The sequence below is a fragment of the Electrona antarctica genome (genome assembly GCF_951216825.1).
Source record: "Electrona antarctica genome assembly, chromosome: 22".
Taxonomy (NCBI): domain Eukaryota; kingdom Metazoa; phylum Chordata; class Actinopteri; order Myctophiformes; family Myctophidae; genus Electrona; species Electrona antarctica.
Genome location: NC_136805.1, coordinates 22323990 through 22466294, shown reverse-complemented (window position 1 = coordinate 22466294; position 142305 = coordinate 22323990). Strand labels below are relative to the sequence as shown.

The 142305-nt window shown below is 41.9% G+C and overlaps 14 protein-coding genes across 22 annotated transcripts in view; 7 read left to right on the top strand and 7 right to left on the bottom strand.

Annotated features, from left to right (window-relative positions):
• Positions 1 to 184, bottom strand: part of LOC306915567 (heparan sulfate glucosamine 3-O-sulfotransferase 6-like) — a 19386-nt gene extending 19202 nt beyond the window's left edge. The window contains exon 1 of the mRNA XM_079492972.1: positions 1 to 184. This exon is cut by the window's left edge and continues 454 nt beyond it. Coding sequence (XP_079349098.1) covers positions 1 to 79 — 79 coding nt within the window. The 5' untranslated portion in view covers positions 80 to 184.
• A 14294-nt stretch (positions 185 to 14478) lies between these two features.
• On the top strand, positions 14479 to 23531 carry meiob (meiosis specific with OB-fold). Of its 3 annotated transcripts, none has more exons than XM_079493054.1 (14): positions 14479 to 14650; positions 14788 to 14874; positions 15203 to 15260; positions 15565 to 15696; positions 15935 to 15974; positions 16227 to 16422; positions 17072 to 17172; positions 17929 to 17981; positions 18166 to 18261; positions 19073 to 19165; positions 19888 to 20032; positions 21850 to 22036; positions 22918 to 23004; positions 23133 to 23531. In XM_079493054.1, exons 2-14 carry the CDS (start codon positions 14818 to 14820, stop codon positions 23238 to 23240), a joined length of 1353 nt encoding a protein of 450 aa, XP_079349180.1. In that variant the 5' UTR covers positions 14479 to 14650; positions 14788 to 14817; the 3' UTR covers positions 23241 to 23531. The 3 variants fall into 3 exon arrangements, with proteins under 3 accessions (XP_079349180.1, XP_079349179.1, XP_079349181.1); XM_079493053.1 differs by having other exon boundaries at positions 15902 to 15974; XM_079493055.1 differs by lacking the exons at positions 14479 to 14650; positions 14788 to 14874; positions 15203 to 15260 and adding an exon at positions 15092 to 15137 and having other exon boundaries at positions 15902 to 15974.
• Positions 23532 to 24365: 834 nt separating this feature from the next.
• On the top strand, positions 24366 to 32405 carry mlst8 (MTOR associated protein, LST8 homolog). The gene is made up of 9 exons (XM_079492060.1): positions 24366 to 24427; positions 24783 to 24929; positions 26759 to 26810; positions 26900 to 27062; positions 27394 to 27469; positions 28252 to 28404; positions 29110 to 29234; positions 29398 to 29561; positions 30991 to 32405. Exons 2-9 carry the CDS (start codon positions 24801 to 24803, stop codon positions 31107 to 31109), a joined length of 981 nt encoding a protein of 326 aa, XP_079348186.1. The 5' UTR covers positions 24366 to 24427; positions 24783 to 24800; the 3' UTR covers positions 31110 to 32405.
• An 11607-nt stretch (positions 32406 to 44012) lies between these two features.
• Positions 44013 to 53322, bottom strand: bricd5 (BRICHOS domain containing 5; the record flags this gene model as incomplete). The annotated part of the gene is made up of 6 exons (XM_079492285.1): positions 44013 to 44107; positions 49635 to 49785; positions 51421 to 51522; positions 52189 to 52338; positions 52485 to 52616; positions 53317 to 53322. The coding sequence occupies 6 exons, from the start codon at positions 53320 to 53322 to the stop codon at positions 44013 to 44015; spliced, it is 636 nt and encodes a 211-aa protein (XP_079348411.1).
• A 358-nt stretch (positions 53323 to 53680) lies between these two features.
• Positions 53681 to 57246, bottom strand: pgp (phosphoglycolate phosphatase). Its single transcript, XM_079491989.1, has 3 exons — positions 56317 to 57246; positions 54424 to 56133; positions 53681 to 54323 (listed from the first exon to the last, which is right to left on the bottom strand). The coding sequence occupies exons 1-2, from the start codon at positions 56909 to 56911 to the stop codon at positions 55808 to 55810; spliced, it is 921 nt and encodes a 306-aa protein (XP_079348115.1). The 5' UTR covers positions 56912 to 57246; the 3' UTR covers positions 53681 to 54323; positions 54424 to 55807.
• Positions 57247 to 57769: 523 nt separating this feature from the next.
• chlsn (cholesin) lies at positions 57770 to 73611 on the bottom strand. 4 transcript variants are annotated; one of them, XM_079492686.1, is made up of 6 exons: positions 73348 to 73611; positions 70872 to 71008; positions 70664 to 70765; positions 61837 to 62054; positions 61525 to 61606; positions 57770 to 60147 (listed from the first exon to the last, which is right to left on the bottom strand). In XM_079492686.1, the coding sequence occupies exons 1-6, from the start codon at positions 73505 to 73507 to the stop codon at positions 59968 to 59970; spliced, it is 879 nt and encodes a 292-aa protein (XP_079348812.1). In that variant the 5' UTR covers positions 73508 to 73611; the 3' UTR covers positions 57770 to 59967. The 4 variants fall into 4 exon arrangements, with proteins under 4 accessions (XP_079348812.1, XP_079348811.1, XP_079348814.1 ...); XM_079492685.1 differs by having other exon boundaries at positions 70664 to 70768; positions 73348 to 73595; XM_079492688.1 differs by lacking the exon at positions 73348 to 73611 and adding an exon at positions 72803 to 72924 and having other exon boundaries at positions 70664 to 70768.
• Positions 63211 to 65162, top strand: LOC306915365 (uncharacterized protein). Its single transcript, XM_079492684.1, has 2 exons — positions 63211 to 63355; positions 63881 to 65162. The coding sequence occupies exons 1-2, from the start codon at positions 63353 to 63355 to the stop codon at positions 64967 to 64969; spliced, it is 1092 nt and encodes a 363-aa protein (XP_079348810.1). The 5' UTR covers positions 63211 to 63352; the 3' UTR covers positions 64970 to 65162.
• Positions 67700 to 68973, top strand: LOC306915364 (G-protein coupled estrogen receptor 1-like). The gene has a single exon (XM_079492683.1). It carries the CDS (start codon positions 67713 to 67715, stop codon positions 68826 to 68828), a length of 1116 nt encoding a protein of 371 aa, XP_079348809.1. The 5' UTR covers positions 67700 to 67712; the 3' UTR covers positions 68829 to 68973.
• A 928-nt stretch (positions 73612 to 74539) lies between the features above and the next one.
• h3f3d (H3 histone, family 3D) lies at positions 74540 to 77261 on the bottom strand. Its single transcript, XM_079492460.1, has 4 exons — positions 77171 to 77261; positions 76064 to 76201; positions 75184 to 75337; positions 74540 to 74993 (listed from the first exon to the last, which is right to left on the bottom strand). The coding sequence occupies exons 2-4, from the start codon at positions 76189 to 76191 to the stop codon at positions 74865 to 74867; spliced, it is 411 nt and encodes a 136-aa protein (XP_079348586.1). The 5' UTR covers positions 76192 to 76201; positions 77171 to 77261; the 3' UTR covers positions 74540 to 74864.
• Positions 77262 to 77944: 683 nt separating this feature from the next.
• cUnh8orf33 (chromosome Un C8orf33 homolog) lies at positions 77945 to 80146 on the top strand. 2 transcript variants are annotated; one of them, XM_079493541.1, is made up of 6 exons: positions 77945 to 78065; positions 78155 to 78231; positions 78387 to 78898; positions 79025 to 79115; positions 79264 to 79410; positions 79771 to 80146. In XM_079493541.1, exons 2-6 carry the CDS (start codon positions 78204 to 78206, stop codon positions 79986 to 79988), a joined length of 996 nt encoding a protein of 331 aa, XP_079349667.1. In that variant the 5' UTR covers positions 77945 to 78065; positions 78155 to 78203; the 3' UTR covers positions 79989 to 80146. The 2 variants fall into 2 exon arrangements, with proteins under 2 accessions (XP_079349667.1, XP_079349668.1); XM_079493542.1 differs by lacking the exon at positions 78155 to 78231 and having other exon boundaries at positions 77960 to 78065.
• A 2227-nt stretch (positions 80147 to 82373) lies between these two features.
• anks3 (ankyrin repeat and sterile alpha motif domain containing 3) lies at positions 82374 to 89752 on the top strand. Of its 2 annotated transcripts, none has more exons than XM_079492766.1 (16): positions 82374 to 82556; positions 82965 to 83142; positions 83344 to 83542; positions 84319 to 84440; positions 84537 to 84618; positions 85055 to 85172; positions 85750 to 85899; positions 86407 to 86532; positions 86656 to 86771; positions 86932 to 87099; positions 87221 to 87345; positions 87463 to 87604; positions 87921 to 88197; positions 88450 to 88521; positions 88613 to 88697; positions 88911 to 89752. In XM_079492766.1, the coding sequence occupies exons 2-15, from the start codon at positions 82976 to 82978 to the stop codon at positions 88693 to 88695; spliced, it is 1947 nt and encodes a 648-aa protein (XP_079348892.1). In that variant the 5' UTR covers positions 82374 to 82556; positions 82965 to 82975; the 3' UTR covers positions 88696 to 88697; positions 88911 to 89752. The 2 variants fall into 2 exon arrangements, with proteins under 2 accessions (XP_079348892.1, XP_079348891.1); XM_079492765.1 differs by having other exon boundaries at positions 82376 to 82556; positions 88613 to 88705.
• A 1809-nt stretch (positions 89753 to 91561) lies between these two features.
• wdr24 (WD repeat domain 24) lies at positions 91562 to 101670 on the bottom strand. Of its 2 annotated transcripts, none has more exons than XM_079493690.1 (12): positions 101602 to 101670; positions 100917 to 101001; positions 100596 to 100665; positions 99804 to 100291; positions 99175 to 99352; positions 98029 to 98701; positions 96998 to 97098; positions 96762 to 96886; positions 96463 to 96564; positions 94823 to 95166; positions 93684 to 93868; positions 91562 to 93294 (listed from the first exon to the last, which is right to left on the bottom strand). In XM_079493690.1, the coding sequence occupies exons 4-12, from the start codon at positions 100282 to 100284 to the stop codon at positions 93126 to 93128; spliced, it is 2358 nt and encodes a 785-aa protein (XP_079349816.1). In that variant the 5' UTR covers positions 100285 to 100291; positions 100596 to 100665; positions 100917 to 101001; positions 101602 to 101670; the 3' UTR covers positions 91562 to 93125. The 2 variants fall into 2 exon arrangements, with proteins under 2 accessions (XP_079349816.1, XP_079349817.1); XM_079493691.1 differs by having other exon boundaries at positions 100917 to 100998; positions 101602 to 101655.
• Positions 101671 to 108937: 7267 nt separating this feature from the next.
• On the top strand, positions 108938 to 113220 carry LOC306915986 (uncharacterized protein). The gene is made up of 6 exons (XM_079493693.1): positions 108938 to 108989; positions 109644 to 109811; positions 110315 to 110408; positions 111431 to 111590; positions 112241 to 112393; positions 112957 to 113220. The coding sequence occupies exons 2-6, from the start codon at positions 109681 to 109683 to the stop codon at positions 113145 to 113147; spliced, it is 729 nt and encodes a 242-aa protein (XP_079349819.1). The 5' UTR covers positions 108938 to 108989; positions 109644 to 109680; the 3' UTR covers positions 113148 to 113220.
• Positions 113221 to 119560: 6340 nt separating this feature from the next.
• Positions 119561 to 142305, bottom strand: part of rhbdl1 (rhomboid, veinlet-like 1) — a gene marked incomplete at its 5' end in the record, with an annotated part of 59065 nt that continues 36320 nt past the window's right edge. Inside the window, 6 exons of the mRNA XM_079492611.1 lie at positions 119561 to 120245; positions 121035 to 121095; positions 124428 to 124528; positions 138328 to 138440; positions 138839 to 138987; positions 141424 to 141648. Of these exons, the coding sequence (XP_079348737.1) occupies positions 119974 to 120245; positions 121035 to 121095; positions 124428 to 124528; positions 138328 to 138440; positions 138839 to 138987; positions 141424 to 141648 (921 nt within the window). The 3' untranslated portion in view covers positions 119561 to 119973. The remainder of the gene's footprint in view (positions 120246 to 121034; positions 121096 to 124427; positions 124529 to 138327; positions 138441 to 138838; positions 138988 to 141423; positions 141649 to 142305) is intronic.

Genomic DNA, 142305 nt, shown 5'->3' with positions numbered 1-142305 from the left:
TAAAGAAAAACGACAGCCTGGACTGCACCTTCAGGTGTCCAAAGTTGAACCCAGCTCTCCATTTATTACTACATCCCATTAGTCGCTATCCTGAGCCAGAGGACACAAACGCAGGAAGCATGCCTTGTCAAAAAAGATATTCCAAACTATATTGATTTTTAAAAGTTGTTAGCATTGTGGATGAATTCGCCGTGCTCTTGCCACGGCGTCAAGTGACACAAAACATGCCCACTGCGCTTTAAATATCCACTCATATTTCTCAACAAATCTTCAAATGTCACTTGTTTATTTGTCGCAAACTCCTCAAAAAAGGGAAGAAGAAAGGGAATAAATCAAATAAGTCTCATATCAGGTTCACCGTGACTCAGAATATTGTGTGAGTTTATGTCCCCCGGCAGCCGGCGTTAGGTTCTCGTGCGTGCGCTCCGAGGGAGGGCTCGGGGTACTTGTGCGCTCCTGTGCCTTCTCTTCCTTGGCATGGACGTCTGTCGTAGGAAGCCCTGAGCACTGCATGAGCAGACACACCCCTTTCCGTCTGGGTGACAATCCACGCCCTGTCCATCAAACACACGCCCCTTCCATTTCACAAACCATGCGACCTGAAATTAATGACAAGCCCAATCAAGGTTGATGGATTGGAGGGCACCTTGCACTTTTCTCCCCCAAAAAGAAGAATTTGGAAACATGTGAGCAGAACTTATTTGCAGTGGAGAAAAAAAAGGCAAATAAAAAGTGTTGCAAATGGCAGGCTATAGACTCAAGGCTGCAGCCACCTGTCTGTCTGATAACCTTCCTGGCCACACACAGCTCATGGAGCCAGTCATGACTCAAACAGTTAACCTCCACTCTCCGGTTCAACAGGGACAGACAGGTGCTATCTGCTAAGTAGAATGAATGAACCCCCCCCCCCCCCTCTCTCTCTCTGTGTGTGTGTGTGTGTGTGTGTGTGTGTGTGTGTGTGTGTGTGTGTGTGTGTGTGTGTGTGTGTGTGTGTGTGTGTGTGTGTGTGTGTATGTGTGTGTGTGTGTGTGTGTGTGTGTGTGTGTGTGTGTGTGTGTGTGTGTGTGTGAGTGAGTGAGTGAGTGAGAATCTTTCTCTCAGAGAGACGGGTATGGTAAACATGCACCCAGAGTAGACAGACCACCATCAGAGTCTTCTCAAGATTAGTTAATCTGATTCACTGTATAATTTTAGCATTCCAATTAAGTATTTAATTTTAAAGTATCCAGTTGTCCACTGTGTGAAAAAAATGTGACATTGATCTACTTTTATTGTTGGCATGACCAAAGTTCTATGTTATTTTATTTTTTTACCTGTGTTTGTATATTTATTTATTTATATGAGTTTATTCATTATGTAGGCCTATTTCTTTATTGAGTGATGAACATAACGTAACTATGGGCTATGGATACATAAGGGCTTTGGCATCAAGCCCTTCATACATGTCATGTCTAATGCAGAGTTGACTTTTTCTGTTCTGTACCTTTGTTCCTGCACCTGGCTTGATAGTATCTACGTAGTAGCTAGCCTAGTACCGGGTGATAGTATCTACGTAGTAGCTAGCCTAGTACCGGGTGATAGTATCTACGTAGTAGCTAGCCTAGTACCAGGTGATAGTATCTACGTAGTAGCTAGCCTAGTACCGGGTCGGACCGCTTTTTGCCCTAATTCTTCCTGGCATAAATTCAACAAAATGTTCAATTGGTACTAAGGGGCCCAAAGTGGGCCAAGAATATCTCCCCGGCACACCATTACGTGACCACCACCTCCACCAACCTGAACCGTTGATACAAGGCACTAAAGGCTGTATGGATCCATCCTTTCATGTTATACTAAATTCTGACCATACTATCCAAATGTCACAGATTCCAGTTCTTATACTAAATTCTGACCATACTATCCAAATGTCACAGATTCCAGTTCTTAACTGGCAGGAATGGCACCCGGTTGTGGTCTTCTGCTGCTGTAGCCCCTCTGCTTCAAAGGTTCAACATGTTGTGCATTCAAAGATGCTCTTTCTATCAGCTCAAAACAGTCTGGCTTGATGTTGTTGCATCAACAAGGCATTTTCACCTACAGAACTGCCTCTCACTGGATTTGTTTTTTTCCTGACCATTCTCTGTGTAAACCCTATTGCGTGTGGAAATCCCAGTAGTGTCTGAAACATTCAGACCAGCCCATTTTGCACAAACAACCATAATCAAAAAAACAATCAAAGTCATGTTTTAAAGTTTTTAAACCACCTTTCGTCCCTATTATGATGCTCAGTTTGAACTGCAGCAGATTGTTTTGTGATTGGCTGATTAGAACTTTGCATTTACAAACAGCTGGACAAGTGTGCCTAATAACGTGGCTTGTGACTTGTGAGTGTACATATAGTTGATTTGTCACATTCTACAAGCTTAGAGAATGACAGAGCAGGACGTGAGTTAGTAGTACCCCAAGGTTTACATGGAGACTTCTAGAGGCCTTATGGATGGTTGCAACAATTACTACGTTGGATGTATGTTGCAGTGAGAAGAGTAGGCTATCACGTGTCTAGCAGCGTAACTGTTTTGTCATCGCTCTGTTTTGTGTAATTTGTGACATAAAACTACTGTATCTCTCAGCCCACTCACTCCCGTGGTGTCAGCAAAAACTCCTATTGGGAATTGAGCAAGAATGCAGCCTAGACCAGCAAATTAAAATGGGACTTCTAATAGGGGCTAATCTGTCCTAATCTTGGTTAAAAAGAAACACTGATAGATCCCTTATCTTATTCCCTCCTGACTGGAGGCAGCCGTTAAATTGCATCGTACTTTGGTAATATTGCCATATTGGAGACATGCTGCTGTGTTGATAACCTGAAGATTCCCTAATTGGACGCATGTGGATGAAGCACGGCCACTTTCATCTCTGTGACCAGACTTGGATCCTCACCAACTCGTCCAACACTCATTCTGAGGCTATAGGACAGTCCTTTTCTTCCCCTGTCATGGAATGAACAAAACACACAAGAAAAGTCTTTGTTTTTCATTTCAAAAGCAACTTTGCATACAGTGGGATCAATTTGGATTCCAGTAACAACCACCAACTTGTTTTCTTTTAAACTTCGCTTTGAGCTAAAGACCTCCCTAAATCAGGCTAACCAATACCACACCATTGCCATCGTCACAGTCTTGCGTGCTAAAGCCTAAACAGTAGACACACATACTGTACAACTGCTGTGCTAGATAGACCCATTGCTCAATGAACCGACACAGATAAGAAGCGATTTTATCATCAGTTTGGGTTCATTATGGCCCTTTGTGTAGCAGCCATTACAATAAAGACAAAGAAACCACAGCGATGACTAAAGAGACAGCTGATTCTTTGATGTTCTTTACTATACACAAATAATTTTATTCCCCAAAAATCGAGTTTACTTTGCATTAACTTTATCAAGGTTCAAGGTTTCATTATAGCTATGATAACATTTGTGCCAGTAAAGAAAAAGTAATCTGTGAAATGGGATCTGCAGCAAAATCTAGGTGTTTTTGTTGTGTCTACTACTGTATGTCAGCACACTTCAGCCTCAAAGTAGCAGTTCTGAGGTCGCTTCATGCTTTATATACCAAAGCAAGTTTCAGGTAACACTTGGAATTATGTATGCTGTGGTGTCTCGCTGGTAGATTACCGCCCAATAAGCAAGCGCCCCTCTGGAGAGAGAGAGAGGCAGAGAGCTACGTGGAGACGTCAGAGCCTGGGGCAGGTCCTGGAAGATAGATACGTACCTTGTTACCTGTTGGAATGCACCACACCTGTGTTCACCTGCCCAGGTGAACTCCGTAATCCGTTACTTACCGATGACGTCCAGCGACGAGGTCGAGCAACGACGATCCTTCTTTATCCTGATCATTGTTGTTGTGAGCTTGTAGATCTGCTATTTTTGTTATTTTTTGAAAATGTTGGAAAAATGTTTCAAATTTCGTGAAATGTTGCCTATAATCACATTCCCAAAACAGGGACACCAGTTGAAAGTGGTTAACCTTTATAAACAAGCACTACTTTCTTGTTATTGATGACTTTGCCCTATTTACCAGAGTACAAGAGGGACATGACATGACAGTACATCTGTGTAGATGATAAATTTGAAGCAGATGACAATATGTATTGACCAGTGCCTCCTCTTACCTGCAGGCAGGATGTCAATTTCCCCCGAGTCTCTACACAGAGGGGACATCGTTTACCCCTCTGTCTTCTTAGAATACTCCACCATATTGATTTGTTCGGTTGTTGGAAAACAATCGGGTATGTGTCACTCTGGAGTCAACGTGATCAATACCCTTGGCGTGTTTTGTTTTCTTGATGTGTGCTAAAGACCGTGTTGAATTTCACTCTGTAATGTATGTGAGGTTAGCTCCCTTTGGATGGTTTAATATAAGATCATTACACACGCACACGCACACGCACACACACACACACACACACACACACACACACACACACACACACACACACACACACACACACACACACACACACACACACACACACACACACACACACCTGTGTCTGTGAGAGATACATTCTGTGCTGCATTCCTACACACCTGTGTAAGGTTCTGGCTCTGGGAAAGCCGACAGCTGTACAAAGCTTGGCAGTGACTATTATGGTCTGTAATCCCCGGGTAAGTCCCTATGATGACCTGCCTTGGCTGCTTCAAAGACCGGATCTGTTTCAAAATGCCTCCTCGAGCACCGAGACCTTCAAAGCACAAAACGAGTTAAGACACTATGTAAGGTACTGATGCATATTTTATTGTGTTAACGAAAAAAGAACAAGACCCTGTCTGAACTGTATGAGGAATAGTTAAGCAACAATTGTGTCACTTGGACTAAAAGGTTGTTGCCGCTTGACTGATGTTATAGCTGTCAATCACAGGAGAGCACCAGAGTACAGACTTCAGGTTGACCTTATTCATTTTCCTTCTGCGCATGTTTTTCAATACCGTACATTCATGTTGGTTCACCACAAGGGCTAATCCTGTCACAGTTTTAGGTTAATGTGTCGACTTGACCACAAAATCGCAAAGTTCCCAGTTTGATTCTGTCTGCAAACCTGCTGTGTTGCAATGCTCTTCCCTAATGTTAGTCTCTCAGTCTACTATCTAGCTCTAATACCTACATTATGTGTGACCAGCTCCTGAAGAGGTGTTCTTCAGATGTCTGTCACCTGGATGGAATGTATCTGCTGGACTCACATTAATTAGACTGCCAACAAACCACACACATTAGGTTACATTATATGGTCCAACCAAATATAACTGCTGCACATGCTTAACACACAGAGGAAAAAAAGATAGCACATTGATGACATACTATTACTTGACACTACTAGACAGGATTTCTTTTCCCTTTATAGTCTAGTAGCCAGAATGTGAGAATGTTGAGTACATCAACGTTTTATGTTATAAATGTTTAGTATGGGTCCCCAGCATGTAGAAACTGCCGGATGCTAACTTGCATATGTTGAGCAATTTTCGTAATTGGCATAATATGTGACCATACCATTAACAACCTATAGAAGGCAAACTAGGGGGTTTTCATGATGCTGAATCCATTCCAAGCATTAGTTTTGCAAAAAATCGGCCATTGCCGTCATCACAAATGTGATGATGTCAGCACAATTGGGCAAGTGGGCATGGCCGTTTTTAGCCCAATGAGTGTCTTTTTTTTCAAAACTAATGCTTGGAATGGATTCAGCATCATGAAAACGCCCTAGTTTGACATGTCACATGCTACATAAAGCATGATGAAATTTTGAATATTTTGCCTTATTTTATAGGTTGTTAATGGTATGGTCACAGATTATGCCGATTACGAAAATTGCTCAACATATGCAAGTTAGCATCCGGCAGTTTCTACATGCTGGGGACCCATACTAAACATTTATAACATAAAACGTTGGTGTACTCAACATGTCCGAGTTCACAATGGGGCTCTATGGGCTGGCTACTAGACTATTAAGCCACCTAGGGATAAATGAAACAATGCCTTCTGCCCTTCTCCAGATAGACAGACTGCCCATAATAGCTGAGACAGAACAGTATTTAGACAACTTTTTTGCATTTGTCTTTTGCAATCCACCCAATTGCACACACACACACACACACACACACACACACACACACACACACACACACACACACACACACACAAATCCTTTGGGAGTGATGCGGTCACTGGGTGTCTCAGTTAAACACCAGCGCACAAAGACGATCACAGCGGCACCTCACACTGATCCTGACAGTGTGACAGTACGCTGAGGGAGGCCAGGTATGACTGCGCCCAGGCTGTTGATCGAGGCAAAGGGAAGGTATTCAAAAGAGCAGAGAGTCCTATCATCTTCCCAGTTCTCACACCCATACGCCTGTGGAAAGCACTCTTCTCCATGCCTCCCTCAGGCACCACTGGTGAAGGGCGTCCCGGATTTAAGGATGACTTACATGTAGTGTTTTGTTCTGTCAACCTGAGCTCAGCCGACCTTTTCCACACAATCGTGGTATTTGTGCGCAAGGCTTCGATGTGCAAAATATTTATGGGACATAAATATGTCATTTGAAATCATAAAGATAAATCAAACAAATGGCAATAAAGTCGAACATGTTTACAATAACACAGTTCCCAGCAGCAATCCAATGAAACGATGGTAACAGAGTTGAACTATGCGTTACAAAGAAGGCAGATGCACCAGCCAATGAGGAGGTCTATATAATCCCTGGAACATACCAGCCCATATAGTGTACTGTGTCTGTTGTGTGAATGCCTGTGACAGGGCCATCTTCTCAGCCATAACTGCAGGGCAGAGCTGTGTGGTTAGCAGGGTAAGTATAGGGCAAGGCAGCACGGTACATTATCACATGGGTGTGTGTAGCTATACGAGCTCACTGCTCAAAAACACTTCCAGTCAAACAAGACAGAAGGCATGTGAAGTGACAGGCGTGCCTGCACAAGAACGACCCCGACCGCCGTGTGGCATGTGGGAATTTTCAAGATAATAATAAAAAACTGTTTATCAGTGTGAAGTAGATTTGTTAAGAGCTAAAAGGTTAGAACAGCTGTTGTGCTGAAACCCTACCTGATGCGTGCTGTCTGTCCCAAAAGGGACATTTACTGCAGTGTATTGTGGTTCAAATGGACACCATTGTCTGCAATAAATCTTTACTGGTTTCCTATATGACCACAGGATTCTTGTTTGGCCCCCTTGGTTCTTTCTAATCCATCGTCGTCTCACTAGTCTCCACACTGAAGCTTATATTTCAGCGTCCATAGCGAGGTGCTCTTGACAAGAACATGCCTACCATGTAAATGTAAATAAAACCTCTCTGGTTTTGTCTCTGTGGTGCCCTTCAAAGCAAGCCATGCAGCCCCTCTGTTTATTTCTGCCCAGATTGTTTCTCAATGCTTTTTGACTCTGTGTAAACTGTTGAGGAGAAAGCCCCCAATTTGGGAATAGGTTCGGGAGGGAGATATGACCCTCAGATGGATTCTGTTGAGTGGAAACATTTTGGTTTTCCACTAAAACAAACAATTTGACCACGATTGCCGGTTCGGTTGTTGTAAAACTTACGTTCTGTGTAATAGGATTTGTGGGGAAATACATAATGAACTGCAATGCAGAGGTTTGTTCATATTAGCTGGGTGATTCACAACGACAGCACACTGTGCTGTCAGTGAAAGATCAGCCCCCCCCCCCCCCCCCCCCCCCAAACCCCCGTAGGCTGAAGATGCAGGAGAAGATAAGTGTTCAGGTGTGTACCATGCAGTGTTGAGAACCAGACACAACATGGGCAGAAATCAGCCGATAGGCTAACGCTTCTGTAATTATGCATGGATTGGGCGGTTGAGACAAATATGTCATTGTCCAAGAATGAATGAGAAACTTAAAGTTCATATTTATTTATTTATTTTTTACCTTTTATTTATTGCTTTTGACAAAGTGAAGTACAATATAGTCCAATTCATGTCAAAAGTATACATACGTATAGCCATATTATAGATGCTTTAGGGGCCAGTGCTGATTTCCACTCCAATTATTCTTGCTAATAAAGTGATAAAAGCAAGATTTTGTTTTATACCCCTACCAATAGGTGGTGACCTGATACAACCCCAAACAACGCCATCGCTGCACATGGTGACAACTCTATGTTCCAGGCTTCGGGCAAGATGTTTAAATAGCCATTAAAGTTCATATTTCTAAATTTCTAAAATATTTAGGGTTCAGTCTTGTAGAGTGGTGTGCCATGTATACAATACATGGTCAAATAAAGTAACAACAGCCACTCACAGGAATGCAGTGAGTGACGTCAGGTACATTTAACAACAACAATCTCTGATCTCAACTCCAGTCCCCAGTAGTGAGCAATCAACTCTTTTAAATGATAGGTTATCTGACAGGTGTAATTCAAAGTAATAAGACCACCCGTAAAACCTGCAGATTATGGCCTGTTTGTAGAATAGCCTGCTCACGCTACTCTACCCACACAGACTGTGTGTATGAGCGGAGCGCGCTGCACATGCATTTTTGCTTGCTTGCATACGTCTAACCCTTTGCTGACCTTAATATTTTGCTCTGCAACAAATCCAAACATTTAGCGAGGAATTTGGGCTTCCGCGCTACGGCTACTGTACGATTTACTGCATCGTGTATAGAGGACTTCCAAAACCATAGGATTCCATGATCTACAATCATGATGTCATCCATGAAATAAAGACTAGCCTATAATCATTCTGGCCTCTTCTTCTTCTTCTGCAGTGGATAACCCAAAGGGAATGATATATCAAATTCTGGACATGGCCATAAATACACAGCGGTATACAGTAGTAGTCTCTACTAGACCAACTGATAGATGCCTGCAGAGCCCAAGGACAAAATAAAAATGACTAATGTGAGCACTGGTCTCTGTCAAACTGTCTGTTCCTGCTTATTATCAGAAAATAAGATGTGTGGATAATTTAATGTAAATGTAGATGCTTGATCAAAATGGGTAATAATGGTCTCGTTTTCTATTATTGAATGGCTTAACCAAACAGAAGTCAAAACAGGTCCATGGCTCAGTAGTTTTGCACAGGAGGAACCTAAGGAAGTTTTCCTATGAAAAGGAAAACCCGACCAAGAAGTGGACACATTCAACAGCCTGACCACAGAATTATACCTCTAGGAAGCAAAGACTTCCACGAGCCCCTAGTCCCTGCAGTGTCACGAGCAGGGACAATGGAAGAAAGAGAGAGGTCGCCTAAACAAACACACTTTTCATTCTCACACAGACACACACGCACACACACACACACACACGCACACCCACTCCAATATCTGCTTTCAGAGCGTATCACAATTCCAGGCCAAGAGAAAAGGCTCCTGATTAAATAGTTTCGGAGCCTGCATTGCTACAGGCTGGGGAACGTACAGTAGGACCTTTGAAGTGCTACCCTGAACCAGCTGATGTATTCCAATGTTATCTGCTCTCAGGGCTCAAGATAACACAGTGAGACGGTGACTCTGACCTGATGTTTACAAACATTCACTACTGTTGTCGTCCTCCAGGGAAGCGACACGTGTGGAGAAATAGAAGAAAAATGTAACAGACTGTCGATGGCTTAGTGGTGAATACTGGCCAAGAATCAAATCTCACCACAGTGTTCCGCCTGCATTTCCTCTGCTTTCTCTAATGTCTGAGTCAATGAGGGAAAAATACAATGGGGAATGGCCTGCTTGCTCTCCTGTAAAGAAAGAAAATAAACACAAATGATGGTAGAACGCTCAACTGCATAGGTGTGCTGCCTCTCAGCATGTACATGTCAAATCTGTAAAATGTTGGTGGACCCCTAGGGTTGGACCCCTATTTTTTTTTACATTCATTCAAATTAGTAGTAGCTTTGTGTAGGATATATACAATGATTGAATACATTTAAAAAAAAATAATAGAAAGAAAGAAAAGGAAAACATGTACTATTGTCCTTTGGAATATAGGAATTTACTTACATACACTTCCAATGTCACACATTCCACACAATATACCAGTCTGGTATAATTATTATTATAAGTCACCACATCCATTTTGGTCCTATCTGGAGATGGGAGGTGTCAATATCATCCTGTTTCTGTTCCCTGTTAAGCGACTACTATTGAACAGTGGCTCGATGCACTGGATCATAGAGCATGATGCATGGCCAGGCATGTGTGTGGTCCACAGGGACCCCTACTATACCAGTGACATGGACATGGAGTGGGGGGGGTACAAAACATGTGTGTGCTTGATGATGCGGTCTATAAGCACTGCACATGTCAGAGCTAGAAGATGGATAGGAGAGATTTACCCTGCATCAAGAAGAGAGGAGCATAATTCAGTCCAGATGTTGTGTGACTTACCCCTGCAGACAGGGAAGCTGTATGCTTAGAGGCACTGTGGAGCACAGCCAATTCATAACTAAAATCCTATTTTATATACTTAGTTCCCACCATCTTGGTAATTACAGTAGTGAAGCTGTAGTGTTTAAGAATTTTGCAGGGGTTTGTAGTACAACAGAAGGCTTCTAAAAATGGTGGTTAAAAAGGTCTCCTTTGAACTGAAGGCCATTATCTTACCATGATCATGATGGGTGGTGCATGTGTAAGCACTAAGCAGGTGTGGCAAAACCATTACTACCGTATTTGTGGTTACCCCTATGAAGAGAACTATTTCCGTTGAAACGGCAGCTAAAGCCAGGGAAGAGTGCTGTACTCTCTCACGCCATTGCTATTGTGTGTGTGTGTGTGTGCGTGCGTGCGTGCGTGCGTGCGTGCGTGCGTGCGTGCGTGCGTGCGTGCGTACACACACGTACTGTACATACGTACGACATACGTACACCGATTGCATATGTGCATTTGGATGTTTGTGTGTGTTTTGGCAGGGCATGCAGGTCTAATCTGTGCTGCTAATAACCCCAATGTAATCCACCTGTTTTTGGCTGCTCCATCGTGCTGAATGATGGGACCATTTTAAATAATCATCTTATCTCATCTGGACCACATAAGTTGAAACTCAAGGAGAATTACAAACCCCAAATTTATATTCAGTAGAAATCTCACCTCCAGGTTCAATAAGCAATTTGAGTGCAACGGACCAAAACCGCTTGCACTTAAAATATAATAATGACTTATAAAATAAAAACTTAAAGTCTCAGCTTTGCCCTGACCTCTTGGAGGGCTCGGTTCATGCCTTAATATATTGAAAGCACATTCATATTTTAATGATGTGGGCTTAAGTCCCAGTAAGTTATTTCATGCTTGTATAAATACATTTTACCACTGAATCAAACATTAACTCTGGTCTTAAAACTTCCATTATATTCAGATTAATGAAGTGAGGAGGATTTTCAGGTCCAGTACAGCAGTCTTAGATGACTGCTCAGTGCTCTTTCAGGAGGTTACACTTAACCAAAGATCATCAGCAACATAGGTGTCCTCAGTTCACAGTGCTCCAGTTTCTCATCTTCAAAGGGCAATTTCTTTCTACAGTATACATAAAAACAGCAACATGTGCAACCTTATATTATGCATGACTTCTCATAAAAGAAAAAGAAGAATGCCGGGCAACATCAGTCGTGAGAATGAAAATCACAGGGAGGCTGTTTGTCACTTGGCTCAGTGTTACGTGCCAGGAGGAAGCATTATGCGAGCTGCATAACCGTTTAAACCAGTTTGGTGGCTGACTAAATGCCCTTGTGGTGGAGACGCATATCTGTCTGAGAATGCCAAAACAATTCTTTTAGACTCTATTGTGCTGCATAGAGAGTGCAGAATTATAAAGTGGCAATGGTTCCAGTGAATCACTCATCCTGCAGACATAATTAGAGGTTTCATCTCAGTTATCTGATTGAAGAATTGCTACTCTGCCACCTTCTGTGTGTGTGTGTGTGTGCGTGTGTGTGTGCGTGCGTGCGTGTGTGTGCGTGAATGACACAATTATTGAGTAATGAGTATGAGCAATAAAAACATCCTCCCCGAATTGAAATCTGTCTTTATTCATTGATAGCAACCGTTACATCAAATTATAACTCCATAAGAGCCACTATACTGTCTGATTGTGGGTGCAAAGCCCTAATCTTGCAATAATCTAGAATCAGAACAAACTGATACCATATTCCTGCACATAATACTGTATATAGTGTTATGGCTGATCTCCAAACATGTATGCACACGTTTCTGTGTGTTTCGCATATAATATGCACACAGCACAGTATTTAGCTAGCATCTTGGCTTTTCCCACTAATGCACAATTTACAGTGCATTTCTCTACATACTCAAGGCTTCCACGCACGCATGCACAGTCGCACATACACACACACACACACACACACACACACACACACACACACACACACACACACACACACACACACACACACACTCACACTCACACACACACACACATGCTTGATTAATAGTTGAATGGTCTCTGCTGAGAGACCCCTGGGAGCCGACCTCCAGCCGACGGGCCACCCAATCACAACTCATTCCTCAAGTGACTTTGTAAATAGGCATATACTGTAGTGCACATCGAGCTTGACTTCAAATATAAGGCCACATCATGAAAAGTCACATGGTAGGCTTGATTCTAACTGTTACTGTATACTTTATTCCAATAACAAAAACGAATTAATTTCCAAACACTGCTAAGAAACAATGTGTATAGATACATCATATGGGTATTGAGTACATTTAAATATTGGGTTAAATTGGGAATAATTACTTATCAATGTGGGCAATGTGGGCTATGAATTCATTATGAATAAATCATTGAACCAAGAAGGAGGTATCACATGATTTATATGCTTTTATATTACCAGGGTGTGATTAATGGAGTCACAAATTGTACTCCCAAAAACCTAATGAAATTAGAATTTGAAATGTTGCATTTGAATACCTGGCCACTGGTGCAATAACAAATTGATCTTCTGCATACTAGTACAATTTTCAATCAATCTAATCACTCTTATTTTACATTAAACATTATGCAATATTATACAAACCCCATCGATTCATTGATGAACCATTTCACTCAAGGTGTCTTATGAGAAATAATCTCAGTGTGTTGAGTTATCGATATAACATAGCTGCTGAATACAGTGCCTTTAAATTCTTGCTGTTGCACAACTTGATATGGTTTATTAGTAAAAATTATGTGATGAAAGCAAAGTAAAAGAATACCATGATGAAAACGAATAGACTATAGAACAAACATTACAAATGAAAAACTTAAGGGGCTTATAAAATCATCCTACGCCAAAAGAAAGCAAAACAATCAAACAGAAAGGTTAGATCACACTGTCTGTCATAGTCAGAAATAATCCAGTGTAGAATAGTTTTCCCGGACATATTACCGCATGAAAACATAGTAAATAGATCCAAACCAAACACCCAACCTTAAGGATTATTCACTGTATGAGCAGAACAAAACAGACAAAAGCTGAATGAGGGTTTCCAGTTACGCCTTTTGATTCCTACTCAGGTGTGTAACACATAGTATATCGCATGTCAACTAACAGCTTAGTGCTATCAAAGCAACTCTGGGCATCTGGCAAACTGTCACGTTTGTCTCAGCAACTGTCTCTGAACAGAGGATGGAGAAGTGGGTTTGTGGTGGAAAGACTGTGGTTCAAACCCCTGGCCTCACTGGGAACATCTGGAGAGGTTGGTGATATGACATAACGTTTCCAATGCCAATATAACATGAGGATAAAAGACAGAGACCCGATTTGACCCCGGTTTGAGTCCTGGCTGTAAAACTATGGTTGGGGTAGTTCAACTTCAACATCCCCTTCCAAATGCCAATGTAGGCCTACCTTTGAGCAAGAGAATTGCTCCAGTGGAATGCTCAATGGCCAAATGCAGAGTCAAGAGTCTTCAGGTGTGTAACAATTAATATAACAAATAGTATCACATGTGACTATAACAGCTTGGTGGCTGGTGCAATCAAAGCCACACAAGAGAATCTGGCTACCGGTATACAAATATCTGTCAGTTTTGTCTCAGTATCTGTCTCTGAAGTCTGAACAAATATGTGTGTAGGTATATGTGTGTATGACAGCCAAGTGGGATCATTCCAAGGCAATATCACAGCCTGTGTGTGTGTGTGTGTGTGTGTGTGTGTGTGTGTGTGTGTGTGTGTGTGTGTGTGTGTGTGTGCGTGTGCGCGTGCGCGCATGTGCATGCAGTGTAGCTAACAGGTGCAGCAATGGCAGGATCATTGATAGCAGTGTTCATGGGAAAGACCCATAGATAGACCACATGACCATAGTGCTCATTAGCAACATTTTATTAAATTGTAGATTGGCTATTTTTGGCGCGCGACGCCATCCTGTGACGAAGTATAGTTCTTCATGCTCGTGCACTGATTCTCAGCTGTGTCGCGAGGAGGAGGAGCAGTTTGGCGCGAACGAACGGTATTAACCACGAAGAAAAAGAAGACTCGCCAAAGTCGCCATTAATAAAATGTCGAATAGTTAGATACAGTAAGAGTTTATACATAGTTGATACAGAATATACCGTGTATCCGAGTGAACTCCATAGGCTGCTACAAAAAGCTTACAGCCAGGGGGTGAGAATTTAAGAGAAGTGAGAAAGAAGTTGTGTGATTTGCCGAGGTCAGGTGAGGTTGGTGTAGGCCTATTTGGTTATAAATATTATATTATCATCAAATGCCACGGTTTGCCAGTGCCACCTAACTATAAAACTGTCTCCAGATACATGTGCGCATTGAATTGCTTTCTTCTAAAACTGTTTTAGGATTAACACTACATTGGGCCAACAACAAAAATGGCAGGTCAGAACTATGTAGCCATCTCTGAATTGCATCCCAACGCTTCACATCTGGTGAGTAGTATTGATATTTTTCGCGCGCACACACACACACACACACACACACACACACACACACACACACACACACACACACACACACACACACACACTAAACAGTCCATGTAGCCTGATATGTTTTCAATTTCTAATCACCTCAGCTGCCTTCTGAAAGCTTCTAAAGGAGGTTACAGGCCTCTGGCCTTCATATGTTTTTTTTGTCTTGCTCTTGTTAGTTCTGGGCTGGCATATTAGGATGAAGACAAGTGCAAGTGCAGGTGAATAGGCTACTTAGACCTATTTATGGCATTCTTTGCCCGTGTATGGTTTCTTTGTTTTTCAGAGGATGGTTGGTGTCATCATTGGGAAAACCGACATCAGGAGTTTCCCTGACAAGAAAAGTTAAGATTCAGATACAATTTATATTTAATATCAGCAGAAATATTCTTGAGTAGGCCTACTTCAACCAATGCCTTGTACACTACCGCCCCCTACTGCCAGGAATATAATCTAACATTTCTTTAGCCAACCACCAAAACCCACATACTGTATTTAGTAGGCTGAGGCTATCTTAATACGTTTTATGTTGAAATACTGGTTCTCTCTCTTATGCCAAGTCTATGAATTTAATTCTTCCTTCCTTCCTTCCTTCCTTCCTTCCTTCCTTCCTTCCTTCCTTCTTTCTTCACACACATTTATTTTCAGATATTGGGTTTGACAGATATACTTTCGGCTTCACCATCAAAGACTCACCAGACTGTTTCATCAATGTGGCATCTTGGGGTAACGAGGCATACATCAACCTGCTTTCCAGTAGCTTCACTATTGGAGACTGTGGTGTGGATTCAAGTATTTCTTTATTGAAAGTGATGATTTTAAATATTTTTCTTCTTTTTATGTACACTGGCACTTTGCATTATATATTGTTGCCATATTTGTTAATATAATTCATTTATCTTCTGAAGCAATATTGCACAACATATTTCTTGCTATAGTTACTCATTCTAAATGCACAATATTAGCTCTTGCTATCCTTTTTCAGTAATCATTGAAAATCCTCTCGTGGCCAATAAAGATCAGGAGAAAGAGGAAAGATACAGCCCCACAACGCCAAGGTAATGACTGTTTGTGTATGTGCTTATACTGATATGTTCAGCACTAATGTCATCAAGCCATTGTTCCCCTAATTCAACTTTCAACACAGTTGCCACAGTGTTGAAAGTTGTTGCATTGGTCAGAATTGTGTTCACTCTAGACGACTCGTCGACAGCTATTAAGTAGCTTGTGAAATACCTGGAATGACAGCATAATAAAAGCCCAGCTGGACTGGTGACCATGATCTTCTACTATACCCTCTCCTGTCTCAGCCCCTATAGGTTGTTGATGACAGAGGCCCACTCCCGGCTGTCTCTGTGTGCTGACATGGACACTGTCGACAGCCTGCTGCCTTTACTAAACCTGCCAGGGAAGGACCCCAGGGACTTCTACTCTCTAGGAGACATAGTGGCCAATGGACAGAGCTTGAATGGAAATGTGATAAATATACTGGCCGCATTGAAATCGGTAAGTCACCGTAATTGATTTAATTGAATTAATGGAAGTATAGATTGTGTGAAGTTTTCAGTATCAACTTTAAAGCATGAATACAAGGAGTTTGTGACCAGAGATTAGCATCTGTGTGGGGCTAAGTCAGGGGTGCCCAAAAGATAGATTGCGATCTACCAGTAGATCACAAAGGCTGTGTAGGTAGATCACATGACATGCCCCTAAAGAGTATTTCATTTAAATATATTGAAGAAAAAAAACGATAAAAAAAAAAAAACCCATTTCTCCCCCTCTATTTCCCATTCCAAGTGCATTTGTCTTATACTGTACAGAATGTAACACGAACTCTACTATTCCGAAGCCCCCTCAGGTACATATTTAAACTATTTTCAGCAATGGTATAATACTTGATTTGGTGGGTAGATCTTGCCGAGCTGGTCATTTTGAAAGTAGCTCTCAAGTCAAAAAGTGTGGGCACCCCTGGGCTAAGTTAATGAAAAAAAATTAAGTAAATCTAATTAAGATAGAGTTAACATAATGGCTTTTAAAGACAGAAGTCAGGGTTTCCGGGAGAGGCCAGATCCTGCACATAATATAATGTAACTACTTCTTTACAGGAAGGAAAGACATGATGATAAGAACAAATATTTCTGGTCATTGCTTTCAGTTTGCAGAGCCTAAACAATTCACCACCTCAGACGGACGTAAAGGTCAGAGGCTGGAGGTGAAGCTCTTTGATGATTCTGTCCCTTCATTCTCCTTAGTCTGGTGAGTAAGACAAACAATGTGTAACTGTTCCTGATTCGGAAGTTTACATTTATTTAGTTAAGTAATACTTTATTGATTTCTGTGGAGAAATGTCATCTGCATTTGGCGCATCCTAACTGATAGGAGCAGAACCCACTGAGATCAGCTCCAGCTCGTACGCCCCTAACATGCAAAAATGCATTTATCAGTCTGGGAATTTGTCTCAGCATGTGCAGGATTAAGAAAGGACAGAACCATATTATATGTCATGTTGAACAAGAGTGTACAATATCCATTAATAGTTACAGTATTTGGAAAAGGTTTGCTACAGTATAGTCTCTCCACTTGCCATAAGATCCTATTCCCATAAGTGTGTCAGCATACTGCCATCTGCAGTGATATTATCATTATTTACCTAGTGAAATGAAATCGCTGACATTGGACTTTAGATAGACTCTGTCTGGGTCACGTCTAGACTTCCAGGTTGTGTAACTCAGTGACATCAATCTTTCAATATCAGGATATTGGATCGAGTTTCCTTTTACTTAGGTGTGTGAGACTACTTATTACACGTAACATTACCATTATTTACGGGTTTGGTTTGAAGACGTCAAGCTGTACCGAGACCCCCTTTCCTCTAGACTTAAGACGTCAGGTCTATTTTGGTGATACTAAGCTTAAAGTTCAGCTGACTGAACCCCTGTTCTCCACATGTGTTTGATTTTCACCATGTTCTTTCCCCCCGGAGTGACTCCTTGACCTTTGTATCACACACAGCTGGGACAGAGAAGCCATTCAGCTCATACAAACTCTGATACCGAGGGAGACGGGTAGGTTAACAGAGTGTTTTTTTGTTAACCTGGATTCATTTCTTTCTGTCATGTCTTATTAAGATGGCAATCTCCTTTCAAAAAGACAAACATGGAAATAGAAATTTGAGATAGATTTTTTTTGTGTTTATGTTTAAGATAACTCACATTCATGCTCCCTTTCCTCTTTGTCTTTACTCAAAAGTTCTGTTCATAGCAGATGCCAAGATTGGGTTTGACAGCTTTCGCAGCTGCATGGCAGCAACCGTTGGCTGCAAAACCATCATCACCGTCAATCCTGGTAAGAGACCAATACAGATCTACAATATATACAATGTACTGTAGTTATCTAATCTGCTATGAAACTAGATTATACTGTAGTGTAGTGTATGTCCATCCAAGTAGAAACTTGATTGGAGGGATGTTAGAGGGAAGAAACAAGGGTGGTTGATTTACCATACAGTATGTATATACATTAATATCAATAATAGAGCTTGGTCTGCTTCCATCTATGTGTTTATACCATGGAAAAGTACTGGAAACTTTGCTTTATGTTCCCACTATTTTTTTATGCTTTCTATTCCAAAGGCCCATACAGAGATTGGAAATAGGGCATGTATGTGTTCCAAATCCTGAATATGTTGTAGAATGACTTGAAACTTGAAGGAATTAAGGGCTGTCTGTCTGTGCCTATGTCTGTCCTGGCCATAACTTGGGCACCGCCTGACCGACTGACCTCAAATTTGGCGTGTGTGCCAGAGATGAGTCTTGAGAACTAAATAAAAAAGTAGCCTATAGTGTTTACAAAATAGCCAGCAAAGTCTTTATCGCTGTTAACCATTTCCAAATCTGAGAACCCATCGTCAAAAAATAAAGGAAAAACATATTTTCCAGACATATTTCTGTCTGTCTGTCAGTCAGTCAGTCAGTCAGTCAGTCAGTCAGTCAGTCAATCAATCCTTTTGTCGATCCGGCGCCAATTTTCTTGTTAGTGAACACCAATGCGGACTCCCACAGTACCCTCCCCAGGTAACCTCAACCGTGAGACTCATGGATTTGACGGAGTCAACAGTCTGTCTCGAGAGACTAACCATTTCCTAACTTGGTTTCAGACACCAAAGAGGCCAGCCTGCTGTTTAACTACGCTAAAGAGGCGTCAAAGTCTGGGGCTTTGGATGAAGATGACAAGCCAGAAGATGTACCTTGTAGGTTGACATGCATAAGATCTGGTCATCCCAGCTTAGTAAGATTTTTCAAAGTAAAAATATTTAGGACGACCGTTGAGCCGATTCTACTCTATGGCTCTGAGACATGGACACTTTCAAAGAAATTAGAGAAACGGTTGGATGGCACTTACACCCGCCTTCTAATGAGAGCGCAAAATCTGTCTTGGAAGAGCCACCCATCGACTAATCTAATATACAGCAACCTTCCCCGTGTTTCTTCACTAGTCCGATCCAGAAGAACACAGTTTGCCAGCCACTGCTACATAGCTGACAATGAGCCATTGTCTTCCCCCCATCTCTCCCCCCATTTCTGTCAGTCTACTTTCAACCTACTGTATCAATAAAAGGCAAAAAATGCCAAAAACAATATCTTAAAAAAAAAAAAAGACCTCTACACCCAGAAGAGCAGGGTGTTAACCCAGAACATTGTCAAGGTTCCCACTTCCCAGTCATCCAAATAATGGACAGATCATTGTCTTCACTCTGATACCTTCTGGCAAACAGTACTACCAGAGCATCAGGTCGCGATTTAGCAGGCTCAGGGATAGTTTCTAACCACATGCCATATATGATTTGAACTTAGAACGGTGACTGTGTATTGTATGTGCAATTGAATGTGCATGTGACAAACCCTTGACTACAACTAACTCACAAAGGTATCAGATATTGCCATTTGGTTTCCTTCTCTATTTTCTCTCTAGTGGATTCTATTACTGACGTGTACACAGTGAGTCAGCTGAAGCTGAGAGCCCAGGAGAACTCTGATGCATCCTTCGGCATCACATATAGCTTCATCTCCAAGATGAACCTGGACTCTGATGTCTCCAAAGTCATAAGGACTAGGTGGTAAGATTATCCACAAGTGAAAGGTTGGAGGCTTTAACATGTTTGTTTAGCACGTTTGTGGTTATTATTATTTTACCCTTATTATTAAAACAATGAAAATAATTGTTTGACTAAAACAGTATGTTTAATTGAATATAAATTCAATATTCAATTCGAATTCAATATTCAATTCAATAAAGCATTTTTGCACAAAAAAAAGCAAAAGTGATAATTTGTTTTCCTTTTTTTCCATACACTCAAGACAAACAATGCAATTCTTCTTCCTGCCAAGGTATACCAAAACTTGTTCTTAAACATTCTCAATTAAATGCATGTTACACATGTTACACATGCCACACAGAGTGGCAGCGGTGGCCGAACGGATTGCGGAGCGGTCTTGATACCGGAAGGTCGCCAGTTCGAATCAGCGGTCCGACACGTTAAAATTACCACCGCTGAAGTGCCCTTGAACAAGGCATTGAACCACTACGATGAAATGTGTTCTATGAGCAGGGCCTGGCTGGAAACAAGTTCTTGAGCTTAGCCCAGATACCCTGGGTAAATATAGTAATCATTTCATTTCATTTCATAAAAAAATAATAATAATTATCCGTCAGTAAAAACAACAAGATTATTCAATGCAGTTTGTTGACGACGACAGAGTACGGCAGGACAGAGTACACCATCTTGCAATGGGTTTGGTCCACAAGTTTCGATACACCACCAAGATACCCATGTACCTATTAGTACAGGAAATCTATGGAAAATACAGGATCAACCTCTAACTAATTGCAAAAAAACCGAACTCAGCTGATTTTGCATCTTCAATATATCCTGAATAACAGAAAAAAAGTTGCCTGGAATTGTCTGAGGGGAAAGTGTTGAAAATAGCCTGTACAGTGTGGCCACCATTGACATCCTATTATAAGGTAATATTTTCTAAATGTCCTTATGCTTTAAGTAGCATGTGACATATCAAACTAGGGGGTTTTCATGATGCTGAATCCATTCCAAGCATTAGTTTTGCATAAAAACACTCATTGGGCTAAATTTGGCCATAGCAACTTGCCCAAATGTGCTGACCTCATTACTTTTTGGCAAGTTGCTATGGCCAAATTTAGCCCAATGAGTGTTTTTATGCAAAACTAATGCTTGGAATGGCTTCAGCATCATGACAACAACCTAGTTTGATATGTCACATGCTACTTAAAGCATAAGGAAATTTAGAAAATATTGCCTTATAATAGGATGTCAATGGTGGCCCCCGTAAAATCTGAAACACCCCCACCCGCCCACCCACCCCTTTTTTCCCCCTCACTGTATGTATATTTTAGTTTATAGTTTCTTTTCCCTTTTTACCTCCTTTATGATGAATTCCTCTTCTGTTCTTTGACTATATAGAAGTGTATATTTGTACGTCTCTAAATGTTTTGATGAATTGAACAAGGTGGACCCTCTTGTAAACAAGTGTAATGCTTTATTGGGTCGTCCACTCACAGTTAACAGTCTTTGTATTGAGTTGTGCTTGAAATGTACTGTAATTCTGCAAACTGTTAATAAATATTTCAATCAATCAATCAATGTTTGTTACTTTGGCTCATGTAAGCATTATGCATTGCCCTTCTAATGTTGCTGTAGACAATTTTGTAACCCTAACCCAAGTTTGGGTGCCGAACCACAGTTAAGGTCCCTGCACACTGAATGCGTTTCCGTCGGTTTTCCGAAATGTGTCCAGTGTGCAACCACCTTTAGTCTGAGAGAGTGGACAAAGGTTTGCATTTGCAATAGACAAATGTTGTGTTATTTCATTAATTTGAACAAATTGACTTTTCTTCCAGCTCCAGGTGTAAATACCTGGTGAATGAGGAGCTGCAGAGCTGCAGTAACTCCATGTGTCCTGGAAGGGAACAGCCCGTGTCTGTCACCACAGGGTTTGACATGCTGGTGGACATTACAGACCACACTGGAACCCTCCACACCTGCTCCCTCAAAAGCCCTGTTGCTGACAAGACACTTGGCTGCACAGTCAGTAAACGTCTGTCTGTCTGTCTGTCTGTCTGTCTGTCTGTCTGTCTGTCTGTCTGTCTGTCTGTCTGTCTGTCTGTCTGTCTGTCTGTCTGTCTGTCTGTCTGTCTGTCTGTCTGTCTGTCTGTCTGTCTGTCTCTCTCCATATACACACTACGGTCAGTGGTGTCATGCTCGTAGAACACAGTACCACGCCGTGGTACCAGTAATTTTTTGACGTGCACGCGCAGGGACGGAACGAAACGGTGCATGTGCGTGCACACTAGAACGCGACGCGTCCCCCTAGATTCAAGAGAAGACGCACCTAATCATCCTCGCGTCACCAGACTTTACAAAACGCACAAAGTACCCAGTGGTCTAGGTTTACTGGCGCCCCCCCCCCCGCTAGCCTGGCTAATAAGCCAGACCGAAGCCAGGCTACCCCCCGCCCCTATTTTCACGCCGCGTCAAGTACCGTACGTGCCGAATCAAATGGATACCACTTTGCATAACAACAAGTCAGCTTTAACTGTTTATACCTGAGCGCACGGTAAGCATGCACACTTACAGCAGTAGGCTATGGCTCCAGTAGGCTACTGCTGCTGTGTGGTGTTCCAAAGCAAACTTTTTAGTTTTGCTAGTGTGCAGTAAAGATGGTTGTCTGACTATTTTAAGTCTACTTTTGTGTTTGTGTCTAAAACTCTCATCTGCAATGCGCACATGCACGCACGCACGTGCGTGTGCGCGTGCATGTGGCGTCATTAAAACGCTGTGGTACCAGTAAAAGAAACTAAAGTGGTCAGGAGGCCGTGCACGCACATCCCGGGTAAATTCAATAAAACAAAACACCATGACACCACTGACTATGGTGTTTTGGTTTGCAACCTTTTTTTCTGTTTCAGCCTGAGGAGTTTGCACGTTTGACTGATAAGGATCAGACTGCGCTGAAATGGACGTTTCTTTTGGAGAGATGCAAAATATATGTGAAGGTGGGTAATCTTGCTTTCTTTCTGTTCTTCAGTGTCTGGTATTGCTAGAATACATATTCCGTAATTATCCGTAATTATCTTTGTGTGAAAAAAATAGTAACTTAAACAAATTTTGAAATCTTTTCTAGATCCTCCCTTCTAGCAAGATGAGGACAGGAGTCGCAGCGACAGTTCTGTCCTGCTCAATGGCTGACCCTGGTGAAGTGAAACTACATATGTCTGCTCTGCTACAGTAGTCAGGAAACATTCAGACCCATGCAGAATCCTCACCTGCTGCAACAGGGATACCTTTTACATTTAACTGTGTTCTATTGTTAAGATGCTCGACTGGCATATTTGCATGTGAATTTAAGAGTTGTAATCTTTGGGAATTTCTTTGCATTCTATTATTTATTTATTGTCCCTGATCCTTTATGAATATATATTTGTTATAATGATTATACAGTATTCATTATTTATCTGTATTTATGCAATATTTAGATCGCTTCCCCACATTTCATTATTTATCTGTATTTATTCAATAAAATTGTATTTGTACTTGATTTGTTAAAATGTCATATGTGTGTATTAAATCTGCTTCAATGTTTTTCAGGCCAAGGGCCCTTTAGTTAGGGTTTGGGACAAAGCAGGGACTCTGGTCCATAGCATTAGAACTCCTAACGCTATGGACCAGAGCTAGGACTCCCACTATAATACATTTTATAGGCCTATTGTATAAAACTGTTGAATATTACTGTGGTTCTCAAACTTTTTAATTTGAAGGACCACAAGTTTAGTATGTTAGGACATGGACCCCAATAACTCTGAGATTGAACCAAATGGGCATATGTTTACACACTTGAGTTACAGACCTGTAAGGGTCCATTTGGTTCCTAACTATCAATAATCTAGCAGGGAAACCCCTGGAACCCACTTAAGGCCTAACAAGTAACAACGGACAAATATAGTGAGCTGAGCTCTGGCAAGTGTCTATGAGCTCTGGCTTGTGAATGCACAGGTTGGTTCATCTGTGTGGACCGTTGTGAGAAGTATTTGTGTGTGGAATACAGGTTTTTCTTTCAAGTGCATATGGGGTTCTCCAAGTAATGCTATATTTCACAGCAGCAACAGTTGTGTTATGTACAAATTTAAATGTTTTTATTTGTTTTGTTTTACAAATTATTGTAGCTAATAAAAAGTTGAATTCATGTCCATGTGTATCTTCACTCAGATATAAACAAGAGGTTTCTACTTCATATCATCACTAATACTATTAATAATTTGTCAGCCACCCTGCAGTAACTCTGAGGCCCCCCTAGGGGTCGCGGGCCCCTTGTTGACTACCCATAGGTAGGAATGTTTCGTATCGTTCATGTTGTAGAGGGACACATTAAACAGACGTACACGATCTCAACTATTATTATTGTCATCATCAACAACAACGGTAACCCAGCCCCAACCTACCGCGTAGGACAGGTTATGTTGAAAGATGTATTCAGTTATTTATTATTGTCCTTAATGACAGTGCGCAGTGCAAACTGCCAGTAATGTTAGAATTTGTTTTATGTCAAATTAGCATGGAAGGTAGTTGAAGACCTAACGCTGTGGACCAGAGCTAATGCTCAACACTGGCTAGGAAGGTTAACGTTAGCAGCAGACACAATAAGTCCGAACTCCGAATATCAAGCCACTGCTCTTAGATAACTTCTGTCTGCATGTCAGGAGTGAACAGTTACGTTACTGGTGGGATATGTGATGTATCTGTTGCCTGCTTAATTGTTTGTAACGTGCATCCACAGGATTGATCGACAGCAGCCATGAACGTAAACCAGGGGACGGTGGGTAGTGACCCAGTTATTCTGGCTACGGCTGGATACGACCACACGGTCCGGTTCTGGCAGGCCCACAGCGGGATCTGCACCAGAACAGTCCAGCATCAGGACTCCGTATCCTTGCATTGTTCTCAAAGTCAGACGCATTATAAAACAGATGTTTGGCATTTTTATTCACAGAATAGGTACATTTCAAACGAAAGCACAAGTCAATACAAAAACTGTCACTGTGGACGACACCATGATGATTGAGCATGCATTACACTTGTTTACAACAGCACCATTTGCAAAGCTACTATATTTACCCAGGGTATCTGGGCTAAGCTCAAGAACTTGTTTCCAGCCAGGCCCTGCTCATAGAACATTTCATGGTAGTGGTTCAATGCCTTGCTCAAGGGCACTTCAGCGGTGGTAATTTTAACGTGTCGGACCGCTGATTCGAACGGGCGACCTTCCGGTATCAAGACCGCTCCGCAATCCGTTCGGCCACCGCTGCCACATATTGTTCAATTCAACTGAACATTTAGAGTCCTACAAATACACTTCTATAACAAAAAACAGGAACTCGATAAAGAAAGTAAAAAGGGGGAAAAATATACAGTAAGGGGAAAAGGAGTGGGGGGTACTCAGACTATTTACGGAGGCCAGTTTCGAATCGCAGCCGTCCGTAGGTGCCCTTTGGGAGCGGTTTTGAAGGAGTCAAGGGATTCACATGTCTTAATGGCTGTTGGTAGGGCGTTCCACATTTTAGTGGGTATCTATCTTGGACTGGTAGTGTAGTGAATCTTGTAGACCAGACCCACTGTAAGATGCTGTACTCTGTCGTCAACCCTAAGCCATTCCAGCCTGTAAAAATGGGCAGGGGTGAGGTGGGTTCGGGGAGTGAGGCCAAGTAGTAGCCTGACCAGTTTGTTTTGGGAAGTCTGGAGCCTTGTCTTAAGTGCCTTTGAGGTGCTGTGGTACCAGGAGGTGCATGCATAGTCGAAGAAACCTTGTACAAGGGCTCCTGTTAGGGTCTTCAAGGTGTTTTTGTTGACCAGTGAGGAGATCCTGTATAGGAATCTTGTTCTTTGATTGACTTTTTTGATTACGTTGGTGGCCATTTTATCACCGGAAAGATTTGCCTCCGGGATGGAACCTAGGTGGGTAATTTTATCTTTACGCATGATATTATTGTCACCCACTCTAACCAAGAAGCCGTCTGCTTTGCTGAGATTACTGTTTGATCCAAAGAGAATGCATTCAGTTTTTCCCAGGTGTAAAGATAGTTTGTTATCAGTGAGCCAGGTGCAGATTCTACCAAGTTCAGAGCTGAGGTCCTTTTAATCTGTTCTCTCCCCTCCAGGTAGGACTGCATCCAGTTCACTGATGTGCTATCAAAACCAATTGCTTTTAGCTTATTAACCAGTATGGAGAGGTTTACGGTGTCGAAAGCCTTTTGAAGGTCCAGCATCACCATGCCGCAGTATTTTCCAGCATCCACCTCGTGTTTGATGTGATCGCTCAAATTGAGGAGGCATGTGTCAGTGAAGCCAGATTGGAATTTTAGTTTTTTAGTGGCAAGATGCTTTTCAACCTGTTCATAGACTAGTTTTCCATCACTTTCGAGATGGAGCTAAGAATAGAAATAGGGCGGTAGGTGTCTAATTTGCTCCCTTTCTTGTGCAGGGGGGTTACTTTGGCAAGTTTGAAATATTGAGGGACCTGTCCCTGTTTGATGGAGAGGTTTATTACGTGGGTGATGATTGGAACTATAGAGATGGCTGAGTCTCTGAGAAATTTGGAGGGAAATTGTCATTGCTGGTTTGCAGGGCAGTGAGTTTTTTATTTACCTCATCAGTTACCATTACCAGTTTAAAATCGTCTTTACAAACACCTTTAACTCTTATAGCTACACATTGCTATTATAATAATTGAAAGGTATCCTTAATAATTGTTTTCAGCAAGTAAATTCACTTGAAGTTACTCCTGACAGGAGTATGATTGCAGCTGCAGGTAGGCCTACAAAGAAAGAATTATACCTTCTGTTACTAATCTGTAACATCAATATCGAATGCTAATTGTAAATCTTGCTTCTATTTCAGGCTATCAGCACATCCGGATGTATGATCTGAACTCCAACAACCCCAACCCAGTGATCAATTATGACGGTGTCAGTAAGAATATCACGTCAGTAGGTTTCCATGAAGATGGGCGCTGGATGTACACGGGAGGAGAGGACTGCATGGCTCGCATCTGGGACCTGAGGTAGAGTAACTTTCTCAGATTACTGTTTGCTTTGTTCCCAGACTCTAACGCCATCACTCATTTACATGTTCATGCACCTTTGTTGCCGTACAAGTTCTGAAAAGCATTCTTCGCCCATGTTATGTACCCTTAATTTTCCTTTTCTTATACAGCCTAATCTCCCTACTTTCATGTTGAATTTCTGTATCAGCGTTTAGCCGTTAGATTTCTATGTTAATTTTGTATTTGCATCCTTATCTCTGCTTGTTCTTTGCTCTTGCTCAGATTTTTTTGTTATGTCAGTATAAATAATGTGTTAAACTGCCAATAAACTTTTCAAACTATTTTCTAGGTCCAGAAACCTACAATGTCAAAGGATTTTCCAGGTCAATGCTCCCATCAACTGCGTGTGCCTGCATCCCAACCAGGTGAAACATTCTAATCCATTCAGAATAAATGTAAATGTATCTAAGATGATGTACACGTATTTTTCCTTGGTGACATACTGACATTGGTACAGGGACATTTCAACGATCAAGAGGTGACGTATGCATATCTACCAAAAAACTATGAATGTCTGTATAGTTTCATTCAGACAGCACGATAACTAACGACAACTATACAAGGGTCTACTACAGGGGTTATCAACGTTTTTGGCTGGGGAGTGGGGACCCCCGGAAATGCTTTGGCCATGTCTCGCGAAAACCGACCGTCATTTAAATAACATGCCCCTAAATATTCCTCGAAACGCCCCGATTTTACGACATTAACAACTGGAATACGACCAAACAACTTATGGAAAACCAATAAACAGTTTCCAAACACCTCTCCCCTCGCTGCCTTGTCATGTCCACACACTTGGAAATATCCTGCCAATTTCATATGACATGCCTTTACAAAATATAACTTTTTCCTGTGTATTATTTATTACTTTTATAGCTATACTTTTTTGGAGTGAATACATATGTTTAGATGCCTGTCAGCTGGTCAGACAATGCTACCGACCTGCCGTAAGTCCAAAGTCACGTTAGAATGATGCATGCGGAGAATTGCGGTGATTTTGGCGTATGCCCATTTTTGGGAGTAAATCGTGGTGGCCTTAGAATCCAGCGTTAGATTTATTGTCATGGTACTGTAGATTGGCTTGTACTTCAGTATAAAATGTTGTAAATTGGTCTGGATTAGATTCTAATGGTTTAATGATTTCCAGGCAGAGCTGATAGTGGGGGACCAGAGTGGAGTGATCCATATCTGGGATCTGAAGACTGACCACAATGAGCAGTTGATTCCAGAGCCAGAGGTCTCGATCAACTCTGTTCATATCGACCCAGACGCAAGCTACATGGCAGCAGTGAATAGCTTGGTCAGTATGCAAGAGTTGTGATTGAAAACATTGTGTTCAATCATCAACAATTGTTTTGTTTGAATATAATTGTATATGGGCATGAAAAGCTGAAGCCACCTTTACACAGAGATCCACCATCCCCCATTTGTGCTTAATCTTGGCATGCTAGTGTTGCGGAGGACACATTTTAGATTACAAGCTTTGCCTTTACACCTGGCGAAGGACTACAGATGAAAACTAGCCTCTGGGATAATTCTGAGGCATGACATGTTGCATAAATCAGCATCAGTATTTGACATCAGTTGTTGGTAGATTGTATACATTTACACCTATAGCCTATGCATTTATTTCACAAAATACTGACACAAATTGGACTGATGACCACAGCCAGTGAAGCTCCAGCATTGAAGTATTTCCCTTCACTGAGTAACAAATTCTAATGTTGTACAGTTGTTATAAAAATATAATTCTAAAGTTACAAAATTAACATAACATAATTTCAGCCAACATTCACAATGAAAGCCTACACATTTATTTGACAAAATACACTCAAAAGAATATTTGTAACCTGATACCTGAGCAGCCTGGCAAAATGGCCAGTTGAGTAGTCAAACTTACCAGCCATGTTTAGAATTCACCAGCATCTGGCCTGAATTTCCCACTCTGCTTATACTTGAATGATTATGTTGACCATAATCTTCTTCTTGCTGTCTGTTGTCTCAGGGGAACTGTTACGTGTGGAACCTCGCAGGGGGCATGGGAGACGAGGTGACCCAGCTCATCCCCAAGACCAAGATCCCTTCACATAAACGCTACTCTCTGCGCTGCAAGTTCAGCCCTGACTCCACGTTAGTTATCTAATTTCTCTATGATACTACAGGTGGTTCTCTCTACAAATGGGTGGTAAAGTAGTGTCAATGGTGGATGACTATTGGGAAGTAAAGTGTTAGTTTTCTGTCCTGAACATGACCATAATGATATTCCATGCTCGGTGTCTTCATCCATATCTAGTCTGTTGGCCACCTGCTCAGCAGACCAGACGTGTAAAATCTGGAGGACGTCCAACTTCTCTCTGATGACTGAGCTGAGCATCAAGAGCAACAACCCTGGGGAGACCTCTAGAGGCTGGATGTGGGACTGTGCCTTCTCTGGCGATTCCCAGTACATCGTAACTGGTCAGTACCTTGTTTCTGGTGGCCAAATCAATAGGGACTATCATACCCGGCTGTCTGTCTGTGTCCCTTATATTCCCATATATGAAGTTCTATGTTAGGCATGCCCAAATATGAAGTCTAGTATATGACCCTGATGTCATATTGATGACATCAGGGTACTCCATATATGGGGCTTTGCGGATTTATCAATATTCCTTGGAGTTCTGCTAATCTGACTGATTTACCACTCGGCGCATGAGTCCTCTAGTCCTGTGCAATAGAGCCCCGAAGTCTGACGTCACTTTCAGTAGAGGGCGCCAATACACAGGTTCATGTATTTTTGAGTGGCGCAAACCACTCCAACAACCAGCTTTGTCTGTACCCGTGTACCTGTACCTGTACCCGTGTACCTGTACGTGGGGCCACGTACAGATGAGCATGGTTACTATGGTCACTGACATTACGTCAGACCACAGCTGATCAGGCTATATAAGACCTTGCACCACTCAGTTCACACGGGTGTGATTTTTTTAGTTGCATTGAGATCCCCATAGGGCGATTTTAGGTCGCTTCATATAAGAACTGTGTTTGAAAACTAAACCGACCACCTTTCTGTCAGGGGAGTGGCTGTGCGTCATTAATGATGTCCATTCATATTTGATACAGCCAGTTTCTGGAGAAAAGGGAATTAATGTGGCCGCAAAAGCCTTGAAACTACATATGAAGGCAATGTCGCTGCTAATATACGTCACGCCCAGCTGTCAACACATTGCGTTCCTGAGATTCCTCGTTGACGTAAGTTCAGCTGGTGGTGACTCGACTCGTACTAACCACGAGACATTAAATATCAATAAAATAAAAATAAACGTAATTAAAATTCAGTTTCTGTTGTGCGACGGGCAGATGCAGCCACCCGCCTATACCGGAAATGTAGTCTCTGGGTTGTTTCACTCGTTTCTAACGCTTTTTTTGTTACTCTTTGGGTATATTTGTACATTTCCACCTTCAGTCGATGCTTCAAACACAGTTCTTATATGAGGCGATCTAAAATCCCCCTATGGAGATTACAATGCAAATAAAAAGTAGACGAACCTGTGGATTGACGCCCTCTACTGACAGTGACGTCAGGACTTCAGTGCTCTACGAACGTTTTAAGTTTCTGAGTTGTCATCACTTGTTGTGTTATCTTGTGAACGTTCTGAATGTTTGCATAATTGTTGTTTCCTGGCTGCATAATATGTCCATTGTTGTTTACAATGTAGACTGAATTTCCTTCAGAATAATCAATGTAATCATATTCTATACACTGTCATACTAGTAAGATTAACATTGAAGATATATAAAAGACATAAGAGAGACTATTGAAGAGATAGCATACAGGAAATCATCACAGAAAGTATAGTGAATCAAATAATAGTTAATTGACCTCTACTTTGTTACTGTTTCCCAGCCTCTTCTGACAACCTGGCTCGTCTGTGGTGTGTGGAGACGGGGGAGATTAAGAGAGAGTACAGTGGCCATCAGAAAGCTGTGGTGTGTCTGGCTTTCAATGACAGCGTACTGGGCTGAAGAAGGGGAGAGAGCGAGAACACACACATCCACAAAAGGAATCTTTGGAGGAAATGGCAGATCAGTACTAAAGAAATGGAACTCTTAGCACAGACGTGTCGCCTCGAGGTTGATGCGAACTGTCAAATCTTATAATGTCAGTGATTGTCTCGAGGCCATTCTCTCTTCCACAGACAGTGATTCCCAGCAGTGTTATCCATGAGTCAGCCTGAAAGAATCCCACACAACTCATGATCAGTCCGTTTCTGCTGCACAGTTTCACAATTCTACTGTCTGTAGTGACATACAGGGGCGAATAATGAAACATTGACACTAGTACCACAGACGAATAACAGTCTAAGTCCACACTATTGATCCATAATATATAAATGATAGATAAGGGTTCAGGACAACGAGGTCTTTTCGTGGAGGGGTCAGTCTGAAATTTGGACTTAGACTGTTTTTCGTCTGTGGTACTCATTATTGTCAATGGTGTTTGCGATGACGATAATGACAGTCACTGCCATTCCAAAGTCTCACTATCAATGAGTAAATTAAAAAGACATTGTCATTAAGAGAGCTTCAATAACTAGGTTTTAACTTTACCCCTCCCAGCTCTGCTCTGGGTGAGACACATTTTCAAGGTATTTTTACCTTTAAAACTCTATTTACCGGCGATGTCTTTTTATTTGATAAAACAGCCTGTTTTAAACTACACTAAGTTCAGTGGTTACATTTTATATCAATCTGAATCAACAACAGCTTTTAAAGTAAATTCATTGAATAGTCGTGCAACTGTATATTGCTGTGCCGTAGTTCTCAAACTTTTCATGTCAACGACCCCTAAATTAATATTGTATGTATGTATAAGGGCCGATTCATACTATTTTAGAGCCGAATAAAAGTCGGTTCGGCGCTGTAGAGCCTACAATGTGACGTCATTTGAGGTTCGGGGGGGGGGGGGGGCGGGTACCGTCCTAAAGTCGGCTCTTCGGTGCTACTGAAAATTTCTGACGAGCCGAAATCATTTCGGCACTACAGCGCCGAAACAGCGGTAAAATAGGAGTATGAATCGGCCCTAAGGCTGCCGACCCTCATGTAAAAATATCTTGTGCCAAGGACCCCCATACAAGCTTTATGTTGTTTAAAATGTTTAAATAATATTAAAGATGTATCCAATTGTTTCAAGATTTTATTTAAAAATAGGCTATAGTCGATCTACAAGCATCCCATTGCAACACGTTGTAAGAATCCCCTCAAGGATCCAAGTTTCTTATGCCAGCTGGCATGTAGAGCAGCAATAAAGGATTTCCACTCCTGTCTGTTTTGGGCCAATGTCATTATAGTTTGAGGCAGGGTTTTCAGCGCTCTCCACTAGGGATGGAGCTCGTTAATTTTTATTGATAACGATCACCTTATCGATCAGACTTATCGAGCCGGGTTCTTATCGAGTCCATTATCAAGCATTTTCTATTATTTTGTGGAAAAATGGGTGATAATAAATTCTGAACAGAACCAGTATATTTTACTAGGGCCTTCAACTACAGTACTTTTCTAACAAACGGAAGGCAATTGACCTTTTTACCAATAAAATAATATTAAAGGAACTGTTAACTGGTTAATACTGTATGTGTACAGACAGTGACTTTAAACACGTAATGTTGTTTACTCTGTTGGCAGGTATCTACACTTTTAGACATGTTTGTGCCAGCGTGGGCGATTATCTTGATCGCCTCTTGTCTTGATTGTTTAAACATGACGTCATGGGCCGCTATGCTCGATAACAGGCTTGATAAGGCCAAAGCTTATTGATAACGGGTACTCCATAAGCTTGTTTTCGGAATTCTTTGGGTATCGGTTATCGAGCTCCATCCCTACTCTCCACTGTCCTACACCATGGCCGGCCCCATATTTATTAATGGAGTGTACATTTCACCTTAATTTCGAGGCCAGATTTGATCGTACACTCACGTCAATGTGACATTTACCAAGTGGTCCTATACAGCAGATCCTAGCGTAAATTTTGTCGGCTGAAAACGTCATTTAAATAGCACGACCTTAATAAATATTCTCGAAACGCCCAGATTTTACGACAAAAAGAAGCGGAATATGACCAAACAACGTGTAGAAAGTAGTCACATCGTCATTGGAGCACAGCCTGCTGCTGTTTTGCAAAATAAATAGTCCTGTCTTGTTGAATGACATCAATCCTCATGATTGAAATATAATATGAAAACTAATGATGAAAAAATTATTTTCATTTTTTTAATCGTTGAAAACCATGAGAAACTGCATACTATATTATGTTGTCGAAAACCATGAAAGACGACATACTATATTACTGTATGTCGTTTTTCATGGTTTTTCGAAGATTCAAAGAATTATGAAAATCATGACAAATGTTAAGATTTTAATCATTTTTTTATCGTCAGAAACCATGAAAAAACGACATACTATGGTATGCCCAATGTGATAGTGTGATTGTCCAGTGGTCTACTCATCAGACTCAACGCAGAGATTCCATGTTCAAATCCCAGGCCTCCTATAGTTTTGTAGTTTCAACTTTACTAACTAAAGGCTAACATACAAAAGTTCACTTCATACCTTGAGAGTTTCTGAGTGATTGTGCAGTGGTCTAATGATCAGACTCTCAGTACAGAAATTCCATGTTCAAGTCCCATTCCTCCTACAGTTTAATGCTGGAGAAACTTTCAAGGTTAGAATAAAAAGGTGCCTTGCCGCAAAGTTCTGCTTGATGATCGTGGCTGAAACGGGGAGGCATGTTCCGAATAGTGTGTGTGTGTGCGTCATGTCGTTTGTATGCCAAAACATCACACCTGTGTGAAGTGAGGGGCGCTCTTATCACCATCATCTCATTCCGGCCAATCACAATCCTCACCATCGTCTTCAATGTTTGTGTTTACACAATGTAAACACTCAAAGCTGGCCATTCATTGTAATTTGTCAATGGCATACAATGTTTGCGTTAACACAATGTGTGTGTGTGTGTGTGTTTGTGTGTGTGCACAGCCACAAACCCTCAAAGCTGGACATAGGAATGGGGTTCCTAGGTGTAAAAAATATATAATTTTCTCAAATTGTAAAGGACTATATTTCTAAAACTATGAAACATTTCAAAGATTCCTTTTCAGGCACCGTAAGATGAACCGAAATAGGTTTGAATGGGGTTTCTAGGTGTAAGTATGTAGGACTAGTAGCATGCCAAAGTTTGTGCTATTGCCATTGAGAATGCATTGGGCATTTAAGTTAAATAACTAAGAAACTACAAAACATTTAAAAGTAAAAAGTTCCAGCATGTGTCTCCACAGTAAGCTGAATTATAAAAAGTGTGTTTTTGAGAAATGAATACAATTGGGGGGAAATAATTCATGTAAATGAGAAAGGAAAAACAATTAACTGCTTGATTTTAACCAAGGTCGTTTCTTTAAAGCCAACTGCTCTAAAATCTGTTTTATCTGTGGAAGGTTCTATTGTCTTCAGACTACAAATATTTTTGCTGCATGTGATTTGACTTTATTTTAACAATTTCCTTTTTTTCCCCTTCTTTTTTCCCCCTAATGCAAAACACTGTACTGCAATTAGAGAGGGCTTGGTGGTACTTCTGTTTGTGTGAGCACTCACAACCTGACCATATGTCACCTGTAACTTGTTTTAATTTGTTTTATTTTACTTTTTACAATGATTGAACACGTACAATAAGTATGCCACACCTCACTTGAGTGGCAAGATAGCAAATCTTAAATGTTAGGCTTCAGGAAGTTACTTTCAGATAAATGTCATGCCTTTCTGCCATTTCCAAGCGAGAAAAATCACTCATTGTACCCGAATGTAACCTGTAAACTGGCACATCGTGTGAGTTCCAAACGGCAACCAAACCCATGTGTGCAACAGCAATTAGAAGTGAACTGTCTATCCGTAAGCCCATGGTGTGTACTAGCAGTGTAACTTTGGGCTCACAGACCTGCTGTTTTAAACTGGTACTATTTTTTTTTATTTTGGAGTTTGGTGACTTTTACATTTTATTTTATCAGCTGTCTACACAGGAAGTGAATATGTGATTTTTAACCCTATGCGACCTGAGTCTGATGCTTCATTTTCACTGCAAAACGAATGAAGTGCAACCTATAATCTGGGCCACAAAGGGTTCCAAATCAGATTCCCTGTTCTTTTGTAAATCATTGTCTTTTTATTTTATTTGTTATTATATATATAAGCATCCATTGTTGATGATAGAACTGGTACCAATGTGTATGAAGAACCAACATAGCCTACACTGGATGATCCAAGTAATTATTTAAGCTGAAAATAAATTGTGTTTAAATTGAAAATAAGCGAGTCCATCCATGTTTTTCCAGTTAGGGCCCGAGCACTGCACAGTAGTGCGAAGCCATATTGAAATCGCAATGATTATTATTATTATTCCCCCAAATGAATCGCGTTTTTGAGGCACTAAACGTACTCTAAAAGTTGAGGAACTTTCACACAAATTTTGTGTGAAGCACTAGAAGACAAAAGCACTAGACAAATATGAGAACAGTAAAGTTACATAATAACGCAGCTTTAAATGCTAGAGTATTTCTGAGTTATTTAACTTTAACGCCCAATGCATTCTCAATGGCAATAGCACAAACTTTGGCATGCTACTAGTCCTACATACTTACACCTAGAAACCCCATTCAAGCCTACTTAGGTTCATCTTACGGTGGACATGTTTGCCTGAAAAGGAATCTTTGAAATGTTTCATAGTTTTAGAAATATAGTGCTTTCAAATTTGAGAATTTCACAATGGGGCTCAATGGCAGATATTGGCACGTCAAAAAAGCACTTTCACCTAGAAACTCCATTCACACTTTTTATAATTCAGCTTACTGTGGAGACACATGCTGGAACTTTTTACTTTGAAATGTTTTGTAGTTTCTGAGTTATTTAACTTTAACGCCCAATGCATTCTCAATGGCAATAGCACAAACTTTGGCATGCTACTAGTCCTACATACTTACACCTAGAAACCCCATTCAAGCCTACTTAGGTTCATCTTACGGTGGACATGTTTGCCTGAAAATGAATCTTTGAAATGTTTCATAGTTTTAGAAATATAGTGCTTTCAAATTTGAGAATTTCACAATGGGGCTCAATGGCAGATATTGGCACGTCAAAAAAGCACTTTCACCTAGAAACTCCATTCACACTTTTTATAATTCAGCTTACTGTGGAGACACATGCTGGAACTTTTTACTTTGAAATGTTTTGTAGTTTCTGAGTTATTTAACTTTAACGCCCAATGCATTCTCAATGGCAATAGCACAAACTTTGGCATGCTACTAGTCCTACATACTTACACCTAGAAACCCCATTCAAGCCTACTTAGGTTCATCTTACGGTGGACATGTTTGCCTGAAAATGAATCTTTGAAATGTTTCATAGTTTTAGAAATATAGTGCTTTCAAATTTGAGAATTTCACAATGGGGCTCAATGGCAGATATTGGCACGTCAAAAAAGCACTTTCACCTAGAAACTCCATTCACACTTTTTATAATTCAGCTTACTGTGGAGACACATGCTGGAACTTTTTACTTTGAAATGTTTTGTAGTTTCTGAGTTATTTAACTTTAAGACCCAATGCATTCTCAATGGCAATAGCACAAACTTTGGCATGCTACTAGTCCTACATACTTACACCTAGAAACCCCATTCAAGCCTACTTAGGTTCATCTTACGGTGGACATGTTTGCCTGAAAATGAATCTTTGAAATGTTTCATAGTTTTAGAAATATAGTGCTTTCAAATTTGAGAATTTCACAATGGGGCTCATTGGCAGATATTGGCACGTCAAAAAAGCACTTTCAACTAGAAACTCCATTCACACTTTTTATAATTCAGCTTACTGTGGAGACACATGCTGGAACTTTTTACTTTGAAATGTTTTGTAGTTTCTGAGTTATTTAACTTTAACGCCCAATGCATTCTCAATGGCAATAGCACAAACTTTGGCATGCTACTTGTAAGAGCCATAGTGGGGGTTAACGAGTCCTATCCAATGCACCTGTGTGATATTAGGAGGTTAACATGACCTGTAGAATGCAGCTCTGTGGGTTCTGAGTTAATTGTATTAATGAGCCTTAGCCAATGGGATGCTCCTTGCCATGTTGATTAGCAACCCATATTGTCTGGGGGGTTTGCTGGCAGTGTGAAGTGAAGCAGCTTTGGAGCAACACAGTTTTTGACCACAGATACACACACAGAAAGGAAATAAGTTTTTGTATTGTTTTTTGATCAAAGTAAAGAACCTTTTTTTGTACAATACTGTGAAGAACTCCTTTTGTGCGTCAAGCTTTTGCTCTAACCGTAGACTGCTACATTTAAGTGTGCAAACTTAAAGAAGAGGAAGTTTGCCACTACACTACTAGTCCTACATACTTACACCTAGAAACCCCATTCAAGCCTACTTAGGTTCATCTTACGGTGGACATGTTTGCCTGAAAAGGAATCTTTGAAATGTTTCATAGTTTTAGAAATATAGTGCTTTCAAATTTGAGAATTTCACAATGGGGCTCAATGGCAGATATTGGCACGTCAAAAAAGCACTTTCACCTAGAAACTCCATTCACACTTTTTATAATTCAGCTTACTGTGAAGACACATGCTGGAACTTTTTACTTTGAAATGTTTTGTAGTTTCTGAGTTATTTAACTTTAACGCCCAATGCATTCTCAATGGCAATAGCACAAACTTTGGCATGCTACTAGTCCTACATACTTACACCTAGAAGCCCCATTCAAGCCTACTTAGGTTCATCTTACGGTGGACATGTTTGCCTGAAAAGGAATCTTTGAAATGTTTCATAGTTTTAGAAATATAGTGCTTTCAAATTTGAGAATTTCACAATGGGGCTCAATGGCAGATATTGGCACGTCAAAAAAGCACTTTCACCTAGAAACTCCATTCACACTTTTTATAATTCAGCTTACTGTGGAGACACATGCTGGAACTTTTTACTTTGAAATGTTTTGTAGTTTCTGAGTTATTTAACTTTAACGCCCAATGCATTCTCAATGGCAATAGCACAAACTTTGGCATGCTACTAGTCCTACATACTTACACCTAGAAGCCCCATTCAAGCCTACTTAGGTTCATCTTACGGTGGACATGTTTGCCTGAAAAATAATTTTTGAAATGTTTCATAGTTTTAGAAATATAGTGCTTTCAAATTTGAGAATTTCACAATGGGGCTCAATGGCAGATATTGGCACGTCAAAAAAGCACTTTCACCTAGAAACTCCATTCACACTTTTTATAATTCAGCTTACTGTGGAGACACATGCTGGAACTTTTTACTTTGAAATGTTTTGTAGTTTCTGAGTTATTTAACTTTAACGCCCAATGCATTCTCAATGGCAATAGCACAAACTTTGGCATGCTACTAGTCCTACATACTTACACCTAGAAGCCCCATTCAAGCCTACTTAGGTTCATCTTACGGTGGACATGTTTGCCTGAAAAGGAATCTTTGAAATGTTTCATAGTTTTAGAAATATAGTGCTTTCAAATTTGAGAATTTCACAATGGGGCTCAATGGCAGATATTGGCACGTCAAAAAAGCACTTTCACCTAGAAACTCCATTCACACTTTTTATAATTCAGCTTACTGTGGAGACACATGCTGGAACTTTTTACTTTGAAATGTTTTGTAGTTTCTGAGTTATTTAACTTTAACGCCCAATGCATTCTCAATGGCAATAGCACAAACTTTGGCATGCTACTAGTCCTACATACTTACACCTAGAAGCCCCATTCAAGCCTACTTAGGTTCATCTTACGGTGGACATGTTTGCCTGAAAAGGAATCTTTGAAATGTTTCATAGTTTTAGAAATATAGTGCTTTCAAATTTGAGAATTTCACAATGGGGCTCAATGGCAGATATTGGCACGTCAAAAAAGCACTTTCACCTAGAAACTCCATTCACACTTTTTATAATTCAGCTTACTGTGGAGACACATGCTGAAACTTTTTACTTTGAAATGTTTTGTAGTTTCTGAGTTATTTAACTTTAACGCCCAATGCATTCTCAATGGCAATAGCACAAACTTTGGCATGCTACTAGTCCTACATACTTACACCTAGAAGCCCCATTCAAGCCTACTTAGGTTCATCTTACGGTGGACATGTTTGCCTGAAAAGGAATCTTTGAAATGTTTCATAGTTTTAGAAATATAGTGCTTTCAAATTTGAGAATTTCACAATGGGGCTCAATGGCAGATATTGGCACGTCAAAAAAGCACTTTCACCTAGAAACTCCATTCACACTTTTTATAATTCAGCTTACTGTGGAGACACATGCTGGAACTTTTTACTTTGAAATGTTTTGTAGTTTCTGAGTTATTTAACTTTAACGCCCAATGCATTCTCAATGGCAATAGCACAAACTTTGGCATGCTACTAGTCCTACATACTTACACCTAGAAACCCCATTCAAGCCTACTTAGGTTCATATTACGGTGGACATGTTTGCCTGAAAAGGAATCTTTGAAATGTTTCATAGTTTTAGAAATATAGTGCTTTCAAATTTGAGAATTTCACAATGGGGCTCAATGGCAGATATTGGCAGGTCAAAAAAGCACTTTCACCTAGAAACTCCATTCACACTTTTTATAATTCAGCTTACTGTGGAGACACATGCTGGAACTTTTTACTTTGAAATGTTTTGTAGTTTCTGAGTTATTTAACTTTAACGCCCAATGCATTCTCAATGGCAATAGCACAAACTTTGGCATGCTACTAGTCCTACATACTTACACCTAGAAGCCCCATTCAAGCCTACTTAGGTTCATCTTACGGTGGACATGTTTGCCTGAAAAAGAATCTTTGAAATGTTTGATAGTTTTAGAAATATAGTGCTTTCAAATTTGAGAATTTCACAATGGGGCTCAATGGCAGATATTGGCACGTCAAAAAAGCACTTTCACCTAGAAACTCCATTCACACTTTTTATAATTCAGCTTACTGTGGAGACACATGCTGGAACTTTTTACTTTGAAATGTTTTGTAGTTTCTGAGTTATTTAACTTTAACGCCCAATGCATTCTCAATGGCAATAGCACAAACTTTGGCATGCTACTAGTCCTACATACTTACACCTAGAAACCCCATTCAAGCCTACTTAGGTTCATCTTACGGTGGACATGTTTGCCTGAAAAGGAATCTTTGAAATGTTTCATAGTTTTAGAAATATAGTGCTTTCAAATTTGAGAATTTCACAATGGGGCTCAATGGCAGATATTGGCACGTCAAAAAAGCACTTTCACCTAGAAACTCCTTTCACACTTTTTATAATTCAGCTTACTGTGGAGACACATGCTGGAACTTTTTACTTTGAAATGTTTTGTAGTTTCTGAGTTATTTAACTTTAACGCCCAATGCATTCTCAATGGCAATAGCACAAACTTTGGCATGCTACTAGTCCTACATACTTACACCTAGAAACCCCATTCAAGCCTACTTAGGTTCATCTTACGGTGGACATGTTTGCCTGAAAAGGAATCTTTGAAATGTTTCATTGTTTTAGAAATATAGTGCTTTCAAATTTGAGAATTTCACAATGGGGCTCAATGGCAGATATTGGCACGTCAAAAAAGCACTTTCACCTAGAAACTCCATTCACACTTTTTATAATTCAGCTTACTGTGGAGACACATGCTGGAACTTTTTACTTTGAAATGTTTTGTAGTTTCTGAGTTATTTAACTTTAACGCCCAATGCATTCTCAATGGCAATAGCACAAACTTTGGCATGCTACTAGTCCTACATACTTACACCTAGAAACCCCATTCAAGCCTACTTAGGTTCATCTTACGGTGGACATGTTTGCCTGAAAAGGAATCTTTGAAATGTTTCATCGTTTTAGAAATATAGTGCTTTCAAATTTGAGAAGTTTATAATGGGGCTCAATGGCAGCTCTATGGCACGTCAAAAAGTCACTTTCATCTAGAAACTCCATTCACATTTTTTATAATTCAGCTTACTGTGGAGACACATGCTGGAACTTTTTACTTTGAAATCTTTTGTAGTTTCTGAGTTATTTAACTTAAACACCCAATGCATTCTCAATGGCAATAGCACATACTTTGGCATGCTACTAGTCCTACATACTTACACCTAGAAACCCCATTCAAACCTATTTAGGTTCATCCTATGGTGGACATGTTTGCCTGAAAAGGAATCTTTGAAATGTTTCATAGTTTTAGAAATATAGTGCTTCACACACATTTTGTGTGAAGCAAGACAAAAGCACTAGACAAATATGAGAACAGTAAAGTTACATAATAACGAGCTTTAAATGCTAGAGTATTTCAACTTTCAACTAACTGTAGACTACACTTTTAGAGTAGGCTAGAATCAGACTACTAAATAACATCTGCTGGGGGATGGTAGTGGTCTAATGGTCAGACTCTCAGCACAGATATTCCCTGTTCAAATCCCAGTCCTCCTATAGTTCAATGCTGGAGTATTTCAAATTCCCTTTACTAAACATATAAAAGAACACTTCAACAGTACTGAATGAATGATATGGTGTAGTCGTCTAATGATAGGACTCTCATCACAGATATTTCATGTTCCAATCCCAGTCCGCTAATACACTTGTGCTTTTCAAGTAACTTTACCTAACTGAAGGCTAAAATATAAAAGAACGCTTCAACAATTCTGAGAGATGGTGTACTGGTCTGATGATCAGGCTCTCAACACAGAGGTTCCATGTTCAAGTCCCAGATTTCCATGTCTTATGTTCAATTCTGAGAACTTTGAAATATAGGCTATATATTTCTAGTAAAGTGCATGAGCAAAGTATAAATTCAAAAATAGTCTTTTCTCTCTGCATAATTATAGCCACACAACGTCCAACACTAACTCAGCAGTCAGCTCACTCTAATTAAATGTATTGTGAATATAATGAAATGCAAATGTGTCTTATAAACCCATGGGGGTTGGGCACTTTGTGTGCAGGACACGAAAATAAAAGAATCAATCAAAAAATCAATCAATCATAGCAAAAAGTTGAAAGTGAACAGCGCCGACAACGTTGTCCAGTTGAAAATGAACTACGCCGACACGCCACCCATACGACGTTGATACGCCGTCTCTCTCTGGACGGCGTATCAACGGCGTATCAACGTCCGCTCACGCCGGCGGACTGTTTTTGTCCAAAAACAGTTTTTTGTGTGATTTCAGACAGTTGAAAGTGAGCTGAAAATGAACTACGCCGACACGCCGTGCGCACGACGTTGATACGCCGTCTCTCTCTTGGACCGCGTAGTAACGGCGTATGGACGTCCGCTCACGCCGGAGATTTCCTCAGTGATAGAATGAATAAGTTACAGCTATATCTTTAATGGATTTAACAGATGGAATGAATTATTACAACTAGGCCTAGTCTTGAGTTGATTTATTTGATACAATTAAGCGATGGAATTAATAATTACAACTAAATGTCTTTAGTAAAGAAGTCAAATGTAAATAAACATTTATATTAAAATAGCTTAAAACGTGACAAATGTCTTTGTCTGTGCTTGGTGACTATACGTTTGGTTCTTCATCAGGTCTGGCTCTTTAGTCCACTGGTAACGTATGCGCCTTGTTGATACGAGGTCCGGGGTTCGCCTCCCAGCCGAGGTTACACAGTTTTTCTTTCTACCGTAGCTACATTGTTTTTTCTATCACTGAGTGGAATCAAACCAAGGAGGATCTCTCACACTTAAAGACTTGAGACGGTAGACCACTGTTAATGAACTCAATTAGAACTTTTAATGATTTGCGAGTTCAAGGTTTAAAATTAAAGTTAAATGTTGTTATCTAAAATGCCTAACAACACCAACGACAGCATCACAACAACATCATAGAAGAAGAACACGTTTATCCACAGTCACAAGGGGGCGCTCTGTAGTAGTCTGTAGTACCACGACGATAAACTGGAAGAAAAGTAACGAGTGTTTGTTCTGGTCCTGTTGATTGAGCTGAGCAAGAGCCAGGTTTCTAGGACCTGCTCAGCTCAATCAACAGGACCAGAATTATGATGAATTCCTGTACTGGTCTATATAGAAGTGTCTATTTGTACGTCTCTTAATGTTTTGATGAATTGAACATGGTGGACCCTAGTAGCATGCCAAAGTTTGTGCTATTGCCAAATTTGCCATTGAGAATGCATTGGGCGTTTAAGTTAAATAACTCAGAAACGTAACATTTCAAAGTGAAAAGTTCCAGCATGTCTCCACAGTAAGCTGAATTATAAAAAGCGCATTATAATTATTATAATTGGTTGTGGGGGCCAGTAAAGGATCTGGATATTGAATAGGGGGCACTGGTCCAACAAAGGTTGAGAATCTATGGCTTACAATGACCTAGGGCATAAGGGATGGGTCACAATTAAGAGAAGAGTCCTTTATCCAGTCATCCTTTATTGAAGAGATCAAAACACTTCTGTTACATGTAAGTACTCTTCAGTGATGGTTTTCAGGAAATACAATAATAGACACGTAAAAAACAAAACATTATTTTACTATCTCCAAACTCTGCCCTCAGGGAGAAAGATCTGACATTATTCATAAAGGGAGTGAAGACAGGGCTTTGGAGATAAACCTGACAGTCTTTCTCCATCTCTTCTCTCTGGAGGAAGGAAGGAAGTAGTAGGAGTAGTGCTGGATGCCGGTTCATTGGCTTACTGGCTGGCTGGCTGGCAATAAAAGCGAATGCATGGCACAGGGTGAAGTGTCTCTTTACCCAAAAGGTGGGTTTGTTTTTCTCTTCTAGTGCTATAGGGGGGACTGTTTCAGCTTAGCAGGGATGTAAAAAGGACAACTTTGTTTGCCTGCTCTTGGCCAGGGAGAGAATTGGAAGTGTAGAGAGTAGATGCTCACTCGGGCAGGTAGTAGAAGCACACAGACACGCAAATGTTGTTGGGAAAACAGATGTCGATGCAGAAATAGACCAGCCTCTGTTTGCCTGGGCCTAGAGAGAGAAATAGAAAAAATAAAATTAGCTAAAATTAGCTGAGTCAGTCAATTAAAAATGTGATTTAGTTTTTTCTCCAAATATTTTTGGGGGACCCCCCCTCAGAGACTGGAGGAAAATCCATACCCCCCCAATGACCATAAACCATATTTTTTATATTCACACCAACAGTAGGTATAGAGAAAATTAAGGGAATGCTGATTGTTTATTATAGGCGAATAGCATCCGTCAGGGGGGGGGGGGGGGGGGGGGGTTCATTTGGTTCCATTATGGTTACAAAATGCCGCACAAACGAAAGAGAGATTGAGAAATTATTTGTCATATTTAGTCCATGGGCCAGACCAGAAGTGAGGGACATTTTTGGTGGCAAAATCTATTTGCTACCATTTTGTTTGCTGCATATAAGTACTTTGAGACATGATAGCATTTTCAAATGAGTAGCTTTAATACTTTTTTGGGACAATCATTGTTTCCCCATTAACTCCCATTATATGCAGAGTAGGATTTTGTGCAGTTTACTGTAGATGTTATATGTTACAATTAAGTTTATTCACACTTATAATTATACACACACACACAAATGCTATGACATATAAAAGTATGTTATAAAAGTATATAAACATGTAGGCCTATAGTCATAAATTAGCATAATTGGCTAAATATCCCCCAACACAAGAAATTACTATAACTTTGCTTTACTTAACTATAGCTATTATGTTTTGCTTTACATTTATTGAGAAGGATCTTACAGTCTAAAGTCTGTTTTGATGTCCATACAATAATGTCTTGTCATAATTAAGTTAAATGTAACCTTGATGACTTTAATCCTGCATGGGGCAACCCTGGGTTTGGCTACTTTCAATAATAATAATAATGAATTGCATTTTATAGCGCTTTTCCAAGTGCTCAAAGTGCTTTACAATGGTTAATTCATTCATACATTGGGAGCGGCGAACAGTTGATGCCAGCGTCCTCACTTCCCACATTCACACACCAATGGTGGCGAGCTCACACCGACCAACTCATTGGAGGCAATGTAGGGTTCAGTGTCTTGCCCAAGGACACTTCGGCATGTGGACAGGAGGAGCTGGGATTCGAGCCGCCGACCCAGGGATCATTGGACGACCTGCTCTACCTCCTGAGCCACAGCCGCCCGCGTCTTCAAGTCTTCATGCACACAACTGAAGCTGAGGATGTCCCAGTCGTGGACACCATGTCAACAGATGACCTGTCACCCTCTTGGGGTTCCTAGCAAGATGTCCCTGAGGGCTTAGCAGCCACTACTTATTGAAATGACCAGTTGACATCACACCATCATATATGGCCGTCATTCCCTCATGCCTAGTGACACATCACGTCACCATATATGGCCATCAGTCCATCACGCCTTATGACACGATCCATATATAGACGAATTCAGAAACGGGTCTCATGGTCGCAGCTTACGTATTTACTGTAGGCGGACTCGACATAGCTGCAGGGTTTAAACTGTCACCAGGCGCACCTCTTCTACTACAGTGAACGGTAGAGTGACTGATGTTAGTCTGCCTCAAGTCAAACGTTACTCTTTTACCTGCTTTTTACTAACACTAACACTAACATTACAAAGATGCAGAACATCGAGATGAACCTGTTTAGTTTATGGCTGGTCCAACAGTAGTGGCAACATTCCAAAAAAAACGGAATGTCAAAATATCCACCGCAGGGTCTGAGACCAGAGCCATTGAGTAATGGTTGAGACGAAGCAGTGAAAGGTCCTGAAAGATACATAACGTCAGTCTTACCCAATACCCAATCTTTCTGTTTTATGAACACATGGCTGCTGTACTTTATACCTCATACTAAGCATTTAAAGTAAAGAAAAAGAAGAGGTGCGCCTGGTGAGGGTTTAAACCCCGCAGCTATGTCGAGTCCGCCTACAGGAAATACGTAAGCTGCGACCATGAGACCCGTTTCTGAATTTGTCTATAGCCGTCTCCATATATGAAGATCAGGACACTGACCTCATCAAACCCTGGATAGCCATACATGGAGAAGACTGGATCATCACCTAGATCTGCATATATGGAGCTTCAAAACTGGAGCTGACCTGTTCTGACATTCCATATGTTGATCCTTCCCTACCCGAGTACCCGTCATTCCTCTTCGATGTCTCCCTTTTGACCGATAACTGTCCCAAGTGTCCATTCAAACTCTAGACGGGCCTGCCGCAAAGTTATTGCCCAGCAGCCGGCAAAAACTATAGTTCTCAACAGGCCTGAACATTAAGGCGCTCCATATATGGCCAGTACAGAATTTATTCCATATGTTGATCTGACCCCCCATGCCCAGCAATCTGAAATTCATAGTCATTTGGGCTCCTAACTGATATGACATATGACATCTCTTATTCTTATAGCTATGCTGATTTTAGACTGGATGCGGGGGCCACCAGCACAAATGGCTGTGCTGGAACTTATGGCCTGCAAGTGTGTACGGACAGCTGATCCCCAGCTTATCAATCCATTGAATGGTCAAGTTGTCATGAATTGTCACCCATTCGTCTGGGCCCAGTAGGTCCCTACTGGCCTACCAGGAGATTCTGGTAGGCGCTGTCAGCCAGTTCTATCGTTGACACCATGTTAATGCCTGTGCTGTCACGTGAGGGTTAGGGTTAGGGTTAACCCTAACCCTAACCCTAACCCTAACCCTAACCCCCTAACCCCCTAACACTAACCCTAACCCCCTAACGCCCTAACACTAACCCTAACCCCCTAACCCTAACCCTAACCCTCACGTGACAGCACAGGCATTAACATGGTGTCAACGATAGAACTGGCTGACAGCGCCTACCAGAATCTCCTGGTAGGCCAGTAGGGACCTACTGGGCCCAGACGAATGGGTGACAATTCATGACAACTTGACCATTCAATGGATTGATAAGCTGGGGATCGGGTGCAGCACGGACCTGCAAGCTTTCAGACTGCTCCTGCCTTGCCAACAAATTAAAGTGCACAGAAATGTGCAAGCTACAAACCTGTAGCAATCAGAAGGAAGAGGAGGAAGATGAAATTAAACTGATTGATTATGTGATGATAATGATGAAGATGATGAATACTGAATAATTGATATTGATATGACAGTGATGGTTATGATGCATTGATTAAATTGAGTGAAAGACAGATAATTCTTCATTTTTCCCTCTGTATGACGTGTTTTATTAAAAAAACAGTTAGGCGATTTTTCATTCTGTGAATCTATGGTTGGTGTCTTTGAAGGCTGATAACTGCAACTAAGCTACCACTTAGGAACTGCTATCATGTTGAAATATTATCTAGGGATATAGACCTTTTAAAAAAAACATGATAGCATTTGCCACCTTGAATGTCTCTCACTAGTGAAAATTCTGGTCTGGGCCCATGGACTAATTATATTCAACAAAAAAATCAAAACATTTTTACAATACAAAATTAAACAAATTAAAGTTATTTGACCACCTCAAGCCAAAATAAATAAAAACCTGTCCCCCCACAGGGCTCAAAAAATGTTAATAACCCCCCCTTTTTTGCACCATACCAACTTCTGATAAATAACCATCAGTCCCTTATCGAGAGTAACTTAATTTGAGAACAGTCCTATAGGAATTAGCTAGAAACAACCAGCTTCAAGGTTCAGAGCTAAGGACAAAGACAGAAAGATGTTTTGTTAAGATAATGTCTGATGATTTCTCAAGGGCGGTGAGTGATGTTTCAGTTGAGTCGCGTGCGCACAGAACAAGATGACACCAGGCAATGTATCACACGGCAAGTTCTGAAGTTTAATGAATAGGAATATAACATGCATACATAAAGTAGTTGATGGTCATCGTATCATGGGTATAGCTATATGTACTGGGTCAAGCAGATAAAGGTCATAATTCATAACAGATAATATTGGACCAGGTAGTGCACAAAGGCAACGGTTACCCCACTATGGTGCTGAATATACTATTCATAGGCTACCACTTTCTGGATGACTCACTAAAATGTCAAAAGGTCATCGTGTCATGGTTTAGGATTACATTTCTGGGCTGCCTGTGGTTTCAACACCCTTCTAATTACAGGCACAGTAATTAGAAACTTCACAAGACAACCAAACAGCACTACAAAATGTTAGCTGCGGTGAGAATCAATAAATAACAAATTATATCTAGGCATCTACATGATGATTCTTTCTAGCATTGTTCAAACATCTTAGGAATCTTGTCAGGCCAATATATTACCGTCCATTATATAAATACATTTATATTGGTTGCTTGCAATACTCTTGGAAGTGAAGCTTATACTTATTAGTCTAATTAGTCACTCTGATTAAGAACATCAGATAAAGTGCCTGACATTTTAAACATAAATGTTACTTTAGAAGTATCTTTGTCCACCTCCCAGATGGGCTAAATCAGGATGACTCCTACTTACTTAAGATTTTACTTGTAGCAAGCAAAACAGCTATTACAAGAAATTGGTTACAAAATAATTGTCCTACTGCTGACCTATTTATCAACATTGTGAAACAACTACATCTCCTAGAACAGATGACCTATTCTTTAAGACTGCAAAAAGCTGGGTGAAAGAAGATGGGAGAAATGGATAGAGTATTTAGCTGGGGGGGCGGATATGGAGTGAATATGGGCTGTGTCTTTCCGGTTGTCAATGAATCCAAAAGTCTGTAATATGTATTGTTGTTGCTGTACATCCCATGACCTCATTTGTTTGTTTGTTTGTTTTTTTATTATTATTATGTTTCTTCTGTTGATGTTTTTGTTTTAATGTATGCCTTGTTTGTCTTTTGTGTCTCTTGCATATTCAAAAATTCAAAAAAGAAAGAGTTTAAAAAAAAAAAAAAAAAAGAATTATCTTTGTCATGGACGTTTTATAATTGAAGTCTAAGCAATCCTGACTACTTTGGATCCATATTCACACTAAAAACCAGTAAGATGCCCTGAGGGCGAGAAGCGACATCGCCCTAGGGCGAGGTCACGTGCACGCATCAGCCTGGGTGATGGTCATTTTCGGGCCTGTTGAAAACACTAGATTTCGCCGGCTGCCGGGCGTGGCTGCACTAATAACTTTGGGGCAGGCCCGTCTAGAGTTTGAATGGTCAGGTATCAGTCAAAAAGGAGACATCGAAGAGGAAGGACGGGTGGGGAGGGATCAACATTTGGAATGTGAGGTCAGCTCCATATATGGAGTTCTAAGGGTTTGAGATCAGATGTAGAGTTGCTGGCCAGCTCCATATATGCAGATCTAGGTGATGATCCAGTCCAGTCCAGTCCAGGTCAGTGTGATCTTCATATATGGAGACGGCCATATATGGTGGCGTGACGTGTCACGAGGCGTGATGTCACAAGGCGTGACCATATATGGAGGTGTGATGTCATGAGGCGTGACCATATATGGAGGTGTGATGTCACGAGGCGTGACCATATATGGAGGTGTGACCGACCAAACGACTAACGGGAAATTCAGGTTTTCATAGTAAACTAATGTGGTTGTGGTTTGGTTCTCACCTTTAGCTCTCTGGGTCCAGTGGATGGAGCTGTCCTGACACAGATCCTTAAGAGGCTCCTCCAGGGTGGACAGATCCACCTGACTGGCTCCCAGCACCCCTAGAAACTCTGTCTGTCTCTGAGTCCTATTCCCAGACAACTGGTACTGGTTCTATTGAGCACAAAAAGAGGCATTGAGGTACATGGGGGGGTATCTTTATTTTGATAAGTAACATAAGATAACATTATAACAGAAATGCTAATCACTTGAATTGAATTGAATACATTTTTCCCCCACTGGATACCTGAAACAGAATGGACACTTCTTTCAGTCAAGTTGACATGTCATACGCGTGAGAAGCTATATTGTCTGGGCCAAGTGAAATAAACAAAGCAGTCATCAGGGAAGATACCATAACCAAGATGACTAACACTCAAACTGAGATTACCATGGATTTGAAAGTTAAACTGCTATTAGCTCTCTAGGGCCGATATCACTCCCTATGAGGTCTATTTGCTCGCTCATTTGGCAAAAAGGCTGTGTGTAATTGCACCATTTATACTGGTGATGGTCTCCGATAGGGAGCCATTTAAAGTCCTGTTATGCTTGAGTGGGTCATGTAACAATCTTTTACTCTGCTCTCAAAGACCATTGTGTTGAGGGACAGAAGAACTGACTCACAGGGAGGCCCCACATCTCTCTCCTATGCAACCTATTAAATTAAATGAAAGCCATCAGTAGCTTGGTTTGATTACTGAATACCTGTTTCTGTGAGACATGTGACACCATAGAGACAGGACTCTCACATAACACACAAAAACTTGAGGTTACAGATGGCTTAATCTTTCTTCCATGTAACTACAGAGCCGCTCAAACGAATAAGGCAGCAAAAACAGAAAATCTTGGTCTCATGCTGAATCATTCCTCTTCACATTGGACAGCACTTTGGATAAAGTGTTATATAAATGCAGACCATTTCCACTACACTTGTAGTAGTAGCGTATAGATCTATACTGTAGGTCTGGTCATGGGACTGAGCAGTTTAGGTGTCTTCCATCAAACATGCTGGCCCTTCTCTGCCTAACCTAACAGTCTAGGCTGCCCTTTAATCCAACAGAGAAGTCTTAAAAGACCCACAAACAGAGTGCCCATTGTGCAGGGTCTAGGGCTCAGACTTGCTGCTGTCCCCTCACCTGTAAGAAGATCCCAGGCACACAGAGAGGGTTAGGAGGATCGGATGTGCGAAGGAATTCAACCGTAGAGGAAGAGAGTAGTTAAAAGAAAGAAAGATTGTGAGTGAGAGATGAAGGAGAAAGGGGGAAAAGTGAGAGACAGAGGAGGGAAACAATGGATAAAGAAAAGAAGTGTGTGACAGAGAGAACCAGAGACTATAAGACCCTGTATCATTTCCAGAACACCTACTACTATGAGTAGCTTACCCCTCACAGTCACAGATTCACAACACACCCTCTCTCACCCTCAAAACCTTTCTTTGTGTGAAGTGGCAGAAAAGTGAAGAAGCCAAGTGAAGCCTAAGAAAGTAGTAGGAAAAATCTGCAAGTGAGTCACAGTGAGACGGAATGCCACCAGTGCGCCAGTTCGCACATTAGTGAGTCAGTGATCAAACGCAGGTCGCTTGAGATGAGACTAGTAGAGCGAAAAAGGGCAAAACCAAACCAGTGTTGTTTTTTTCCACTGATTGACTTACAGGCATTTTATTGATTTAGACACATGAGATGGATTCGTGTGTGTGGACTTTGGACAGGGCAGATGGTATATAAAAAAAGAAAAATTGCATTTTGTTACCTTGTTTGTTGACTGAAAGGAGTGCACGTTATCATAGTCAGACGTCTCCATCTTACGCAGGAAGCAGCTCTCCTGGTTATCAGGTTTGTAACATATCAAACCCTATGAAAAAGAACAATACAGAAGGGCACTTTTATCAAACAAAATGCTTTTTTTCAGCGATATACGTACAGTAGCTTTAGTTGTATATGGCTGCCCTTGAGCTCACTGCATAGATTTTCAGCCAGAAATTACAAGGAATGGTCTGGTAACAATTTGAATGAGAGATACTAGAGTTTTGTAATGCAATGTAATGATTGGGTTCTAACATTCATTAAAGAATTTGAATGGGAGATACTAGAGTTTTGTAATGCAATGTAATGATTGGGTTCTAACATTCATTCATTAATTGTCTGCAGTACTAATACAGGATGGATGTGGGATGAATGCATGAAAGGACAACAAAAATAAGTTTTACTCTTATGTACCTGTACACAAGATGTAACAATAAAGTACTTGGTTTGTAAAATAAATACATCAAAGATGCGATAATCCATTTCAAATGGATAAAGCCTTGGCCTAGGCGGTCCCCAACATTCTTAGAGTTTCGACACTTTCCAGTTGGCGTGTCAGCAGTGATTGGCCAAATCACTGCCCCTCTCCTAAACCTTGAGACTTATACAAAAGTTAAAATTGTAACATCCACTGCATTATTTGTAGAGAATTGTCCAGACAGACTATCACAGATGTGACAAACTGAATTATGATGCAACCAAATATTTTCCTTACATGTTTGATATCGAAGATCACTGTCGATGTGTGGTTGAACTGGGAGGTCACAGAAAAGGTCACCAGGTCTTTTTGCCTGTCCACAAGCGCTGATTGGTTGGTCAGAGTTCCAGTCTGGTCTGGAATTGTGATACGGACGATCTGTAAAGACTACGGTAATGGAAACACATTAATAGATACACGACTGTGGTGGTTCAGATCTAGTCATTGTGAATAAACCAACAGAAACAGCTGAAATGTTTAGTACCTCAAATTAAATTAGAGAAAATCAGCAAACCTGATAGTTGACTCTTTACCTGAGAACGATGCTGTGGCAGACCTAGATTCCCTGTCAAACCCAGGGCGATTACTACCAGGAGCACAGATGCAGAAACACTGACCCAGAATACCCTGTGAGGGAACTTGGGGGACCCTGCTGGACTCCCATCCTGATGGAAAAGAAGCAACACAAGATTCTGATTCAAATACAAATTTCAATAAATCTAATATCCTTCTATTGTGAAGACAAATTTACCCTGAGCAGATTAATCTCTGGTAATGTGTTTTTCTGTCTGGTGTTGATTTATTTTCTCTACTTGCTACTTTTTGCCAAATAAAAAGTTCTCTCCTGTCCTGATTAATAGAACAATATTACATTCAATCAAAGGGATTAACTTCAGACTTAATCATTAAATCAATAAATGAACCAGATCCTAAGAGATCACAGTGGCTGGTGAATATTTTGATTTCTCCGTCCACTGTGACCTGTAGATAAGAAAGTTAATTTCCTGCCCTGACCTAAAACTTGCTCATATGCCACATGGTAGGGTCTTTTATCCAAGATTCTGAGTCCTCCGAGCAAACTAAATAGCTTACCGTGCATTGCGCTTCTTCTGAGCTGTTCTGTGAATGTTTCCAACACCTCACCATCCTGTGTCCCGTGACAGCTCCTCACTGGTTCTGCACCCTTCTCTTAGCTTTCAGCATGGAGCCATGGTCATGAGCAGCACTGGCTGGGAACACAGGTAATACACCTGGACAGATCCTCTTTCTCTCTGCTCCAACTCAAACCTCCCCTCCTCTCTCCATGTAGAGCCCTCCCTCCTCTCATAGCCCGTCTGTTTCCTCCCAAAACAGGTACCCCCTTACTTCCATCTCATTCACAACTAAGTGAAGCTTGCCAAAAACTAATTCAAATGTTGTCTCCCTGCCATCCGCTCCTATTCCTCCCCTTCCTAACTATCTACCACTCTCCAATGCCTCTATTCCATCTCTCTCTCTCTGTCACACATCAAAAACATGTGACAGCAATTGGCCTGCAAACCCCCAGACAAGACAATGAACAAGGGGGAAAGCAAGGCACACCTTGTCATCGCAGGACTGACGATATGAGGCAGTGAGTGTTTCTGCATATAAACGATGACAGCCCAAGGTGACTTTAGGCACAGTACTCAAAGGAAAGGGTACCATGTTTGCATTAGACTCAATACCACAGAGAACACACAACTTAGATGCTATGCTTGTTTTATTATAAAATTTGATCAAGTGTTTTTAGAATTGGGTCAACGACAATACTGTTGCTGAAATGGGCTAGATTCTAGCCGCTAGAACGTACAATATGGATGATAAAAATATTGCATTACTTATTAAAAAGCCCAATCCGCAAGTTCAAGTTAAATGGCATATTACTTTCCAAGTCTTGCATCATGTACTGTATGTTTATTTAAAACAGTAACTCTGCTTGTGAGCCATGTAGTAGAGCTGTGAGTCCCATAAGAGTGTCTACTGGTTACTGCATGAGCTGCCTCCTGCCTGTGACCAGTAGAGTTGTATGGTTATTGTAATAATTTAAAATACTTGCACATTGGGCCTTCAATGGAATTAGGCTAATCAGTGTTGCAGTAAAATTACTGAGATTACATGGAGGACAGAAAAGTTACATACAGTACAAGTAAATGTACAACTGAATTAAGTTGCACTGCACAAAACTAGAGATGCTCCGATAATTGGCCGTATCGGCAAATATTCACTCCGATCGGTAATTTACCCTATCTGGAGAAACCGATCTTTTACACCATTTAAGTGGTATAAAAGTCAATCAGATATATAGTATATCATTTTGCATGTTTGTGACAGGCCTAAACATTCTCCCCGTCCTCCACACACACACACACACACACACACACACACACACACACACACACACACACACACACACACACACACACACACACACACACACACACACACACACACACACACACACACACACACACACACACACACACACACACACACACACACACACACACACACACACACACACACACACAGTTTTGACGTGGGTTGACATATAATAATTTTGCCCCTTACGCACAAGATCGGTATCGGTATTGGCTGATCATGAGAAAAACAATCTGTGATCGGGATCGGTCCCAAAAAACCTGATCGGAGCATCCCTACACAAAACCCGTAAAGATTAATAAAACAGCAGAGTTAAGGGTTACATTATGAGGCTAGAAGTAAACTGCATCAGACATAAAAGTTATACAGTACAAGTATATGCTGTGTAATCAGCTTAATGCTTAGTTATTCCCTGATGAGGTACTGTCAAAATGAAGTGCATGTAGCCCGGGCACCTAGTAGGCTCCAATGTAGCCTGACGTGTCGCGGGTTCGAGTCCCGATCCCGACGACCTTTGCTGCATGTCACTCCCCCGTCTCCCCGTCTCTCTCCCCATTTCCTGTCTATCTACTGTATACTATCAATAAAGGCAGAAAACGCAAAAATATATATATATATATATATATCTTTAAAAAAAATGAAGCGCATGTGATTAACAAATACACAAGAACTGTGCAACTGACCACACTTAAAACAGTTGAGACTTTGGTATGTCCTTATTCACCCAGTGTCAACTCGATAGCATTGCTTAAGATGGACAATTGCATCACAATGTCACAAGGGGGGCATTGACGTTTGCACACCTTCCTCTTTTCTTAGGTTAGGTAACATACAGTATACTTCAACCCCTGCCAGTTAAAACTGTCCAATTCTGTTCAATCAATACTCTGATTAATTGTTCTGTCAAGTAGTCTTTTTTATTTTTTGAATTAGACTAGAACTTTAATAACTATACTTAATAATAAAACGTGATGTCGTCTTTGAAAATCCTGAGTCATTGTCCTGCCACACAGTGCATTAGGACTCTTTAGGCAGCATGGGTGTGACTCCTCTATAGAGATGACTATCAATAAATTAAGACAAATAGAAGAGACTGCAAACTCTTGTTTACTATGGGCTAGCGAAGCATCGGGTCTTTCTTTGAACTAGGACAGTGATTCTCAAACAACATTTTAATTGCAAGGACCCTCATAACTCTTGAGTGTACAAATGGACCCGAGTACAACTATAAAAGTCAAGTGGATGGGGTTCACACCGACAATAAAAAAATATACAATGGTATAGTTATAGTTATCGTGGCCAGTGGGAATGGCGTGTACGGTAAGGGTCCATTTTGGCTCCATTTGTACACCCTCAAGGAACCCTGCTGGTCCCTGGACCCCACTTTGAGAACCACTGAACTAGGCTACCAAGTACAGTAGCCAGTCACCACAGTCTGAGGAGTCATTCGGCTGCCTTATCCCCGCAGGAATGGAAGCAGATCAGCGATGCTGTCCACATAGTAATCTGGCACCATGCCTTGCCGCTCTGGGGAGCCGCTCTTCTCGTGGGCTTTGGCGTCTGCCACTGTGCTGACCCCTGTGAGAGTGAGCAGGGTCTTCAGGCCGCAGTTAGAGCCCAGCAAGATGTCAGTATCGAGGCGGTCGCCAACCATCATGCAGCGGCTGCTCTCCAGGCCAAACTGGGAGGCCACACAGTCAAACATGTAGCGATTGGGTTTTCCCACTGTGTGGGCCTGGCGCTGGGCGCAAGTCTCCACTGCTCGCAGCAGGCAGCCGGTACCTAAGAAGAGGGTAAGGATAAGGAGGTGTATGTTAGGAGAGATTACAGTATGAGGAGACCTGACTAAACGGACTAGTCACCCTTGGCTTCAAGCTGTGTCCTGCAAGTCCCACAACAGCATGCTTTGGAGAGCGTCAGCTAAAAACTATGTTGGTGACCTATTGAACAGTATATTGAACCTACCTGGCACAGCCTTGCCGCCCTCCAAGGGCAATCTGCTGTCTGTGTTGGTCCCCACAAACAGACAATCCGGGTTAGAGAGGTACTGCATAGCCCTGTTAAGTTTCATATAACTGAAATGCTCATCAAAGCCGACCACCACCGCCTTGACCTCTGGGTCCAGTGGTACGTTGGCCCAGTCACTTTGCGCCCCGGATATGTGGTCGGGTCCCACCCCTGCTTGCTGGATCCCCACCATCTCCAGCTCTTGCTTCAACGCATTGCTGCCAATGAGATAGACTTTGCTCCCCAGCTTGCAGACAGTCTTCAGGTACATCGCGGAGCAGTAGGCTGTCCCGAACACTTCATCCTGCGTTACGTTAAATCCCATGAGAGCCATTTTGTCCGCATACATCTTTCTGGTCTTGGTGCTGTTGTTGGTGAGGAAGAACACCTTCTTGCCATTGTTTTTGAGCAGGTTTATAACTTCGGGCGCGCCCGGGACGGCCTGGTCACCTCTCCAGATGACTCCGTCGCAGTCGAACAGGACGCTGTCCACGGTGTCCAGCAGATCCCGTATCAACGCGCCGCTCAGTCGGGTACATTTAGATGCAGCCATTGAGGAAAAATAAACGTGCTGTGCAGTCTGGAGGATCCGCAACGTCCAAAAATAACACTGGGGTTCACGGTGTACGCTGCGTTACGTTTCCTAAAACACAAGAAGCACCTCGCCGCCTACGACTAGAAATCCCAGAGAAAAGAAACGAACGACTCAACATAGGCGTTATAAACGTTCAACAACATACGTAAGTATCGTAGTGACGCAATTTAAGCAATGAGCGATCTGCTGACCTCCAAATATTACGTCACATATCGATCCATACTTCCGCACCGGCTTAAAGCGACAGGAAAGTGTCAAGTCACAGAAGACATGCCACCACCCACAGATAATTACATGAATTCTGCCGTATTATATGCTCTTCCTTTTGAGAGACAGTTCGCATATCCAGTCTAGAGCGGATAGGGAAACGACATCTGTGGCTGCATGTACATTACCGGATACAGTAGGCGGGCTCTAGACCGGATCTGACTACTGAACAGTAAATAGAAACCGTTACTTATGAAACAATTTAATATATTTTCCCTCCAACAGTGTTGGAGGAGGGAAAAGGCCCCCTTATGGATAATGTCTATTTTATGACCAATTCAAATAAATGTATGTATGCTTTACCCAATACACAATACAGATGTATAGTATATAGTACAAAAATATATATTTTAAAGGGAATCACTACTGGGGCAATAGGCCCCCCCATGATAAATTTGACCTAAATTAAATTAAATTCCACATTTGTGTAAAATGGTTTTATTTGTGTTATAGCCTATTGGCCATTTAAAGTAAACCTGTATTTTGAACTGCTAAGTGCTAACACACGCACAGAACTGCTAAACATTACAACACACACACACAATTCAATTCAATTCAAAGGGCTTTATTGGCATGAGAAAACATACGTTTACATTGCCAAATAAAGGTTTGCAGCAGTTGTAAATCTAGGGGAATTGGGGAAACATGACTTCATAGCAAATTGATATGATCAACAGATAATATAGTAAAAAACGATATTGTCAATCAGAATTGTTTAGTAATTATTCACAGGAGTGTGTAAGAATGTGCATGAGTATTGAGTACTGAGTCCACAGCAGTATATTGGAGCCCCAGGTTGAACAACTCTGCAGGTTGAAGAATGCAGCGTGGAGGAAGGAACTATATATATATATATAACACATTTCTACTAGCAGTTGCCAGTTGGACATTGGTTGTGATGAACCACATAATCATAACATGGTAGTTACTCGTCTGCTGCTGGGAGGGAAAACCGCTGCCCCTTCTCCTTGTCCAAGCCAGGTCAACCGGGTCCGTTGACATAAGTGTCAACCCTGGCCCCTGCCCTGGCATGAGGTTCTGCTCCCACCCTCACCCATTGCACTTGAGAACAGAACAGACAGTGATCCCACCTGCTGGTGATAGTCTACAGTGCCCTCTGCTGGGTATTACTTGGGTACTACTACTATCGCATTCATATCAGACTGAAGCAAGCAGTCCACTCAGAGTATGTGTAGCACCCAGCCAACCACAACAGCCACAACAGCCCTGCCAATCGGGCTAGGCCTATTGGCACGACAGGTTGTGCGTCGGTGGAAGACTGGGGTTCAATCCCCGCACCTGCGCATCGGGTGATCATGTGCTACTGCATGCTGACTATAAAAGTTGGTTTCTCAACCAGTGTCAGGACTCAAGAGACATACACCAAGTGTTTAGCTTGGCTCCAGCCCTGAATTGCTACCATTAAAAAAATACATGTCCTGGAAGTGAAACAAGAAAATTCAGGATGGGTGTCAGGCTACCAAGTGTTCTAATAGGGTTACAAACACATTTAATACGGGATATTGTTTAAGACAAGTCATAATATTTTTTCCCATTATGTATTGTAAAGAGATATGTACTAGTAATATATGATTGATACCACAGACAGTCTTGTCATTAGTTAGGAAATATTAAACATGCAAACCTACTGAATAAAAACAAAGCCCGGCACAACTTGGGCTACAGTAATCACATTTAAATAATGAGTGTAACCATATCCAGACTATCTGTGTGACTTTAATCACCACTCATTAACAAACAGGGGCAGTCCATTGGTATCATTCACAGAAGGGGACTTGTGACTAGACAGTCGCTGGTTGAATCCTCAGACCAGGCAGGGAAAACCCTAATAGTGTAACTGAATGAGAAATGCTCTCTCATCCCTGAACTTGCCTTTTAGTACAGCGGATTACCAAAAAATTGTGCACTTTTTCAAAAAAGCATGAAACTTTTACCATAGTTAGATGATACCATGAGGTGTATTTTCAGATGTGGAGTCAAGTCAGATTTGACCCCTGAGGCCCGGTAGAGCATAATATGTGACCAATACCCATAACATCCTATATAAGGCAAAAAAGTCCAAATTTCATCATTCTTTAAGTAGCATGTGACATATGAAACTAGGGTGATTTCATGATGCTGAATCCATTCCAAGCATTAGTTTTGCAAAAAAAACACTCATTGGGCTAAAAACGGCCAATGCCGTCATCACAAATTGATGATGCCAGCACATTTGGGCAAGTGGGCATGGCCGTTTTAAGCCCAATGAGTGTTTTTTTGCAAAACTAATGCTTGGAATGGATTCAGAATCATGCAAACACCCTAGTTTCATATGTCACATGCTACTTAAAGAATGATGAAATTTGGACTTTTTTGCCTTATATAGGATGTTATGGGTATTGGTCACATATTATGCTCTACCGGGCCTCAGGGGTCAAATCTGACTTGACTCCACATCTGAAAATACACCTCATGATATCATCTAACTATGGTAGAAGTTTCATGCTTTTTTGAAAAAGTGCACAATACCTCTTGTATTGGGGTATAAGCCGCTGTACTATTTGAGCAAGGCACTTAGCCACCAGTTGCTGTGGCGACACTTCTCAGAAGGCAATAATTTCAACACTGTGGTTGTATGGGGCAGCATCAGGTTTGACTTTACACTGTTCGGTGCACATGTACTCTCTCAACATTCCCTTGATATTAAAGATAATAATTAAAAAAAAACATCTATGTAGATGACCAAGTCAGCCAAGCAGTTGGATGACCTCTCTGGCTCTGCATGCCCTCTGCTTGACATCTTCATCCAACGGTCCTTCTCCAAGTTCTCGTACCAGGGTTTCAGCCTTGTGTATAGTGGTGTCCCGGGCCACTCCGCGCATCCCTTCCAGATACGATAGGAGCACAGAGAAACTCTCATCAGGAATCTGAGGAGAGACAATAGAAATGTAAACATCTACATCATGGTTGTACATTTTACAGATGAGTGATGAAAGCAGGGTCAGATGGGGAATAATCTACTATTGAACATAATCACAAAGTGGTCATTTTGATCACAAGGTAGGGTTTCTCCACAACCCGTGAGTATGATGTAATTTTTCATTTTTAGGCTTGAGTCAGCAGAAAGCCCATCTGTATTAGCCTGGTTAATAAACCAGACCGAATCAGCAGTTGGCAAAAAAAAATTGCCTACCAGCGGATTACGCTCTGGCGAGGCTCAGTAGCACGCCTCTTTCCTACAACCGAGAACAGGTCGGACCAATCGGGACACGGTATGCAATATGGGCGGGCTTTGGTACAGTGACGTTCAATGCTTGAGACTTTTGACTGACAGTAGCTCTGACCAATTGCGTCAAAGAGAAAATGTTTGAACCCGCCCCCCGGGAAATGAAATCCAAGTGGAGCCAGCCCAGACTAATATACCGCGACAGTGTTGTGTGATATTAGTCTGGCTTATTAGCCAGGCTACATCTGTATTAGCCCAGAATACAGAGCTAATCTTCTCTAAATGTTTTAGTATCACATTGAAGATTGTCAATCTTAACAATCAGGACTGTTTGCTCTTGAGTTAAAGTGTCTTCCTATGTCTCCTCCTCGACCATTGATCTTTTCAACCCAATATTAGTGATGTATTTAGGGCAGCCTAGTGATCAATCCTTCCAAGTTTCATGAAAATCTGGTCACCCATTAATTAGCAAATTACAAGAAAACAGAATGGGGCAAAAGGTTGGAAAAATGTTTGACTGTGTAGCCCGCACCGAGTACAAAACTCTGATGCTGGCCTTCAAAGCAACCAAAGGTATGGCACCCGCCCATATCTTACAAGTCTGATCGGACCCTACAAACCCTCCCGTGCACTCAGATCAGCCAACGCAGGGAATCTGGAAGTATCTTAACTAAAACGCCAGGATAACACTCCACACATACCAAACTCTTCTCCCTTCTGGCTCCAAAACTACGGAATGCACTTCCCATTGCAATTCTTCCACCGTTGTCTGAAAACCCACCTCTTCAGACTCCATTTTAGCCCCTAGCACTTGCCCTAGCCTCATCGACCTTACAGGCGTATGCAAAGGCTAAACTTAAGTCATTTAGATCGCATTTTATGTAGACATAGCACTCTATACTGTATACGTATAGTTTCTTATATAGATATTCAACTGTTAGGTTCTTAGCTTACGTATGATTCTTGATGACTATATTTGATGTATTACCATGTTTTTGTTCTTGCTTACTGTAAATCACTCTGGATTAAGTCAGGCCAAATGCCTAAATTGTTCTCATAATACTAAAACTAATTTCACCTTTTCAGAATCAAACATATGTTGCAGTAACCATGTCTGTCTCGTCTTCTGGAACTTCCACTCTTCACGGTTCTTCTCCCAGCTGCAAAATGACAAACCCAATGGCAGGGATTATTTACAAGAAGCCGTTCGGAACTGTAGTACAAGACAAACCCAGGGATTAAAAGTTATCTTATTGAGAATCTTATTGTACTCTCAGAACATTCCAGGCAGGTAGTGTGTGTTGACTTTTTTTTTTAATCAGCCGATACAGATACAGAGGAAATGAGAATACCACGATGTTGATGCACTAGAAATAAGATCTACTCATACCAGGTGAGGTAATCCAAGGCCTGTTTGGGTGCAACAGGTTCCTTGGCCGCGTTTTGCTGGGCTTTAGGCACCCACTTCCCCTCAGCTCTAAGTCTGTCCTTCTCCTCCTTTCCAAGGATCTTTTTCAGCTTCCTCTCCAGGAACCGTTCCTCCTCTGGACTAAAGTCTTCTTCTTCACTCTCACTCGCATCTACGGGGAGAGAGGGCTGCTTTGCAATCTGTCAAACAAATCCAAACAAAGTTAGCAGGTTTATTATCTCCATAAGAAGACCTTCCTCTTGTGTGGATATTTATCATTTGTGATGTTATTGTAAAAAACATTATAAACGTCCTAACATTGGCCATGTTTACCAAACAGGAAGATCACATTCCAATAAATCCTTGTGTACGAGGTCAGCAAAATCCAATGTTGTGTGTCAATATCAAAATTTCTGATGCACCACATGTGCAGTGACACAAATGCAGGGCCAAATGTCACTCTTAAAAGTCAGATTTACTGTTTGACTTCTGCCTACAAAGCAAGAAGCGATATTTTAATTATGATACCGTTTGAAGACATGTGTTTAGATGACTTATTCACTTCCTGTTGCTTTAGGTTGTTAAGGACATTTCCTGTACATATGTGTATCATGCCGAGGTCAGCGTTGCATTCTGTGCATTTAGTATTCATTGTGGTTATGAGCCAAGAAACGGCACCGCCTTCACTACACCCTCTAAAGAGTTTCCTGTGTTACGCAGCCCAGAACCGCCACCACTACATAAGCACCAAGGACAAAACCACCAGTTTATAGTTATGTGACATTAAGATTTTATGCAAGAACAAATCGGGTGGTAGAGAGCAAAAACAAATAAACTGAGGACTGGTTTGAGCAAGGTGAAGAGTGGAGAGACGCTGGGTGGTGAACAGTGAAACCGATATATAGACAGAGAAACATTTCATGGCAGATTTCTTTCTGTGCATTTATAGTGCAGAATTTAAATCCAGACCAAATGAGCCTTTTCTCCACAGCTTCCAAGTTATGCAGGCAAAACAACTAAATAAAATAACATATACTGTATGACACTGGATAGCTTTGAATGCATTGCTCTAATTTCACTTGCAGAATTATCCCACTTACAGTTACAAAAACAAACCCTGAATACATATAGCACCAGTAAACCGTTAAGGGTCTGCATAGTCACTCTTAAAACAGACATCCTTTTTAGAGCAACTTAAACAAGGGGTATATGTTCTCTGTAACGGACCCATAGCCCACTTTGCCATGGAAGAAAAAAAAAACAGAGCAACAGGGAGGGAGGGGAGGAAAAGATGTTGATCACGTGGCCACAAAATCATTCTGAAAGTACGTTGGCTGAGTAATGAGTACTGCCTGTGAAAATTTCAAAAGTAGATTTTCAAGCTGACAAGTTGTATCCATGCAACAAGCATCATTTACACAGCATAGGGGTTTGACGACATTTGAACGGACGACGCAGAGGTTGTAGAAACAAACAGAAGCGGGTGTCGAGAGTGAAAATGGTAAGTGGAAACATATGTTTGTCTGAGCAGCCAGTTCCTCACATAGACAAAGACGGGGTAACATAGGGAGATGTGGTCTTGATAAATCACCTAAGAGAAGAGATTTAACCAGTGTTAAGAGTAAGATATTCGTCTTTTATCACTTTTATAGGAAGTGGATTTAAGTGTAATGCAATAAATGTTGTGTAAGAAAAGCTGTTCTCTTTAGCAAAAACCCATTTCATGACTCATATGCTGACCAGTAACAAAATGAAACCGGCAAATTAGTCTCACTACTAAAGCAGTCGCTAAAAATAACACTTCTACATCTGTGATCTGTTCACTAAAGACCAGAAGTGGAACTACATACCTCAGTGGAAAAGACACTGACATGATGCCACAGAGATATCATATACTGTATATTTGGTTTAATTTGTGCTCAAACCCCCTGGTGACAAAAAATACTATATACAAACCATAAAATTAATAAGGTACAATTAAATTGGTGGTTGTGAATCAAAGTATTCTGTTCTTTTTCAATTCCAGACAAATCCAACTGTTGAACCGTTCTCTTCGGTGGTGACCAGCAGACCAGACTTTTCCCACAGCACCACCTCACCGGCCCTGGGTAATTCAACTCCACTCGACTTCACTTCAACAACCACACAACTTGACCTTTTGGACGAAATTGCAGCCAACGACCTGACCTCCAGAGCCAATTATGTCTACGCGCTGTGCGCTGGCCTGGGTTTACTCGCGGCCTGCTTCCTGTTCTATAGCTTCATCCAGACCTACAGAGCCCAGAGACGCGTGGCCTGGCTGGACGGCGTGCTCTGGGCCTTCTGTGGGTCCCAGCTCCTCCTCCTGCTCCTCTCGCTGTCCTCTGTGGCCCACAGACCTGACTACCTGAAGTCCACACTGTTGGGCTGTGCTGCTCTATCCTTCACTGTCAATGTTAGCTCCCTCTGTGGCCTGTTTCTCCTGGTGCTGATGGGATATGTTCTGACCTTTGACCCGCCTTCCCACGCACTGCTGAAGAGATCTGGTGTCTGCATTGCTCTTGTGGCGGTGACCTCTGTTCTGATCTCCCTGCTGCTGGCGGGGCTCCGTGGACTCCCCAGACCCAGAGGAGAGGAGTCAGGAGAGGACACCTGCTGCCTTATAGATCCAGTCCAGGCTGGCCTCTCATACTCGGTGGCTAAACTCTGTCTGGGTTTCCTGATTCCCTACACCCTCCTCCTTGGACTTATGATAGGCGGCTGCGTCCACCAATGGAAATCCAGTGGGCGCTTCCTCTCCGGCTCTGAGGAGGGTCCTGTATTCCTGACAGTTGCCACGGTGCTGTTTGTATGCAACCTCTTCTACAGCGTGGTGCTAGTGAGGGGGGTGGGACAAGGGCCACTGAGCCCTCATGAGTGGGCGTTCCTGAGCGTGGCAGAGTTCATCCTGTTCTCTGGGAGCTGTCTGAGTCTGTTGCTGGTGCTGCTTATCCACAGACCATGCAGAGAGAGCCTCCAAGGGGTGGGCAGGCAGGTGAGAGACTGCTGCCGTGGCCTGAGTGGCACACAGACCCAGAGACACATCATAGCCCCCCGCATCGAGATCGCAGACACCCTGCAGGACTATGAGCCCTAGAGGACAAACGGCTTCAATTGTATAATCATCCATCAAGGGGGGTGGGGAGGGGGAGCGCAAGTTTGAAAACATAATTTATTACAAATACATTTTGAGGCCAGCTGGAAAATCCATCATGGTTCATCTCATTTCATCATGTCTTTTATACCAATGTTGCATCTTTTATACGACTACATTGCTTGAATATGATCTGCCATTACAGTTTATGTGTAGAGGCTATGCGCATGCATAAAGTGAGTTAGGCGTTTCTGCATAACTTCTGGGTATGATGATAATGTCACGCGCATACTCTCTATACTGATTTTCAGGATTTTAAGTGTTTACAAAAGGTTTTATAAATATTTGACTGTAACACTATGTTCAATTTGACAATAAAAAGAAATGCACAACCGCACATGCAAATAAAGCTATGAATAGTATAAATAAATTAGCTCCTTTAGGTAGTACTGTAGATTGCATATTCCAGCTCTCCAACTTGCTCTGACTATAATAATACAGATATTTTATGGAAACAGGCAATGACATCATTTGCTAACAGGTTTTGTACAAAAGCCCATTTACACAAAATGTCAGACAAAAAGTATGAAATGCCAAAGAAAGTTCCACACAGGCATTTAGCTAAAGACCTCTCTGTGTGCTGCTACCTTGCCGCGGTGGGGGGGAAACTTCACCCCGTAAAACAATCCCTTGTTACAGAAACTAATTTAGCTAAAGGAAGAATAACTTGAGGTGTATCTGTGCAAAGGTGGGAGGGCCAATGTGGTTCAATCAATATTCATACCAAAAAGCAAAAAAAACAAACACAGGGCTAGCTCCCTGGGGCAGGATACACTTACAGATACTCTTGTACTGTTATTTTCTTTACTCCTTTTTCAGGAACCCCTATGGCATCCGTTCTTATTTTCTAGGAATAAGTGACCTGCATGATTCAAACTCACACACCGTGGCTCTACCAGGGCAGCTGATGTGATACAAGATTGGGGACCAGTAAATATGACACACACACAGACAGGTTACATTGTCTGATGCCATTGCCAGCAGATGCCATTGCCAGCAGGACAGAAGCAGATAAATGTTTCTACAATATCATTTCAACAATTAAGCCCTATTTTAAGTTGTGTTGTACAGCATAAAATAGCAAATGTTGGGCAGCAACAATAGCAAATTTATAAGCTCAGCTTGTGGATTTGACAGCTCACTATGTGATAACGATGAACGTAAATTAAGCATAACTTAAACTACATTACCTATAATGTCCAAAATAAGAGGCCAGGGTTAATCCCCCCCCCCCCCCCAAATTCCTGTAATGAGTGAAATAATTTTGTCCAGCGACTGACCCAATTAAGACCAGACCCAAGGCAAAGAATCATATGATGAGACTATGGATATTATAGACAGTAGTAGTCTTTTTTTCATGATCCAACTGAATGCATGCCCTTCATCTTGTTGTGTATAAACATCAGTTGCCTAGACTTTCCCCTACTCCCTTATTTATATATTTGAACATTCTACACCATAGTCACAGCCAGTGTACATACTAATAGTGTTCATAATTGTTCCCCAATTCTCCCAAAAATAATCCATTGGGAAGAATGAATCTCGTAAAATCTGACTAATGAAAAAGAAAAGTATAAATTTATGAAGATGCCAAAAGTAGGACATGGGTGCTTGGGTGGTGTTCAATTCAAACACTTTCGGTTGCTGCACAAAATGCACAAATATTATGAGACAATTATGTATATTTTCCCTCAAAGGTTTACAGTGGAATAAAAATGCAATCTGTGTGAAAGGTGATATAATAAGCAAAGCAACCTGGATAGTGAAGATATACTGTATGCATGCACACATCAGTACAGTAGCCATGTGGGTGTTTTTTTTGCCGTGTTGTGGGTGGCACCAAACTACCTGAGAGAAGAGATTAGTGTCTACATCTCACTCAACTCAGCTTTTCTACCTGGATCTATGAAGACTTTCTTAACCTCCAAAATGGGAAAAGATAAGAGCAATTGCAAGGACAAACCACAGCAAGTTGATTTAAGGAGATGTAAGTTATGTCTATGTATTATAGTTGTCACAATTTCTAATTGTTAAAAGGTTATTATATATATTTTTCTATATAATTATTATTAAAGTTTGATAGTAAGAAAGTGTTACTATAGTAATTCAGTGTTACCAGCCAGGTGTTACTGCAATTACTGGAAGGAGGTAAAGCCCGCACACCAGTTTCAGGCAAAGGATTTTCTTCATCAGATCAAAACGCTACAATAAAGCAAATCCTTTGCCTGAAACTGGTGTGCGGTCTCTACCTCCTTCCATATTATGCTCTTATGCACAGTCGATGTGCATATAAATAGGTATGCTCTGGCTATAGCAATTGCTGTGAAAGTGATGGTGTGATTGACTGATTATCATTACTGCATGCTTCTTCTTAGTTGTTATATATATTCATTGATCTGTACATACAAACATGAGTATTGCATACTTCTTCTCAGTAACACTGTCTATATGTATTTACAATTATGTACATACAAATAATGATTACGGCTTGCTTCTCTTCAGTAGCACTTAAAGCTCAATGAGAGAGAAAAAAAGCATCGACTTATGACTTTTTGTTTTCCTCTAGAACATCGACTGGACATCAACTCTTCAATCTGACAGAAGATTTCCAAGTGTGCTAATGTAAACACCCAAAACGGCACAGTGGCACAATAAATCCTCTCTATCCCGTAGGACACGGAATAATATGGAACAGACCATGTATGTGGAATATTCAGTAGATCTTCATAGTAACTACACTGTGCAGCTGGAGGGCTCCTGGGCAGTCTACTCTAAAATGCCACGGAAGGTTTCCCAGCAGCATGAACATTACCAAATCGGCCTCTTCCTCTCCTGCATCTATATCATATTCCTGTTCCCCGTGGGGTTTATTGGGAACATCCTCATTTTAGTTGTCAACCTCGGCCACCGTGGCCGTTTGTCTGCACCAGACATGTACTTTGTGAACCTGGCAGTGGCCGATTTGCTGCTGGTGGCCGACTCCCTGATCGAGGTGTTCAACCTGAAGAAGGGCTACTATGACATGGCCGCTCTGTGCACCTTCATGAACCTTTTCCAGCAGATGAACATGTACAGCAGTATCTTCTTCCTCACCTGGATGAGCTTCGACCGGTTTGTGGCACTGACAAGCTCCACTGGCCGCAGAATGCCCCGCGCCCGCATCAGCTGCTGCCTGATCTGGATGTGCTCGTCTCTGCTCACCCTGCTGCCCTTCGCTTTAGCACAGGGTCAGCACGCCGGCGAGCTCCACTTCTGCTTCGCCAACGTGACCCAAATTCAGTGGTTGGAGGTGACTCTGGGCTTTGTGGTGCCCCTTTGCATCCTGGTAGCATGCTACTGGAGGATAGCGCGGGTGTTGCAGCGTGCCCATCGAGGCGAAGGTGGGCTCCAGTGTCAGCCTCGCAGGCAGAAGGCCCTGCGGATGATCTCAGCCGCCGTCATGGTCTTCTTCCTCTGCTGGCTCCCGGAGAATGTGTTCATTAGCACTCATCTTCTCAGAGGCGAGACAAGTGGCAGCGCGTTGTGGCATGACTACCCTCTGACGTCACACATTGTGACCCTGGCAGCCTTCTCCAATAGCTGCTTCAACCCACTTATCTACAGCTTCCTTGGGGAGACGTTTCAGGTTAGGCTGAGGCTACTATTCCTCAGACAGAATACCAGCCAGGCAAAGAAGTCATACCCGCCTACTTCTTCAAAGACATGTAAAAGAACATACCACTCCTCAAGATTCCTTCAAAACTCTTATTGTCTATCACAAATCATCATATATCCTTTAAATCCACATATATCACAGCTCTGACGCTACACAAGATCTCTGCACCATGGATTCTGCACCATTCCCGGAAGCATGATTTGGGATCGCACTGGAATGGTTGGCACGCCATGCCCCCCGAGGCATGGAGCCTACTCATTTGCACACAACTGCACCTTCTCTTAAATCAGAGATGATGTGGCCTGTTCGTTTCGATGACAACTACTTTATATCTCGCTCGTAGTTTTTTTTTTAAAGTGTGAACTGAACTGAATGAAATTCTAAAGGTCGTATGAAAAAAGAATAAATAGCGTCACAAGACTGCCATCTCTATCCATCTATTTATGAACTCTTATTTATAAAGCAGTTGTAACGGATGCACGTTATTATTAGGCCTGGAAACAGCGAGCCAGTTGGAGGCGGTCTGGGCGCGGTTTACACTCTAGCAGCACGTCGGGGGGGCGTGGGGTTCCAATCACTTCCAGTGCAATCCCAAATCACGCTTCCCGGAAACATTATTCATGGTCCCAATGAACAAAACTCTTCACATATGTATATCTGGATAACATACTGAAAAGAAAATTGCTTCAAAACTGTGAGGCATTAATTATGTATGCGTTATGTTAGCTGCAAATTGTTTTGAAGTTGACAATTGAAAAGAATTTAAAAGTTGACTTGAAATTACTAGGGGGGTACAAAGGATTCCATGTGGCGTAATATGGCACTCTTGGCACAATATCAGCTTTGAATTCAATACAAAGTTACAAACTCAATAGAGATTCCATCACCAAAAACCTGTCAAATAAGGGGAAACTAGAGGTGTACATCATTGAGCGATGCAATGTGGTGGTCAAGGCCGGCTTCCAGAGGACCATGACCAACTGCGCAATGTCAAGTATCATCACGAAAAGGCTCAGGAGACATTTCCATGCTCTTCAGGCCAGTAGACATTGAATGAAAACATTGCCTATGACTCCCATGCATGTGTGCAGTGCACATCCACCGCTCCTTCCTTACCCCACCTCAGGAGAAGTGTCTCTCTTCTCTCTCTTTTTTTTTTTTTTTAAAGATATTTTTTTGCGGCTTACGCCTTTTATTGGTTTTTGAAGGGACAGACAGTAGGCTGACAGGAAACGGGAGAGAGATGGGGGAAGACATGCAGTAAAGGCCGTGTCGGGCTCGGGAGTCGAACCCACGGCACATTGCGACTGGATTACCAGTCGGGTGCCCAGACGGTTACGCCACCGCCTGGGCCGTGTCTCTCTTCTCTAACCAGCCTATGGATATGGACCTTACCTCTCCCTTGCACATATGGACATACCAGTATTTATATATAGAATATTGATGTGCAACATTTTTATATTTTTTTATGGAACTTTTGAATTGCATAATGCACTTTGTATTTTTGTTATGTCCATCAGTCTTGTTTTAAATGCACACCATCTACTAGTTCACTACTGGTTTTAAGAGCTGTATGTGTCAAATAAAAGGTTGAATTGGATCGAGTTAGCGATCTAGACTAATATATTCCATTGCTGTTTGTTGTTGATGATACACTATTTTATTGAGTAATTGTGGACAAATGTGTGATATCCATACACACAGACAAGCCTCGCCCTCATCACAATAGTTTCACAATCATGTTTCATGGTTCAACTATAAATAAAGACAAGAAGCTCCTGCACACCTAAGGTCACAGTTATATAGGATATATTTCACAGGACAAAATCTCCTGCACAGTCTTCTTTATCTTCATTGAACAATGTTTCAGTCCATCTGTCCTGACCTTAGGAGGGAGACCAGAGGGACTATGCAATTTAGGAAGACAGTGTGCAGGATTTTATTTTGCCGTCAAATAAATAAATCCACAGCAGCCAACATACCTTTTTCTTCGTCTTCTTTTGGACGGTTGCTTCCACATTTTTATGTTTTCCTTGTACTTTGTTATCTGCAGCAATTGACATTTCAGGAATGTGTAAGGGAACCTCCTGGATGAAATAACAAACAGATGAAATACAGTTTAACAGTATTGTCTCAGCACACTGGCACAATAGGAGAAGAAATGGTTTCATTGTGCTGCTACTCACACACCTCTATTTTAGTCCGTTTGCTTTTTTCTTTGTTTTCTTCCATGCCAACATCAGTCTCATTTGAACTCAACTTCCTTTTGGAGCCACTGCCTTTCGATCCTGATTTCAAAGACTTCTTAGCCATGACACAGCTTACACCTACAAGTACATCCACATGAGCATGATTAGCAGATATGTCAACAGTAGCCCTGGTCCAGCGCTTACAGCTTGTCTCTCACTGTAAGCGCTGGACCAGGGCTAGGTCCACAGTAGCTCTGGTCCATAGCCTTACTGCTTCTGATTCTGCCCTGCAGTAGGGCAGAATCAGAAGCAGTAAGGCTATGGACCAGAGCTAGGTCAACAGCAACAAGACCATCAAACCATAGACACTTTAGGCATTTGTATGATGAATAAATAAGAATACATCCACCACACAAAGAGTGTAGGCATTGTGGAGTGTGTGTGTTGTGTAGATAGAACGTTGATGATTTGTTATGCCTATAATTTAGTGGCAATGCACTGAATGCAGCCAAAGTCATGTTGAGCACCATAACGCTATGGTCCAGTTAGATAGCATACAGCTCAAGTGAAATAAGCGACAAGTAATTTTTCTAATAGTATAAAAACAACCAGCATTGGCCTAAGTGCTGTCAAAATAAAGTCAATGAATTAAGTGCTCAACTGTTACAGGTTCAACAAGAAAACTAACAACTCTGCTGAATCACAACAGACGCTGAATCTTAGTTAAAATAGAAGCTATGATTGCTAAATAGATTACACGGATTTGAACATAAAAATAAATGAATTTGTGTAGATTAAATGATAATTTGATCATTATGCTTCTTAACCAAGTTAAACTTACTTGAACTGAAAACAGAAAACACTCGATATCAACCATCAATAACCAGCATGGGTATTATTCAACCAGGAAGCGTTTCAGTTTGGCGAACTGCGATTGGATGAGGCACTCGCCTTGGTGCATACCGCCGCCTGCTGTACCGGGGTGTGTAATGTAGTTCAAGCCTTCAAGTTTATTATTTTAAAATAATTATGTATCATTATTAAACCTTTAACTGTACCCGTCTGTCATCAAATAATCCATGCTTTTATTCCATCCATGTAATGTGGTCAAATTAAAAGTTCTACTGCACTCTCCCACACTGCTAAAGTTTATGAGTCAATAAGAGATAGTTATCGCGTTATTAAATGGTTTATTCAACGTACCAATTACAATTTCTTGATATACTGCTGTTCCAAATTTACTGTAAAATAAATAGGTATATTGTGGGGGGTGAAGATAGATATGACTGGCCATCTCTGTGACTGGCTAGGACGGACGTAAATTGAATTGATGGAAGCAAAACCAAGCTTCCTTGATGGAAAGCCGGAAGAATATCAGCGACGCACAAGTTGGCACAACCATGAGTTGCATGACCTCACTGAAAACAGGCAGGCACAGTCAGGCAGCGTTTCACCTAAGATGACCGTTCAGTCTGTCCACCAAGATGCGAGTTATGGCCCTGGGTAGTTTGGTACACCTTCCCGTATGTCGTGGGATATACGTTGGTAGCACAGCAAGTCTGCGGTAAGTAAACCGTAACCTGACAGGCAGCACACCACACGTTGGGTATTTCGTAGTAGGGGTGGTTCAATGACAATCTGACTATACCCCTGTGTTATAAGCGGAGCTGTATTTAATTTTACTTATTTAGAATCAGTTTAAGTGAACTTTACATTTTTGGTTGATACAACTTGGATTTCTGTTACGTTGCGGTTGCTTCCACAACATGCAGGCTCATTTCAAGCAATTCAGACTGACTCAACTGTCACAATCAGTGACGTTTTCATTACGTCAGACACCCCGCTTAGCTCTCTGCATTTCACTTAAATAAGCAATTATTGCGACTAAATCTGTGTCTTCCTCTTCGTCAGGAGTCATGTCCGACACTTCACCTTGACTTCCCAGAGGTTGTCTCGGTCCAGGAAACAAGCAGATGATGAAGAGGTGAACAATGAGCCCATCAAGTTCTCCACCAGCAAAGGCAGCCACAAGACCTGGACTGTAGAGGGCTCTTTCGGAGTGCAGTATCAGCGACCCTGGTGGAAGGTTCTTCCTCTCAGTCTAGTTTGTGTTGGCTTCTTGATCTGGTGTGTGCTGCGACCAACTTCGGACGTTGACGAACAGCTAGAGAAGAATCTTTATGAACACTTGCCCGGCTTACTTTCAGATGAAGAGCCAGAAGAGGAGCAACCCAAGAGCAAACCAAGCTAGTACCTTTGGGACCTTGAAAGATGTTTTGTTATTTATTTTTTGTTAAGTATACCTTCATGTAGGATGGGGGGTGTCTGAGTGACAGCGATGCGTTTACCTTCCATTGGTGCACATATCAATCTGTAGCACCTCAAATTAAGCATCTGCTACAAAACAAACCCATTTAAAAAAAAACCTTGTGCGTCGTTATAAATTAAATGTAAATATGATGTGAATTTAAGATTACCTATTGAGCCTGAATGTCTTTGTTGCATTATAAATTTGTTCTCATGAAACCCAACTTCAAGGTATTTTTGTTCACATCCACTACACAAGACAGCCATGGCACAACGCATCAACACTTTACTGTAGCCACAAGCAATGCTACCAATCTTCAGCCCATTCATCCAAACAGGTTTACTACAAAGTCTTGATTGTATTGTTAGGCAAGATTGCAGCTGTACAGAAATCTTAGATTATCTTTCCATCAGTCCAGTCAAGACCGTAGAGCCATTATGAACTGGAAATCACTACCATCTAAATAGGTAGTCAAATTAGGGATGCTCCGATCAGGTTTTTTGGGACAGACATCAGATTGTTTCTCATGATCGGCCGATACCGATACAAATTTTTATATTTCCCAAATGTCAAGTTCCTGTGGGCAGGAAGGGGAGAATGTGTAGGCCTGTCACAAACGCAAAATGTTATACGTGATTGACATTTATACCACTTGTGTAAAAGATCAGTTTCTCCAGATAGTGAATAACGGCCGATCACTGGCAGATCGGAGCATCTAAATCAGAGTCCATTATTGAAAGAGTACTTCCAAACTAGAATGACTGCTAACATGTCGGTAACATGTCTACAGTAGATTATGAAGTGAATGACAGATAATCCAGCTTTCTGTACAGCCGCAATCTTGAGTTTAAGGTAGTTGAAGTCAGATACGAGGACTTGTTTGGATGAATGATGGGCAATTTGGTATACAAAGCATAAGGCAGAATGCTTTGACCTGACGAAGATGCAACTGAAACATCGAAACTGTCTACAGTGCCTCCTTTTCTCCCATAACAGGCAGAATCTCAGACTGTCAGTGATGTAAAGGTCCCGTCACACAGGGTGGTCATTTAGGTGGATGGGCCCCAGGGAGACATTAGAGTACAGTATTGCATCCCAGGACCCCCGGACTGTCATGTTTGCATTAAGGTAAACCTTGAGTTGGTGTGGTTTACATTAAAAACCTATTCGTTCCAATGCAACCCTTGTGGATTGGGTATTGGTATTGCAAGTTGCAACTCTAGATGCTTGCAGTTAACTTTACTGGCCTGCTCAAAAACATGAACCAACATCTGTATCATGTGTTCCAACCTTGCTTTGGCTATACATTGCAAATTTAACCATACCGTGTCGCAGTTGGATCAACAGCGCAAGAGAGTCAATGAGGTAGTGGAACGTTTATTTACAACATGTGACAAATGCTTCCTACTACATGCAGATTCTAATATACTTTACTTGAGAAAAGGGAATTAATGTTTAGCAGAAAGCCTAACAGCTACAAATCTCAAGCTCTAATCTACAAGGTACAGCAGAAGGAAAAGTATAGATTAAAATGAATGAGATGCCTAGGTACTCCTGAACCTACCAATTACAAATACAAAGTGTATACAAGTTTCACATATTGAACTTCAGATAAAAAAAAAAAATGACCCCAGCCAATTCCCCCCCCCCCCCCACCCCAATAAAGTTTCAAAACAAGAGTTCAGACTAAGCACGCTCCCCTCGAATTCGCCTCGCCAGCTGAATGTCCTTAGGCATGATGGTAACCCTCTTTGCATGAATGGCGCACAGGTTGGTATCCTCGAACAGACCGACCAAGTATGCCTCACTGGCTTCCTAGAATATGGAAAAGAAACATTAAGTTAGAATTATTTATACACAAGATTTTGACCCGTGTACTTTGTATCCATAATCACATAAGAACTGACTATAATGAGCATACGGCCAATGGTTGTGAAAATCTAATCAGCTATATTAGAAAACAGGGTGGCATATCGCCAAGAACTAAAACCAAATATTGACTCACCTGCAGGGCACCAATGGCTGCACTCTGGAAACGAAGGTCTGTCTTGAAGTCCTGAGCAATCTCCCTGACGAGACGTTGGAAGGGCAGCTTCCTGATCAACAGCTCAGTAGACTTCTGGTACCGACGGATCTCTCGCAGAGCCACAGTGCCAGGCCTTCACAGAAATGGAGGGCACATTACACTGTCATTAAAACTGTAAAGATGCTATGAAACCTTGGAACAATTGTTTTGCTAAGGTTAACCAAATGAACCCTAGCATGTCATAGGTTCAGTATGCATATATAAAATGTGGCAATATGGGCATATTAAGTGCCTATAAATCTACAGCATAGTGCAATGCACTGTGAGCTTGTAGTTGTAAATATGCCATTTGAAGAGCACCTTAAATACAGTCTGGGACAGTGACGTAGTCTGTGGGGGCCCCCCCCATGAGGATTTTCAGGGAATTCCGAATTTTTTTACACCTCAGGCCCGGCCGTCCAAGAGGTGTCAAAATTGTTGGGTGCGGCCCCGCGGCCCCCACCCAAGTACTCAAATGCTAATCGGGTTTCTTTTGTTTTCACCTAGCCAGAGGTAGGTAGAAAATATGCATACAGTACTGCGCTCTGCTTACTTGTGGGGGTGGGTGCTGCGGGGGGGCAGGGCTACGGGTCTGGTCTGGGATGCACAATGAAAGTCTGTGTAAATTTTGAAAGTGACCCCAGACTGAAATCTGCTAAATACTGTGCCAAGTGCCAACACTATGACTAAACAACCAATTTGACCAAATCCTGTCTTTTATTTAGAGATGAGTAGAGTTGCCAGACAACACAAACTTCCTCGATCGGATTGCTTGTCCCAGCAAAAACCACAATACAGAAGTTACAGTGACAGTTTATACCTGTATCTGTGTGGCTTCTTCACACCGCCGGTAGAGGGCGCACTTTTTCTTGCAGCTTTAGTAGCAAGTTGTTTCCTGGGCGCCTTTCCTCCAGTAGATTTGCGAGCGGTTTGCTTTGTACGGGCCATTATTTACTATCTGAAATGAGGGGGAAATAAAAAAAAAATACATTAGCCGCCCTAAATAGCCGATTAAGAGCTTGTAGATGTGCTGTTTCACTGAATGTTGGCCCATTGCAAGCAAGGACACCATGGCCCATGTGATTAAATTACAATTGTATTAAACCATAGCCATTTTTTTTCAGTCAATATCATACATCACTGCAAGTTATCCACGCATAAGGAAATGGGGTTTAATTAAATTATTAACATTTGGCGGTGATAATGTAAACCGTGCTAACTGAATCGGCTTGATTGGCGGGAGCATAATAGCGCGACCGCCATTCGGGATATGAGACACTCCATCTGCCTCAACTTAATTAAATATGGCGCCTGGTTTAGTAACGGCTAAAACGCATATAATACAATCATGATTAACGTATACACAATGTGCAGTTAAGTGAATGTGGCACGTTTCTGTTTACATGTGCAAATAAAATGGCCGTTCCCTCCATAACGTCTAGCAGTCATTCAGCAGCCAGTGACCACAGTAAACCTGAAATACCAGTCCAACCACCATTACGGTACAAGGAAACTACACGTTTCGTTTTCACATAGCGAAAAGGTTTAACTGTGTCAACATGGCGCCTGATATTACTGTAGCGCCTCTGGTCTCAGGTTCACTTTGTTCCAATATTAACCATGAGTATAAGTAAAATTGTTTTAAATGATTCCCTGGCTGTTCCACATGGAATATGTAACCCAACCGCGTCGCATTTCTAGAGCGCCAGATAACACGTTACATTGCGATGTGTCTCAGCAATAACGTTAGTCTCTGGAGCCCGCTTATTTTGTGCAACAAACACCCGGGGTAACATTGCGTATCAGCTCACTCACTGTACACAACATACTAATTCGACAGTGTTATCTACTACATAAGTCAAACATAATCACGAAGTTTACAAACAAACAGCTAGCAAAGTAAGTAAAACACAAAATTAAGAAATACCTTGTTTCTCTCCAGCACAGCTGCGATCCTCAAACGTGTCTGTCCGGCTCTGGTGGTAGTGTGGTGTTGTTGTTAATGTTGAACAACAGTATGGGGTATTTATAGGTTATGACGAGCCTCTGACTCTTAAGACACACCCACGAACCTATGCGATTGGTCCATTTTGAACTGAAAAGAATGTCATTGGTAACTACACATGTACTTGTGGGAATTGGGAAAGGTCTGATTGATCCAAAGTGATTGATACGTGACAAAAATATGAATAATGGTGAGAATTCAACGTATTGTATGATTTATTGATTTGGATTTATTGCATACTGAGAATGTTCACATTCTGTTTCAAGCCTGTTGAAACAACATGATATGAAACAAGCCTGTTTCATATCCCACCCACGAGGACAGAAAATAAAAGAAAGGGGGAAAAAAAGACAAACTGCAAATATTCTGTAAAAACATGCTGCTTGTTTTGCTCTCTCACTGCTACTCACTTTGATCTGAAGTATAGATAAGTGTACTTGATGACGTTTAGATGTATAGATTCTACTACACCTTCTATAAATAAGTCTAGGGCTAAATATGTTTATATCCTTTTGTAGATTCTGTAGACTTCCCCCTCTTTTGCCCATCCCCCATTGCTGCTAAGGTTTTTTTGTTTGAATGTGTACAGTGTGTCCTGTCTATACTTTTATTTTTCTTTATTTCATTTTTACAATCCAGTCTTTCCTGCTTTTATCTGCTTTATTTATTTGAGGAACTAGGAAAAAAGAAAACAGAAAAAAATAAGAAAAACATCCGGAACGTCTCGGTGATGAAATTGATCGTCGCCGGAGTTATTTCGAGGTAACACCATGGCTACACGAGAAGTTTTTGAGCAACACATTTCACGTATTCAACGGTAGGAATTATCAACAATAAATGTTAATGTATTGTGCCATTGACAATGATTGCAGTAATAAATGCGATCCTATTTCCTTCCTATTTGAGATCTTGAAATAAACGCGCGATCTGGAAAACATCGTACTGAAGTATCGTCATGGACGAGAAAAGGCTGCTGTTTATCGGTACTTTAACTTGAAATATCAAATATCGAATGACAACAAAAAGCACACCATTAAGCTCTTGGTGGGTTGTTCCCTTGCTCCTTCCCTCTCCCCCTCTCTCTCTCTCTGTGTGTGTGTGTGTGTGTGTGTGTGCGCACGTGCTTGTGAATGTTTAGATATTAAAGCCACAACAAATAACTCCACGACCACTACTGATGAAGGTACTCAGAGTCAGACCAACCAAACCAGCCTGGGGAAACGCCTCTGGAATCGAAGTGATAACTCCTTCACATTCAACTTCTTCTCTGAAAGCTCCCTTGCACCGAAGGAGGAAACGCCCTCTTCATATTGGAACCTGCCACCAGACAAAATAACTGGACTGACACATTTTACAGAACAGGACTCTGGGTTTTCATTCAATTTCCAAATACCCACTGTCACATCTGAAGACATGAAAACAGACACTCAATTACCACCTGCCCTCCCAGAGCCTTGTCCTCCTCCAGGTGAAGAAAGCTGTGCTAAAGAGGAAAAACCCTCCAATGCACTGGTGACTAATCCCACATCTGAACCATTAGTGTCATCTAAAGGTAAGAAAAAGAAGAAATCTGGAAAGAAAAAATCCCCAGAAAGCACTGATGCACAGCAGAAGCCAATCTCAACTGAGGCCAGCAAAGGCACACCACTGGTCAGTGTCAAACTCTGCGGTCTTGGGTCTTGACAACTCTGTTGTTGTAGCAAGTGTGAAATTATTTAATGGTCATATGATATGAAGTTCATAAATTGTTATTGCAAGTTTGCAACTGTTTTTCAGACAACAGAACAGCAGCTCCAAAGAGAACTGGACTGGTGCATTGAGCAGCTGGAGTTGGGAATGAAGACCCAGAAGTCAACATCAAAACAGAGTTAGTAGAATACAAAGACTAGCTAATAGCTTTTAGTTTTAACATAAAAAAACAGAATTTAACTTACAGCATTGAGGTGAGAAATACATTTCCCAACAAATGATGTACGGCTCTGAGACACAATGCTCTGATTGTATTTTGTCTGTAGAGGAGGATACATCCCGCGCCCTAAAGACGCTGCGTAGCTCCAAAGCTCCTTTAGCCAAGAAAAGGCAGGTGATGAGAGCTATGGCTGGAGATTACAGGAAAACAATGGAGGAAGAGAAGGATAAGCAGTATAAACTCATTCAGAATGGTAAGCAGACCTGACTATGTTGGCAGACAGTACATGCTACTGTAGTTGTGGTTTCATGGGTTCAAGTCTCACCGCTTGTCTCTCACCCTGTTAAGCCTGATTTATAGTACATTGTTCAGTGGTGATGCGCTGCATTAACTTGAAAATAAGTTATTTTCCACAAGCCCGTCTTACTACAGAGTATAACATTAGGCATTACTTTGCCCCTGTTTCTCTCCACAGCTTGAATAAGTCAAATATATCATAAAGGAGTGTGATTATTATTTTAAGAATAAAAGTACAAATAAATGCATTAAAATCTTTCAGTAGTGTCTATCTATGTTAAACCCAACTCATTGAAAACTGTCTTCTCTCCTCCAGCGACTACATCAGCTCAGGTCAAGGCTGTGAGTGATTCTTCAAAGTCGGTTTTCCACCGGAGAGCTGAAATCAAAACAGAGACCCACTACACAGAGATAAAGAGCGAGCAGGAAACTTTGCAAACGGGAGCCCAAACTCCAAACACACATCTCCAGGGGGAGGCATCACATTTTGTCTTCACACCTTCCAAGGAGGAGTTCTGCTTCAATTTTCTCTGATTTTTGACTGAAAACTATTTAAGTTACAGCCATGTCAGAAGAAAGGTCTTAACAAAGTTATCTGTTTTACACATTGTGGAAAGCTGTAGTAGAAATGAACTGCCATCAAAATGTCTTCAATGATGTTCAGACGTAATCAATAAAGAAATCAAAACGTGTTTCTACCAGCACCTTAACAAATCTTTTGTATAATTGTTATTTTTATCTTTAGTGTAGGGTTTTAAACACTACTTATTACTATTTTATGCCATGTCACAACACTATTGCTTTTTTCTGTCACTAGTATACACACAATCAATTTGGGTTTCTCTAATATTGTAATGGGCCTTCTAAATTGATTGTATAAGCAATTAATATTTACTAGAATTTTAAAGTAAACGATGACCAATTAAGCTTTAGAATAGATTGCATAATGGTGTTTATGAATTATAACTGTTTGGCATTTTTGTAAACAAAAGAAATGGCTTTACATAAATGTCAAAATACATTATTATTCTTTAGCTTGTGCTCATACTTGAAATAGGCTTTTACTTTGTGAAAACTGCAATAGAAAAGGAATGACGTGCTCTTTCCAGAACACATGTAGAGGCATATTCAATGTAACAGGACATTTTAGGTAGACTATAGACCAGGCCCGGCGCCACGAGGGTTCAAAGGGGGTACTTGACCCCTCAACCCGACCTTTTTTTTTTTTTTTTTTTTATAATGTCAATAATAAAATATAAAACTACCTTTTGTGCTGGATTGGTTTTCTAGTGATATTTGGCAGTGATATTCACTAGCAGCACTGGTTATAACAACTCGAAACATGCTGCTACAAACAAAAACATGTATTGTACAGGCATGCGGTGGCAGCGGTGGCCGAACGGATAGCGGCGCGGTCTAGATACCGGAAGGTTCCCAGTTCGAATCAGCCGTCCGACACGTTAAAATTACCACCGCTGAAATGCCCTTGAACAAGGCATCAACCACTACGATGAAATGTGTTCTATGAGCAGGGCCTGGCTGGAAACAAGTTCTTGAGCTTAGCCCAGATACCCTGGGTAAATATACATTTCATTTCATTTCATTTCATGCAAGGAACATCTAACATGCGTCATGGCCATCTCCCATCTGGAAAGAACAGGAAGTATGACATTCCTGAGGCACAGGAATTTAACACATGTTAATTCGGATCAACTGAATGTATGTGTCTGACATATGATTGTCTGCCATTGGGGGGGAGGGTGCTATTGATGCAGTGGATCAGAGCAAGTAGCAAAGTGGGCTGTGGACTATTGTGGGCACGCTGAATAATGTATTCTCTGAGCACAGACTCAGTTCACTTAATGCGGTCTGCAGGTCAGAATACTGATATGTTATTGATTTCAGCTGTTACAATTCCAAACATGACCCACTTTAATTTCTTCAGTCTATATTAGTAGCTTAATGACTAGTACTAGCCTTTTTTATGTCCAATATTTGCATTTCAGTTCATAATCATAAAGTTAACATAACATATAAATGTATTTGAAATTAAATAAAAAATATTACTTTTCCGGATTCCAATTAAAAAATATGTGAAAATAATTCAGGATTCCAATTTAAAAAAATAGCAAAAAAGGAGATCTACAAGCTCAAAATGCATCGCACTGCGACACGTTTTGAGCTTGTAGATCAGCTACTTTTGACTATATGCATTGTGGCCCTCTGGAGTGAGTTTGAAATATAGTGGCCCTCTCCATCATCAAAGTTGCCCACCCCTGCCCTATCCAATGTTGTTTTGTAGCCTACTGTGATGTTGGCAAATGGCAAGAATAGCACAGTAAAGATGATAATAATCGAATATGATGTGTGTAGTTCTTTATAGATCTAGCCTCTTCATTTTTATCTCAAAGTGCACCAGATTGAAGCACGGGGGGGGGAAGCCCCCCCCCCCGGACCCCCCCTGGCGGGGCAGTGCTATCATTCCAATATTGCATATGACCAGCTGAGTCATAGAACTGACACTGCCTGCTTGATTTAGCAACACAATATGTTTTTTTTGAGTGGTGTAAACCACTCCTACAACTGGCTTTGTTGTGCAGAAAAAATGAGCATGGTTGCTATGTTCACCCTGTTCACCCGGGTGTGATTTCCTACAACTGGCTTTGTTAGTGCAGAAAAAATGAGCATGGTTGCTATGTTCACCCTGTTCACCCGGGTGTGATTTCATTACGTCAGACATGATTTCATTACGTCAGACAGGCTATACCTTACACCACTCAGTTCACACGGGTGTGATTTTTTTAATATATCATATTAAAAAAAATAATAATCTCAATTGACCCCTCAGTAATTTCCTCCTGGCGCCGGGCCTGCTATAGACTAGTGTTTGGATTACCTATATTTATACAGTGTATTGGGCTACAGTTAGTGGGTGTGTCTTTCATTATAATACAGTAATCTACTGACAGAATAATCACAGTAGGTTTTCGCATTTGCGAACAGGAAGGTTAGGAACAACCCGTGCACAATTGAATGAGACACTCAAAACAAGAAGAAAGTTCAAAGATTCGGTCACTGCTGCGACAACACTGCCTGTATCTTGTAAGTATCTATTAAAGTACTTAATCTACCGTATTTACATTGTAGATCCGTTAGATTTACATTACATTTGACGCTTAGAGCAGTTCTTTTTCATAATGATCCGTTTGTTAGGAGGTAGTATGATAAGTTGTCCTCTGGCTAACCAGATAGCTAAACTGGCTGGCTAAGTTAGCCAGTGACAAGATTTGATCACACACCAACTTAATTCTACCAACAATCAACTAATAACATTTACAAACTTTTATCCAGTGACCGTTATTTGGCACATTCATCTGTCAAAACGGGACATAGCGGAAAGACTACATTAAATGTTGACGATTCTTCTCTTGTTCAAAATACGTCTCATTCAATGTCTGGTTTGAGATTATGTTTTTAGAATGATTTGACATGTCCTCCCTGTACAATCAGTATCGGTGAGGATGTCAGAATTGAGCGACGAGGCGAGTGAATCAGAGCAGCTTGGTGCCAGTCTCTCCCTGTGGCTTGGGGACGCCTTGGTGCGAGCAGAGGAGCTGAATGTCCCCATAGATCTACACACTGCTTGTTCCATAGGACAGTATGATGTGGTGGCAGAGTGCATCAAGAAGTGAGTCTTCTGTTACTGTGTTGTCCTGATTACTGTATGTTAGTCTACATGACATGTAGCCTACTGTATATTATAATAATGTTCCATCCACACCACTGCCATAAGACAATCTCCTGCTGATTGTAATGGAAGTGATCCTGGGTCAGTATTGTAATGCACACAGTTTTGCTGCTTGCAGTCTAGAATATTTTGTCATTTTAGAAAAGAGGTGGACCTGGATGGCAAGAACATGGGAGGTTGGACTCCGCTGATGTATGCGTCTTACATTGGCCATGACAACATTGCCAATCTCTTGCTGGAGGCAGGAGTTAACGTGAATGCAACCACTTCCAAAGGCCTCACGCCCCTGATGTTGGCAGCCAGCTGTGGGAATGAAAGCATTTCATACTTTCTACTGCAGGTACAAATGGCAATAAAAATCCAGTTTGTAGGAATTTAGTTATCCACCGAAGACCCAAGATAACTACTGTTCTTTAATAATGTAGGCCCGGGCCGGCCTACGGTCCAGGCACCTAGACTGGTAATCCCAGGCTGACAGCGTGTCTTCCGACCCCCCCCCCCCCATCTCTCCCTGTTTCCTGTCAACCTATTACATATCTATCAATTTAAAAAAAATCCTAAAAAAAATAAGTAAATTCCACTTTGTTCAAAGGGCAGATAATTGCATTTTGGCAAATATTTATATAGAATAAAATTAATTTTAAGTAACTAATTGTGGTAGTAATCTAACCACAATCCGTCTACTCTGTATATAATTGGTTAATACACATGAACTAACTTAGTACAATATAAAATGACAGTAGATCACAATGTATAAACAAACATCAAGTGTCAAAACACCTCGATACCAAATATAAAATGGATCAAATAAAACACAGAAATTGTTATGACAACGTCAACTTGTACTCCTCAGTCTAGGCAGAAGATTATGTGTAGACTAGTCAGTGCCTGCGAGTGATGAAATGGAATGAAAAGCAACAATAATTAGAATCCATTTGATTAGCAATAGCATCACATTAAGTAACAGTCCATCGTTAAGTCCAGAAGGAACTATTGCTGGTGCAAATGGTGCTATTTGTCCGACATGTCATGTCAGCATTTACAATACATCTTAATTCAACAGTATGTAGGACTACATTTTAAATTATGTGTAACTGTCTTTGTTCCCCACAAAAGCAAGGTGCTGATTTGGAGCGGAAGGACTCCCGAGGCTGGACATCACTGCTACATTGTACCAGCACAGGACACCAGCAGATGGTCAAGTTCTTGCTGGACAACAATGCTAATGCTAATGTCAAGTGAGTACCTTTATTCACTCGACCAGGCCTGCAAATCCTAGACTAAACACAGCTTAATAGTTTGCAGGTTTTCTAATGAGTGATCCCCCTACACAGGGAGCCAGTATCCGGCTTCACTCCCTTGATGGAGGCTGCTGCTTCAGGTCATGAAATCATTGTTCAGTACCTACTCGACCATGTGAGTAACTTTTCATTTGTCAACTTCTCTTTCTCTTAAGTAACAGGCAGCTTTGGGAATGTCATTATAGGCAAAAAGAAAAAGGTTGCCAATCTACAAGCTCACAATGTGTTGCATCAAAATACTTTAGATTTTCTTTGTGGTGAAGTTGTTAAGGAAAAAAGGCAATCCCACTTCTCTTTGTATTTATTTATTTTCTTAAATCCGATGGGCGGTAAGAAAACTGAGATGAAGAAGGCATAGGAACAAGACTAAGACAGGATTCAGTCCTAGGTCAGGAAGGGACACGAGAGTCCAAAGATGAGTGTCATAACCGGTACAGGACAATAACATACTCTTCATGTACTCTGTGAAAAGAAAAGAGCTGTCCACAAGAAAGTGTATTGTGTTGTACTAACAAACGTATTTATATGGATAATCATATCTGCACCCACAGAAGGTAAAAGTAGAAGAGAGGAATGCTAAAGGAGAGACTGCCCGAGCCCTGGCTATGATGTACGGATATACCAAGATTGCCAGCCTCATTGACTCACGTTCTCCAAAGGTCAAACCAGGTATAATAATGACATTCTTTCAACTAGAAATGTACTCTATCGAGATGCCAACTTGCGCCTTGCACACAAGTAGGCCATGTATGTATGGCCTACTTGTGCACAAGCGGAGCGCCATATACCAACCTTGAAACGTACCTTAGTTACATCACCAAGAATGGTGGTCCTTTATTGGCTGTTGATGGTGACGTAACCAAATTATGCTGGTCCCTGATTGGGCCACAGTCAGACATACATACCCAGCTGATTGCAGTACTTGCACGCTCCGCTTGCGCAAGTAATAATGTTCCATTTAAAACTATATTATGTCCAATAGGATAATCTGATCATTTTGTTTTGATCTAGACTTTTAATCACAATTATTCGTTTGTTTTATTGCTTTAATCAAATAAGTCTACTGCAGACTGTTGGTTAAGAATCACATGGTTATTGTATTTATAGTTGGAAGTCAATATGAGAGGAAATTGTGGACTGGGGAAAACTAATATCGTGACATTGTCTCACAGTAACCGACCCGTCTTTAACTTTTCAAGTCTTTTTATGATGGGCTGTGTGTCATCCATTCCGTCCATCCCTTCAGGACAATTTGAAGATCTGAGCTCCTCTGAGGACTCGGACAGCGCACCCCCCAGGCCCCGGTTGAGTCGGAACAGGACCAAAGGCCCCAGCATCCATGATGGGCCCCAGGCCATCGCCAAGTTCCGAGTGGGAGGCACCAGCAAACTCTCTGGTAGTTTATCATCCAATCATTTAAAGACACGTACTATCATTTAGTATTCCATATCCTATGAATTATGCATATGTTTGATCCTTCGGAACAATGGTTAATGCAAAAGTATGCACACCAAACATACTGTGACCAAAACAACAACATTGTGTCGGATTACAGGCGAGTGATTCTTTAGTTTGTCTCTGCATACTTAATCATTTCAAACACTGCGTTTTGTGATATGAGGCTCTGACTCTGAGTTGTGTGCCCTGCATCAAATGGGTTGCAGTGATCCACTGAAAACTTTAGACAAAGAGTGCAAATTAAAAAAAACACCAGGATTTTCATGGCTAAGCTTCAAAAACAAATTAACCACACAAGAAATCTGATTTTTGGTGACGACCTTTTCATGGCTCACCTTTATATAGTAGTCTGTATTATGATGCGTGTACATTGAGTGAAATATCAATGCTGTTGAACGCCGTTGGTGTTAAAAGGTCATGTCTCTGTGTTTCTTCCCCTCTGTAGAGCGACCTGTGGCTCCGCCAGGTTACATGACGTTCCGTGATGTTGGAGAACAGAGTGAGGGAATCTGTTACCGCGACGTCACTTCACCCATCAATGAGCTGGATGGCCAAAGCAACAGCAGCAGAGGTATGGTATGATATGATATGATAATAGGCGCTGGCGGGGCACCCCCATTTTATTAAATGCACCCGATGTTAGACCAAAAGAGGGCAAAGTTCTGCTCAAAACATTTCATGTGACACTCTGCAGATGAGAGTCCATTCTTTGACAATGACATGCCCACTGTGAGAAGCAGCAGCAGTAGCAGTGAATGTCTGCCTCGTGCTGTCAGCCTCAACTGGGAGGGCTCTCTGGAGAGCAATGAGGTGAAAGCGCGCACACACACACACACACACACACACACACACACACACACACACACACACACACACACAGCAGAGCATTAACACTGCGTTATGGGGACATACCACAATAATAAAGCCCCATTGTTGAATGCCACAGTGACAATGCTCCTTTGTCCATCAGGACTCGGACCAAACCAAAAAAGGAAGCTCCCGTAGAACAAACAAGGGTCATTACTCAAAAAGCAAGAACCGCCACAGCAACAGTGACATAACACAGCCCAGCAGTGTGGGGAATAGTAGTGGGGTGCACTTGCCTGCCGATCCTCCTCCCTCCTACACTGGTCCCAAGGTAAGTCTTCCCATAACAAAAAAACGGCCATATACAGTATTGTTTGAACCAGGAGTGATTATTCAGGGCAGACTTGATTTCTTGACTCAACTGACAGTATATCATATTTTTATTGCTGCAGGATCTGGCAGCGTTCTTGGAGCAGATTGGCTTTTCGAAATACCTCCCCCTGCTGGAGGAACAAGACATTGACCTGAGGATATTTCTAACCCTGACTGAGAATGACCTAAAAGAAGTGGGGATCACGTAAGACATGTTTACCCCCTTATAAACAGTGATTTACTTCTTTCCCCCTCCACATCACAGAAGGAAACAAATTACTAACTTATACTGGTAAATAAACACAGCGCTGTGGGTCAACAGGTTATTTGGGCCCAAGCGTAAGATGACCTCAGCTATAGCCCGGTGGCACAGCAGCGCTCGTCCTCCTAGCGATGCCCTGGAGCAGGCATATGCAGACCAGCTAGAAGCAGAGATGCAGGAGATGGCCATTCAGCTGCACAAGGTGACTGATAAGCTTGGCTGCAACAAAACGTTTACGTTTTCCACTAAACCATCTGTTACTTACATTTAGCCTCAATCCACTGCCACCTCGTTTGCCGACTTTATTTTAATCCACGTCCAATATTACAGTACCTTTAATGCAATTAACTAAATGTTCCTCTCCAATCCCTTTTACAGTTACAGCTGTAGATTAAGAGAACATTTATAGATCGGCAATCGACATTATGGTTAACCTTTTGAATACCCCTACAGTCATAGAACGACCATGTACTGTATGAGGGACGTCTCACCTTTAATGATCACTGTCTGTCATATAGCGCTGTGAGGAGGCGGAGAGCCTGCAGGGCCAAGTGTCTCAGGAGAAGGAGCTGCGCACTGTGATGGAGGGATGCCTGATGGAGGACAAAATGGCCTGGCAGAGGGTCCACGCCGAGCTGGTGGATAACCACCGGCTCGCCCAGGAGATGAATGGCATGCTGGAGAAGACCCGGTGCTGCCGGGCCGAGCTGTTCTCCGTCCTCAGTGTCCCAGAAGGGAACAGTAGCTGCTTTCCATGCGGGGAGGATAAAACTGAGGGTGACACTGGTGGTAAAGGTACAGTAGATTTAAGTGCATTTTTGTTTGAGAGAGCCATACATCCAGCAGTTTCTCTACGCAAAGCTATTCTAAAGATAATCAACTAAAAGTGGAGAAAAGCCACAATGATAGCATACAATGAAGCATCATTTATTAAATTAATACCAACGTTTCGACCTGGAAAGGTCTTCTTCAGATCCTTTACCAAGGCAAATTCCAAATTGTACATGGTGAATAAAATTAATCACATTTTCCAACTTTTCTTTGTAGCCGAGGATGGCTTGAAGCCATGCAACATTTCAGAGCTAAAGAAAAAGCTGGATTCCTATGACGAAGAGCTGGGTAAGTGTAAATGCAAGGTGATCAAAGACATTTTGTTTTGTCTGAATCGTCTCTTTATACTGGTATATATCTGGTTGTTTAATCACATCAGTGGGGACCCTGCATACGGTGCTCCAGAGCCTGAGGCGGCTGAGCATACCAGAGAAGGTGACAGACAGCTGGGAACGGCCATAGAGGTGCACCGGTAAACCCCACCACAATATTTTGGGAGTTATGGAAAAGAAGTGGCACACATTTAATCAGACTACACAATTTAAAATATGGAAATTGCAATATTGAAGAGGCTTACATTAGATGTTTCAGAAAACTTTACTCTTAAAGTGTCAAAAGGTTTACCTGCTATACTACTTTATAAATTATTAAATATTATTTCTCCTCATTGCATAAAGGCTTTTGACAATCCTGACGGAGGGTGAGCATGCCACCCTGAAGACACACACCTACACAGTGGAAATGGGAGCTGGCCAGGGACAAGTCCTGTCACACCTCATTGGAGAGGCCCAGAGACCGACAGAGCCACCCAGCATCTCTTCTATGGGACAAGGTCACAGACCAGGGGCTGGCCAGATGCGGACGAGGCCAACGGCAGCCACTGTAGGGAATCGACAAGCAGGCAGGAGGGGTACATGACCCCACACGCTTGTGCAAGTGTACGTTGGACTGCACAATGTGAGAGGAGAGTAGCCTGTCTACAATGTTCTTCCATTTGAGGATCACAGGCAATTGAATCGTGCAGTGAAACATTTTCTAAAGAACTAATGGTGTCTGCATCTGTGAGTGCAGTTATCCTACATGAAATGTGGTTTGAATTATAATGCAACTGAATGCATACTAAATCAATGACAGCTAAAATTGTTTTGCTCCAGAAAGGTATAACAATAGGACAGAATACTGAGCTTGAGATGATCCAAACCCGGTAAAACTTTTAACTAATAACATGAGTTGGTTATTTCCAGAAAAGGCTTCTAATATTATTGCTGCTACAATGTTTGAGGAATCAGAACAACTCTTATGTACTCCTACACAAGATGTAACAATAAATGAAACGTGAATCATGCCATACACTGGCAGGTGACTATTTGTGTAAGAGGCTTATTTACTAACCTAGCTGGAGACTGATGAACTTTTCAAAATCAAACTGTCATGACTCATGTCATGGTTGTAAGGAGAGGTTACGGCTAGGAAACTGTTCTTCATAATCCATTCTGCTGTGGGAAGATGCTTGTTAGCAGCCTCTGTGACTAACTATCAATGAAAATGTTTTGGACAGAAGCAAAAAACAAACTGGTGAATATGTTTGCCAATGGAGTATGGGTTAGTTGTGACGGATTGTTCCTATTGTGGTCGTTTGATCATATTCATGTGGTGGCTGTTTGGCAGCCTTAGAAACAGCTGAAATTGAAAAATCTAGTTGGGATTTCTAGTTGGGAATTGGACATTTTAGGTTTGTGAAGCAATGTTATTGTTCTAATTGTTTGGGAAAATGTATAGGTATGCATAATGTTGCTAGAATACAAGAAACTGACACCATGACAACAGAGTAATATCTAGAACTTCCACAGGTCAGAAAAGGCCCTGTACTAGTGATCACAAGAATGTGTGGATTGACAGACATAACAGAATGATTACTTATACCTAAAATATCTTTATAAACAGTTCCGGTCCTTGCTTATGATTGGCTGAGCCGCATTAAAAACCATTTACACACCTGCGACTGCAGTATCAGACTAGGAAAAGTGCCCAGAGGGGCACAGGTCTCCTGTGGCAGGGCAGGTCACGTTGTAGCCTCCTGGTGGCGCTATAATAGGCCAAAGTGAAAAGGGTGCAATTTTTGAGAGTTGCACCACTCAGTTCACACAGGTGTGATTTTTTTCCTTATGCCTTTGATGCCAATTTGATGAAGCATTTTGTTCCAAAAATGTGTTTTGCAAAAATCCACCTGTTGGTCAGGCCAATGTGAAAAGGGTGGGATATATTCCTCAGCCTAGTATGAAAGTCTGTGAAAGATTTCATGATTTGAGGCTTTTTGTTTCAAAAGGGCCAATCCTGCAAACTTTGAAAGCCAATTAGGATGGAGTATGAAATATCGGACAGATCCATCTTAAACACATGACTATAGAGATAGTGTGTAACAATTTGCAGGATTTTTTGACAGAATCTGGAGGAGTAATATAAAAAATGTGTTTTTCAAAAGTCGGCCTCCTGGTGGCGCTATAACAGGCCGTTCTGGAATTTGTGGGGCAGAGGTTCATCGTTGGCATTCAGGGAGTGTGTGCGCAGAATTTGGCATGACCGGGTTAACGGTGCCGGAGATTAGCTGTTCACAGACGGACGGACGGCCTAGTGGAGACAATAAGGGGGTTTTAGGCAAATCACTGGAAACCAAGGCGGCCTATTGGTGCTTATTGCGCTATTAGACAACGTATACAAAAATACATGACCGACATTACTGGCATTGATTCATCAATGAAATTATACACAACTCTACACTAATTTTAAATTTTTGCCCAATACAAAATATTTGCTTATTTGTACACATTTAAATGTTATTTTCTAACAAAAAGGTACAAATAAAGATGTGAACCAACCAAGGTACATTTTCTATACACAATAAGACACCTCCCATTCTGTTCTCTTTGCAAGTCTTACTTTGTCTCAGCTTAGTCAACTGTGTGTAGCATAGACACTGCAGCAATTACACCACTTGTGCAGAGTGGTGCACTCTGTCCAAACCCTCTCACTACACACTCTTCAAGGCAGAAACACTGTTTAGGGATTTTGCCCTTTGGTCTTCTTGATTCCCACTTCACAACCTGGCTGCCACCCACTACAGCCCAAATATACAGTACGTATATATGGACAGGTGGGTGCTGGGCTACAGAGACTTTACAGGTGGATGGAGCTCACACACCATAACACTTCGGCCTCCTGAAAAAAAATATTTTTCTGTACCTAATATGGTGTGCAGGCTCCATCCATCTGAATACCTTTTAAACATAGTTTTAGGCAATTCATGTGGAGATTAAAGTGCAGAATCAGATTGTACTTTTCTCCTTCCTTTCATTTTATTTATGTACGTATACTATATGCACATATTTCAGTTTTGCAAACTGCTATGAGAGTATGAAAGAAACAAACCAAACAAAATGGTACAGGTAATTTCACTTTGATCACAAAGAGTTACATTCTTTTGTAGCACTAGCACTCGTGCATACAAAATATATCGGGGGGGCGGTCTTTTCTTTCAAGTGACTGCAACAATATTACATTGTTTGTTAAAAGTTTAAAGCTTGTATTCAGAAAATAATCATGCCATAGTGTTTGTTCACTGTTCAGTAAGTTCAGCCTGCCCATCTCTCCAGCACCTTAATAAACAGAAAATACATTTTCAGGTGGGTTAAACATCAGGAGAGAAAACCCATTTACCAGCTTCGGTTTTAGTGTTCTTTCTCATGATTGGACTAAATTGGTATCAAAACCTGAAAATATATTTCCTGTTTAATAAAGAGCTGGAGATGGGAGAGACCTCTACTAAACAAACACTTCATAGCAATCATCAGAATATAGAGCTATTTAACACTTATTTTAACCAAAACAAACACTGTACAACCCTTTTACCATACCATACTATTTGAATATTCCACTATTCAAAGACAAGGCCAACGTCTGTGTTAATATTTATTGCTTTAAGACCTCAATGGATGTAAATATTACCATCATCTTAAATCTTCAAAAATCGCTCTATTTACATATATTTAAATATATTTAATAATCCACAAGTCTACAGACCTACTGATGGGTTTAAAAACCCAACAGTTTTTATTTCACAAAAGTTGTGAAGTTGTGTTCATTTCTGAAAAGTAAGGCCCAACCTCACAGATGGGTTGAAAAACAAATGCAAACACATCGAGGACCATGCTTAGTTTGAGTGTATCATAGACTGGGGGAGAGAGCGCATGAGTGTGGGGTCAACTTAATTCACACCCCACTGGTTATCAAAGTGGGGTCCAGGGACCCTCAGGGTTCCAAATGGACAGGTCTGTAACTCAGAGTGTACACATGGAACCAAATGGACCCTTACAGGTCTGTAACTCAGAGTGTACACATGGAACCAAATGGATCCTTACAGGTCTGTAACTCAGAGTGTACACATGGAACCAAATGGATCCTTACAGGTCTGTAACTCAGAGTGTACACATGGAACCAAATGGACCCTTACAGGTCTGTAACTCAGAGTGTACACATGGAACCAAATGGACCCTTACGGGTCTGTAACTCAGAGTGTACACATGGAACCAAATGGACCCTTACGGGTCCTTTTGGATCCATTTGTGCACTCTCAGAGTTATGGGGATCCTTGAAATTAAAATGTTTTAGAAACACTGCCCCACCCGTTGCTCCTTCTGATCGTCATGACTAGACCTCCCAACGCAGTCACACTTGAAGCACCAACACCGCCAACCGTCTTTCCATTGTGACAGGAAGCTCTCGGACCTCGGACCCAGGCATCCAGCAGCAGTCTGTGGCGTGCTGTGATCGACGGTGCTGTCGGGAGCACTTCCCAACACCTCCCCCCACGTGGAGCCAGCCAGTTGTGGGTTCAGTTAGGTGTACTCACATAGGTGGCCACAGCCAGCAGGGCAGTGAGAGTTCGTTTTGAGCCAGTTCATCATGTGCTCCAAATGCCCGCCGTGGCTGCAGCCCTGGCACCACACAAAGAGCCCCTTCACCACATGGTGGCACACCGCACATACACTGGCACACTGGTGGCACCTGGGGTGAAAGAGTCATGTTAAATATATATTACTATATGGTCTTACCCTTTACTATGTTTTGTATTACATTGTATATAATTTTGACTTGATTGTAATACATTTTTAAGTCACAGCCCTAAGAGAATAAAGCAAATCAATAATTCAAAACTTGATATTCCTTGCAATGTCCCATAGGTGTCCCGTGAGGTTTTATGCCTTTAATATTTTTCAACATTTGTCTGAGATGTATGCCACTCAACGGTACAACGGATATCGAGTGTAAATTAATTTGCGTTATTGTAACATGGTTAGCAGTGTAACAGATTCTATGTGGTTGCCCATACGATAAAGTGTGGTGTAGGTATATTGTGAGGTTTAATCAAATGAATTCACATTCAGCGGGTGTACCTGTCACAGATCCAGCCTTTGTTGCTCATGGGCCGCTTGCAGTTGCTGCAGTTGATGTGCAGTGTGGTAGACGCCTGGTTCAAACAGGTGATGGCGCTGCACGTGCTGAGCTTGATGACCTCATTAGAAACGTTCCACAACTCAAAGCGCTGCAGCAGGTCTATGTAGGACATGTACCAGTGTTCCTGAACGGGAGACACCACTCGCATTAAAGCCTGAGTTATACTTAGTTGTGGGCAGTTGTCACACACTGAAAATAGACGATCTAACTTGGGAAATATGTCTGTAAGAAATGAGCACATCAGGAGCAAACATAACATAACATGGCATGTTTTAGGTAAATTCTACATTTGCTGGACTTGAAAACAATCATATGCACTAGATCACATGATGTAAAACTGTTTATTATGCTTTAATACCATTAAAAACCGTAATTTCAAAAAATGAAAATAGCAGATCGCTATGAATTGTGAGCTCGTGTGACACCAGCATGAAACAAAGCATGAATCAGGCATTAAAATCAGGAGGCATCATGAAGAGCTTAAAGATGGAGTGCCGTGATTTGTTCCCCCCTAAAACATGATCATCAGGTAGGCTACTATGATTATACTAGGAGGAAGATTTTTTTTAAGTGTACAGAAAGTGTTAAAATGATGTGCTTATGTGGCCACACCCACCAGTTCATTAATTATACCTGTATACCTACAGCTGTTTCATGATAATGGAGGAGACGTTAGGGTTATAATGTCACTAAAGTGGTGTATTTTTGGTATATTTCAGGAAGAAACCAAAAATACACAGGGAAGACAAATTTGAATATTATACCCACACCTGGGAGTCCATTAAAGTAATGTTAACTCCATAGACACATACAAAACAGAAAAGTATAAAAATCAATTTATGTTTTCCACATCTCTTGAATCCACAAACCACTCTTGAATCCTTCAATCGCAGGATTGTTTTTCCATATTAATTAATTAATTCAATATGATATTGCTTGTGCAATACAACAACATTACTCCACAGTTGACGAATACTAAAACCAAATCTATTCAAATTAGGAAAAACTAAAAAATTTGGTTGAAATGAGAATGTTTCCATTTTCATTTAAATTGAGACCAATTCGTCAGTACTCTGACCTGTGTGAGGTCGTCGATCTCTCTGCGGATGCGGTCTCCCAGGACAATGAGAACAGAGACGGCCATTTGCACGTCGCCCTGCTCTGCGTAGTAGCTGAGCATCTCGCGCACCACCGGGCAGAAGAAGCCGGAGGGCAGGTGCGGGCTGAACAGCGGCTGGGAGATGGAGATGAGGGAGAACGACTCGATGGGCGTCAGGCACATGATCGCCTCCGCCTCGTTGCCGCTGACGTGTGGCGACTCCGCCTTGTCCTGCTGCAGGTGCTCTGGGGCAGACGGGTTGTCCATGATCTCGTGGCGCAGCGGGAAAGCTTCCTGAGGCAGCGTGTACTCCTGTTCCTCTACTGGAGATGCACAGAGCTATTAGTAAAGCCTGGACAGACTCCTGTTCCTCTACTGGAGATGCACAGAGCTATTAGTAAAGCCTGGACAGACTCCTGTTCCTCTACTGGAGATGCACAGAGCTATTAGTAAAGCCTGGACAGACTCCTGTTCCTCTACTGGAGATGCACAGAGATATTAGTAAAGCCTGGACAGACTCCTGTTCCTCTACTGGAGATGCACAGAGCTATTAGTAAAGCCTGGACAGACTCCTGTTCCTCTACTGGAGATGCACAGAGCTATTAGTAAAGCCTGGACAGACTCCTGTTCCTCTACTGGAGATGCACAGAGCTATTAGTAAAGCCTGGACAGACTCCTGTTCCTCTACTGGAGATGCACAGAGATATTAGTACTCCTGTTCCTCTACTGGAGATGCACAGAGATATTAGTACTCCTGTTCCTCTACTGGAGATGCACAGAGATATTAGTACTCCTGTTCCTCTACTGGAGATGCACAGAGATATTAGTACTCCTGTTCCTCTACTGGAGATGCACAGAGATATTAGTACTCCTGTTCCTCTACTGGAGATGCACAGAGATATTAGTACTCCTGTTCCTCTACTGGAGATGCACAGAGCTATTAGTACTCCTGTTCCTCTACTGGAGATGCACAGAGCTATTAGTAAAGCCTGGACAGACTCCTGTTCCTCTACTGGAGATGCACAGAGCTATTAGTAAAGCCTGGACAGACTCCTGTTCCTCTACTGGAGATGCACAGAGCTATTAGTAAAGCCTGGACAGACTCCTGTTCCTCTACTGGAGATGCACAGAGCTATTAGTAAAGCCTGGACAGACAAAGCCTGGAGCAGATACGATATGTGATGACAGTAGGTCACATTTTATGGCTGGCCCACGTGGTGGAATGTTGAAACACCCTGTGATCAATTAGGAGAATACTAATTATTGAAACAGCTGAGCCGTTATTCAAGTACTATTCTTGAATAAATGCTTGATCATCTATTAAAATAAATAGTCTAGAAATTTTGGTGGAGAGACAGTTGTGTTACAATATTACAACTGGGTTCTACTGGTTCCACATTCAAGCAAGTTCACCACACAATACTAATGCTGAAGGTGTGTGAGCTTCCAAAATGTCTGCCAAATTGCCAATATACAATACTCACTGTGCAATGTGTGCATGCAGCTGGACATAAACACAGTTTGCCTAGCCTTAGGTAAAAGGGCTGTTAGTTTGATACAGAACTAGATGTTATAACCCTTGAGGTAATTCTTGTGTCATATAGTAAACAGAGGCTGACCCGTCTGATTGTCATGTTCCACAGAATAGAGGTCATCGTCATCAAGCTCAGCATCACCAAACATATACTCCTGACCATCGCTGCCCTCCGTCTCCTCATTTTCTGGAAGGGAAAGAAAATGGTCAATGCCTAATAATTTCTAAAAGCCAATGCACACCAGTCTCACAAACATGCAAACAGTGATGGTGAAAGAATGTTGCATGTGATTCATACAGTACAAATGACTACAGACACCCAGTGTGCCTGCATGGTAGATTAACCACGTGTGGGAACAATCTGAGATGTTCGGCAGGTCTCACCATCGTTGTTGCTGATGTGAGAGTTCCCAGGCTCCAGGTGGATGTTATCCTGCCTGCTCTCGCCTTTACTGCGGTCAAGTCTGCTTTCTGTGCCCATCCCTGTGCCCATTTCCTTCATACTGAAACTGGCAAGCATACAAACATGTTGATGTTAAGACATGTGTTGGTAGGTAGGATGTAGTGGGATTATTATTATTTATGTATTTATTTTTTACCATGCGGTGAAGTTTGCTTACCTGTTCATTAAAGGTAAGACACCCAATTTACTGTGACTGTGATTGAGCGAAGGCGTGGGGTCTGAGAACATGATTCTCAACATCGTCCATGTTGTTGAAACCTTAAAAATGATTAACACTATTATTCAAGTTATTCTGAACAGATTCTAAATCTCTGTCAACATAATACAACAGCAATAGAAACATCACTTAAAATATGTACCGTAAACCAATCAATGCTACTGAAATGCAAGTTTAAGTTGCTCGAGGGTAATGGTGCGTTACTGCGTTCACACTTCACACAGCAGGCGCAATGACGGAAAGATGGGTTGTGAGTTGATTTGGAGCAGCTACATGCATCATTGCAACTTTGCAACGTCAGGCTTCCATTGACAATGAATGGTAGACTGCATATTTTACATTTGCCCGTGTGAACGCACCATAACAAAACAAAGTCTTGGCTTTGTTGGATTTGAATGAGAAATATAGTAGTTTTTAAACTTGTAAACGTACTAGGGTGACATCATAGTAGCAATAGCAATGAATTGCTTGAAGGTAATGAACCCATGTGTTTGTTAACAGCGAAAACACACATAAGCTTTAATTTCCTGCAGTCACTCCCTTTGAAAAAATGACATGTTGGCAAGATTTATGTGTATAGGCTTGTAACTTACATAAACACAACCGCTAAATTCCCACAAGGAAATGGTAAGAACGTGAGAATGGTAAGCGACTGTGAGCCCTTTGAACGTGCAACAGGTCCAACTCACACAGTCATTTAATTTGAGTGTTTGTTCATAGCGGTCAGCCTAATATGTAATTTGCACTCTCTTAATGTTAGGAGAACAAAGATGTTGTTGGCAGGCATCATGAGAAAGCCAAGAAAGTCCTGCAGCAGTTTTGAGACACAGCCGATATAAAAGGTCACATATATTGGCATTACACAAATCCTCAAGTTATCATTCAGAAGTGTTATGTTTTTAGCATGGCCGTTCCAATAGGATAAGTGGTCAGTGGCCAGTAACAGCCTAGCCCTAGGTTATCTTACTGACCTGAGGTCTCTTCAGCTCCTTGGCCACGTTAGCATTGTGATCACATAACTCAGCAAACGGCTTCCCGCTTAGCAGGTAGAGGCGTGCTGTCTTTACAAACCAGTCCATGCGGCTACTCTCCAAGTCCGTTTCAAAGACACTGAGGGCGCTGGACACATGGGCAAATTGCTCCGTCAGGTCAGGCTTCTTAAAGAAAAAGATGGGATAGCGGCGGTCTCCGCCGGGGAACGGCTTCCTGTTGGCGTCGTTGCTGATCAGGCTCTCCTTTGCAGCGAACGCGAGGTCACCAAACAGCCCAAAGCACAGGCCCTCTGGGTTGGCCTTGTCCACAGGCCGGCTGGCATCCTTGAACATATGCTGGTAGAGCGTGCTGTCCTTGGAGCCCGACAGCAGGAAGTAGGGGTCGTGCTGGTGACGCCACACAATGCCAGTGGTCACATCCTTGTGTTCCTCAAAGGTGGCGAAGGGGATAAACGGTCGGCGGATATCCCACACGTAGATGTTGTGGTCTACCATCATGGAGCAGGTGGCTAGGTGCCACTTCCTCTCCGGGCGCCACTTAACCCGCGCCACTGAGGCGATGGTCTGGACACAATAGATCTCCTTGGCGCGGTTGGTGGTCATATCCCACACCTTCACCATCTTGTCTCTGCCTCCAGTGGCCAGCCATCCCCTACAGAGGACCAGACCAATTCATTTTCAAACATACATATGACTGACTATCCTGCCTTTAGGATAAATGTTAACCAAATTTTAAAAAATAACACCGTGTGAAGTGAGGGGCGCTCTTATCATCATACAATCATCTCATTCCGGTCAATTAGAATTTGCGTCCTCACCTTCGTCTTCAACTCTTCAACTGGCCATTCATTATCAATGGCATTTAATATTTGTGTTGGGACAATGGTGTAAAACTTTCATTATCAATGGCTGTTTGTGTTAGGACAATGTTTGTGTTTACACAGAATACACGCACCCTCAAAGCTGGACATAGGAGGGGCTAGCGCCCCTAACAAATATTACAAACCTACCCTGAATTTTCAGTCCTAGTTATTGAGACACAACAGCCATATTACCTCACACAATCAAAAATGTATTTCGCTAAGCAACCATAACACTTTGCAATCTCTTCATTGTTTGTCTTACCTGTCATCAGGATGCCAGTCACAGCAGAACACAGGTCCAGTATGTGCTGTAAACATTCTCTCATAGCGGTCTGGTCGTCTGATGTCCCAGAGCTGGACATTGCCATTCTCAAAGGATGCAGCAAAGGTGAAGTAATCCTTCATGCTGAACTGCACATCCCGCACACTCTCAGACTGACCTGAAATGTAGTGTTTAAAAAGGGAAGAGCGATAAATAGGGTAGCTCAAACATTTTCTCATTTGATGTTTATTTTATACTCTCAGAAAGTCCAAGAACATTTTCAGTTTTGAACACAAACAGTCAGAATATACATGAATCAGTGGAGAGAGAGGGAGGGAGGTAGTTGTGTGTGGTCATGTCAGAGCAGAGCTTGATTAGCGATAGAGAGAGACAGAGAGCGGGAGAGAGGGAGGGAAGTAGAGGGAGAGTGAAAGGGAGAGCCTATTTGCAATAACCCAACGGGTTCCCAACCCTTTGGCAAAAAAGGAAAAGCAGCGCCCTGTGCTGTTTGTGATCAAAGCAACGTGATAAGTGCAATATAACCCCAGCAATGCCGGGCAAGCTGATAAGCTGTTGCCTGGTGACTGACTATACAATGTAGTACAACACTGCTGATGACGGATACCAACCTGAGAAAGTGCTGACTGACTCCTTCTTGCGCAGATCGAAGCACTTCATGTAGCCGTCCTGCGAGCCACTTAGCAGCATGTAGACTTCAGTTGGGTGGAAGCACACCTTATTGACTGTCCGTTTGTGCTCGGTAAAGAGCTGGTCCTGCTTGTTCCGAGAGGGCTTGCCCAGGTTCCAGGTGACCACGGCTCCGTTGGTGGCGGCCGTGGCCAGCAGGTTCTCCTCCATCTGGTGCCACATGACGTCGGCACAGCTGAAGTTGAGCGAGGGCTTGCGGCCCACGCGCAAATTCAACTTCTCCACAAACTGCTCCTCCTCCAGTGCGTAGATCTTGAAGATGTTGCGACCGGCCACCACCACCTGTGTGGCGTCACGACACACACTGATGGCATTGGCGGGGGCATCCAAGTGGCAGAACATGGTTCGCCCGCTGATGGCACTGCTGCTGAGGGCCGTGGTGACCCGCGACATCTTCTCCATGGTCCTCCTAAAGGCCAGCGAACCGCAAATAGCAAATGTTTAAGTTTAGCTCAACAGAAGCTGACAAGCTGTATTATGTTGTTTGCAAATTCTCTGGTCTTGACAGCCGCTATGTGTATAGCCTGTGGGTGATATTCAAAGCCTTTCTCCACCAATATGCAAACAGTTTAAGGCAATGCCAGATTTGACCAGAAGGTGACACTCTTCAGCAAAGTGGAACACTTGTTTTCTCTTACAAAGTGTGATTGTAGTTGTTGCAGAGTCTCATACATTTGTATGGTATTGTCAACATCATTTCAACAGGCACTTACTTAATATGGAAACACTGGTCTTCTCAACAGGAATACAATGACCTCATCGTGTACTATTGTCAGGGTTGACCTAGTGGCAAGAGACTGGCATCAACAACATGATAACACATGACACTATGCATTGCATACATTTACTTCTTTTCCATCTTCTTTTGAGACTTTGTATTGGGACGAGAACATATAGAGAATTTAGGTGTGATAATGATTATTGACATGAGAGACTGTCCTCATCTACAGATAAATACTGTTTGATTAATTGATGAATACATGTCTGTCAGGAGCACAATCAATCAATCAAACTTGGATGAAAACAATAGTCACCTCCGTTAGGAGGCACATGACGAACTGTGTGTCTCCCAACTCTGCAGTGTCATTACATAAAGAAGTCCTGGGTGAGGTGACACTGCTGCACAGAATGACACACCAACATGCAAAGACAGAAGAGGGAGGAGGTGAATATCATTACTGAAAACAACCACCCTTCAAATGTAGAACTGAACTCAAAATCTGATATAAAGATACTGTCATAATTAAACTATTCCATTTTATGTTCTACCCATACTGCTTCTGACAAGTCTAATCAATGCCAATAATCATCGACATACATGTCTTGCATGAATGAGGAGGTAATGCATTACATTATGTGAGGTGCATTTGTTTTTGGCATGCCCACTTTAAACTGAAACACGGAACATGATCATCTCACGTACAGGGGGCTCAGCTAAACGTTCTATCCGTAGGTCATGCAAGCATCTATTCTAGAGTCTAGACATGACATCCAATGGGTTAAACTCGTGGTCACAAATAGCAAACCTCAACATAAACATAATGCTAGTGGTTGGTGGCTAACTAATGTAAACGTACACCAGCATTCTTGCAAGAAGAACGAAATGCTAGCGTCAACGGTCTGCTTGAAAACAATAGATATGTGGGGGTTTTATTGTATTTTATCATTAAGCAATACTTTAAATATACTGAAAACGAAAAGTATTTTTTTAGGACTAACCTTCTGTAACTCTTTTGCTCTGCTCACTGCTGGGAGAACCGGAAATAGTATTTCGCTCCTACTTCTCGCAGCACTGTTCTTTTGGCAAATCTAGTGAGCAAATATAAGACTTCCGGTGGACGATCTCTTCAAAATAAGAGTACCCTCTAGAGTATTGAAAAAAAGTTTAATTTGCACATTAAAACTACAAATGAAGCATTTAAATGATGCTATATGATGCTATAAGACACACATTATGTTTCTGTGTAAAAATAAGTAATTAAAAAGTTATCTAAATGGATAAATGCTATTCACTGGAGTGCATGGACTTTATAAAGTGGACACTGGACAAAAATCCCTGCTATGTATCGACTAGTGTGACATACGCACATGTCCGGGGAGACCTCCTCTACAACACCACACTGTCCGCTAAGCAGCAGAGGTGTAAAACAAAAATTGGCACGCCATACAGCGAGGTGAAACATAAAAAAATGTCCCATTTCCAGACTAAAGTCAACTAAAGTGGACACTGGACAAAAATCCCTGCTATGTATCGACTAGTGTGACATACGCACATGTCCGGGGAGACCTCCTCTACAACACCACACTGTCCGCTAAGCAGCAGAGGTGTAAAACAAAAATTGGCACGCCATACAGCGAGGTGAAACATAAAAAAAGTCCCATTTCCAGACTAAAGTCAACTAAAGTGGACACTGGACAAAAATCCCTGCTATGTATCGACTAGTGTGACATACGCACATGTCCGTGGAGACCTCCTCTACAACACCACACTGTCCGCTAAGCAGCAGAGGTGTAAAACAAAAATTGGCACGCCATACAGCGAGGTGAAACATAAAACAATGTCCCATTTCCAGACTAAAGTCAACTAAAGTGGACACTGGACAAAAATCCCTGCTATGTATCGACTAGTGTGACATACGCACATGTCCGTGGAGACCTCCTCTACAACACCACACTGTCCGCTAAGCAGCAGAGGTGTAAAACAAAAATTGGCACGCCATACAGCGAGGTGAAACATAAAAAGATGTCCCATTTCCAGACTAAAGTCAACTAAAGTGGACACTGGACAAAAATCCCTGCTATGTATCGACTAGTGTGACATACGCACATGTCCGTGGAGACCTCCTCTACAACACCACACTGTCCGCTAAGCAGCAGAGGTGTAAAACAAAAATTGGCACGCCATACAGCGAGGTGAAACATAAAACAATGTCCCATTTCCAGACTAAAGTCAACTAAAGTGGACACTGGACAAAAATCCCTGCTATGTATCGACTAGTGTGACATATGCACATGTCCGGGGAGACCTCCTCTACAACACCACACTGTCCGCTAAGCAGCAGAGGTGTAAAACAAAAATTGGCACGCCATACAGCGAGGTGAAACATAAAAAGATGTCCCATTTAGTTGACTTTAGTCTGGAAATGGGACATCTTTTTATGTTTCACCTCGCTGTATGGCGTGCCAATTTTTGTTTTACACCTCTGCTGCTTAGCGGACAGTGTGGTGTTGTAGAGGAGGTCTCCACGGACATGTGCGTATGTCACACTAGTCGATACATAGCAGGGATTTTTGTCCAGTGTCCACTTTAGTTGACTTTAGTCTGGAAATGGGACTTTTTTTATGTTTCACCTCGCTGTATGGCGTGCCAATTTTTGTTTTACACCTCTGCTGCTTAGCGGACAGTGTGGTGTTGTAGAGGAGGTCTCCCCGGACATGTGCATATGTCACACTAGTCGATACATAGCAGGGATTTTTGTCCAGTGTCCACTTTAGTTGACTTTAGTCTGGAAATGGGATGTTTTTTGACCTTTCACCTCGCTGTATGGTGTGCCAATTACATTTTTACACCTCTGGTGCTTAGCGGACAGTGTGGTGTTGTAGAGGAGGTCTCCCCGGACATGTGCGTATGTCACACTAGTCGATACATAGCAGGGATTTTTGTCCAGTGTCCACTTTAGTTGACTTTAGTCTGGAAATGGGAGATTTTTTTATGTTTCACCTCGCTGTATGGCGTGCCAATTTTTTGTTTTACACCTCTGCTGCTTAGCGGACAGTGTGGTGTTGTAGAGGAGGTCTTCACGGACATGTGCGTATGTCACACTAGTCGATACATAGCAGGGATTTTTGTCCAGTGTCCACTTTAGTTGACTTTAGTCTGGAAATGGGACATTGTTTTATGTTTCACCTCGCTGTATGGCGTGCCAATTTTTGTTTTACACCTCTGCTGCTTAGCGGACAGTGTGGTGTTGTAGAGGAGGTCTTCACGGACATGTGCGTATGTCACACTAGTCGATACATAGCAGGGATTTTTGTCCAGTGTCCACTTTAGTTGACTTTAGTCTGGAAATGGGACATTGTTTTATGTTTCACCTCGCTGTATGGCGTGCCAATTTTTGTTTTACACCTCTGCTGCTTAGCGGACAGTGTGGTGTTGTAGAGGAGGTCTTCACGGACATGTGCGTATGTCACACTAGTCGATACATAGCAGGGATTTTTGTCCAGTGTCCACTTTAGTTGACTTTAGTCTGGAAATGGGACATTTTTTATGTTTCACCTCGCTGTATGGCGTGCCAATTTTTGTTTTACACCTCTGCTGCTTAGCGGACAGTGTGGTGTTGTAGAGGAGGTCTTCACGGACATGTGCGTATGTCACACTAGTCGATACATAGCAGGGATTTTTGTCCAGTGTCCACTTTAGTTGACTTTAGTCTGGAAATGGGACATTTTTTTATGTTTCACCTCGCTGTATGGCGTGCCAATTTTTGTTTTACACCTCTGCTGCTTAGCGGACAGTGTGGTGTTGTAGAGGAGGTCTCCCCGGACATGTGCGTATGTCACACTAGTCGATACATAGCAGGGATTTTTGTCCAGTGTCCACTTTAGTTGACTTTAGTCTGGAAATGGGACATCTTTTTATGTTTCACCTCGCTGTATGGCGTGCCAATTTTTGTTTTACACCTCTGCTGCTTAGCGGACAGTGTGGTGTTGTAGAGGAGGTCTCCACGGACATGTGCGTATGTCACACTAGTCGATACATAGCAGGGATTTTTGTCCAGTGTCCACTTTAGTTGACTTTAGTCTGGAAATGGGACATCTTTTTATGTTTCACCTCGCTGTATGGCGTGCCAATTTTTGTTTTACACCTCTGCTGCTTAGCAGACAGTGTGGTGTTGTAGAGGAGGTCTCCCCGGACATGTGCATATGTCACACTAGTCGATACATAGCAGGGATTTTTGTCCAGTGTCCACTTTAGTTGACTTTAGTCTGGAAATGGGACATCTTTTTATGTTTCACCTCGCTGTATGGCGTGCCAATTTTTGTTTTACACCTCTGCTGCTTAGCGGACAGTGTGGTGTTGTAGAGGAGGTCTCCCCGGACATGTGCGTATGTCACACTAGTCGATACATAGCAGGGATTTTTGTCCAGTGTCCACTTTAGTTGACTTTAGTCTGGAAATGGGACATCTTTTTATGTTTCACCTCGCTGTATGGCGTGCCAATTTTTGTTTTACACCTCTGCTGCTTAGCGGACAGTGTGGTGTTGTAGAGGAGGTCTCCACGGACATGTGCGTATGTCACACTAGTCGATACATAGCAGGGATTTTTGTCCAGTGTCCACTTTAGTTGACTTTAGTCTGGAAATGGGACATTTTTTTATGTTTCACCTCGCTGTATGGCGTGCCAATTTTTGTTTTACACCTCTGCTGCTTAGCGGACAGTGTGGTGTTGTAGAGGAGGTCTCCCCGGACATGTGCATATGTCACACTAGTCGATACATAGCAGGGATTTTTGTCCAGTGTCCACTTTAGTTGACTTTAGTCTGGAAATGGGATATTTTGACCTTTCACCTCGCTGTATGGTGTGCCAATTACATTTTTACACCTCTGGTGCTTAGCGGACAGTGTGGTGTTGTAGAGGAGGTCTCCCCGGACATGTGCGTATGTCACACTAGTCGATACATAGCAGGGATTTTTGTCCAGTGTCCACTTTATAAAGTCCATGCACTCCAGTGAATGGACTTGGGCACTCCAGTGCATGGACTTGGGCATTTATCCATTTAGATAACTTTTTCACGTTATTTAATTACTTATTTGTACACAGAAACATAATGTGTGTCTTCACAATAACTGTAATGTAATAACAATACTAATAATGTAATGTAATAATTATTTAATTAACCACGCTTTTATTCTGAAAGCAACCGGATGTCTTAAATTTGCTAGCTCTCTGGCAGGAAGATCTAGATTTGCCAAAAGAACGGAGCCCAAATCTAGTGAGCAAATATAAGACTTCCGGTGGACGATCTCTTCAAAATAAGAGTACCCTCTAGAGTATTGAAAAAAAGTTTAATTTGCACATTAAAACTACAAATGAAGCATTTAAATGATGCTATATGATGCTATAAGACACACATTATGTTTCTGTGTAAAAATAAGTAATTAAATAACGTAAAAAAGTTATCTAAATGGATAAATGCTATTCACTGGAGTGCATGGACTTTATAAAGTGGACACTGGACAAAAATCCCTGCTATGTATCGACTAGTGTGACATACGCACATGTCCGTGGAGACCTCCTCTACAACCCCACACTGTCCGCTAAGCAGCAGAGGTGTAAAACAAAAATTGGCACGCCATACAGCGAGGTGAAACATAAAAAGATGTCCCATTTCCAGACTAAAGTCAACTAAAGTGGACACTGGACAAAAATCCCTGCTATGTATCGACTAGTGTGACATACGCACATGTCCGGGGAGACCTCCTCTACAACACCACACTGTCCGCTAAGCAGCAGAGGTGTAAAACAAAAATTGGCACGCCATACAGCGAGGTGAAACATAAAAAGATGTCCCATTTCCAGACTAAAGTCAACTAAAGTGGACACTGGACAAAAATCCCTGCTATGTATCGACTAGTGTGACATACGCACATGTCCGTGGAGACCTCCTCTACAACACCACACTGTCCGCTAAGCAGCAGAGGTGTAAAACAAAAATTGGCACGCCATACAGCGAGGTGAAACATAAAAAGATGTCCCATTTCCAGACTAAAGTCAACTAAAGTGGACACTGGACAAAAATCCCTGCTATGTATCGACTAGTGTGACATACGCACATGTCCGTGGAGACCTCCTCTACAACACCACACTGTCCGCTAAGCAGCAGAGGTGTAAAACAAAAATTGGCACGCCATACAGCGAGGTGAAACATAAAAAAATGTCCCATTTCCAGACTAAAGTCAACTAAAGTGGACACTGGACAAAAATCCCTGCTATGTATCGACTAGTGTGACATATGCACATGTCCGGGGAGACCTCCTCTACAACACCACACTGTCCGCTAAGCAGCAGAGGTGTAAAACAAAAATTGGCACGCCATACAGCGAGGTGAAACATAAAAAGATGTCCCATTTCCAGACTAAAGTCAACTAAAGTGGACACTGGACAAAAATCCCTGCTATGTATCGACTAGTGTGACATATGCACATGTCCGGGGAGACCTCCTCTACAACACCACACTGTCCGCTAAGCAGCAGAGGTGTAAAACAAAAATTGGCACGCCATACAGCGAGGTGAAACATAAAAAGATGTCCCATTTCCAGACTAAAGTCAACTAAAGTGGACACTGGACAAAAGTCCCTGCTATGTATCGACTAGTGTGACATACGCACATGTCCGTGAAGACCTCCTCTACAACACCACACTGTCCGCTAAGCAGCAGAGGTGTAAAACAAAAATTGGCACGCCATACAGCGAGGTGAAACATAAAAAAATGTCCCATTTCCAGACTAAAGTCAACTAAAGTGGACACTGGACAAAAATCCCTGCTATGTATCGACTAGTGTGACATATGCACATGTCCGGGGAGACCTCCTCTACAACACCACACTGTCCGCTAAGCAGCAGAGGTGTAAAACAAAAATTGGCACGCCATACAGCGAGGTGAAACATAAAAAATGTCCCATTTCCAGACTAAAGTCAACTAAAGTGGACACTGGACAAAAATCCCTGCTATGTATCGACTAGTGTGACATACGCACATGTCCGTGAAGACCTCCTCTACAACACCACACTGTCCGCTAAGCAGCAGAGGTGTAAAACAAAAATTGGCACGCCATACAGCGAGGTGAATTATAAAAAAATGTCCCATTTCCAGACTAAAGTCAACTAAAGTGGACACTGGACAAAAATCCCTGCTATGTATCGACTAGTGTGACATACGCACATGTCCGGGGAGACCTCCTCTACAACACCACACTGTCCGCTAAGCAGCAGACGTGTAAAAAAATGTATTGGCACACCATACAGCGAGGTGAAAGGTCAAAAAACATCCCATTTCCAGACTAAAGTCAACTAAAGTGGACACTGGACAAAAATCCCTGCTATGTATCGACTAGTGTGACATACGCACATGTCCGTGGAGACCTCCTCTACAACACCACACTGTCCGCTAAGCAGCAGAGGTGTAAAACAAAAATTGGCACGCCATACAGCGAGGTGAAACATAAAAAGATGTCCCATTTCCAGACTAAAGTCAACTAAAGTGGACACTGGACAAAAATCCCTGCTATGTATCGACTAGTGTGACATATGCACATGTCCGGGGAGACCTCCTCTACAACACCACACTGTCTGCTAAGCAGCAGAGGTGTAAAACAAAAATTGGCACGCCATACAGCGAGGTGAAACATAAAAAATGTCCCATTTCCAGACTAAAGTCAACTAAAGTGGACACTGGACAAAAATCCCTGCTATGTATCGACTAGTGTGACATACGCACATGTCCGTGGAGACCTCCTCTACAACACCACACTGTCCGCTAAGCAGCAGAGGTGTTTCCAGACTAAAGTCAACTAAAGTGGACACCTGACAAAAATGGAATGGAAATGGGACATTTTCTTATGTTTCACCTCGCTGTATGGCGTGCCAATTTTTGTTTTACACCTCTGCTGCTTAGCGGACAGTGTGGTGTTGTAGAGGAGGTCTCCCCGGACATGTGCGTATGTCACACTAGTCGATACATAGCAGGGATTTTTGTCCAGTGTCCACTTTATAAAGTCCATGCACTCCAGTGAATGGACTTGGGCACTCCAGTGCATGGACTTGGGCATTTATCCATTTAGATAACTTTTTTACGTTATTTAATTACTTATTTTTACACAGAAACATAATGTGTGTCTTCACAATAACTGTAATGTAATAACAATACTAATAATGTAATGTAATAATTATTTAATTAACCACGCTTTTATTCTGAAAGCAACCGGATGTCTTAAATTTGCTAGCTCTCTGGCAGGAAGTTCTAGATTTGCCAAAAGAACGGAGCCACTTCTCGCGCGATTTCCATATCCCACAGGAAGCATCATGCAACAGACCATTCACTATTTGGTAAGTTGTCAATTCTCGCAAAAAATATATAATTGCAGTTTTATCTGTGACTGATTTTATCACTGCACCTCAGTTAATCTTGTGAAAATTATTATTTGATATTTTTCATATGCTCATTTACTAGTTAACTTTGATGCTGAGGCTGTATTATAGGAGTCAGAAGTTTCAGGATTCATAGGATCAACGTGACTGTTTTCTTAAGTTTGTCTAAGTAGACAACAAACTAGCCCCTCTCGGGACCCTACGTTAAAGTTTAGGTTGGGGTCCAAAGGAGCTCAACCCGGGGGGTCCGGAGACGGGCTAACAACAAACATGACTCAGCCACAATATTCACTTTGAAGTGAAAGCATTCAGACATTGGGATGTAGTGGCAGCGGTGGCCGAACGGATTGCGGAGCGGTCTTGATACCGGAAAGTCGCCAGTTCGAATCAGCGGTCCGACACGTTAAAATTACCACCGCTGAAGTGCCCTTGAACAAGGCATTGAACCACTACGATGAAATGTTCTATGAGCAGGGCCTGGCTGGAAACAAGTTCTTGAGCTTAGCCCAGATACCCTGGGTAAATATAGTAATCATTTCATGTGAACTGCATATGTATCACTGCATTGAACTCATTGTTTATGTCACTGATTTCCCTCATATTGTTAAACAGGTGATGGTTTCAGTTCTTTAACCCCTTATATGCTGCCATGGGAGACCTGTTTGCTTGTGAGGACCCGGCCCTCTGGAGAAGCATACATGATAAATACTGGGAGGTGGTGGAGTCCAAGTCACTGGGGAAAAGCAAGAAATCTGGAAGACTGCTGAGCCTAGACAAATGGTAATTACAGTCTGACATGTTCACCTTCATTTCTAGTGGTCTGTTATTATCACAGGATTGAGTGTGCAGAGTGTGCTCGGTGGTGCAGTGGTAAAGTCCCTGCACTCCACCAGGGAGGTTGTGGGTTCGAATCCACTGTGGTGCATCCGGTTTTGTCGTCCGTCTATGTGAACACAATTGGCCCGTATTCGGGAGAAGGAAGCCGCATGGGGAGGGTGATATTGGTCCTTCATTGCATGTACTCCTGCGGGCTGGGGTGGCACCTGTCAGCGGGGAGCGTGAGGAGTAGGATGAAGGCTCTGCGTCCTCCTGGTGGCTTCACCTCACTGGCAGGTGAGTCAGGTGGATGCAACAGCAGTGACAACACAGAATCTTGTGTGGGGAGGAATTCATTGGCATGACGACTAGTAAATTGGGGAGAAAAGGGGCTAAAAAATAATTGTGTGTGCAGTCAGTCTATTTACAAGAATAAAGGCAAAATAATTGTCTCAATCTTTACCCAGGTATCAAGAGGAGCTACCAAAAGCCATTATTGGCAGACCTGACAAATATGTCACGCTGTCAGAGCTTGTGAAACTGATGGAATGGAAACTCACCGTAAGTATTGTATAAAAATCACACCCGTGTGAAGTGAGGGGCACTCTTATCATCGTACATCATCATACATCATCTCATTCCGGCCAATCAGAATTTGCGTCCTCACCTTCGTCTTCAATGTTTGTGTTACGCAATGTTTGTGTTTACACAAACACTCAAAATTGTCCATTCATTGTCAATGGCATTAAATGTTTGTGTTGGGGCGACTGTGGCTCAGGAGGTAGAGCAGGTCGTCCAATGATCCGTGGGTCGGCGGTTCGAATCCCGGTTCCTCCTGTCTACATGTCGAAGTGTCTTTGGGCAAGACACTGGACCCCAAGTTGCTCCCGATGTGCTGGCTTCCGCTGCAATCGGTGTATGAATGTGTGTATGAATGGGTGAATGTAATGCACCTTGGAAAAAGGTGCTATATAAATGCACCATTTACCATTTGTTAGGACAAAGTTTGTGTTTACACACACACACTAAAAGCTGGACATAGGAGGGGCTATCGCCCCTCAAAAATTAAACGGTCACAATGATTCCAAGTGAGTTCAGTATATCCAGTCAATACCTTTTCTTTCCCCCATATTCTTGACCACTTGAACCCCAGCATCAATCCATATTCTGGGGGGAACATCAGGCAAAAACGAATCACACTTCACACCCGTGTGAAGTGAGGGGCGCTCCTCTTGTCATCATACATCATATATTGTGTACATTACATTCCCTAGTCGGCCAATCAAATCATCACAAATGTCATTCTGGCCAATCACAATTTGCGTTTTCACTTTTCTGTCCTCAATTTTATGTTCAATGTTTGTTTACACAAACACGGAAAGCTGGGCATACCCCTCAAAAAATCGGTCCAAGTACAAAACCAACTCGGGTCCAGAGGGTTTAAGTCGTTATAGTGGCATATGATACTAAAGCATAAGTTTTCTGCTACTCTAGTTTTTTAATCTGCTGTAAAAAGGACTCAGTGATTGTGATTTCAATAATGTCAACTATCCTCTCCTTGACTGGCCCCCATGTTGCTGCAGAGGGGGAAGTTCCGGCCACGGCTGCAGCAGCTGGTGGCTTCCAACACTGAGGAGACGGTGGAGAAATGTTCCCGAAAGGCCTTCAGTCTACTGCCAGACACGCAGGCTGCCATCACCGAACTGAGCTCCCTCAAAGGCCTCGGCCCAGCCACCGCCTCAGGTTAGCTCTACAAGCACTACATTCTGTCGGAGGGGTAGGATGGGCGATATGATGACTTAAAATCAATATAACGATTATTTCAAACCTTTGCCTCAATTACAATTAATTAACGATTGTAAAAAAATAAAAATAAAAATAGTGAAAACTGAAAATAGATTATTTACAAGCAAATTTTCAAATGAGTCAGTGAAGTTAAAATAGTAAAAGGTGCTGTTGTATCAGATGGGATACATCGGATAAAAAAAATGGGAGATCTGGACACTCGTAGTTAAAAAATAGAACAGCCTTTATTATACCAACATGTTTCAACCTCACTCGGTCTTCATTAGGGCTCATTTTTTAATTAACTGGCTTCTCCACAGCCCTATCTGAGGGCATAGAGTACATACTTTAACATTGGTAATGACGGCTTTGTACGTATACGTACATCGAAGCATATCTGCTTTTAGTGGAGTGGTCATTAACAAATATGCCCAGAGAAATTGCCACCACATTAATGACATAAGAGATTGGTTTGTCATTACGTACACTGAATAAAGCATACACTGTGGGACTGAATGGCCTCTGTTAAGTTCCCATTCAGGAATCATCCTCTCTATAGCCTATGCAGTTTAGCTTGGCCTATGACTGACTGTCCATTTTTTTTAAAGCTGTGCTGGCAGCGGGTGCTCCAGAGCAGACTGCGTTCATGTCTGATGAGGCTGTGGAGAGTGTGCCTGGACTGAAGCCCATCCAGTACACGGCCAAGCACTACTCTATCTACCTCAGCAAAATGCTCCAACGCACCGAGAGGCTTAACAAAGGTGAGACGGCCACAGGGATATTAGGGTGGGTTTAAATACTTCTGCATTCGTCTGCCGTGGCAATTGTAGTCCTTGATTTACGACGCCGGTGGCTAAATGTGCAGCCTACACATATTGTACTCTGTGCTACAAGGATACAAAATGGGCCAGCAACAAACCAATTGATTTATGTTTATGAAGGGAAGTCACCTTATTATAGAGTTTTCCATAAACTGAAAGTGCAATTGCTTTTGTGTGTGTGTGTGTGTGTGTGTGTGTGTGTGTGTGTGTGTGTGTGTGTGTGTGTGTGTGTGTGTGTGTGTGTGTGTGTGTGTGTGTGTGTGTGTGTGTGTGTGTGTGTGTGTGTGTGTGTGTGTGTGTGTGTGTGTGTGTGACCACAAGATGGTACAGTACATGTATACTGATTAGGGCTGCAACTATCGATTATTTTTTATTGTCAACAGTTTTCGATTAATCGAGAAGTTTATTAAAATTTTTCCGCTCAGTGATTTTGCGCTAACCTATGAAAATAGAAGGCATTACTGTTACTAATACTGAACTTGATCGGTCTTCTCTCTTCTTAGTGGACGGCCAGCATGACTGGACACCCCACAAGGTGGAGTTGTGTCTGTGGGCTTGGGCAGTAGCTAAGCTAAAGTTGCAGCTCCCATTCCTTGGGGAAATCGATGTCAAGAATCTGAGCAGCAGTAAGAAGGAAGAGTCATTAGACTCCGATGATGAACAGAGACGACGCAAAAAGCTGAGGACCAAATAAACAGCCACGCCATAATATTTCATCCAGTGTCTTATTTGTTGAGTTAATAAATATTTTATGCTTGGTGATTGCATTTTGTTTCCCGGCGTAACTCATTGGGTGAACAGTCTGAATGTGAATGTTTTGTAAAAGCCTCTTCACCTAATTTCCATGATAAATGATGCGCTCTTTATATAAAAATGTGCAAATGCAAATGTAGCTTTTGTGCACGTGCAACTCTTTCAAATTGACACATCAGGGTCAATTTTCACATAATGTAGAGTTGAAAAAGGAAAAAACTCCAGCACAGTTTTTGCAGTTGAAAAATGTATTAATGGAAAACACAACGTTTCGGTCTATGCAACCTTCATCAGACTATCTTCAGTACGTCGGACCCTCGGTTGGCCGCCTCCTACGCACCTGTCGCCTGTAGGTGTGCAAAAGCCTTGCTTTATACAATTTTGTAGAGTTAAAATAACACTCAGGATGTTACTGTGTGTGTTGGAGTTTGAATCTACTGCTTCTAATCCAAATAAACACAAGCTGCATGATGATGAACTGTTAAACAAACAAAACAAGGGAAGCAGTGGAATCATGGAGATGTTGCCACAGTATTGTTCTTTATTTATATTGTTTCTAAATTAAAGCAAGTACAATGAACAGTACAAAATAAAACCAAAATATATATATATATACAATATAAAATGGTTCTGTTCAGAACATTTAAAAAGTACAATTAGATCATGAAATAATTAATGAGGACTTTGATATAAATGATCCATATTTATGTAAATTTAGGTTTCCTTTAGTTTCTTCATGACCCAGAGAAAAATAGCTTTTTTTGTATTACTTTTTTGTAAACGCTGTATTAGTACAACCTCTGGTCTGGTTTGGAGATTAAACCTCCTAAGCTTGGCACCATTTTATTAATGCAAATAAGCAGCTCATGAAAACTACCACAGCAGCACAGATATGACTTCATACCAAATTATAGCACGGAAAAAACACTTGTTTCAAGAGTTGACTCAAGTTATACTCATGGCATCCGATGGTCCGCTCCGTATTTGTGAACGTTAACAATAATGCTCAAACTAAAAACTGAAAAACCATACTAGACTTGCTTCCTTTTGCCTTTTTATTTTTTAACCAAGTCGCATCTTGTTGCCGACTTGTCGACTAATAAAGACCACAATGACATTGGGCGGCATTGAATTACATAGTAACTTTAAACTGAAATGTAGTGGAATTGCCCTTTAAAGTTGGATAATGAGTGGCAGTGGCACTCTTGCCATTTCAGTGTACTAAGTCTTCAAAGTTGTGTCCTGGGACCCCTGTCTGGCCTTCATTGTGTACCTGGTCCACCTTTTATTTTAATGCCCAGTTATCTATTTATATATTTTTAAGATTTCTATAAATGTGGGCAATAATTCAGGGTCAAGCTAATTGTCTGTATTTTGGAGCAGGATTGGCAGAGAACTCCTGAACCAGTATTATTATAATTTGCTAAATCTAAAAAAATTAAAAAAGGGGCTGGTGAGCATCCAATGACTCGTGAATACAGTCTGTCTCTTTTAGAGTGTCTGCACTGAGACTGCAACATGTTCAAGTACACTAAGGGAAGGCAGCCTGGTCAGTGTCAAACAAGTTCATTGCTGTGTAGCCTATGTATTAACATCTTTAGTTGAAGTACAATGCACTGTATGGGGGATAGGGGGCTCCATTTTCGTCACCGCTAAACCCCTTATCCCTAAACCTCTTTGCCTTTTTTTTTTACTATTTTGCGAAACATTTTTGAATGAATAGTTAAAATGGCCAGTCTACAAGCTCACAACGTGTCAATATAGATTGGCTAGTTGAACTATTCAAAAATGTTTTTCAAAATAGTAAAAAAAGGCAAATAAGTTTAGGGATAAGGGGTTTAGCGGCGACGAAAATGAAGCCCATAGTCTCTTTCCTTGTAATAGACCTCCTAGCATGATGATAATGCAAGCCGCAAAGGAGCAAGTGTGGCCTAAGGCTCTGCGTAGTTTTGGATTTACATAACAAGGCATTGGTCATGTACAACAGCAACTGGAAATGTATCAGGATGTCGATACCTGAAGAAAGCATCAAAGAATGTTGATGGCACAAGAATATTATGGCACACGTCAGATAAACACATTACACAATAAATGCAACAAAAAAAATATAATAAATAGAAAAAAATCACACTTGTGTGAAGTGAGGGCGATCTTATCATCATACATCACATTCCGTGCTCAGCCTATCAAAACATCACAAAAGTCATTCCGGCCAATCACTTTTGGCGCCTTTGCCATTCAAATTATCGCTATGAGGTGATCAGCCAATCACAAGCCAATGTTTGTGTTCACACAGACCCTCAAAGCTGGGCATAGGAGGGGCTAGTGCCCTTCAAAAACACACACCTATGGTGACATACAGAAACTGGGAATAAGAAACAGTAGTTAAGAAGATCTCAAGTATGCTGCTACAGTACGTTAGGCTGCATTACAGAATAAGAACAAGCACAGAGGTGAAAGTAACAGAACTGTACGTTGAATTTGAAAGAATGAAGTCAATAAAGGGGTTCACCGTGTTGATGAGCGAGATGAATGCTTGCATAATTGGTTCTGCAGTCTGCTCAACTATTAATCATTAAGATTTGATCATTATGCACTGCAATTAGTGCAATGAGTGAGTAACCCTCCCCTGCATTACACTCTACTTTAGACATTGCAACTGCTAGCTAATAGAGGGGAGGTTGTGTGAATTACTGAGTATGATGGATGTTAAGCATGATGAACATGTTAAGGTAAGGTAAGGACCCCCCTCCCCGTTTGTGTCCAGCCATTCTCCACCAGGCAATCCTGTTGCATTTCTTAAACCAAATAATTACAGTATGCAATATCACTCATAATTAGCAGTTAAATAAACATCACGCAACCTGTCAGATCTACTCATTACAAGATGTGCCATGTACAGTGTAGCTTTGGGCTTGGTAAAATACCGCCTCCCCTCTTGCAGTGGCCATACATCATCCTGACACTGGAATTGTTGTGATGTGCACGCAACAAGACACAAAGGTACGCATGTAACTGCTCTACAGCCTAGACTGGTGTTTTATGGGGAGTGCCTCCTTAATTCCTGCTCTCCCTCTATCTTTCATAAGCCTCGCTTTGGTACCACCCAAACTGTCACATTATGTTAGCCGGGGATGACAGTCGCACCTCTATCACATCTTTAAACTCCTCTCCCTTGAGCTGTAGTCTAAATAACAGAGAAGGGAAGGGGAGGGCACAGCCTTCTTGGTGTGATGTCAGTGCTGTGTTTGGCTTGAGCCCACAGACAGGTTCATAAAATACGCTTGGCTAACTTTACCCCACCCGGTTAATTAAGATGCATGCACTTCATTCCCATCACCTGCTGGAAAACAGCAGTCAAATCATGAATGTTAATGTAACTCTTAGAGTGTAAAGATTAACCAATTTGGGACCACGTAAGAGCCCATTTGGGTCCATTGTTACACTCTATCATCATTGAAGGCTAATTATGCATTATTTATTGTACTTTAGCAATCATTTTGTACTGTAGCAATAATGTTCACAACGGGTGCACAAGTTTCTATCACAGGTGCATCAATGTCAATGTCATACACTGGGAAATATTTTCAGTCTGTTATGTTTGATTGACTAAAATGCGTAATTTTGAAAATGGCAAACCTTTTACCTCCGTTTACCAGTCTGCTGTTTTATGACCAACCATCACGATCGGTAAATGCATAAATAGCAGCCAAAGTCCAATGAATTATTGATTGAGAGGGAGGGGAAAAAATGAACATTGAATGAATCAATGTAATTGCGAGCCAAGCCTGAGCTCCCATCAATATATGTTGATGGGAGCTCTCTCCATATTTTGTTGAATTGTTTGCAAAAAAAAAGAACTGCTTTCAGGCATCTACACACCAACTTGGCAACATCACAACTGACCTCAGCCTACTGTCTGTGTTTACTATCTGACCAGCTAAGATGTGAAAATGTGTGCAGCTACAGGGGAATGACCAATATTTAAGCCTGATTTATATTTAGTTGCACATAGATGTCGCACACTGAAAATAGCAGATCTACAAGCTCACTACATGTCTCAGTGTGGTGCAATGTGAGCTTGTTGTTTTGGTGCACGACACCTGCCTGCAGCTAATTTTAACTCACTCTGACAAAGAGTGCAGACTCTCACAGGTATGTACAGTAGTTGCGCAAACAACCCCCCCCCCCCCCCCCCCCCCCCCCCACACACACACACCCCCCAACAGTTGAATATTCAGAATGCTGATGTCTCTTATTATCTCTTAAATGAACAATGTTCACTGAAGCTCACCAGCAATTCCAATTAATACATTTATTTTTCATTTCTCTGCAGCCTTTGCCTTCAGTGAGTTGGTTCTTCTATGGCTTATTTTGTAAAGCACAAAAGATTTATGATGTCAAGTGGACTTGAGTCGTTGGCGCTCTGCCAAGAAGACAGGATTTTGCCTCACAGATAATGTTTTAGAGGATCAAAGCCATACAGTAACAGTTATCAGAAGAACAACAATCTTAGCATGAAGTTTGCACCATTTGAAAGTTTTTTCCCCCTAAACAAGGAAAAGAAATACAAATAAATATACTCTTAGTTATGAACATACAATATACACATCCACTATCAAATTAAAAACAGAAATAACTTAATAACACTCTTTTTTATGGATACATTCCTTTACAAAAGTATACAGTCCCTAAGAATGTGAAACTGAGGTATAGACTGGGCCTGACAGAGACCCCAATGCCCTCTGGGACATGGAGGTTAGAGGTCAGGTGGTGACACATCCGTGCCCTCCCCAGTTCAGTCTGTTAGAGAATAGGCAGAGGCCTGTGTGTGTGTGTGTGTGTGTGTGTGTGTGTGTGTGTGTGTGTGTGTGTGTGTGTGTGTGTGTGTGTGTGTGTGCGTATGCGCATGTGTTCTCAGACCACGCTGTACTTCAGAGTCAGCTGTGGTTGTCTTCAGAAGACAGAGAAGACCTCTATCTGCAACATGTTTGTGTCCTTGTCTCAGTCAGATCGATCCACAGAGCATGAGATGATGTATTTTACACAGTAGGCTACTTAGCAGGTTTGTAGCTAGCATTATGCCACACTAATAGATGAAGCTCATTCGCTGAAGAGACGACCACCAAAGAAATAATTAAGTTAAGAATGTCAATATTCTTAGACGTATACCCCCCCCCCCTTTTTTTTTCATTGTCTCTTTCCCTTCCATCACAGGTGTCTTGTATAATGCAATATAATATGTACCATATCCACAGTGTATGTATGTTAGGGATGGGACTTTATAAAACTTGTGCCCTCTTAGATTTAAAGATCCCATGAAGTGAAAATCTCTATAAATAATAAATAAATATAAATACATACATCTGCACTCAACTAAGAAAAGAAGAGAGAGGGAGGGAGGGGGCGAGAGAGACTTGAGAGATAGAGCATTCTTGTATATTTTGAACAAGATCTCTTTGTTGCTAAACTCTCACTTTAATATGATATTTCGAATGAGATCTCATACTTTGTTTCTGAGGTAACAAAGAAAAAGTTGTGAACCCATTTAGACCTGGAACACCTAAATTATATACGTTGTTATACCTTTCAGAACAGACGTTTTTGATGGGCGCTAACCCCTCCGACGTCTGGCTTTTCGGAAATTATGTCATGGCAGCCAAAACTATAGTATGGCTTTTAATTTACGTAAAAACTAAAACAGCACCCCACGTGATGTCATGTGGCAGCCAAGTCTATGGACTTTTAATTGTTGTTTAGAATACGATGATTGTTTAAAGAAGTGAGGCACCGCTCATTTCACACAAGTGTGATTTTTATAATCAGCCTCAGGTCTAAATGGGTATGTGTCAATATTCACACACACCAGCAATTTTGCTCATACTTCATACTCCCACCAGTGGCCACTATGGGAATATGGTTAATAGATGCTTAACATTTATTTTTTAAATAGTGTAGTGCCCCACCCGAGTCAGATACACAGTGGGAAATATCTGACTAAATAAACTAAATATGAGGCATTCTGGTGATTCAAACATATTGTCACAGTCCCACTTGCAATGGCATAGATTCATCCAGATCATTACCTCTCATGGCATCCCCAAACATTCTGACCACTATTCCCTGTCTCTCTCCATTGTAAACCTAACATAGCCAAATGCCTAAAAATAAATATCACAAAACTTAATCTTATCACTGCTTCCTTGTTTGGCATTACCCCCACTTAAAAAAAAAGTTGCTGCTGTTGAATATTTGTCTAGCACCTTTGCAATGCACAATAGCATTGTTCAAAGCATATAACTTGCAACCATTCTTTTATTTTTGGTCAGAGGCCTGCATGAATTGAGTTTGAGATTTCCGTTCACAGGGTCTTTAAATGGTAAGCAGGATGCACTTGTCTATAATGGAATCCCTCAGAATAAAAGAGTTCAACAGCAAATTGCTCTGTGAAAGGTTAGAGCAATAAGGTGGATGGGATTTCAACATATAAAAAGAGAGATGTTCCTCAAAGTGGATATGAGGAACTGTCACCTGTACTTCTTGCTACTGTAATCCCTCTTTAATAAAAGAGAAGTATTTCTTTGATTTGCAAAGTATCTGTAGAAAATATTTATAATATTATTCTTGGTTGGCTTCAGTATATCGAATGAATTCATATCGGTTGGTTCGAATTTGAAAGGATGGGGGCGGGTGGTTTACGGTAGCCAGTGCAGAAAAACGTGGATGCACAAAGCAGGGGTTGGGCCTGGGGCCCGGGGGGGCCTTCATCAGGGGGGAGGAGGAATCTGCACACCCAGCAGCTCGTAGGCAAAGATGTTCCAGAAGATTGCAAAGAGAAGGAAAGTGATGAAGGAGAAGACGATGACCCACCAGGAACACTGCTTCTGCAGGCTCTCCTCGTAGCTCCGCAGGATGAGCAGCCCCATGCTTATACCCACCACTGCCCCCGACAGGTGAGCCATGAAGCTCGGCTGAGGCCCCGAGGAGGGCAGCGGAGGCGAGAAGCGCAGCCACACCGCCCGGCCAACTTCCGAACTCACTGTGAATGACAGAAAACAATAGTCCATATTCACATGGTGGCCATTTTGTTCTTCATATTCGGTGGATGGGGTACCCAAAACTCCCCGAGTATGAAGTAAGAATAGCCTCTGTGTAAATATGGTCAATGATACGGCAACAGAATCAGCAAGGTGAGAGTCTGAGTTCAGCCTGGCAGTCATGATACTCAGGCGAGAGAAGGATTAGAGTGGGGTTTATATTGTGCTATCAGCCAGCAGGGAGATGAGCATATAATGATGGTTAAAGCTGAGCTACATCCTGTAAGGTTATTCCACATTTGAATCATAGCCAAAGATGGGTCCCGGGAGGATTAAAAAGTAACCCCCAAATGAATGCAGAGAAATTACCATCAAAAGTAATACTATTTGACCACTAGTGAGAGAGGCTGAACATAGCCGTCTAAACGCAGCAGTCCACACAATCATTGCATCACAACTAAGAGAATTGTATTTGAAAACGGGAGAGAGATAACGGACAGATGGAGGGAACATATTGCTCGCTAACGAACATCATATTGGATTGGCTCTCATGTGCTGTACACAGCCATGCAGTATGACTCGAGTCCTTTGAAAACAATGCAATGTCCAATCGGCAAACTATGTCATTAAATATATTATTACAGTAAGTGATGTAGCCTGCGCTTATTGGATCCTATAATATAAGTCCCACTTGTAGGATTCATGGCAATTGCCTCTTAGACTGTGAACAACATGTGTAGTGCTTTCTTTTTAAATGTTTAGCTAGGAATGTAAATAAGAATGTAACTTACTGCAGACCAATGCCAGGATCATGCGGAGGAGCTTGTATGGACAGCGCATCCCAGCCCAGTTCTGAAATTAGCAAAGAAAATATCACATGAACAAGCAATCACGTAAAATAATAGCATATTAAGAGTTTAGCAGGATGACACCCATTCCAATTTGTTGAACATATTTAGACTGTAGAGAGACGATCCATATTCATACGGGCAGTCAAGGGGCACCTACTGTATATGAGACATTATTTTACACCTGGCTGCTCTCCACTTACTGGTTCCAATCCAGTGGCATTCTATTAATCAGGGGGCTGAGATAGTTTAACAGAGGGGTGAGAACAGGACAATAAAAAGCCCCTGTGATTCTTCGGAGATAAAGAAAAAAACAATAGCATCCTGCCTTTAGAATAATACATTTGTTCCTGCATGGGGAGGAATAATTGCACCAATCACATCCCTCCTTAAGTTCCTAGCCCTGGGGTGTGTGAGAGATCTCTTCCCCTCTCCTTACGCTGAAAGGGAAGCAAAGGCGACTGCCATGCAAGATTAAAGACGGCCAGGAAAAGTCAATAAAATGGAGTCCTAACAACACTGCTATGCCCCTATGTTTAATATGACTGTGGATTGGCAGTGCTAATAAAATTCCAATAATAATTGTGTGTGTGTGTGTGTGTGTGTGTGTGTGTGTGTGTGTGTGTGTGTGTGTGTGTGTGTGTGTGTGTGTGTGTGTGTGTGTGTGTGTGTGTGTGTGTGTGTGTGTGTGTGTGTGTGTGGGGTGATGTGGACAACCAGGCTTGACCCCCATGTGAGAGCTTAAAACCTGCACTGTGTGTAATGTTCTATGGGATTACTGACTCTGGTTTCGACTCTAGTGCACTTGCACACAGTCCTAGAACGAACACTACAGAACCTCGACAGATCCCTTTTGAAGGTGTGTTGACACCGTTACCGTTATACACGGTTGATTGACAGACGGTTCAGATATTAACCAGATACTCACTGCTGAAGTCTGTTGACACTGAACAGATTCACTGTTGATTGTCTGTACATACCGTAGATCCATTCATTCATCCATCCATTCATTGATTGGTGATATTTGTCTCCACCAGACTGAAAGGCATGACATGTTTTGCACCCTGTGTCCGACCGCCAGTCATTCTGTCTGTGTACAGCTAATCTCTGGCAATGTCGGCCTGATCAACGTCATCGGTACACATTATCTCTGGGGTCATGTGATCAAGAAGTATGAGCTAGATCTTTCAGATCCTATTCCAAGTGGCTATGACCAAAGTTTGCTGGTATTTATTTCATTTTTAATTGGCTCTTGACCCTTACCTGTTTTTCATTCTTACTTCTTTTGCTGCAATGAAACCTGAATGTCCCCCGGGGATCAATAAAGGTTTCTGTAATCTTTATCTTAACTCAGCCAGGTGCCATTGCTCTTTTCTGCTGTAAGGCAATTTTCTTTGACATACACTCTCATGCAATCTTTATAAAGTTTTCAATGGTATAAATCTTGTTATCATAATGGTGATGATGAAATGAAGAATTGCTGAGACGCACAGCGGCATTCTTTCGCGGACTGACAGGAAAACATTTTGCCTTGCACTCTCAATCAAATTGTCAGCCCAGCTGTTTTCAGTATAGAAATTTACATGTGGTTTGGATGATTGGTTTGGACAAATTGATGCATTGAATTAAGAAAAGAAGCTACACAAAAGAGAAAAAGAAAAACCCTGCAATGCTCATCAAGGCAGATTTAATTCAAAGGGGACTCATGCAAACAGTTAGAAGCTCTTCTAGCTTCTAGCTGCTGCTGATTGGCCAGGCCGTTTTGTGGCCGGGCATCAAGTCTGCCTGAGAGTTCCCAGATGGGAGCAGGAGGGGGGAACCCAGTGTACTCTCTGCTGCCCCATCTGGCGGAGTCAGGTTAGCAAACAGTGGCCTCAAAAACTAAACTGAGCTTGACTATCTCTTTTCAACTAACTATTGGTGAGGCTTAGGCTGCGGTAACTGTATACAGAAATATGTTTCCCGTCGTACTGTACAACCTTAAACTGAGCTGAGCCAAGACATTCCTTGAGGGCTCCCACTAGTAGACAGAACCAGTCATCAAGCACACTAGACCAAACAAACTGTCTGCAATTTGTTGCTATCAGCACAGAGCCACGTAGACCAAAGTTAGAAACTCTTGCTTTTGCGCTTTGATTCCTATATCTGTTGTCACTTTCCTATAGCCTTTAGTGACGGTCTAGGCTAAAGTGATTAATGAGATCGTATGCTGCCTTGAGACCTTGACAGAATATACTGAGGACATTTAACACAAGCCTTTGTGTGTGTGCGTGCGTGCGTGCGTGCGTGCGTGCGTGCGTGCGTGCGTGCGTGTCTGTGCACGTGCGTGCGTGCATATTGTTGCTGTTGGGGAGAAATCTTGTATCCATATCTCAACTTTATGCACTGAAGCGCAAGTCGTGACACATTGTGAGCTTGTAGATCTGCCATTTGTTCTATTCCTGAAGTGTTTATAAATATTGAACCAATGAAAAGTATTAACAAAATAATAACTACACTGGATTGATTGGAACATGTTCTTTTTTCCCCATTTCCTGAAAAGTGTCGGTTTAGGACATACAAGGTTTACACCCGACAGTAATGACATGTGTGTGTAGATATAGTAGTATATAGGTTGTATACGTTAATGTTCAAGGTGAAAACAATTGGACACATCCATAAATAATTAAGAAAGAGACTCCACTGAAGAATTAAGTGCTGCCTTAAAGGAGGTTGATCAATAAGGATTACAAGACCACTGTGTAAATTAAATGGCATAGCAATATAAAATATTGGATTTAAATCTTCCTCGCATGCTACTCATCAGGGTCACTTCCCCCTCCATTTGGTTGATAAAACGAGATGAGGGGGAGGTCGTGGCTCCTAAATATATGCCATGGTGTTACTCCCCCCAAAACGATGCTTGTTAGAGAACTATTAAAAGTCCTTATCTCATTGCATTTATATGAACTTGTCAGAGTGCTTCCATTAACCACATGAACCCAGGTGTGCCTATTCTGGGGCGAACATTCTGGGAAAATAGCAGATCTACAAGATATTGTAATATTTTTGGCAAAGAGATTTGGTGTAGAGGGAATAAAGGAGGGTTGAAAGCTTTAACCACTTAGGCATGAAAAAAAAAAAGGTAAAAAAAAATGCATTCTCCAAAACCCAAAAATATAGCTTGTGAATCTGTCCAGCTGTGATGGTGCAGAGAAGCGCTCTCTCTCTTTCTCTCTCTCCCCCCCCCTTCCTTCCCTCCCTCCCTCCCTCCAAGCGGGCAGCACTGACATTTCAACCCCCCATTGATACCGTTATCAGACATTAACAATGGAAGGTGGTGATGAGGGCAGTTACCATGACAACGTTGGCCAGATGCGCCGAGCACAGAGCGTAGACCCCCCCTGAGCCCCCTACCACCGGAGCACGCATGTCTGTGATGGACACTGTCAATGAACCTGCAGAGAGAGAGAGAGAGAGAGAGAGAGAGAGAGAGAGATGTATGTATGTATACAAGACAGACAGGAGAGACAGAGAGAAGGTGTGAATGTATATTTCCAAGATGAGGAGGGAGGGGGTGCAATGCAGGGGAAAGGAGAACAGAGGGAGGGAGCCAGTGAGAGTGAAGGGAGAGAGATAATGTTTAGAGAGTGGAGCACAGCGGGGAAGAAAGAGAGAAAGAGACAGAGAGAGGGGAGAGAGAGGATATGGTTAGATTAGCCATCACAAAGCAGTTCAAGTCACCTTCCTCCAACATTCCCGGAAAGCTGTGTGAAAACACCCTGTCTGTCTGAACACAGCTACTGCTGCATCAGCTGACCTTCACATAACCTCTTCTTACATCTACAACACAAACACGAATGACAAATGTATATACACCACCACATGTGTGTATACAAAAACCTGCAGAGGGCAGACAACACACGCACACACATAAACAGATATACACACACACACACACACGCACGCACGCACGCACGCACGCACGCACGCACGCACGCACGCAGGCACACACGTTCTGATTCACAAAAAGCACACACGTTCTACTCCCCACTGCTTGACAATGTCCTCTTTATTAAACTCAGTGGGCTTATTCTTGTATAAATAGTCCAACAAAATTGAGAATGACTCATTAGAATAAAAGCAAGATGGAATAAATTATGTTTTACTTCAGGATTCTTCAGAAGAGAAAAGAAAAAAGGCAATAGAGAGAGGACATACTGTATGTGCCTGTGGACAAAAAGGGAATTGCAGCAAAGACCACCCCGGTACTCAACTCCCCTCCCACCTCCTCACAAAGACCACCCCGGTACTCAACTCCCCTCCCACCTCCTCACTTGAGTTTAATTTGAGCTTTTCCTGTTCACAAGGGAACGCCTCTTCTGGTATTCATGAGAAACGTCTAATCAGGGATATGTATGGCATGGCAAGAAGCCATTTTATTTTTTCTTCTTTTTTGTGTTAATGTAATTGTAGGTTGAGTGCAGTGCAGTGTTGGAAGTTCAGGTTGTGTCAAAGCTAAGAGATAACACATACTGAACATACAGCCAGGGGACAGGAAGGTTTTTGTCCAGCATCTTGTAGTGCAGTTTGCCTGTGTGCTGCTAAAGACAAACACCCCGAATGCAGTCGACTGCACCCCTCACTCACAACGTGCCGATGGTGCACAGCGCGAGTGAGGCTTTAAAGTGACACTCGCTCGTAATAAGTGGGACATTATTTCGAGTTTAGAGCGACCGCGGCAGCAGTTGCTCATGAGGACACAGCGTCAGCCACTGTTAATTATGCAAATGAACTGATAAGGGAAGCAGGGAGGACTGATAAAAACAAAACAGCCTCCATTTAATCGCTGTGGGGGGTTGTCGAAGTTGTGATCTCAGATCTATAATGCATGTTGTAACATTAATATTATATTTGGTGCCTGTGTGCGTGTTTTTGTGTGTTGGAGGGGGTACATAGAGAATAAACAGCGCTTCTCTTAAAACGTGCCTCGTCAGCCTGTTTGTGGTGGTGGTGGTGATGATGATCACGACATGACAGTTAAGATGGACAGATAAAAGACAGATAATCAGAGTTCAGTTCAGAGCTCAATGTGCTCCCGAGTCATTCATCTCCCATCGTGTGACACTTTACGTGGATTTATGGGGCATCTGAAGGTTGATGAAGTAGATGCCGCATCTCACGATTTGTAAAGAAGTGGCCCTTCTTTTTTCTTTTTACCAGTTTCAGAGAAATTGCAATTACAGAGTGCGGCATATGTGCTCTCTGATCTCTTCAAAGCAATGGATAAACTGAATTAGAACAACTGTAGTTGTCTTTTATTCTCCTCCGGATCTTCACAAACGTAGGGCATTTTGCAATTCAATTATTACTTCAATGCAGCATGTGGAGATACAGATGTCCTCATAGTCTCCTTCCTATGTCCTTACCACTTCTCAATAAGTGAGGCAGTCTGACAGTCTCAGACAGTCTGGGGTAGTCATGGAAGCAACTCGGGTACATCTCTGAACTTGTAAAGATAAATCCCAACAAGAAATAGGTTCATTAGTAATTAAATGCATGAAATCAAAACAAAACAAAACATGGAGTTGTAGGTGAGTGCCAAATAATCACAATAGCACAATGGAAAGCTGCCTTGAGTCTTATTCATACTTAGTTGCACGTCAGTGACACACACAAGCTTGTTGATCGGCTCATTTCAGTGCATGACAAGGCGTGCAAACCAAGTAAGCACTGACCCATATTTGTAAGTGAGGGACAATATCAAAGCCAGGACTGAGAAGAAGAGAAGTGTTCCAAGGGAAGGACTGAAATCGCTCTAATTCTCCTGCCATGCTCTGCTTTGGTGAATGCTGTGCAGAATATATTTTGAATATTAAACAAAACCTGTCATCTGTGCTCGCCTGCTTATGTGGGGGATTTGAGGGACATCTTGCTCAGCAGGAGCGGAGACGTGAGGTTTTACGATTCATTTATTTATGCAAGGAGCTAGCACGCTTGCCGCTATCATTCAAATTCTGGAGTCGTCACCAATGTCGCCGAAATCCCTTTGTGTACACGTATCATTATAAATGATGGCTCAACAGCTCACCCAATGGTCCCATCTCCTATAATTCATTATGTTACCACAGTGGATTCTGTCCGTCTATCAAATGCATGCCCAGCACGACACCAGTGTTTCCAGAGGCAACCTCGTCTTCTAAGCAATGGAATATCCACCACAACACCTGCTCTTCCAGGGGCAACCCCCCAAGCAGCTTTGCACTTTTCAGCTGCCGGTAGATACAGTAAAGTAAGGGGATCCCAGGACAATATGCTTGAGAGTGCTAAACAACATGTGTCTGTAGCCAGCACTCAGGTGGCCGCAAGCAGCACGTTTCAGCAGAGCAGAGGAAATGCCACAGGGGCAAAAAGGAAAACTCTAATCCTGACAAAATATGACAAATCATTCCTCTGCTCAAATATCACTGGCTGTTGTTCAAGGAGCAACTAATCCGATGTCTACATGTTTTGAGTGCTATATGAATAATTCTGTACTTGATAGATGATGATATTGTCAAAGTTTCAGTAAAATGTCATCTTGATACTTATTTATTTAAGTATCAATATCATATATCATTTTACATCAACATCTCAACTATTCTAATCTAGAAGCGATGTTGTAAATGGAACTAAAGTGAATATTCAACAGTCAAATCCTGGCCAAAAATGAATAAAAATGTGATATATTGTCCCTGATTCATTTTGTTCCACTAGTATCTGCTATCTACTGTGTTTCATCACACTTAGTCCAGCAATCTTGCAAGAATAAACTTCCAGAGGAATGGGAATGATGTGCCCATGTCACAACAGCAGATGGGACAGGTGATGCAATCTTGAGAAAACATCTGAAATGAAACATGACACACCCAGAAACACTTGCCACCTACTGCAATCTTAAAGCGCCAAAGAGGACGGCTGCAGGAGCTTACTGGATAGGCCCAGGAACATTAACATGCATCGAGCTGCATTTCTTGATTGTTCAGTCAATAGGAGAATGGAGAAGGGACACTGCAAGGACAATGAGCAGTGATTTATTCATGTGATTCAGGCAGTAGTTAGTGGAAGGAAATCTGGCAATTAACACAGTGTTTCATTTCCTTCTGGGGTTTGATAGCGTTAGTCCGTTGGTGGACGTTATGAGGCAGATGGCACGTTTTCAGTTAGGACCACGCAGAGCTGCTTCTACACAATCGCAGCATCCCACAAAGTAGTTTTCCTCTGAACCGATCCACAAAAAAGTCACGCTAAAAACCCTCAATGCTCTTTTTATTCTGAGAGTTAAATTAACCTCCAGGTTTGACCATTACTTGTTTTTGGAGCCTTAATTACTAAGCTATTTGTGCCTATTTATTCTCCCACTATAGTTAATTGAACACTACTATATATGCCAACTTATTTTGTCATGTTTCACAACAACAAAAGGACTTGAGCTTGCTTTCGGGCTCTTCTGTTCAATAGCAACTTCATTTCACAGGAACACTGTCAGCCTGAAACTGAAACTGTTAAAAATTGAAAAATAATGGAAATGCTGGTACTATAGGTTTTAGGTCATGAAAAGCAAATCAGTGGCTTACAAATTCTCCTTTCTGGGGCTACAGTATGTCAGTGACGGATATTTCTACTTACCTTACCAATACTGTTTTTTGTTTCATTTTACGTTCAGGTTGCTCTATTTGTACACACTCGCCTCAGACTGATCTAGCCCCCAGGCATTTAATCATCAGGCCCTGGCGTTCAGATGTGCTGGAGTCAGCACTCGTCCACTCACAGAGGCTGCCTCTACTGGCTAATAAACTGAGGAAATGCCTGATCAGATTTATTTGCCAAGTACAAATAAGAAGAGAGGGACAGAGTGATGTAAAGAGAAAGGGTATGGGGTGTTGGCATGGCTGAAAGAGAGACAGAGAATGTGTTGAGATTTTGAAAATAAGCTGAGACTGAGGAAGAAAGAGAGAGATGGAGTCTGAGGGAAGAAGGGAAATGATTTTACACAGAGGGCAGCATGAAAACATCTTCTCTTTTTTTCCCAGGATAAATTAGTTTTTTAAGCCTCATTTATCCTGTCATACGACATGGTTGTACGTCCGATGTTTAGCCATTACCCACATTGGGAGGACCTGCTCTGTGGTCTTTCAGGACCTTTATCGAACCAAAACGGAGACCCCCCAGATACATTTGCTGCGAGAAGAGTTGAAGAAGTGGCAACACCTCGCTAGCCTGGGAGAAATACATTTGCAGGCTCTCCATCCAAAGTCAAGTCACATTTAGCACAATGTAAAAATCACAAACAAATGAATTACAGTTCTACTGTCATGCTGAAGGCACCGTTATTGTTCGTTGTGCAGAGAAGTCTATGTGGTAAGGACTTTGGCAGTTTAGTTATGCTAATGTATCCAGTTTAGAGGTGACTGGATTGAAATGCAAACCATTACGAGCATCCTGAATATGCTATCGTGGTGTGTGTGTGTGTGTGTGTGTGTGTGTGTGTGTGTGTGTGTGTGTGTGTGTGTGTGTGTGTGTGTGTGTGTGGTGGAGGACAGACAGGGTGACACAACTGGAGTTCAGCCATGTGTCACGTGCGCTTTTGTGTGTTCTGCAGTCTGGTAGAAAAGAGCACATTTGAGGTCCATTTGAACCATAATAGGACCATCAGTCCTGGGTATCTCAATTAAAATGTGAACCACCTGGGATGGAGATGGACAACAGCTGCAAGCTGGACCCCTTTGGCGTCTGCACTGACGGTCTGACAGTGAGAGAAAGTGAAACATTCTCTCCCTCATTGAGATTTCCTTCAAGGGGAACAGCAGGTTTTGCAATCAGCTCTAAGACACTCTTCATCCATTTCTCTCTGCCCTGGTCTAGAGTGTGTGTGTGTCTGCATGTGTGTGCAGAGGGTGGGGTTGGGGTTGATAACCGCAGAGTCTGAGGGCCTTTAACTTATCCCTTGTCCACAAATATCAGGCTGAGGCAGAGCTCTGAGCAGTCAACATGCGCCCCATAGATCAAAGCAACACGCACAATGCATCTGTGCATCTGTGCTGCAGTCAAAACAGATCGTTAGCGAAACACGAGCGGACTGAAAAAGCGGCCGGAGTCAAAACACACCCTTCAGACGTAAGAATGCCGCTCGACATGCCACTCAGCTAAAACCATCCGTACAGCGGCGCCGTCCGTGTCACGCTGTACCCTGGAGGGACAGATAATATGCATCAATTTCACAGTGTGCTAAAACAGCCGGTCCAAAGACTCTTTGCCCTTGGTTTCCTCAGAGATTGATTTGGTTTATTCTATCACGACCCTCTGCTCCGTCCAAAACTGCCACGTGGGGGAAAAATATGATAATATTTGTGCTTCCCCAGAGCACTGGGGAATCAATAGTGTACCGCAGCTAGGCCCATCCACAGAGATGTTGGGAGGCAACCACTCAAGACAGTGCCAAGCATCAAGGGCCTGGTATAATTATGTCAGACCTGTGCTGTGTGTAGGCGTGCTTGAGTGAGTGATATTAAAGGTGCACTATGTGTGTGCAGTTGTGCACACCTGTGTGAAATGCAGGGGAAAGGAAGAGAGGAGTCGCAAAACGAGCGTGCTCGGGTCACCTCTGAGCTGTTTTATACCGCATCACTGTTCTCATCTCAAAAGCATGTGAAGTAGTCATTGAATATGTCCAAATCAAGTCAGAGTGAATTCTTGTCACAGCCAAAACGCATGGCTGCAACTCAACAAATTTGTGAACAAAAGAAAGCGCAATAGCTGACCTTGGATGAAAATGACTGAAGATCTTCACAAATTCCAGAGACAAAAAGAGCATCAAATCACTTCCCACAGTATGCTCAAGGTTATAAAAACCACTCAGTGTGATGGCTAATGGGGAGAGGAAGGGAGGGAGGGTGGGGGTGTGTGTGTGTGTGTGTGTGTGTGTGCGTGCGTGCATGCGTGCGTGCGTGCGTGCGTGCGTGCGTGCGTGCGTGCGTGCGTGCGTGCGTGCGTGCGTGCGTTAAACCAGTGGAATGAATGGAAATAAATGGGCCTAAGAAAATAGCCTCTGTACCAGCTTTAACAAACAATGGACTCCCACAAAATTGCTATTCTCTAATGCCTGGGCAAAGCAATTAGACTTGTCAACTTACTGTACAGTAGAGCATACTGTAGCTCTGATCCGTAGCGTAAAGCAGTAGAAGGACTAGTAGAGCCGTCATTCCCAAACTGTGGGCCTAACCCTAACCCATTTTGGGGCCATGAACTAATCAGGAGATATATATTTATATTTATATATATATATATTTGTTTCCCTATTTCTTTTTATGAAGTAGTGAAAATAGCATATCAGCTATTTTCATTTAGTTTGCGTCCCAGAGAGGTCTCGGAGGTTTGGTTGTAGGGAAAGAGAGCTTGAGAATTAGCTTGCTTGGCAGCGAGCAGGCCCCTCAGTCTGGGTCCAGTGTAGAAGGACTAAGGGGTGGGGGGTGGAGATTACCATAATCACACGCACCGCACAAAGGTCACTCTACCTCCTCGATGCACACTCACTCATAGCCGAGCACCAAGGGAGAACATCAGTGGGGCTTACAGTGGCATGGTAGGGCTCTTTAAACAATTCTAGCATTTGTGCAAAATGGATTCTACGACTACTTAAAAAGAGACATACAGACCTCACACACTACAGTACAGTAATACTGTAATGGCACAAAGACCTGCCTACTGAACAAAAAAGGGCACTGAGAATAATTGGTATTCTGCCGACAAAGACAACGCGACAACTCCAAGTCATAAAAGTGCCTTGTCCTTGGCAACCCTTCACAAATTTACCACGGTACAATCACATCACTGAGAATGTTAACTTTACACCAAGCCTGGGAGGCCAAAGTCACAGAGCGCACAGAGCCTGAATCAACCCTCTGGCACCAAATATTTACCTTAGTAAATTACCGTAGTATTTACCTTCTGCTCTGTTTCTTCACTTTCATCTCTCTCTCTCTTGCCCTCTCTTCTCATCTTAGTCTTTCTCATCTCAGTCTGTCTCCTTGACTAAACTTGAATGGAATTTCTGAGGTTGGAACTAAGAAGACTGTCCTACACAGACTCCATTATACACCTCTACTGAGAAGCAAGCTTGGTCTCAGCTCTCCTAACTGTAATAAATGTGACACAGAAGTTGGTACATATGCACATATGCTTTGGAAATGTACAAAGATACAGGTGTTTTGGAATGAGGTGAAGAATGAGCTGGACACCTTGCTTGGATATAATTTGAACTTGTCACCTCTCCAGTGTGTACTAGCAGCTAAGGTATCCAGTGCAAGGACCAGACACAACGCCAAATTGGTTGGAATACTCTTATACATAGCGAGGAAGACTATACTCAAGCTTTGGATTCATAGAGACGTTCCTACACTGGATGATTGGTACAAGGAGGTAATGACTGTGGTTCCTCTGGAGAAACTGACTTATCTCCTCCGTGATAACATGGAAGGGTCTTAGATACAGTGGACCCTTCTAGACTGTGCTTCAATGTACCTTATTGAACGGTAGTGAATAACAAAGACTCTGGTGACCTGTAATGTAATCATGTCAAGACTGTGGTGTACTCGTTTTGTCTTTTTTTTTTGTTGTGTTTGTTTTTTGTCTGTGCATTGTAATGTCCGTATTGTGGTTCTTGTTGTTGTCTCCACCAGGCCGAAGGCATGGGGAGAGAGTATGTTTTGCACTCCGTCCGTGTGTGTGTGTGTGTGTGTCCGTGTGTGTGTCCTTCCGTCCGTCTGTTACCAGCTAATCTCCGGCACCGTTAACCCGGTCGATGCCAAACTTTGCACACACACTCCCTGGATGCCAACGATGAACCTCTGCCCCACATTTTCCAGAACGGCCTGTTATAGCGCCACCAGGAGGCCGCTTTGTGCAAAACAAGTTTTTGGACAGTACACCTACAGATTTTGTCCAAACATCACACAAATTGGTACACAGTCTCTCTAGAGCCATTCAACGAAACAGGTCTTTCAGATTTCTCAGACTCCATCCTGATTGGCTAAGATTGGCTTCCAAAGTTCGCAGGAGTGCTCAGTTTCAAACAAAATGCTGCAAATCATGAACACATCATGTGATTTCCGTGAAATTGTGCACGCACATTCCCACTAGGCCGAGGAAGAAATGCCACATGAACATTTTCAACTCAGCCTCATGGTGGCGCTATAACTGGCCGAAAAGTGTTTTTACCTCTAACTGCATGGATCTGTGGATAACTTTGTATGCCAACTCCCTAGAGGCCAAGGAAAAACATTTGCCTGGAATTTTTCACATCTGCTCTTTATAGCGCCACCAGGAGGCCGACATATGTAAAACACATTTTCTAATATTACTCCTTCAGATTTTATCCAAATTTCACGCAAATCAGTACACATGTTCTCCATAGTCATGTGATCAAGACGGGTTTGTTTGATTTATCATAATCCACCCTCATTGGCTACGACTGGCTTCTAAACTTTTCAGGAGTAGCCTGCTTTGTACCCGTTTTGTACAAATCGCCACAACTACTCAACGCAGCGTCCGATTGCGGTGAAACTGTGCATGCATATTCCCACTAGGCTGAGGAAGAAATGCCACTTGACAGTTTTCGAATCAGCCTCATGGTGGCGCTACAACAGGCCAAGCCGCGTCTCTCACACACACACACACACACACACACACACACACACACACACACACACACACACACACACACACACACACACACACACACACACACACACACACACACACACACACACACACACACACACACACACACACACACACACACACACGTTTATATATTACTCCTACACATTTTGCCAAACATCACACACACTGGTGGAGACCTGTGCCCGGAAGGGCACTTTTTCTAGTTTTCCTATGTTATGTTGAAAAAAGAAATGTGTGGTTCTATATACATTGAATTGTGATTGAACAGTTGTGAAATCTCAGAGCCTCAATAAAAATACATAAAAAAAAAAAAAAAGAAGACTGTCCTGAATGCAACCTTATTCCGGGGGGAAATTAATCCAATGTCAGGTGTGATCACAGTCACCAGGGCATATTATACCTTATGTAAATTACCTTTTCTATTTGAGTTCTGAGATTCTGAGAAATAGTTTGATCACAAAAATGTCATATTTCATACCTCTGCTGTCTGGCAGAAACCACCTACGGTAACTCCAAAATGTAAATTTATCAGGAAATTAAAAAAATATATATTAAAATAAAGCAATACTGCCTCATGAAAGTTGGTATTGTGACTTTATATATTGTCAATTACTTGCATGAGTTTAGCAGACAGTTTGAGGGTCAGTTATATGGTTTTGTCAAAACCACTTTTTAATACTTTTCATTGGTTCCAAACACACACAGACGTAAAGGGTGTTTAACAGCTAGCTGATTTCTGCCGGACAGCGACGATATGTAATCCACACCCATGGTCATGGACGACCCGATTTGTACCAGCTGCTCAAAATCAGTATATATACCACGGCATACGCATAAAAAAACCCAGCCAACCACAGTATAGTACTTTTCAACTTACAACTTACATATACATACATACGTTACCTGTTACCCAATCAATATTGAAACATATCGTAATTACATCACCATTAGTACTTGCGCACTCCGCATCATTGTGATGTCAGAACAGGCCAGCTTCATATTTGGAGATCTATGGGTGATCAGGTGTGATCAATTGGCTAATTTGGGCCCTGTCCAGAGCCTGGGCAAGGGGCCCTGTCCAGAGCCCGGGGCCGGGCAGAGACTTTTGTTCTGGTTCTGGACAACCGTGTATTCCACCGACTCCCTGTGGTGATGAGGAACGCGTATGTCAAATTTCAAGTCGGTGGGGCGAATGGTTCTCGAGTTACGTGGATTACAGACGTACATACACACGTACAGAAACGTGGTGCATTTATAGATAGATTAATACAAGCTGGCTTGCTTCATCCGGCACAAAATGAGTTGTCCTTCAATGTTTTATATACTTATATACATTTTTAAAACGAGCACCACAGCAGAAACGAACCACAGCAGAAAGTCAAATGCAAGTATGTACATTAAACTTCAAAATAGTGTTCCAAAAAAATCTAATTCAATATAATTTACAATTTCCATTGCAATGACTTCAACAGACCATTCAAGTGGTATAGCCGATGTTTTCTTTTCACCCATGATCAGACCACCACTTAAATCTACAGTATGAGCAGCATCTGAAACTTAAGCCAATTCCCCAGAGAGGAAGCCTGCATTACTCTGCTACTTTAACTCTACTAACTCCCTTTCTCACTCATTCTTTTCCCTCTCTTCCTGTCTGTCATCACCACAAAAATAAATCAAACCTCCAATAATTCATAAGCATAAAGTATAGTGTGTGTGTGTGTGTGTGTGTGTGTGTGTGTGTGTGTGTGTGTGTGTGTGTGTGTGTGTGTGTGTGTGTGTGTGTGTGTGTGTGTGTGTGTGTGTGTGTGTGTGTGTGTGAGAGTGTATGTGTGTGTGTGTGTCAACTCAGAGTGATATCATTTGGGTTTATCAGCAGAGGAGAAGCCCAGTCATTTCAGACATACAGAAAGAAATGAGTAAAAATCAAGTTACTGAATATGAATGAATATCAGTCAATGTGAATTATACTGTTGCTCTTGACAGTAATCAAATAATGGACATCGAGTGATTTATGAGGCTCAAGACAAAAATAGTGAACAGTTTGTAGAAGATGAAAGGGAAGAGGGATTGTACAATATCCTGGATTCTTGCAGCTGTGCACTTCCCAGTCAAGCACTATACGCCAAAATCATTGTGGATTTACTGTAAAAGGTCCTAATCTTCAAGCTGCCTTGGAAGGATGAAAGTTAATTTGCAAAATTGACACTGCGACATCTCTGAACACTTTTAGAATTTTTTGAGTTAAAGGACCACTTCACCACTTTTCAACTTCTCTTCCTATAATTGGTCCTAACTAATGTTCATGATAAAATACTACAATTTTTTCCTACTCAGTCTGTGTCTCATAGGAAGGCTGTGGGCAGTTCAGAAACCCGTCCACCAGTGACATCATCGATGGTGAATCCAAGCTAATAGAAACGACAGGCTTTCTTTTCCTGAAAAGTTGCAATGCAAAGGTTGAAGCCATCGTTCTCACGATAATACAAATCTAAATATATTTTAAAACAAATCTTGTTTAAAAAAAGATCTGCCTAATGATGATGTCACTGGTGGACGGGTGTCCGAACTGCCCAAAGCCCTCCTATGAGACACAGACTGAGTAGGAAAAAATGGTGGTGTTTTATCATGAAAATTAGTGAGGACCTATTATATGAAGAGATGTTGAAAAGTGGTGAAGTGGTCCTTTAAGAGAATTTGACTTGGTTGTCTGTCTCTCTTTTATTTGACCATGCCACTTGGTCATGGCTATCCAAATTATTTCACGTCAGCTTTTGCGCTAACAAATTCAGGCCCACCAAACCTCCATTTCCCTTTCACAGAACTGGAGCATGTGCTGCAATTTTATGTCACACTATTTTAGTCAACTAGAGTGAAGACTCTAGTTGAATAAAAACTCTAGTTACTAGAGGTTGGAACCTCATATCTACACACTGCTATGCGGCCCTCACACCTACATCGAACCACCGATCTAAACAATATGCCTGATCAGCAGTTCGATACAGAGATCTCCATATTATGGACATTTCTGATGTCATCAGTAGGCTATATGCCCATATAGACAACTCCACGGAGTGGTGGCCTGTAGTAGCCTGGCGCAGCCACACTTCACCCGCCCCTATTGCATATGCATATGCCCCGAGGCGGATTAGCCCAGCGCAGTGGTATTATTAGTATCGCAACGCGAGGCTAGGCCTGTAGGCCAGCTATAGGCAAAACAAGTGTCAAGCTGTGCACATTTAAAGCCAGGCGTTTCTTCGGGCGCCCTGTTACCTGTGCCAGGCAAAAAACACAAAAAACTACAAAAAGACGACACTGACGCGGCTCGATTTGACCCTTCACTAGCATGAAACATGCTAATCTGCTAACCGGAGCATCGTGCTAGGTTTTTATTTACCTCCAAATGCCTCACCTCATAACACCTCATCTGAGCTTCACCTTGGAGATAAACGCAGCTAAAGATCGCGGCCATTACAGGAGTCTACGGAGCGCGCCTCATCTACAGTATATGTTTTTTGTTTTTGCCCGGTCCAAGATGGAGGCTGCCTATGCGGTAAATATAACACAGATGAGGCGTACACTACAGTAATATAAAGATCGTAAAACGGACATACACGATTATGGCATTAAAGTGCTGGGTTTTATAAACCGTATAATATGAACGTGTATGGCTCTAAATGTGTTAATGTAACACTGCAGCTATGATTGAACACAGGGCAGCCCTCCGTAGATTTGTCTATATGGGCATGCCCCCTTTTGTGCCCATATATGGAGCTGACTGATTTGTTTGCACCTGATGCCATAACGACACATTGAGGTTAGACAACACACTATATGTGGGTGTAGCCGCATTGGAAACTCCTCATATGGTTATGGTTGAGTCATAGTGACATGAGTGTGACGACGTAGCGACATGAGGTACACCGCTAGGCCAGAGGTCCGCCCGCTGGCCGTCTGTCCTCCCTTAAGCCAATTTTAATAGGTTACACAACACTTGATAAATTACATAACTAACAAAAGCCACTATAACTACACTATAACTTGCGATAGATACAATATTGCTAATTGTAATTCATTTGTCGATATAACTTCTGCAGTATTTTACTTTATTCTGGGTTCAGAAGCTTCTTATAATTGCTATGATTATATCCACAATGTGATAGCTGTAATGCAAGCACGTGGCAAAAACAAAACACTTGAAACTAATGAGACAAAAATGATCTTCTGGATTAGGGCTGGGCGATATGGATACAATCAAATATCACAATCTTTGTGACCCCTCGATAACAGTGTTCAACATTTTCCAAAAATAGCAGCTCTACTGTATAAGATCAAAGCTTATAGCTCAGGTAATTTAGCAATTCTTTTTGACAATCTTAAAAGTATAAAATAAGTGATTAAAACTAATAAAATGCAACAATTATTTCACTTTTTTGTTATCACTCCTTATGTTCCCAGACAATATCTATTCCAGTCGATATGATGTCGATATATTGCCCAGCCCTATTAAAGAAAGGAATACATAGGCTCTGATACTCACCAGCCACTACTCCTGCCATGTACAGCAGACTTATTCGTAAGATACCATGGACCATCTCCAATGGAACGCCAATCATCAGCTGGAGTAGAGCATTGAACCCCAGCTGCTCCAAACTGAAGTGGGAGATTCAAAATGAGAGGAGGTGGTCACAAACGGAAGGATGGTGGATTCAGCCTTTCATGTTTCATAACGCCACTGTCAGGTGTAACCCCCCCCCCACACACACACACACACACACACACACAAAAGTGGAGATATGAGGTTACTGAGCATTCTACAGGGCAAGACGGCATAAATCTGACCAGCAGGGTATGAAGGCTGTTCAGAAAGCGTTACACATGACGTTGGTGAGAAAATCATTACAAAATGTAGTTATTTATGATTATTTGATGGGTTTTTTAGAGAAAAGGGGTGACATGCAATACAACAAAAGTCATGTGTCAACAGGGTGACACATGGTGACAATATCCTAGCAGAGGTGACGATGGAGGGAGTGACTAAAGCAGCTTACCCAACATGCATGAACATGTAGCTGAAGAAGCGCCACACTTGGGCGCGGTGACCAGGGTGGTAGACCAGGGGGCTCTTCATGAAGTCAGGCTGGTACGTCTGCAGAACCCACTTGTTCAGCATGATCCCGTAGCACATGAACACAATGATCTGTGTCAGGGCAGGAACAAAACAAGCACAGTATTCAAGTCAGGTACTTGCTGTCATGCCCAGCATGCGTTTACTACTGTACACGCCCCTGTGAACGATTTGCAGAGATTGAAAATTGTCTTTTGTAAAAAGCCACATGGTTTTGCAAAATGTGTTTATTGGACTGAAAACAGCCGTTGTTCAGAATGAAAATGCACATCTGCTCCGATTCCATTAGCCGTTTCTTCATAGATCAATGAATCATTGTTTCTATAAAGTTAAATGATGGTGTACTCTCATTAACACACCCTCATTGTCATTACAGACCATTCAGTGCCACTTAGAGGCATTTTAAGAGCAGTTACTTTGCGTTCCGCATATTTATGATGAATCCAGGAAGAACAATGAAGCTATGAAGAGTACATTATGTTCACTATCCCCAAACAGCAGTCATTTCAACACCAGCCCATATTGCTCCAAATGAAAACAATCGATCAATTAATACGGTAATAATACAGAGAGCAGTGAGCTCACAGACCTGACTATCTTACTTTCTGCAACTGTAAGGAATCTAAGCAGTCCAATGAGAGCCTCAGCTTGCAGAGAAGGAATTAAACACACCCAATAATCCCTAAACCCCACTGCGTCACCAGCTTAAACCAGACACACATAAAAGGCCTAAACAATTTTGGGTGGGTCTGAGCCGAAACACATCACAGCCATATCAGGCTGAACATAAAGTGCTGTGTTCAACTGCAGTGAGAAAAACCTTCACATGGGCCTCAGCCAAAAGACTCAATAGAATGATCTATGGTCAGTGTAATGGGCTACCACATCTAAAGACTCAATAGAATGATCTATGGTCAGTGTAATGGGCTACCACATCTACCAGACTGAACAAAAGACTCAATAGAATGATCTATGGTCAGTGTAATGGGCTACCACATCTACCAGACTGAACAAAAGACTCAATAGAATGATCTATGGTCAGTGTAATGGGCTACCACATCTAAAGACTCAATAGAATGATCTATGGTCAGTGTAATGGGCTACCACATCTACCAGACTGAACAAAAGACTCAATAGAATGATCTATGGTCAGTGTAATGGGCTACCACATCTACCAGACTGAACAAAAGACTCAATAGAATGATCTATGGTCAGTGTAATGGGCTACCACATCTACCAGACTGAACAAAAGACTCAATAGAATGATCTATGGTCAGTGTAATGGGCTACCACATCTAAAGACTCAATAGAATGATCTATGGTCAGTGTAATGGGCTACCACATCTAAAGACTCAATAGAATGATCTATGGTCAGTGTAATGGGCTACCACATCTAAAGACTCAATAGAATGATCTATGGTCAGTGTAATGGGCTACCACATCTAAAGACTCAATAGAATGATCTATGGTCAGTGTAATGGGCTACCGCATCTAAAGACTCAATAGAATGATCTATGGTCAGTGTAATGGGCTACCACATCTAAAGACTCTAGAATGATCTATGGTCAGTGTAATGGGCTACCACATCTAAAGACTCTAGAATGATCTATGGTCAGTGTAATGGGCTACCACATCTAAAGACTCAATAGAATGATCTATGGTCAGTGTAATGGGCTACCACATCTAAAGACTCAATAGAATGATCTATGGTCAGTGTAATGGGCTACCACATCTAAAGACTCAATAGAATGATCTATGGTCAGTGTAATGGGCTACCACATCTAAAGACTCAATAGAATGATCTATGGTCAGTGTAATGGGCTACCACATCTAAAGACTCAATAGAATGATCTATGGTCAGTGTAATGGGCTACCACATCTAAAGACTCAATAGAATGATCTATGGTCAGTGTAATGGGCTACCACATCTACCAGACTGAACAAAAGAATAGTGGTTTGTGAAAGGCTTTTTTCTGAAGCCTGGAAAAGAATCCCTTACACTCTTTGCCTATAATAGCTGATCTACAAGTTCAAAGCATTAGGAGCTGTTTACGAATGTTTGGCTATTTTCATCAAATCTCTTAATGCCCAGAATATGGAGTTACTGTAAAGGTGGGTGTGGCCTCTAGTCTAGAGGGTTTGAATAAGCCTATCTCACAGAATTTCCCCTCCCCCTTTTTACGCCCCCTTTCGGGGCTAGTGGTGATAGCGTGACGTCACTCCATAGACACTACATGTTAACAGAGGTTATTTAAGAAGTCTACAACTTTTGTTTTCTCAAGGTAAGGTTTGTTCTATCTGTTCGAGCTGATTTACCATCTTGTTTGCTTCATAATAATATTGGTCTGTCACATTTTTACATTAGAAAATGTACTTAGATTCTCCAGAGAAAAAAACGTGTAAATGCTAATGTTAAATGACACCACTATCTACCGGAAGTGGGCGTGGAAAGCGGGCTGTGAGATAGGCCTATTATGCTAAGATCTACAGAAATGTGGGCAATTTCACCTGGACAATTGTGATGATGGCCATGAAGATGGGCGGGGGACACAGGCGGTTCTGGTGGAAGTACCAGCGCCGGTCTGTCTCACAGGGCAGGATCTCATAGGCCACATAGCGAACAAACCGCTTATACACGCCCAACCCCGTCTCGTCCAATAGGATCTCCCGCTGCAGCGTGCGTCGCCCATTGGCAATGGCCCGTCGGAAACTGCTGGAGCGCTTGCTGCTCATCTGAAACAAACAGTAAATTACATAAGATGCAGAGATGGAAAATACACTGACACACTATGAATACGTCTTTTGGAAACGATACTAATTCTAAGATCTGCTAAATGGCAATTCATTTAAACCAAATACTTTTTAATTTAGGGTGAGAGAAGACATACTGTCAAATAGATTATTTCAGTACCGGTGTATTGGTTCAATCTTTTTCTTTTTTTAAGTCAAATATTGCTTTAATCTTTGATGATGATTGATGATTTTAAAGGTCATTAAGAAATTTTACTAATTGAATACGGAAAAATGCAGAAGAAAACAGAAAGTGATTGAAAGATGAAAAACAGAATGAAATAAAACTGGAAAATAAAATGTGAGTGAAGTATTTAGGTTTAGAAACTAAGAATATAAATCCAACATGAGACACTGCATGTCTTACTCCTAAGGGAAACTTCCAGCAGCCCTATAAAAAAAAAAGTAGATTGTGTTGGATCAGGATGTACTGTAGATATAACTGTTACAGAGATCGTCTTTATCTGAACTGACAGGGAGTGTATGGGATCTGCAAAGGTGCAGTTCTCCGCAAAAAGTGCTTTAAAGATGAAACATATTTTGCAGAGAATATCATTTTTTCTTTTTACTAATTCAGGAAAGACAGTACGAGACAAATAT

Coding starts and splice junctions, on each gene's coding strand:
- meiob (XM_079493053.1), top strand. CDS start 14,818: ATGGCAGGTCAGAACTATGTAGCCATCTCTGAATTGCATCCCAACGCT. Junction 14,875..15,202: donor ATCCCAACGCTTCACATCTG/GTGAGTAGTATT, acceptor TTTGTTTTTCAG/AGGATGGTTGGTGTCATCAT. Junction 17,173..17,928: donor CCTTCATTCTCCTTAGTCTG/GTGAGTAAGACA, acceptor TATCACACACAG/CTGGGACAGAGAAGCCATTC.
- mlst8 (XM_079492060.1), top strand. CDS start 24,801: ATGAACGTAAACCAGGGGACGGTGGGTAGTGACCCAGTTATTCTGGCT. Junction 24,930..26,758: donor CAGTCCAGCATCAGGACTCC/GTATCCTTGCAT, acceptor AATTGTTTTCAG/CAAGTAAATTCACTTGAAGT. Junction 28,405..29,109: donor TGGCAGCAGTGAATAGCTTG/GTCAGTATGCAA, acceptor CTGTTGTCTCAG/GGGAACTGTTACGTGTGGAA.
- pgp (XM_079491989.1), bottom strand. CDS start 56,911: ATGGCTGCATCTAAATGTACCCGACTGAGCGGCGCGTTGATACGGGAT. Junction 56,134..56,316: donor GGGCGGCAAGGCTGTGCCAG/GTAGGTTCAATA, acceptor CCCTCTTCTTAG/GTACCGGCTGCCTGCTGCGA.
- LOC306915364 (XM_079492683.1), top strand. CDS start 67,713: ATGGAACAGACCATGTATGTGGAATATTCAGTAGATCTTCATAGTAAC.
- chlsn (XM_079492685.1), bottom strand. CDS start 73,507: ATGAATGGGCTGAAGATTGGTAGCATTGCTTGTGGCTACAGTAAAGTG. Junction 71,009..73,347: donor AAGACATTCAGGCTCAATAG/GTAATCTTAAAT, acceptor ATGTACTTGTAG/GTGTAAGCTGTGTCATGGCT. Junction 62,055..70,663: donor AAAAGAAGACGAAGAAAAAG/GTATGTTGGCTG, acceptor TTTGTTTGACAG/ATTGCAAAGCAGCCCTCTCT.
- h3f3d (XM_079492460.1), bottom strand. CDS start 76,191: ATGGCCCGTACAAAGCAAACCGCTCGCAAATCTACTGGAGGAAAGGCG. Junction 75,338..76,063: donor AAGAAGCCACACAGATACAG/GTATAAACTGTC, acceptor ATTTCTGTGAAG/GCCTGGCACTGTGGCTCTGC. Junction 74,994..75,183: donor CAGCCATTGGTGCCCTGCAG/GTGAGTCAATAT, acceptor TCCATATTCTAG/GAAGCCAGTGAGGCATACTT.
- cUnh8orf33 (XM_079493541.1), top strand. CDS start 78,204: ATGGACGAGAAAAGGCTGCTGTTTATCG. Junction 78,232..78,386: donor GAAAAGGCTGCTGTTTATCG/GTACTTTAACTT, acceptor GTGAATGTTTAG/ATATTAAAGCCACAACAAAT. Junction 78,899..79,024: donor CCAGCAAAGGCACACCACTG/GTCAGTGTCAAA, acceptor ACTGTTTTTCAG/ACAACAGAACAGCAGCTCCA.
- anks3 (XM_079492766.1), top strand. CDS start 82,976: ATGTCAGAATTGAGCGACGAGGCGAGTGAATCAGAGCAGCTTGGTGCC. Junction 83,143..83,343: donor GTGGCAGAGTGCATCAAGAA/GTGAGTCTTCTG, acceptor TTGTCATTTTAG/AAAAGAGGTGGACCTGGATG. Junction 87,346..87,462: donor CTAAAAGAAGTGGGGATCAC/GTAAGACATGTT, acceptor GTGGGTCAACAG/GTTATTTGGGCCCAAGCGTA.
- wdr24 (XM_079493690.1), bottom strand. CDS start 100,284: ATGGAGAAGATGTCGCGGGTCACCACGGCCCTCAGCAGCAGTGCCATC. Junction 99,353..99,803: donor GTCAGTCAGCACTTTCTCAG/GTTGGTATCCGT, acceptor ACTACATTTCAG/GTCAGTCTGAGAGTGTGCGG. Junction 93,869..94,822: donor AGATCGACGACCTCACACAG/GTCAGAGTACTG, acceptor TCTCCCGTTCAG/GAACACTGGTACATGTCCTA.
- LOC306915986 (XM_079493693.1), top strand. CDS start 109,681: ATGGGAGACCTGTTTGCTTGTGAGGACCCGGCCCTCTGGAGAAGCATA. Junction 110,409..111,430: donor TGATGGAATGGAAACTCACC/GTAAGTATTGTA, acceptor ATGTTGCTGCAG/AGGGGGAAGTTCCGGCCACG. Junction 111,591..112,240: donor CGGCCCAGCCACCGCCTCAG/GTTAGCTCTACA, acceptor TTTTTTTTAAAG/CTGTGCTGGCAGCGGGTGCT.